Source organism: Thermobia domestica, chromosome 3 (genome assembly GCF_964235325.1).
Source record: "Thermobia domestica chromosome 3, izTheDome1.hap1.1, whole genome shotgun sequence".
NCBI lineage: Eukaryota > Metazoa > Arthropoda > Insecta > Zygentoma > Lepismatidae > Thermobia > Thermobia domestica.
In genome coordinates, this window is record NC_137456.1 from 215,152,370 (window position 1) to 215,296,548 (window position 144,179).

General features: G+C 35.9%; 1 protein-coding gene across 1 annotated transcript; it reads left to right on the forward strand.

Moving 5' to 3' along the window:
* Window positions 1–19,551: 19,551 nt before the first annotated feature.
* wol (Dolichyl-phosphate beta-glucosyltransferase wollknaeuel) lies at window positions 19,552–90,152 on the forward strand. Its single transcript, XM_081752172.1, has 8 exons — window positions 19,552–19,710; window positions 39,817–39,927; window positions 43,100–43,274; window positions 46,359–46,567; window positions 56,076–56,184; window positions 59,693–59,936; window positions 77,934–78,019; window positions 89,419–90,152. The coding sequence occupies exons 2-8, from the start codon at window positions 39,868–39,870 to the stop codon at window positions 89,529–89,531; spliced, it is 996 nt and encodes a 331-aa protein (XP_081608298.1). The 5' UTR covers window positions 19,552–19,710; window positions 39,817–39,867; the 3' UTR covers window positions 89,532–90,152.
* The last annotated feature ends 54,027 nt before the right edge of the window (window positions 90,153–144,179 follow it).

Sequence of the window (144,179 nt, forward strand, 5' to 3'; positions counted from 1 at the left end):
AATAGGACCTCATCCAAGGAGATAAATTAGGTTAAAAACCAAACACGTGGTTGTACTAAAATTTGGCAATTTTGTACCCCTAAAAGGGAACGAGGTGGACCACCCAAATTTATAGTGATCCATATTAGCGTCCTATACTATAATACCAAATGTTTAAATTGGGCAATTTCTAAAAATGAAGGGGTGGGCCAAGGTACCCCTCCCAAATTTTTAAAGGGGTGCATTAATATACCCATGTCTTATGAAAGGTAATGGACCCCTGTATACGCCCATATAACCATATAGGGTAATAACACCTCATCAAAAGGATAACTTAGGTCGAAACAAAACACGTGGTATAACGTATTGCTTACGTTTATATTTTGGCAATTTTGTACCCCTAAAAGGGAACGAGGTGGACCACCCAAATTTATAGTGATCCATATTAGCGTCCTATACTATAATACCAAATGTTTAAATTGGGCAATTTCTAAAAATGAAGGGGTGGGCCAAGGTACCCCTCCCAAATTTTTAAAGGGGTGCATTAATATTCCCATGTCTTATGAAAGGTAATGGACTCCTGTATACGCCCATATAACCATATAGGGTAATAACACCTCATCAAAGGGGATAAAATCGACCAAAAACCAAACACGTGGTACAACGTATTGCTTACGTTTATATTTTGGCAATTTTGTACCCCTAGAAGGAAACGAGGTGGACCACCCAAATTTATCATAATACATATTAGGGTCCGGTACTATAATACCCAATGTTTAAATTGGGCAATTTCCAAAATTTAAGGGGTGGGCCATGGTACCCCTCCCAAATTTTTCAAGGGGTGCATTAATATACCCATGTCTTATGAAAGGTAATGGACCCCTGTATACGCCCATATAACTATATAGGGTAATAACACCTCATCCAAGGGGATAAATTAGGTCAAAAACCCCCGAAAATTCAATTTTTGGCCATTTTTTACCCATAAAAGGGAACGACATAGACACCCAATACTGATAGAGGTACATACTATGGTCCTAGGCTACCATACCAAATTTTTAAATTTGGCAATTTCCAAAATTTAAGGGGGGTGGTCCTATGTACCCCTGCCAAAATTTAGGGGGTGGGCCAAGGTACCCCTGCCAAAATTTAGAGGGGGTGGTCCTAGGTACCCCTAGGTCATTGACCCCGTGCCAAGGTCTTTGACCTTTGAGCCATTAAGCCATAACGGGGGGACTACTACTCCTACACTCCGCCAGAATAGAATGTATTACGGATGTTCACATCAAGCAATGGCAAGAGTTGTTTTCAAAGACTCATTTAGTTCAAGACTGCCGTCATGAAATACCATGTGTTTCATTTTATCTACGTATTCTATTACCTCCGATACTTGAGCTGATTTTGCGTTTGTTGATGAATATTTCGTAAGTCATAGAAAATTACTCCATTATGTAAAGAAAACGAAAATTTCTGCCTTAATGGGGAACTCGAACGTCCGTCCGTGATATTACAAGCATTATGCCTTAAACCCCTCCTATATTCTGCTCGTATAAATCGTGAAGTATTAAACTGTTCTTTTGCCTTGTCGTGGAAAATAATTTGATAATAGGAATAATTTAATCCCGCGGTTATCAATAGTTCTGTTGAATGTGAAATGTTTTCATACACGATGAATAGTTTCCTAACTAGTAAGTAATGCATTCGTGTTTTAATTGGTGTCTTTGATATTATATGTATGTTTTCTGTATTTATTTTCTTTCTTTTTCCTAATATATTTATTTTTGGTTTTTGAATTTACCGTTGTGTATAAAGAATGTAAATCAGATGTGTATTTTGCGTTATCAGGAGTTCCACAAGACTCCAACATAGGCCCTTTATTATTTCTATTATTTATCAACGATCTTTCAGATCATATACACAACAGTGAAAAATTATTGTTCGCTGATGACCTCAAAATATATGCAAGATAAATCTGTTCATGATTGTCTTGATTTATAACACGACTTAGAGACTATTGCTAACTGTTGTTCAGTTAATAAGCTGGAGTAAATATACACAACTGTAACATATGACATCATTCAGCAGAAACAAAAGTACCCTACAATATGATCATAAGCTTAGTAATACTTCTATAAGTATATCTAATACAGTTAAAGACCTAGGTGTTACATTTGACCCTAAATTAACGTTCATTAAACACATCGAAAATATTACTCATGATGCATTTTAATTATTAAGATTCATAATAGAAGTGGTAAGGACTTCAGAAATATTGAAACATTCTTGAAAATGTATTATTCATATGTACGCAACAAGTTTGAATATGCTGTCGTGAACCCGTCAAAACAAAAATATCGCCAACAAATTGAAAGAGCTCAATCAAGATTTCTAAGGTATTTGATATACAAAATAACTGGCATTTACCCCATACTCGAAAGTCATAATAAACTGATAGACAATTTAAATATTTACTTGTTAGAACAAAGGCGTAATATTACCGATCTGGTATTCCTTCAAAAAAGTACAAAGTTGTATACAGTTCAAAATGAATTCGATTCAAACTTGATATCTTCAATATACTTCCATGTTCCTTCACTTACAACTAGAACCAAAAATACGTCTATTTATTGCAAAATGGCTAGAACCAACATAGTGCTGAACTCACCAATTTGGAGAACATGTTCTTCCAATAGCAAACTATGTCAAACATGATATGATGAAATTGATATATATATATATATATATATACAATGTCCTGTAAAGCACTGAAAAATTATTGTAAAATGACTAAATGTTTCAACACTCTAATTGGGCATATGCCTGTTGTGTTGATAAATAAGTATGACTTAAGAACATCGAATTTTCGAGGCGATACGTAACGTGAAAATTGATTATAAACTTCCCTACTTTACTGCTTTTAAGCATTGAATTGACTGAAAAGCATTCTTTATGCATAGAAGAGCATACAGAAAATAGTTACGAAACCTTTGCAAACAAAAATAAAGAACAGTACTACAGGTGAAGCATGGCATGTTTTTATCACTTTGGTATCGAGATGAGTTTTAAACATATGTAGTAATTTTATTTTTCTCATATACAAAAAGAGGAAAATATACAACTATGATAGAAAAAAGCATATGTGTACGAAACTCGAACCCCCTTCAACCACATTTACTGATTGATGTCACGTTTTCGAGCTAACCAACTACATTACTGATTTCTTACATGCTATATCTGTTCTACTATAAGATATGATTTTCATTTATGATCATTTTCCAATTCATCTTTTTTGATAGCTAATTTTCACTTTTTACTTTATTTATATGGAGTCTGCTGATATAAGAAATGTGGAAATATTGATTAAATGCTTTGTTTGTGAATATGAATCCACATTATTGTAATTTTACTGACGTGGAGGTCTCAGTACTACATTGAACTATAGAAAATACCCTTTCCAATAGCGTTGGTAATTTTCATAATTTCGGTCAAATTAAGGTTTTTATGTTTCTAATTTCTTTATTTTAAAATAATATCAAACACAAACGTTAAAAACGTGTTTGACATGCACCTTTCGTGCTGTAGAAACCTTCCATAATATTGACCATATAAAGAAAGCAGAGATACTTCCAAAAAAAACTTCCGATTAAAGAGACGCATCAATTATTTTGCTCGCAACTGTATATGTTGCAAATAAGTCATCGGTCTCTTGAGTTAACCCTGATTTATTTAAGTTTTTTCAATAGTTTGGTCCAATGGACACAATTGAAAGCCTTTTCCTAGTCGATGAAGCACAAACTCAACTCTTCCTTTACGTTAACAACCCATTCTGACATAAATCTCATCAACCAAATAGCATCTCTGGTATTTTTTTCCTTTCCGGAATCCAAATTTACCTTCCTCCAACATCTCTTCTAACTTACTTTCCAGCCGCCTATTCAGTATGCACGTAATAATCTTTTATGTGTGGGAAATAAGATTAATAGTTCTGTGACCAATGCTTTTCTTTGATAATGCAACGTTGTAACATCAATAACATATTTTGGACATTCACCACTTACGTAGATATCATAAAGTTGGTACTTTCATTGCATTGTATCCTAATTCTTTGAGCAAATCTACTGGTATATCGTTGTCTTCAATGCCTTCTTCTTTCACATGTTTTTGATGGCTTGTACTACTTTAATTCTCAATATAATGGGCTCTTTTTCTTCATCATCCACTTCTTCCTCTGTTTCGATCACAATATCTTTGGGGCTGTTCTTTTGGTCATACAAATCCTGTATGTATTTCTCCCAGATTCTAAGAATTCTTTCATAGTCAGTAACTACATGCTCTTATTGATCCTTGATTCCAAACGTGCGTATACTTTTGTTAGCTTTCCCTCTTAATTCTTGTGCTTTCTGCTACATCAGATCATATCTGTCTCGAAGTTGAAATCAAATTATTTCTTCACATATCTGTTGCTTGTACTGCTCTTTGGCTTTATCCGTCTCTCTTCTTATTTCAATACTCAGCCTTCTGTATCCTTTAATTCTGTGGTTTTTGCCCTTCTGAGTTCCTCCATCTTAAGAATTGCTTCAGTTCCCCATGGATTTTTAGGTTCTCTGTCCATCCTACTAATGTTGTTTTGGAGTGTGTCTAGTAGAATTTGTTTAACTTTTTCCCAATCATTTTCTACGCTGCCTACCATATCACCCATTCCACAAAATGTTTTTTTCAATCTCTTCTTTCTCATCATTGTCCATATTTTTCAGTCACTCGAAGTTTCATTTTCGACTTTCCCTCCAGTTTTCTTGCTTGACTTTAACCAGGATTGCACTTCCCCCGTTAGTAGACTATGATCCTAATCAATGTCCTCTCTTGGTAGCATCTTCCAGTTTCGTACACTATTTCTGAGACGTTACTTGAAAGAATGTAATCAATTTGGTCTTCTGGACTTTTCCATGTGTACAGTTTGTTTTTTTTTCTTTTCGTGAAAGACACATTCATCACCACCATATCATATTGCCTATAGAAGTCGATCAGCATCCGGCCTGTGTGTTTCTCTACCTAGTCCGAACGATCCTACCACCTTATTCGCAGCCTCTTCTCCTATTACGCTGATGTATATCACATTACTATGGCGTTGAACTTAAAACTTCTCCAATGATAGCAATGTGTCACTAATCTCGTCATATAACGTCTACTTCATTTTCATTATAGTAGGTTATTGGCATATATCAACGTCATGCTGTCACTGCAGCATTCCACTTTGTTACGTTTATAGCTATTTCGTTCCTCGTTGCTATCGGACACCTTTCTTGATCTTAACGCCACCCGAATAGAATATTGTGAAATTTCCCGATACTATCTCACATTTTTTAAGCATCGTTCATCATTCAAACCCACTATTTTCACTTTACATTTATCTATTTTCAGTTTTAAATTTTCAAGTTTACCCAAAACGGCGTAAATTTCGTACTTGGTAGGTTCCTATGCTGAAATGAAAGTTATTATTATTATTTTATCCTTTGATGAATCTTCACGGAGTGGTCCTCACCCGAAGATCCGAACGGGGGACTATTTTACCTCCGGAATGTTCTACTCAAGGTGAAAACCATTATTGTATTTATTCTTCGGATTCTCATTTCCTTTCACATTGACCACCTTTTAGGATAGTTTCCTCTCCCAAAGACAATAAGGGAACCTGGACTCTACCCGCTCATCCGCCCTTCGAGGGAGCAGTTGGCACCTGGGGAGCTTGATTCCTTATACCAGAACTCAGTCCAGCTCCACCAACTTTGGAAGCCTAAGGCCTATATTTAAAAACACTCCTTAAGGCTACCTTAACTCAAGGATGCCTTGAAAAGCCTCCCTTGACTGAAATCGGTATTTAAATCCTTCCTTGATGTCAAGGAACCCTTGAGTTCAAGGAAGCCTTAAGGAAAATCTCTCCTTGACTCAAGGTAGCTATCAACCAACCTTGAGACTTCTTTGAGTACTTTATAACATAAACAGAATACTCGTTCGTATTTCTAGTATGGAATTATACGATTTTGTTGATTTCGTAAGGTATGTGGAAGAAGTAAATTTTCGAGGACCAAGAAGATATATAAGGGACATGGAAAATCCACTGGAAGTGTATAACGATAATGAATTCTTCAAGAGGTACAAGTAAGTCAACTATGCATATTCATTTTAACTTTATGTTAAGAGTAACATAGTGATAAAGTAACAGAATATTCATTGCGTACACAAGGTACGAGAATTTTCAATTGATCCCAAAACTTTTCTGGGTTTTTAAAAGTTATTTTCCACATCGGTCATAGTATTTATTTTCTTTTTACTAATTTTCACATACTTTGAACCGGAACACATTAATGTATGCCTTTATTTTGTATTCAAAGATGACATGTTCCATACTATTTGTGTGATGATGTTTATGGACGATGTATTGATCTTTACGATAGGATAGTTTAACTTTAATTTGTAAATATTTACAAGAGATATGTGCAATCATTTTCCTAGCTTTATATGCTCAACTATATACCCTTATACTGTATTTAGAGAAACGTCAGTAACCTGAAACACTCGCATTTGCATTGCACAAGGATGAGATGAAAAATCGTGGAGCTCAGGAACTGAAGAAAAATGTTATTTATTCCGAAGTTGGCCGTCCACCTAATTTTCAACCAAAAGTGTAATAAAAGCTGTTAGTGCTACTAGTAGTAGTAATAGCGGCTTAAGTTATTTAGTAATAATAATAGTAGTATTAGCAGTATACAAGAAAGCTCAATACTTAATTCCCGGCGGGAGCTCTTGTGGTTCGGATTCCACGTTAATTAGTAGGTTCACGTCTCATATAGCCTCGCTGCTGATCGGGACATTAAACTCAAAATCAACTCAACTCAACTCAGAATTCTACACATGAGGTTTCTATCGCTTCAATTCTATACCCTCGGACACCTAAAAATAAGGGTAGTTTACTGAAGGATAGGAATTTAAAATACCTAGGTAATTAAATTTTCTCAAAAACAGCTATAACGATTTTGTTTATTTTTATAAATATATGTTTTGTTAACAACCCTCAACCGTAGTATGGATTATTGCTCTGAAAAAATACATAAGGTGTGATTTACTGTATGGGATGCGGTTTTTCGAACAATATTCTCAACCGCATTTCATAAATAACACTGTTCAACAAATTTTGATCGAAAGTATGTAAATTCTTTGAAATTGCGATTTTTACATTCATTTAAGCATAATATGAAAGGAAATGATAATAGAAGAATTTTCTTAGCTTAGGTTGTGGAAAAAACGCCCTTGTACGACAGTAGCTGTATATATACAAATGTATTAATATTTATAGAACATTTAAGCAAAATCCTTGTAAACACCTATTTCACTTTTTTATCTATTTCACTGTGATGTGATAAGCTGGGGAGTTAAGAAGTACCCTAACCTATAGCTTTCTATACCTTTGTACTTAATTTTTCAAAATTGCGCAAATACCAGTTTCACAGCGATACAGAAAATAAAGTAACCGTGGTCAAGTTAAACATTAACAATTCCGTAATAAAAATCAGTATTAACATCAAAACATGAAAAATATGTACAAATATCTTTTTGTGCAAGAACTACACTGCAATGTAGACAAAAGTTTCAAGTGATCCCTGGTACAGGATTATGTTTATTTTATTTTGAGCGTCTTCGCTTGGCTTGCCTTTTGTAGATTACATCTGGAGCATCCCTTGCAATAGTCCAACAGTAGTCGGTCAATATGTTAGAACTCTACTTTCCCTCATATCTCTTCTCCATGGCTGCAATATCTTGATGGAAACGCTCACCATGTTCATCACTTACTGCTCCACAATCTTCGGGAAAGAAGTCTAGATGTGAATGAAGAAAGTGGAGTTTCAGAGACATATTGCAACCAAGATTTTCGTAGCACAATAACAACTTTGCTACCAGTTGTTTGTAATTTGTTGCTCGGTGTCTTCCCAAGAACTGCGAACAAATACTTTTCAAGCTTTCCCACGCAGCTTTCTCCTCACCTTGGAGAATTTCGTCAAACTTGTGATCTTTGAATAGTTGCCTAATCTGTGGCCCTATGGAAACACCCTCTTTAACTTTGGCATCACTTAATCGAGGGAATTGTCCTCTTAGGTACTTATAGGCGTCATCCTCTTGGTTCATGCTCTTAACAAAACTTTTCATAAGACCTAATTTAATATGTAGAGGGGGAAGCAAAATTCGGTTACGATCTACCAGTGGTTCATGCTGCACATTTTTCACTCCCGGCTGAAGAGTTTCTCTGGTACTCAATCACTTTTGCGGTAATGAGATCCACGATCTCTACTGTCCCATTCACATATAAAGCAACAATACTTTGTATACCCTAACTGCATACCTAGCAACAGTGCTATTACTTTAAAGTCACCACAAATGAGCCACTGAAAATCGTAATATTTAATGGCTTGAAGTAAACGTTTCAAGTTTTCATAAGATTCCTTCATATGAACTGCGTAACCTACAGGAATTGAAGGAAGTTCATTTCCAATATGTAAAAGCACTGCCTTTAAACTCACCTTGGACGAATGTATAAAGAGCCTCCACTCCGTAGTTTCGTAATTAATTTTAAGTGCCCTCATGAGACCATTTACATCTCTACATGCCACAAGTGTGTCTTCCATAGTAAAAATGAAGTGAACATCTTCTCCCTATTCCGATACACTGAAATATTTACTTTTTCCTGCAATAAATTCCATTGCTTTAAGCGTGACGCTAAAATTTCGGCTTTGCTTTTCGAGAGGTCCAAGTCTCTGATAGATCACTTAGTTAATCTTCAGTAAGTCTATGTGGTTCACATGGAGGTTCTTCTGAAACAAACGTAGGGTCCTTCGAAGTACTTGATTCAGGAGCTTCAACTTCTTGATCATCATCAGAAAAAAGATCGTATTCTTTAGGTGGGTCAGGAACAAGTAGTCCTTCTTCATGTGGAACAGGGCGCATTGCAGAAGGAATGTTAGGATAGATCAAATCCCGCTTCTTCTTCGTGGAAATTCCCTTCTTGACGGAAGGAACCATACAAAAATAACAGTCTCTGATGTGGTCGCTTGGCTCCCTGGAAATCATGGGCACTGCAAAAGACATTGAGCGCCCCTTCCCATTAATCCAATTTCTTAGATTGCTGGCACAAGTGTTACACACAATGTGGGATGCCCAAGATTTATCTTGGTCTCCAATTTTACAACCAAAGTAATATTGATAGGCTTTTCTTATTAGTGGTGTTATAGTCTGCTTTTGTGAGGAAAATGTCACTTCCCCACACACGTAGCAGAAGCTATCCGCACTGTTTACACAATTTCACGGCATTTTTGTTTGTTGAAATCCTCAAAATGTCACTTGAAATAGTTCCGCACTACACAAACGTCACACCCAAAACGCTGATAACTGCACTAAACCTGTCTTTTCTAACAATAGCAGAACACTACTGAGATAGGGAACACAATGAAACCAAGCGTTCATATAGTTTCTCCAGTGTTGCCAGATCAGTGTAACATTTTACCCCAAATGAATGGAATATATTTATTTTAAAGCGTTATTATTAGACATGCCTGTAAAACGAAAAGTAAGGCTAATATTCGAAAATAACTTTCAAATTCGTGATCTGCACCACAAAATCAATAAGAAATAGCTGATTTTGTTCAATTTACATTTTCGTTGTTGAACAGTGTAAACGTATCATTAATAGCGTAACAATATGGCATAAATCGTTCGTCATTTAAACATTCGGAAGGGTTAGTTTACTATTAGAGTGAGCTTTTCCCCGACGATTTTCCCATTAACGCTTCAGGCAATTTTGTTCATATGTCGCAAAGAAATATCTCAGTAATAACCTAATACACTGCATAACTCATTTGTCCTGAAAACATCTAGAAAGATTGGTTTTCTCAAGGAGGGATTTGTATTTGACAATTTTCTTAATAATAACTAGATACGAAATGTTTAGGCATTAACTGGAAAATAAGCAGGCAAATAGGCACTTAAAATTTACAATATAGGCACTAAAATGTAACGAAGTAATGGAGATAAATTAAATACTGAATACAATTAAATAAATTAGTTATAGATAATGTTCCAAGAATATAGACACATACAAGGGCGCCCATCAGGTGGGGCAAGGAGGGGCGCTCGCCCCCCCTAAGAGGAAATTGTACTTGGGAATATCGAAAACCCAATAGAAGTTTTACGTTCGTTACAGCAAAATTTGAAATTATATTTGAAACGTCGCTTATAATTGCCTCCCTTGGAAACTACAACATGGGCGTCCTTGGACATATACCTGTTTGTTAATGTATTTTACTGTATATATAGAAACGACTTGACATCTATTCCATATGTATTTGGTAAATACATTTTATACAGCACTTTTTCACTACACATAACAGTCCAAAATCTTACAGCATCTTATTACTACAAACAAAACTTATATTTCTCGAAAGAGGCAGTATTCTTTCTTGAATTACTAAATTATATATTTTCCCAAAAGTTTTATTTTTAAGAAAGTGCATAAAACAGGCAATATTATGCACTAAAGCAATTATTTAGGCAGGAAGGAATAAAATACGCAAAATAAAATTAGTTTAAATTGAAACTATACCCCCTGATATGAACTTTAAAATGTTATTTTTGATCATATCTTTAAGATTAAAGAATAGTCATTTTCCTTAACATCCGGTCTCTAGTAATAACTGAGACGAATTTGTTCTAATTTCAGGAAGAAATATTTCAGTAATAACCTTACAATATGGTATAACTTGCTTGTCCCGAAAAGAAAATCCAAAAGAGGTTTACTTTGACAGTGAATTTTTTCCCAACGATTTGCTTAAAAAGACTCGAGCTACTTGGTACAGATTTCATAAATAATTTACAATATACTTGAATCGTTTATCCTCAAAATTACAGATAGAATAGTTTACCTTTGGGCGTGTTTTTCCCGATGACCTTCGCAAAAACAACTCAGGAGATGTTTGTTGTTCATATTTCATAAATAAATGTTACAAAAATAACCTAATGATATAATTCCATCATCCTGAAAATCTAGAAGTGGTATATCACTTTTGGGAATAAGTTTTACCCTGCGATTTTCTCAAGAACTACTCAGGCGAATTTGTTCATATTTCATAAATAAATGTTTCATGCAAACAGTAACAACATAGCACAACTCGTTTGTTCTGAAAAGATCCACCAGTGATAGTTTATTCTTGGGGTTGACTTTTTCGACGACTGTCCAAGAAATTATTCAACGCTTTCGCTCATAGTTCACATACAATTATTTCCTTAATAATTCTGATATATGGCATAAGTTATTTGTAAGGAAATGTGACTAATGGGTACTTTACTTTTGGGCTTAAAATTTATTCGAACACAATTTTCCAAAACCCATTAGTTTATTCGCATTTTCCAAATAAATGTTTCAGTAATAGTTGGAGACTAACAGTTTAAGAAATTCGAGCGAGAAAAGTCAATGCTTTTCATTCGTACCCTTTCTTAAATATATTTTTAAATGTTACACCTAATCACAATTTTCCTAACAAAATCGAAACTTCTTTTAAAATGGGCCTTGTTGTGCACAAATGGTTCAAGTGCATTGGTTCTGGATTTGATTCCCGGTGAGAGCTAGTGTATTTTCATCCAACGTTAAGATATAGATGACACGTCGTTGCAAAGAAACTGTTTTTAAGTAAGTCTAGCCAAGCTAATCAATAATACAAAGAAATAATACAATGTTACGAAATTATCGAAGGAACGTTGCTAATATTAGGTAGGTGCGACTGAAATGTCCAACTGATGATTGTCAGTTGCAAATGTAAAAAAGGGGAAAATACAATACCAGATTAATCACTGGTCTCTAGGTAAAGCTATCCTACTAAGAAGTGATTGATATACCAAAAAATGAAATCGCTGGGAGACATGTTAGGAAAATACAGTGGGTGAGAGAGAGGCTCCCTACTTTTCAATTTAGAAACACGGTTCGCGAGAATTTTATTTAGAAAATAATAATACTCCAAATCACGAATAGTCTGCACGTTCGTTTGAGGCCGAGAATTGAAGTTCGTATGTAGGGTTGCACTGAAATGAATATGAGAACACAATATCTGTTGAACATTGCTGAGGAATTGCGGACAGGTTTGCAGTGCAGTTCATGGGGTTCGATATTGTAAGGATCCTAGCGAACTGCTGAGTCTTCCCCACTGTCACACTATAAGTTAAATTCGTGCTTAATTAAAACTCTATTTGTTTATTTAAAATTGTCGGCCGTTATCACCTGTCCACCACCCAGTAATACGTTGTTTTCGCCTTTGTTTAAGCCCCATAAATGTCTTTGTTCAAAAATTTATTTGTTTGTTTTTTCATATACATGGCATGGACATCAAATTTTGACTTCTACGCCATACGTATCTAATTACATACACAACTATAGAATGAATACAACAAACTTGCAAGATATTGTTTGTGCATTGAAAATTAAACACGCAGCTCTGCGCGGAGAGCAATATATATGGAATTCCATACACATTGCAGTCAGCGTGTTAAAAATATATAATAAGAGTTACTACTACTACTACTACTACTACTACTAATAATAATAATAATAATAATAATAATATACAGAAAACGATCATTTACATAATTTATAAACATAAGTTAACATTTATTAACGCATTTAAGTGTAATGGACTTAAGTTATTTCTCTCTATCTCTGAACGCAACAGCTCTTATGGTGCCAAGATAACTTGTCACGACTTTGGGGTAGTGTGCGGCCAGCACGGTTGTAGGTATATGTTCAATACCAAACTGCACCTACATCTGAAGAAATCATACTTTGATCAAAATCTGGACATGGAGCTTTTTTGAAGGCTCAGCAACGGTATGCACGTCAATGTAACTCCTCAAAGGATTATATATACTATCTATGATGTGAAGTATAAAACCCTTCCCTACTTACAATATTATCCTAATCTCTATAATCGTTTACTGCCTTTTCTGGTATTTCAGTAACTTCTTGGCGGAGTAACTTTAGCCAGAGGCTGCTGACTGAACCTGGTATTGTAGTTTTCATTTTTTACCTTTGAAAGTGACTCATTTAAGATGGACATTTCAGTCTCTTCAACCTCTTTTAAATAATATATCCTTGATATCTTCCTAATATTGTATGCTTTGTTTTAGTGATTGATTTATTTGATTTGGTTTATTTAACACACCTTTTATGCGATTTGTTATCTATACTTTAACGTGGGAATCGGATTTCGGACTTAAGCTGCTTTGCTACACGACGCACATGGGAGTTTTTCTTTCGATTTGCTTAGGAATATTGCAAATGATATGACTTTTAAAACTTTTGGTGTTCTTTGATATCAATTTACTTCGAGTCAGTGTCCAAACTTTGGGCAATGTGTTGTTGTCTTGTTATAATTCTAAGAACATACAGTAATGCCATTGATTCCAGGTTGAATTAAAGAACACTTTTAAATATTATTAACATTTTGTTTTGTTTATAGCTTTAATGTATTAGAACGCTATACATTGCCTTCTTGCCATTTTTGTTATGTGATATACGTAGCAGACGGTTTTCCTTAGTTATAGTATGTCTCTCGGAAATATGTTTTGTTTGTGCTACAATGCAGTTTGTTCAAAGTAAACCGGTTTATAAATGAAAAGTATGAAAAGTTTAAGAGAAATGCAGAACTGTTGCATTATTATTATTATTATTATTATTATTATTATTATTATTATTATTATTATTATTATTATTAGTAGTAGTAGTAGTAGTAGTAGTAGTAGTATTGATAATTTTAAAACGTTAGAATTACGTTCTTACGGAGATTCGTATTGGGACCCCTTCGAAAAGAAAACCTGGATACGTGTCTACACTGAATGATAAACATAAAATGCATGGGGTAGGCGGGTGCGCTAAGCGATAGATTCCACATCATCAAAAATAGATTAAGACTATAACTTGCAGTTCTTCTTACCAATTGATGTTATCTTTTATCCGCAATGATATGTCAGATAATACGGTATGTGGAATAAACGAAGTTTGGATATGCGAGACTTTGGTGTATTGGTGTTTCTCTCACCTAAACCTGTAAAATATTTCTATAAAAATATCTTTCACTCCCTACCTAAATTGATGGGTATGGTCGCTCACCTTGCATTATAAAGTATAGTCTTATAAAGAAAATATATATTTAACTGAAAACTAAAGAGAAACCAACTTCAATAATTTTCTAGTTTCTTTTAATAGTGGAAACCTTACTATTATATCACGATAAATCACGTTTGATAGTAAGATGTCTATTTCTGTCTGCATATTTCCTTCACTTTGTTGGAGACAAAATTGTTCTTTTTCCAACAAAAGATGGTGAGAAAAGAAGCTATACAACAGCATAAACTGAAAACAATAGCTATCAACATTAGGATTCTAATCCTGGATAAATATGTCATTAAAGGAAAATATCAATATGTTATTTCGTTATTGTATTGCTTCGTTTCTTATTAACATGAAAAATATACACTTCCTATTATGTTTTGTAAAAAAATGGGATGGGATAGGATTCGATCTGGTGTCAAAATACTATAAGAACTACTAGTCCACCACGCTACCCACCTATCCTCGGGAACTGCTTTCTGCTTGTTCCCTTTTTCTTAAGAAATAAATGCTAATAGCCATGGTGCATGTCACTTCCAACTTCAAGACAAGATATTAAATGTTTGTTTCTATATTTCCGTATGATATCTTAATTACAGAAGCTAATTTATATTTGGCAGACAATCTAGACACTAAGTTTAAACCTATAAATGCAATATTTTACTCCACTTCCCAGTTCCTTCATTCAACTCCGCGACTGCCAAATGGAAATTCCCTGCGCAATTGTGTTGTGGTACTGCAAAAATCCCTCGAAAGCATGGTTACCACTATACGTAAAACCGAGTATAATTTTGTTTTCTGCTTATATTTTTATTATTTTATTATATTATTTGAGAATACCTCTTTAGAGATCCATTTGCTTTCTATTATCTCCACTTACAAATAACAGAATTTTATCCATAAATGTGGAAAATGGAATAAATGCAAAAATTCGTGAGTTACAGTATACACGGAACTTTTTTGATCATCGGGTACATTCGCCTAGAGTCCATACCATTCAAAGTATCGAGACCAAATTTTAAATTTAAGTTTTTATGTTATTCTGCAGGGGAAGCAGTCAAATTTTCCCCTACCTTAAAAATAAGAGCAGTTTATTAAAGGATGAAAATCAAAATTTGCTATTTTGTCAGAAGCAATTCTAATGATTTTGTATACATTTCATAAATACATTTTTCAATAACAACCCCATATTATAGTATAAATTGTTTTTCTGGGAAAAATTTATAAGTAGTATACTCTTTGGGATGAGTTCTTTTGGACGATTTTCTCAAAAAGGACTTAGGCGATTTTATTCATATCTCATACATAAATATGTCATTAGTATCCTGACAATATAGCATCAATTAATGAAATATGAACAACATCGCCTTACTTGTTTTTAAGAAAATCGTCAGGGAACAACTGACCACCAAGAACAACTTCACTTTGTGGATTTTTTCTGAGCCAAATTATTTATGTCATATTCTCAGGTTATTAATGAAATATTTATTTACGGAATATGAACAAAATCGCCTGTGTCCTTTTTGAGCCAATAGTTCGGAAAATTCACCCCCAAGAATAAACAACCGCTTTTGGACTTTTCACAGAAAAATGATTTATGCGACATTATAGAGTTATTAGTGGAATATCGGCAAATGGAAAGTGAACGAGAACATTGTTACCATTTTAAAGAAATAGCACATTTTAATTTTCATTCTTCTATAAGCTACCCTAATTTTTATGGGTAGGAAGCAAATTTAAAAAAAAACGCCATTAGGAAATCTTACGAAAGCTTTGTTTTAGATTTGGCCTAGATACGATGAATGGTATAGTCTGTAGTCGTGTGAATATCTTTATATCGGGACAAACGGACAGACATACAAAAATTCCTTTTTCTGCAAGTAGAGGCTGTGAAATGTATAAAGTCACTGAAATCTCGAATTCGAATTATTTTTTCGTGAACATACTTTCTTCTCTCTTAACGTCACTAGAATGTAGAAATGGAAAAATATAGAAAAATCGAATAGAGAAATAAGATCACTCTTAATGAGTTATACAAAAGTATATTAGGCTAATAAAATAGTAATTGGTGCATCCAGTTAGGTAGATAAGGGTATCAAAGTTGGTGATTAATCAGCATCAATGGCGCAGGCAGGATGCTGACTCGACTCAAGTCTTCCCCTCTTTAGTATAATGACACCGAAATGGATTTTGCTTTCATGTAGTATGTTCCATTTGTGACTTTTTATATAGACATCTTAAGAATCTTTTATATACGGTACTTAATTTGTAACGAAAAGCGAGCTTTAGACAGACATGTTTAAAGAAAAACTTATTTCGCATAAGCTCTGCTCTTAACCTCCCAAAAAATTTCAGTTGATTAGTTATGCGCTGCATTCTTAATCTTTCTCAAATCTTTTTCGTTGCCATTGGAATCAAAATTCATCATCTGCGAGTGCAAATAGAGACCATGAAAAATAAAGTGAATCTTTAAGTTTCATTACGTACTGTTATTATTTAACTGCGGTTTAGCTCCATTGTTAGCGAGAGCTGGGATCGAACCAGGGACCCCATGCACCAGAGGAGAACGCTGTACCTCTAAGCTACAGCTGTTCCACAAAAGAAATGAGTGCCTTGTCACTATCGATTGTTTTCCTCGCAGGTGGGCCTTCAGAAGTCGAAACAGGAAGAAATCCGAAGGAACCAGTCCGGATTATATGGAGACTGAGGGATGACTTCCCATTCCTTTTCATGATTTTGTGTTGTGTCATCATGGCTGTGTGAGGCTTGGCATTGTCATGATGGAGTTTGATTACCTTACCTTGCAGCTCCGATCTCTTGGTTTGAAGAACAGTCATACCTTATCCATAATAATGCTCCTTGTTAATTGTGGAGCCATGTTCCAAGAAGTCTATAAGGATGACGCCGCACTCATCGCAGAAAAAGGAGGCCATAATTTTCTGGCTTGATCTGGAAAATCTAGTTTGTTTTTTTTTAAACTTCTGCAATCAACATTAAATACTGGCGTGGTTCAATCTCTGATCATCATGAACCGAAAGCAACTTCCTATGAATTGATGTGACTCATTCATCACCGGTTTTGAACAGAAATTCCATTACCGATTGATGTCGGGTCATGAGACCTACTTCAATTTGATTGTGGTTTACCTGTGAACAATAAGAAACAATTCCACTTGCGTATTTTCTAATGCCCTTACTATTGTTTCCACTTCCTTTGTGTTTTGATGTGGTCAGTATAATTTTTCAGTTAAGTGGACTGAAACTCATGTTGTGGAATTTGCTCGGAAACGTTCTTCCTCCCCTATCCGCTTGGTTGTATATCGACTTCCATTTCTCAAAAAAAAACTAGATGTGTACTTTTGGACTCCACTTTGCGTTGGGATTCTCACTTTCGCTTTCTTCAAACAAAAACTGATCGCTATCTTCATCATTTCCGTACAATAAATAACACCCGTTGGAGTGGCGATATTTGCCATCTTACGTTGTTCAATTTCATCTCCCCATGCTTACTTATGGTCTTTTCCTCCTTCTCCTGAAGCTTGTAACACGTATTACTACACTTCAATATCTTCGCACACTGTCGTACATTCTTCTTTCTTTTCACCATTGCCACCACACTACTTTTTACGGAAGTGCGAATTTCTCCGCTTCTAATTTATGTTCAACTTGTCAGTGATAACGTTTGTCTTTCTTACTTATCTAATATTCCACTGTTTTCCTTTCCAAACTCCAATTACTGTCTTCCCTTCAAAATTTATCCCTTCATCGTCCTTATATCGCCTCCCTTCCCTTTCTCTATTATAGTTATATCACCCTCTCCCACTCCTTCCTCTTCTTTCTCGTGCCAGAACTTTCTTGCCATATATGCATGATTATTCTCTTTTGACCTTAGATCTCACTATAGAACTTCTCGTCTTCGATTGTTCTTCTCCACCCCACCACCTATGTTTTTCTTTTCCAATCTTAGCTTTCTCGTTTCCCCTCCAATACCCGCTACTTACATACCGATGGTTCTAAATCCCGTGACTGTGTTGGTTCTGGTTTCTGTGATCTCTTTCTCAATCAACATTTTAGTTTCAAATTGCCCTCTTCCTCTACTATCTTTCTTGTAGAAGCTTACTCAGTATTTGCTGCACTCTGTCACTCACTGCAACACTCTTATGTTACAGTTTATCTCGTTACAGATTTCAACTCCCTCCTAACTACCTTACTATCATATCCTTGGACTTCTAGCACAGATCGCTTTCTTTTTGGAGATTATCATCAGTAGCACAGCGTACTTCTCATGGCTTTTCTACTTTCTTTTTATTAGTGGAGTCACCTGGGTGTTAGTCGGCCGACTGAGTTGTACGTGTTAGTAGTTTGTTTGGTTATCCGGTTTCTCTCAAACTTTCTGCTTCTGCGTACCACTCCCGTTCCCTCTACCGCCACTTCTAGCGTTGGGAACATTAAAACTCTCAAACTTTTACCTCTACTTGGTACTGGCACTACCCTCTACCTCTTAGTTCTCCTCCTTGCTTTCACTCCACCTTTCTCTCTACATTCCAAACACGTTTATTACTACAACTTCGCATTCATGTTGCTATATATCTGTTTGTCTCTATCGTCTCCGCCAATGTCCATCTCCCCTGTGATTGTGGAGCTGACCTCAGTGTAGATAAACACATGGTCTTTGCATGTCCTCGAAAATGTCGATTTAAATAGGGGACTTGAAAAATATGACCAATGTTTCCATTCTTGGTAAGACTTTATATAATCTACTCACTGAAAAGTGCTATTACACAATTAAAGAATATTTAAATGACTCACTAACTGAAGAGTTGGAAACAGATACTTACCCGTGAGTACATGCCTGGTGTGGTACAAACAGTTACCTAATTAGAGGTAAATTCTCATGTTTTTATACTTAATATATCCTATTATGTGGTTTTGTATTTTTAGAAAGATTGCATGATGTATACTTCTGGTACTTGACAATATTCCACAGTAGTTCCACAGTATGGAACTTGACAGTAGTTTTTTTTTCTGTAATGCTTACATGAGAATTTCTCATGCTTTGTAAGCTAATGAAGCAGGCAAATAAATGAAATGAAATGTCAATGTTGACCCAGTTCTACTCGTCCTTGTATGCAACTTGCAGTCCTGGCCCTTTCAATTTGGAGTTCATTAGTTTTACTGCCTCGATTTCTTTACCCATTTTTTATTTTTCTGTTTATCGCATGTTCTTCTACAGTCCATAGTTTTTCCCCCATGTACGATGCTTCTTCTCTTAATTTTACCAGAGTTCTTCACCCCGATGCGATCTCTCTACAAATTATTCGAGACAGTGGTTTCTTTAATGGCGATTAGAAGAAGAAAAAGAAGAGAAGCAAGGTAAAAAGCTATTATACAGTGTTCACTGATCAGCTGTAAACAGTAAATTTTTCATTGCATGCGTGTCAAGAATGATGTAGTGAGGTTTGGAGTGACTGGTGCATATAAGCTGTTTCATTGAATGTTATTTTTTTTGTTAAAGTTGAATATATGATATAATTAGAGGTAAGATTGTGTCCAGATTTATTGAACGGATTCGTACAATTTATTGTGGTCTATGTTTAGCAGAAGGGGCCCAGGTCTTTTCTCTAAAAAATGTTACAATTTTGGTAATTTCTGTTCACATTCGGTTAGTTTAGGGTAGGGTTGGTTAGTTTAAGTTAGGTTAGGCTAGTTTAGGTTACGTTAGGTTAGTTTAGTTTATGTTATATTAGTGTAAGAGTCCCGCATAATTTTCTAAAAAATGATAGAATTTCGCTTATTTCCACTAATATTACGTTAGTTTAGGTTAGTTCAGGTTAGCTTACGTTAGTTTATGTTAGGTTAGATTTGGTTACGTTAAGTTACGTCTAAGTACTTGCATCACTCATTTCTCCTGTAAACTTTGTGTTTTTACGTGCTTCTGGACCCCTTGTACTAAACATACCCCTTTATTGTATATATATATATTTTTTTTCAGTAAATCGATTTTCTATATTATAAACATTTTTGGGGTGTAGACGTGCATTCCTCTGTTCAGATTCACTTTAGAAGAGCTTCATTGTACGTACACGCTAAAAACTAATGTAAAAGGACTCTAACCAATTTGTGCTAAGTGGCAACTAAAAAGCACGAATGCTGTCTAAACGAGTCAGGTTAAGAGCAGGGCCCGAGCGTTAGTGAGGGGGTGTGACCATAGGGACCAAGCACGTAAGAGACGGTATGTATACACATAATGAGGTTAGCGCAGATGGCCATTAATCACACAAACGATAGCCCGGTAGGTGCACTTTGTACAGAACATTCATAGGAACCGATTCCTCGGAACAGTTCAAAGATCAATTCCCAGAAACGATCCAACAATCGGAGCAATTAAAAAATAAATTCTAGACAAGTTTTGGAGACGACCAATGTAATCGTAATCCAAGTTCGCACCAGTAATGCATTCACACAGTGGCAGCGATTGGACGTTAAAAGTGGGGGGGCAAGATATGATCTGAATATGTGTATATCAATGTTACTGACCCTGGTTGTTTCTAACACTTTGACGAAAGGTTGTATAACTAATAGGATACCTTTTTTTCAGTTAAAACACCGTTTATCGTGTTTCATATTTAATTAGGTAAATTGACAAGAGCAACGCACATAGGTACTAACCCTTGATTCCTTGCTCATGAACATCTTAAAATTCTGTCAGAAAAAATGTGTGATCAAATTATTTAATAATATATTTGTAAAACGTAAATAGAAAGGATATTATTAATCACACTAATGAATAATGAGGCTTGTTCTGTAGAAGTTATAATGAAACTGGGAATTAATGAACAACTTAATTTTTAATTCCACACTTGTCATTAAAGGTATGTTATTACTCTTAGAAAATGAAAGACAGTAAATACTACAAGCATATGCTACGATGCAATTGTGATATTAATTCCTTTGAATTGCAATTAAAGCGCAATTCCTTAACTTAACTCCACGGGAAGACAAATAACCAATACACACTTACGTAACGACAAATATTATATGGTACCATCTTTTTTCTATGAACCAGTAATATATGCAAAAAATTTACATTTCCAAATGAAACTATATACATTAACCATTTTAAATTATTGCTTTTTAAAGGTAAATTATTGAATTTCAGTCAATCAGCTACAGCATCATCCCTTTTTATTCTAGGATCATGGTTAGTACCTCATTCTCTTCAGAATAGAACAACCTTTCAAACGGTTCCATTTACGTTTTCCTATCGTGTTCCTAACAATGGGAAATTTTGAGGGAAATCTGGATTTTTTCAAACTTTGATCCCCTCTGGACCCCCTTTGTTAATGCACAGATCTCAAAATCAACTGAAAAATACGAAGGGGTGTACTAAATGTGTATAAAAAAAATTCAAGCTTCTATCTTGAAAACTAAGTGCGGGAAAATGTTTACAAATGAGCTAAGAACATTCCCACAATGCCCCAGATGACCCGGATATAATATAGAATTTTTCTGAAACATCCCTATTTATCCTATGATCATTGTTCGTACATCATTCCCTTTAGAATAGAAAATACTTTCAAACGGTACCACTCACATGTCTCCATCATGTACCTGAGGTGGGAAAATCATGAAAAAATGGATTATTCGTTTAAAAAATATTCCTTCTTTGTACTTTTTTGACCCTCTGTACCCCCCTGTTTTAACGCAGAGATCTGAAAAAATACTAAGGGGTGTACTAAATGTGTGTGCAAAATTTCAAACTTCTAGGTGCAAAAGTAAGCCCGCCAAAAATAGTATCTCTACAATACTCCAGATTCCCGTATAAAAAGGATCTCATGTAACAATTCCCTGAGAAATCCCTATTTATACTAAAATCATGATTCGTACATCATTCTTTTTTTGGAACAGAACAGCCTTTCAAACGGCACCATTCACATGTCTCCATCATGTATCTGAGGAGGGAAAATCGCGAAAAAAGGGATCTTTGTTAAAAATATATCCTTTTTTTACCTTTTGTCTCCTCTGGACACCCCTGTTTTATCGCAGAATTCTGAAAAGAATCTGGAAAATATTAAGGGGTGCACTGAATGTGTGGGCAAAATTTCAATCTTCTAGGTACAAAAGTAAGCCCTGCAAAAAGTAATAAAAAAGTCATAAAAATATTTTTGTTATGACGTCATCACACTCTACGTCTCGACGCAGAAAGGCGTGAAACCATACGTAACGTGTTCTACAATGCCTCCAGACTTGAGAAAAAAAGAAGTAAAAAACTTTTTTGGTAACTTTTTTAAATCGAATAATGAAGATTCTAGCCTATCACCAAAAAATAGATGATATAATTTAAAAGAGTTAAGTGGTCACTTCAAAAAAGTGGGGGGGGGGGGGGGGGGGGGGCAACTGCCCCCTAATCGCCGCCCATGCATTCACATGATGTAAAATTAATACACTGAGGTACATCACAACTAGGCTATGATTGCTAACGAAATGATCTACCACACCCACCAAGAATTTACTCTTCAGTTGCTACGAATAATAGAAATACACTTGGGAACTGATACCTAACTATTCCGAGAAATCAATTCAGGTCAAACGGTGACAATCAATTTTGAGATTTAAATAGGGGACTGCCGCCTCCTGCAACCCCCCTGCTCAAGAACCACTAAAGAAAACACCCAAACCAACAATAAATAATAAAACGGCCATAACTGTAAATTAACGTAAGAAGGAAAAAAATAACTGCAAAAAATAAAGTAACACTCGCCACTAATTATAAATCAATGCAGCATGTCGAAGAAACATGAGATACATCTCACCAATACAAAAAGCAGCGATCATTCTCTTCCATATATAATAAGCGAAATGACTTCGGCGCATTCAACCAACATTGAATTTGCGTCTGCCGAACAAACTCGTCCGCTGATAAAGATAACTTCACATTATCAAAGAAGCTCTTTTTTCTCTCAAATCATACTTCTTAAAAGCCGAACACTTCGTATTATGACATAGTAAGAAAGAAATAACCGTACACTATTGACAAATTTCGTAAACACATTCAACACTCGACCACATTCAGTACTGTTCTCGATGTCAATTAATCCACAAAAAGGAATACATAATACTGAAAAATACTTTAGAGAGTTCCTAACTTCTTTTTATAACTTCTAACTTGCTAATATTGTATTAGCACAAGAATATCACAACCCTAACACACCACTTTAAAAACTGCTCAGTAACAATAAAGTTCTTTGTTATTTCTTTTCTATGGCATTTCTTACTTAATAGTTCTTGAAGAGTTTTTATTTTTATACACACGAAGACAGAAATTTTTTAAAAGTCTTGTGAATGTAAGTCACTCAGTTTCTTCCTCATTTCGTTTCTTACCAGGGTTGGACCCACCTGAAAAAAAAAAAAAAAAAAAAAAAAAAAAACTTAAAACCCACCCGGGTTTGTGAGCTTTTCGTTAGTATATTATTGGTGCAATTAAGGTGATCACATTGGAAGTGATTTTTATCAGATTTTGGACTTTCCTTGGGCGAATTAGGTGCTTTCACGTTAAGGTATACAACATTCAACGTAACACCTTTATAAAGTTCTGAATGCACTGAATGCATAAGAAAAAAAAAAAAGCCGTACCTTGGATTGAGATAATTATAGAACAAATTAATGTATGGATTGTGCTTATAGCCTATTTGAAGTAAAATATGCAATTTTATATTTAAGAAAATACTTTCCGTGAATAGTGTGCTCGCCCACTCGGCGACGTCGAAGGACATTATCCCTCATACATCTGATGGGTTTAGGGCCATATGTGCTGGTACTACTAGTAAATGTGCAGTGTATTAATAAAACTATTAGTATTATTTTTTTATTATCTTTGATGGTAACAGAAGTATTCTTCAGTAGAATTTGGTTTTCCAATAACAGTTTAGTTTAGTTATTTGTTGCTAGTTTTCAAATAAGCTTTCTGTACAATCAACAGCAGCAAGAGCGTAAAAATCCTTGTCAAATTTAAGAATCTTAATGCTCGGAGTTTCGAAGAGTACGTAACGCTTACTATTTCAAGTGCTGAATTCAAACTTCGTACTAGTGGAAGTTTCGATGTACAATCAAGAAAGCTTGCATTTTCGGAAAATAATAATAAACCTTCGTCACGAAAGAAGTGATCGGGAAATTCCCGCAATTAAACGCACAAAGCATCGGAAATGAATACTTCAACAATAAAACTATTTGAAAAAACTGAAATGAAATCTTTCAGTTTTACGTTCCACGGTTATGCCTGTTAGGCTAAAGGAGACGGTGATTATGAGAAATGAATGAAATGGTGGAATGAACAAAGTGAGAGGAAACGAAAGAACCCCGAGAAAACTCACGACTACGGTGTTTGTCCACCAAAAAGTCCACACGGCGTGAGATGGGATCAAACCAGGGACCCCAAGCACCGGAGGTACCGCGCCCGTAATAAAACTATATATTACGCTGTAAGATACTTATTTTCATTTAAGACTCATTGAAAGATTTACTTTATGAAATGTGAATTATACAGGGTGTTTCAAAACAACACCGACAACGTTTGGGAGATGATTCCTGACACCGAGATAAGACAAAAATTATAGACAGACCTGGGTGCACAAATGCTTCCTTTCGAAGTTATAGGCTGCCGAAAATATGAACTTTAAAGGTCTATAGCGCCAAAACTACGGGACCTACCGTAGACGGGTCGAGACTTCACTTAGGGACTAAGATGTGCACTATCAAAAAATACACGTTTCAGAATCCTGCGGTACTCACGCAACAATTTTTATAGAGGGAGTTTTGCTACGGGCATATAATTTGCAGTACTCACCAACTACCTTTATAAAAATTGTTGCGGAAGTACCGCAGGATTCAGAAACAAGTTTTTTTCGGATTGCACACATATTAGTTTCTAAGTGAAGTCTTGACCCGACTTTGGTCGATTCCATAATTTTGGAGCTGTGGACCTTTAAAGTTCATTTTTTCATGTTTTCGGCAGCTTATAACTCCGAAAGGAAGCATTTGTTCACCTAGGTTGATCTATACTTTTTGTCTTATCTTGGTGTCAGGAATCACCTCCCAAACGTTGTTGGTGTTGTTGTGAAACACCCTGCATATTTGTTAATTGTTTTAAATTAATTTTCTGGGAGAACGGTCTTGCAACAAGTGCTCGGGAAATTCCAGTAATTGAACGCACAAAATATCGGTAGTGAACTTCAACAATAAAACCATTTATATTACGCTAGAAAATATTTAATTTTATTTAAGACATTTTGAAACATTTATTTTATAAAACATGAGTTATTGATTGAGTTGTTCTAAATTAATGTATTTGTTTTAAATTAATATATTTGGTATTCATATTTGGCGAATGTCACTGAGGGTATTGGGATGATTCGATCTACATTTGTTCGTTCGTCTGCCTGTACCACACGTACAACAGGGTACCACTTTCCGTCTTTTAAGTTTAAATTTTCAGGGTACAAGCACGAGACACACTTAATTTCCTGTACAGATTTTGGCGGCATAGTAACATACAATTTGAAAATGGCTGACATTTTTTAAAAAATAGCGGGTATACACGCCGCAATTTTCGGATTTTTTAAGTTGAAATTTTCAGAGTAGAAGCACAAGACACTCTAAATTACCTGTATATATTTTGGCGGTGAGCAACGTAAAATTTCAAAATGACGGTCGTTTTTCAAAACAGCGGTGAATAGAAAATTTTTGCAAGTTGTGACAATGATAATCTTGAAATATAAATCACATTTTACCCCAAAGGCATTGAAATATTTCGAAAAAACCCAATTAAACCCGAAAATACCCGGAAAAACTCATATGGGCCCAGGTGGGTTGGGCTTTTTCAAAAAAGCCCGGGTTTTTTCAAACCCTGCTTCTTACACTGATGTTCTTTCTTTTTTTGTCTAGTATGTTTTGATGGCTCTTTGGGCATCCACCAGCTAATTCATTAAAAATCGAATACAGTAGTTTAGAATGTACCAGAAAAGTTGTTAAGTCTTTATAAAGCTATCACACATATTCATAAATATGGAAGCAGTCACACAGATGTTATCGTAACAGAAAATAGTACGTAATAAATTATGCACTGTACTGTTATAAATTCGAAATAGGTTTTATGTTTAATTGAGATAAAAGATTTCTTCTAACTTGTGTGAAGGGAAGGAGCTTAAGATACTATTCGCATTGCCTCTTAGTATAGCTAGCCTAATGCGTTGTACTAAAAATTGTTGGCTTCTGGCGTCGCCTGATTTAGTAATCAAATTGGAACCCAGTTCTTTCAAAAATTCGTGAGCTTCTTTGCTGAAAACCCCCATAGTTTCAGTTGCAAAAACAACGAAAAGATGCTCTTCTTTCAGTTTTCTCTTGCAGGCCCTTCAGCTGCACTACCTGCTTCGTTTTGTGTTGATGGCAAATAAAATGGTGCAAAGGTATCCACGCATGTGACATCCCATATCAACCGTTAACCCGTTTTCCATGGAGTTAGGGTAATTCCATCTTCTCGAAACATTCGTGGTGGTTCCAAAATGCTTGGAAAATCAATCTCGCTAGTGTTCGTTTTATTATGATGTTCCATTCACCATGGCGTACTAATCTTCCTCCACTTTTAGTACAACTTAGTGTGTGTGACCCTTTTTCATCCATTCTGCTTTGGCATGTACAAGTAAACGTATGGCAGATATTTACCCCCAGACGCAAAGCTACACATATTTGAAAAACTTTGTTACCTAAAAAGGTACCAATTGTTTTAGATCGAGTGGCTTGCAACCAAGCACCGGTCTCTTTTTTTCTGTAAAGCGTTCATACGCACAGTGTCAGTCATACTTTCAGGAATTACTTCATTATGTATTACTTCCTGTAATAATAATACATCCCAACTTTTTTGTAATTCTTTTGTCTCAGGAATTTTACTGCTGTAGATCCCCTTCCAAATTTCCAAAGCCTCATCCATGTGATGTATATCCAGGTTGTCAACTGAACTATTTAAAACATTGGAGACAAGTGGACGCACCCCATGGCAAGAGGAAAGGAAGGCTGGTAGGCTCAAGTCCAATGCTTTCCGTATGTTTAGACCTCCTAGGCGGACTGGAAGGCTTGCTTGTGTCCATTGGGTTTCGTTTAGGGAATAGTTCATTATTAGCTGTAATGCCTTTTTCAAGTAATTATCTATCTGTAAAACTTTAGATGGTCTTTTCCATGTTGGAACAGTTCTTAAAAAGTACGTTAGCTTTGGAATGCCGAAGCAATTTTTGAGAAGAAAATAAGCTATGTGATTTGGTAAACTTTTTAGTCTCTCAGTTATTACTTTGAAACTATTCATATGTTTCTTGAAATATCATATCGAAGATCATATCCTTCTTCGTGGAGCGGAGAACCTAATAACGATAATTCATCTGGTAGTAAAATACGTATGCCTGGCAACAGCTCTTTAAATTGGATTTCTACGTCTGTGTCTATTTTACCCGATGTGTAATAGAGTTCACATTTCGATGGATTCACCTCTAGCCCAATTTTCTTAGATTCTGTAATTAAATGCTTCATGTCCTCTATGACTATATTCGGCGATCCTCCTAGGGTTCCATCATCCAGATAAAAGGCGTTCAATTCAGAACAAAGCACTTGGACTATCGGATGAATAGCCAAACTAAACAACATTGGACCTGCAGGATTTCCCTGTTGGCATCCTACTTGCGATGAGATAGTTCTTCCTCCATAAAATAATATTGATGGATAAGCATAGCTTTGCACACACACACACACACACACACACACACACACACACACACAAAAAAAAAAAAAAAAGCATAAAAGATTTCACTTCTTTTAGCATTGAATCTCTTTCCACCGAATTAAAGACATTTTTGTAATCAATTTTTAAGGTTACTTTGTTTGCGTTTTCATTTCTCTTTATGTATGTCCGTGTGGCATGTATAATAGCTTCATTAGCTTTTTTAGTTGCAAACCCCAGTTCGTGTGGTTGTAAGTATTGAGAGCATTGGTTGTAAATGAGCGAAACAGCTATCTTGGATGCTAGTCGTCGAAAAACACATCCAACTGCTATAGGTCTGATTCCGCCATCCTTTTTTCGTAATTCACACAAATTGGCTCCAGAAAGGTATTTCCACACGTCTTGATTTACGTTTCCATTTAAAATTGTGTTAACCAATTTCGTGATTTCGCCTAGTAAAACAGACGCTGATGCTCCTGTAGATTTAGAAATTAAGTCTTTCAGGTGTTGAGGGGATAATCCATCGATTCCAGAAGCGGAGCCACTCTTAAAATTATGGATTGATCTTGATACCATGTCTTCATTTACAAGGAGAGAAGATGTCAGGCACTCTGGTTGCTCCAGCATTTCTAAAACTCTGGAAGGAGACGGATGTTTGTTGTAGACTAGCTAAAGTTTCCTCACTCGAAGGAGGCAGAGAATAGTCAGATATCAGTAATCTTAAGGCACCTCTTGTATCAAAATCAGCTATTTTGGCCGTAATCAGTTTAGATAAGTCGGGTTTGATCATCTTACTTGAAGTTGCAGGACATTCTACTGCGGAAGACTCTCTTAGATTTTGTTTAATTATGTTAGTGACTGAGGATGTTGTTCGGTTTCTGGGGATTCGTAGATTATAAAAAGCAAATCTGAACAGTTTCTTCCAAGAAGTTAAATCATTTTTGTTGGCGCAATCACTAATGATAGAAGAAAGTTTGTCTGCTACAGCACCTCGTATGCCTCTTGGAATTCTTTTTATTACCCATATATTTGATTTTAATTTAGCCAGCTCGTGCGTAAAGTCTTCCGTAGTTGAGTGTTGTTCCTGCGTAGCGTGTTTTCTAGTCTTGTGTATGTTATATCCTTTCTTTGTCGGGAATTTTTTATCGCGTTGAGAACAATAAATTTCATTTTCGAATAAGATGGATAAATCTTGTGAACTCTTTGCATTTATATATTTATTTTCCATTGTTTTCTCATTGTTTAGGATTTAAAAAAAAATGATATTTTTGATTGTTGAATTCCAATTTTAACGACTAATAACTGACAAAAATTTTCTGCTGAAATGTATATAATACGAAATGGATCAAAATTACACGTTGCTTCCTGGATCTCCTGCAAACAAAAATGTAGGACAAGGCACCACACGATGAAAGCAAAGCAACCCACCACAACGATTCTGAGTGATGAAAGGAAGACAACACCACACACACCCCTCAGCGCCTAAAGAGCACACCATGTTCCCCAACCTGTTCAGAACATGAAGGAAGCCAAGATCAGACACCTCTCTCACCAACAAATCACAATTAAACCTCAAAAATAATTAAATTTGCGGAGCTCCTCAAACACGCGACTACACCGTACAACAATCGTTTTCCTTTTTTTCCAATATCTATCCACAAAATATTGCGAAGCGGTAACAATTAATTTCACTATCACACACAATTGTTGAAAAAAAAAAAATATCTGTAGCACGAAAAATATCCGGTTTAATTCCTGGACACTATCACAAGAACCAAGCAACTCGAAACTAACCTTGACTTGACGCACTTTACCCATGTAACACGCATGTTCAACTTACAACATTCAAACATAGAGATCGTGATCAGTCAAGAATACACAACACCAAATCAGCGACATCAACACAACCTACCAACTACAGCACAGAACACAGTATCATTGCCACCAGCCGCTAAAACTCCAAAACAATATTATCAGCAGGAAGAGCAAAAACACCGATTCCGTACCTGTTACAAATAACGAATCTATTCCTCCAGTGCCACATCCAGTGACAAAATCACTTGTTCTGCACAAAGTACACTGTTACCGATAGCTCTAATAACAGTAAACAAGCGAAAATATCAGAAGTTAGTGTTCACAAGTATAGAATTGTCCGAGAATTAAGGGATCTACATACTTGTAACCTTTACGTTGGTAATGTGATACATTACTTTGAAACATAAATATGCAAGCAATAAAAAATATATTGGGATATTGCCTATAACATCTTGAGTAACTACAAATACATAATCCGATACGTAAGATAAGTGTTTTTATACAATAAAACAGTGTTTTGCGAAATCCTTGTTTACGAGTATTCGCTCCTGGTGTGATTCGGTTAGATAGCATTTGTACTTTTATTGGCCACCTACCACAAGTTAGCGTCTTTTGCACAGTGGTTCTTATCGTGTACATACACTGAAGAACTCGTAAAGTGAATAAGTACGAATAAATGTAAGTGGATACCCCAAAAATGTTTCTTTAATATAGAGAGACCCGATTTTATTGGCAAAGAAATGTATATACAATGAATTTATGTATTGACTCGTTTAATATTCCGTTTTAGTTATTTTGTAAAGCTTTAATAGAGTATTATATTTCAAATGCAAGTGAACTTTTGCCGTCGTGCATCAAGCAATATTAATAACGTGCACTGACACGTCATAGTCGTCGTACAAATTAAAAATATGCAATCACCGTATAATGGTCACCCATATCGTGCAGGTAAAATTTAGGTACATGACCCGAAATAAGTGTTGAAAAATTATAATTCTTTCACTGATTTCCTTCTTATTGCCTCCAAAAGGTTTGGGCTGAGCAACATGACAATAAACAATAGATGAAATTCTACGGGGCAGCCAGAAGTAATTGCTGAAAAATTATATTTTTTTCATGATTTATAGCGTCCAGACATGTGCAATAAAAACTACAGTACAAGAAACACAAACCAACTTGTGCTAGGTGGCCACTAAAAGACACCAACCGAAATTATTTCTGACTTAGAGCAGATCAAAGCTGGTGGGAGTGCCAGAAGGGAACTGGTGCGTCAGCGACTTTAAATATTACTGTAAACAAAGTTAGTGTGAACATGGGTTTGCGCAGTGAATCTATTGCACTTATAATAGTTTTATAGTGGTAACGCTATACTTGTGAACACAGAATACAGCATTTGTACACTGTACAGGAATAGGGTTATGTTTAGCAGAAGCGGTCCTGAAGACGTAAATAATAGTAATCGAAATAGAAATAGTAATCGAATAATAGTAAATAATCTTACCTACGCTAACCTGAACTAATCTAAACTAACCTAATATTAGCAGAAATAAGCGAAATTTTATCATGTTTTGGAAAATTATGCTGAGCCCTTACACTAACATAATGTGACATAAACTAACCTAACCTAAGCTAAACTAAATGTGAACAAAGATTACCGAAATTGTAACATTTTTTTGAAACAATTGCTGGACCCCTTCTGTTAAACATTATCGCAGAAATATTCCGCCGGTAAAAAATAGTATCTAATATAGTCACTGTTCGTATGCACTCATTCATTTTACCCGTCGCAAAGCACTTGTAATGACTTTATACCAGGGTTTGAAAATAACCCAACCCACCTGTCCCATATGGATTTTTTTCGGGTTTAATTTTTTTTTTTTTTTTAAATATATATCAATGTCTTTGGAGTCAAAGTGTTAAACTGTTATTTACATTTCAAGATTGTCATTGTCATTTTTCTATTCAATGCTGTTTTGAAAAGAATTGCAGCCATTTTGAAATTTTACATTGGATCGCTAAGAAAATCTGTACGGCAAATTTAGAATGTCACCTGCTTCTACCCTCAAAATTTCAACTTAAAAGTCCGAAAATTGCACCCTGTAGCGTGGATACCTGCTATTTTGAAAAATGGCCGCCATTTTGAAATTTTACGTTGTATCACATATATATATAAAATTTAGAGTGTGTCGTGCTTCTACTCCAAAAACTTCAACTTAAAAAACCGAAAATTGCGCTTTGTATCCTGGATACCCGCTATTTAAAGAAAAAGTGGCCGCTATTTTGATTTTACGTTGGTATGCCGCCAAAATCTATACAGGAAATTGGGTGTGTCTCGCGCTTGTACCCTGAAAATTTAAACTTAAAGGACCGAAAGTTGTACTCTGTAGTGTATGTGGTACAGGCAGACAAACGAACAAATGCAGATCGAGTAATCCCAGGAGCGTCATTGACGTCACCAAATATATTAAAGCAAGCATATTAATTTGAAATACAGGTATAATTCATGTTTTATAAAATAAATGCTTCAAAATGTCTTATATGAAATAAATATTTTCCAACGTAAAATAAATGGTTTTATTGTTGAAGTTCACTTCCGATACTTTGTGCGTTCAATTACGAGAATTTCTCGAGCATTTGTTTCAAGACCGTTCTTTCCCGAATATTAATTTAAACCAATTAACTAAGATATAAATCACAGGCTTTCCAATGCTCCTATATTTCCTGTATTTTAACGAAACCTCCTATATTTTTGTGGCGTTGCATCTTCCACTTGTGAAAATAAGGATTTTCAGCTTCATAAAACTAAGTTGTAATACTCAATATCGCATGAACTTGCCCCCTATTTACATGAGAAATTGTTGTACGATGTTAAAACTTCTGGTAACTTCTTCAGATTTGCTGTAGATGAAACAACAAATGCAGCAACTGATAAAAAGTTTGATGTTCACATTCGATATTTTTCTTCTTCAACCAATTGCGTTATTACTCGTGACCTAGACAATGCATTTTTGAGGCACGCTACATCTTCAGATCTTTTTCAAGCTATTGCGAAAACTATGAACACACCTAAACTGCCTATGACAAGTTGCTCATGCTGGAAAATAATAGACCTAATGCGAACATGTCTCTTCGGCGAATGTTAAATGATTGGTGCCAAGATCAAGGATTACCAAAGCTTCTGGGTATTCGTTCTTGTACTTTGGGCACACTTTCTGAACCACTGAATACATCCACACAAAAATCTTCCATATCCCACGACAATGATTTTACTCCATCACCTGTTTGTCTGCGGCTCGACGAGAGAACTCTGCTCTTACCCAGTCAGCATTGGATTTAGAAATCCATTTCTGTGTCATGTTCCAAGCCGATGGTTAACTTTGTCTCCTGTGTGCAAACGCATCGCGGAACAACTTCCATTGCTACGTAAGTACTTTTTAGAGAATATGCCAGCACAAGATAAAGTCTGCCATGAAAATAATCGTTACAGAAGGATTAACAAATTCTGAGAGATGCATACTTCTTACAAACACTGATTTTCTGATGCATATCCTTTTTACACTTTCTTTATGGTGAGCTACGTACGAAAGACGTAGACGTACCTGAAAGATTAAATATAGTCCCCATTAACATCGACGGCCTTTTGTCAACGTTCTGGAAAGGCCATGAATTCCATTGCGGTAGAACTTGGTGGGCTGTGAAACGAAGAAGGTATCGAGTGCAGTTTGCACCTCTACTAGAGATTTGAACTGACGTCCTTTAACATGGCTGTTCATGGAATGAAACAGGTGATATTCGGACGGTGCTATGTCTGGTTAATACGGCGGATGCAATAGTGTTTCCCCATCCAAGGCGTAGAATGGTGTCCCGGGTAGCCACGTGGGGCTTAACGTTATCCTGTAACAGGAAGACCCACTTGCGATTCAGAGTGCTAGCTCCAGAGTTTTGAGTTCTTCTTGAACACGGTTCAACTACTCACAGTAAATAGTTGCATTGATGCTCCGACCAGCGGGTAGCAGTTTCTGATGCGCGATGCCGAGAACAGTCCACGAAACACAACAGGAAAATTTTCTTCTGGTGCAGTGCTGGTTTCTGCTGTTTTCATGGGATGCTAACCAATGATGACGGCACCGTGGAGCTTCGTACAGGACATATTTCTCATCACATGTCAACAACCTGTCCAGAAATGGCTTCTTCCTCTGACGAGACAGGAAAGAAACACAGGTGTCTGCTTGCGTTGCCTTCCGGCCGGGAGTCAAATCATGTGGGACATATCGACCCAGCTTGTAATGTTTCCCAAGTTGTTGGAGATAGTGCCGAATGGTTTCTCCACTCACACTGAATTGTAGTCCCAGTTCCTCACATGCCTGGCCACTGTTCGCCCCAATTTCTGCCTGAGGATATTCATTTTGTACATGTGTTGGTCTTCCGCCAAGTAGTGCATCTTCGAGTGTTTCGTCACCGTCTTTAAACTTGTTAAACCACCACTGCACTGTCTGCGTAGTCACGATACCCTCACCAAAGGCCTGGCATATCTTCCGCCCCACTGCAGCGGTGTTTGATCCCAGTTTGAACTCGTACAGCATACATGCCCTTATGGCGCTTTGTGGAGATTCCATGTTCATTCTATCCTTACGCAAATTCATGGTGTAGCTGAACTGCCACAACAACATAGTATGTTGGATATACACACACCAACGGTTGACCTTCGCCTTATCTCCATTCGCATTCAACTCACGGTGTGAGGGCCAATTGAACACAGGCTTCCACGCAAAACGATAGAACTTTCCTGGTTACCTTTATATCTCGATAAAGGTAAAGAAATTTGTGATGTCTTTAATGCGTTATTCAGTCTTCTTCATCACATCACTCTGTTCATTAACTGATATTGAATTTTTATACTTGCTCGGACAACTACACGTTGGAGTGCACAAAAAAAAAAAAAAAAAAAAAAAAACGCGATTCTTACGATTTTTACATTTGCACTTCAAACTTACACACTCAAGTTTTGACAGCTACACATGGTAATCTCTAATCAAGCCTTGGGAATATCTTCGAGTGTTTCCAAAACTGGCTTCAGAATTTGGTCCTCCAAGTCAGTGGCGTAACTAAACGCTTGGGGGCCCTCCCGCAGGCAGCGTGGAATGGGTTCCTTTCTCAACGTCCCACTTCACGATTTGGAGGCCCTCTGATGGTTTGCCCCCCCACAATGCGGGGTCTGCGGGGCCCTTATTTACTCCCCTGCTCCAAGTACCATCCGGGATCTTCTGGCCTTGGTAAATCAATCTCACACTTATAAGCATTTCCCAACTTGTTGTTTGGTACTGGGATCTCTTTATATGTTGCTTCAGAGCATCACTAGTTGAAGATAATTTCTCGAGGCCGTATTTTCCTAAAAGTAGGAGCCTAGCTTCATCACAGATCTACACATTAACCTTGAGGAGCTTTGTGAAAAACAGTTTTCTGCAGATTCAATAGTGCTTGCTGATAAAGGAATCTGTCCTAAGGAAAATAAAAGGCCACATTTTTCTGACATAAGTAAGTAGGCAGTTCTAGATCTTTGATGTTCCAACTGAATATGATGTTATATCGCTCCCAAGTGGAGCCTGATAAGCCATTACCTCTCTTCTCATTCTCAGATAACGGGTGGCGAAGGTGATGAACTAGAATAAACCTTTGAAATCCCGCCATCATGTACAATTCTTTACAAGAAATTCTGTCATAATGGTGTACCAACAGCAGGAATACATCGGTGTGTCTACTCATCACAACAATTCTATCTGAATTGTGATTCACAGCATGAAGTATCATTCTAGAATCTGATTCCTCATGCCTCCCTTCAAGATTTTGAACATCGATCTCTAAGTTTGACTTAACAGTCTTCTGATCTTTAAAACTACTGGAAACAACAACAGAGCTGTGAAGATGATAATTCCAGCAATACATTATCTACTTATGGTCTACTTACTCAGAGAACCTTTTATTTTCCCTAGAACAAATTCCTTCACCAGCAAATGCTATTAAATATGGAGAAATGTTTTTCACAAAGCTCCTCAAGGTTGATGTTGATGGAAGTAGGCTCCTACTTTTAGAAGAATGAAGCCTGGAGAGATTACCTCCAACTAGTGATGCTCTGAAACAAATATAAAGAGACGCCTGTACCAAACAGCAATTTGGGAAACGCGGATAAGTGTAAGATCTATCTACCAAGGCCAGAAGACTGCGGATGGTACTTGGAGGACCAAATTCTGAGTCCATTTTTGAAAACACTCGAAGATATTCCCAAGGCTTGTTTAGAGATTACCATATGTAGCTGTCAGAAGCTTGAGTGTCTAAATTTGAAATGCAAATGTAAGAATCGCGGTTTCTTGTGCACTCCAATGTGTAGTTGTCCGAGCGAGTATAAAAATTCAATATCAGTTAAAGAACAAAGTGATGAAGACTGAATGATGCATTAAAGACATCACAAATTTCTTTATCTTTTTAGGATATAAGTGGCATAACATTATTGAGAACTAATTCCAGAAATAAAATAATTTGTTGTTTTGTGTAGAAATTTTTTAAGCATATGGTTTCCTTCCATTACGTTTCTTATAGATTTACTGTACTATAGCAACTGTACACAATCTTAATAATAGGCAAGTGCCTCTGTAAATAAAATTTAACAGTTTAAAAACTGACCATTTATAAAATGTACTAAGCACATCTTACTTTTTGCTTTCTTACCGTACAGTAAGTATTAAGAGGGAAAGGCATCAGAGACACGTATAAACAAACATATTTGCAGAGTTTCTTATACTCAGTACTAGAGAAAGCTCTTTTCATTTTGTGTTTTGACAAGGGCCATTTTCCGAATAGGCCCTCAGTTGATACTGAAAATGGATATTTTTAAATTTATTGAAGACAGGCTTAATCATTAGGATTATATGCCTGCAGGCAGTCAGGATTACATATATATTAATCATCATCAGCTGCTAATATCTATCGTTTGTGGAAAGGTAACTCTTGGGCCGCGCCGTGATAAGTTTCGCACACGACAGAATAAAGTAGCTTATAACTCAGGCACTATTAGTCCTACACTAATATAAGTATACATTTTTTTGAAAGAGCATAAAATGACGAAAAACTTTTAGAGGAAACATTTTTCCGAAATCGATCTTGTAAAGAATCTGTGGCTAAAAATCTGACGTCACGCGCAACCACTGGCGTCTCTGGCATGTATTTTTTTTTGGGGGGGGGGTACATCAAAGAAAGTTATTTAAATGGTAGTACCTAGCCCAACCTATTTATTATCTTCGATTCCATTTGTTACCTTTCTGCTTGCCTTCATGGACCCCTTGAGACATACTACTAACTCTGTTATACACAGCCTGAATATTATATTCCAAATAAATATAATTATTATTATTTATATGCCATTCTGTCGTTAGTAAATAAAATTAATTAGAATAGAATATTGAATATTTTGTACTTCAAAATATTGGGGGGACCCGTCCCCCTCGTCCCCCCTCCCCCGCCAGAGACACCTCTGTGCGCAACCAATATTAAATAAAAATGAAAATAACAAGAAAACCATTATATTTAGCTCAAAAATGAACTAAAGTTAAATTATAGAAGACAATTAGGCAAACAAAATGGAAAAAGTTTGGATGCTCTAGCTGTAATGGTTACGGAGATATAGTGAATAATAGAAACGGCTAAAATTTCGGCTTTCTCCCCCTCCCCTCCCCTGCCGTGTGGTATTTTTTCTGGCATCCGGCATTTTTGTAATCAGTGATGGGTATATATTCAAAAAATATCGGATGCCAAATTGTTACATGATTTGTCCTTAAACTCGAAAAGGAAAGCGCTTTTGGCAAGTTGATGCCTAGACTATAAATAATTTCCTTGCACAGAACTATTTTCGTAGATTACACATAAATTTTTAAAAAATGATCTCTATTTTTCATGCATACTTAGCGTAGATCGATAGAATAAATCAATTATAGTTTACAATAATTCTAATTTCATTATACAATATTTCTAATTTCATTCTTGGGAAAACAGAAAAACATTGCATGTATCTCTTAAACTGTTATGGTTATACCTGAAAGCGAAACAAACCATTTTGTAAGTAAAGGAGTAAGGCAAGGATGTGGACTTTCACCTCTCCTGTTCAACGTCTATATAGAAGAGGCTATGAAAGAATTCTTTGATAAAAACAAGAAAGGCGTAAAAGTAAATGGCCAGGTTTTCAGCACAATAAGGTTTGCTGATGACATAGCATTGATAGCGGAGAACGAAAATGATTGGCAGGAAGCACTTTCAAACTTGAATGAACAACTGGAAAAAACATGCAAAATGAAGATAAATAAGAAGAAAACCAAAGTGATAAAGTGCACAAGAGCAGGACAGGAAAAGGCAAACCTATGGCTAGATGGAGAGAAAATCGAAGACGTTAAGACATTCCCCTATTTAGGAAGTCAAATATCCTCGGACGGAAGAAGTGAAAAAGACGTAAGTTCCAGAATAGCGCAGGCTAAGAAAGCATTCAATAGGAAAAGAGGACTACTAACATCAAGAAATGCATCGTTAGAAGTTCGTAAACGATTTATTAAGACCCTGGTATGGAGCGTGGCGCTTTATGGATCAGAGACGTGGACATAGAGAAAAGCTGAAATATCCAAGCTGGAAACATTTGAAATGTGGTGTTGGCGCAGAATGTTGCGCTTATCATGGACCGAAAAGAAAGGGAATGAAGTACTAGGGGAAGCTAATGAAGGAAGACAGATCATGAAGATAATTGGAAAAAGAAGAAACAGCATGCTTGGCCTTCTTATTCGGCACTCCGATTGGATCACCGTGCTGATAGAAGGAAAGGCAGAAGGAAAACCAGGAAGAGGAAGACCAAGGATAGAATATCTAGACGCAGTTACGAAGAAGAAAACAGCTCTCCCAAACGAGAGAAAAGTTTTAAAATTTCCATGTTACCCACCAACCTATGGTTGAGATGAACAAGAAGTATATCTTGTTGATGTACTAACATTTTAAGAGTCAAAAATACCATATTTTGGAGAATGTTTATAACGGCCTAGTACGTTCTTCTGTTCTCAGCTGTCACAGTGTAAGCGTATCTGGATGCTTGTCGTTTCTGTTCTAATGAGCGAAAATTGGGCATACGAAACCATCATAAACACGTTTCAAAGTATGGTAGTTTTGGCATTTAAAACAAAACATATCAACAAGTTATAAAGAATAATTATAAAACTTGTCGAATTTCTTTCGAATATATTTCGATTATATTTCTTTCGAATTTCTGTCATTGCATTCTCTATATCTTCCAAATAAAACTAGTATGTTATCTCACTTTCTACACTTCTAAACTATGCAATATCTATTATAAATTGTCTTTTTGTATGTCCATTTGAAGACATATAATTAGATACACATAATTTGCACTATTTCTCAGATCCCGATCCAGTTGTCGCCAAAAGCTTTAGACAAAAATAACTTTGACATACGGTGACAAAGTTCCCGTGCCAAAATAATAGGTTCACAATAGATATTCACTATTTATTAATTATCCTCAACGTTATATCTGGATTCTTATTTATTTCACTTACTCGTGAAATGAGGAGAATAATAACTGGCCTGCGTATGAGAAGTTTCGGATTTTTGATCTCCCAATTATGAGGTGATCACAATGAGATATTTCAAACCATCGCTTCGTAGTTGGTATCACAATTTTCAGACATTCATTACTTTTTGATTCAGATCAAATTCAAAGAGTTTAATGTTCCCTTTCTTGGGAAAATGACATGTTCGTGATCCCGACTTTTGATCGTCGATGGAAACAAAGAGTCAAATGTGTTTTTTTTTTTTCAGTCTTGGTATGTTACTTTCAAGTAACAGAGTATATTAAAACTAGGGGTTCATTTTAAAGGGTGTGTTGAGTAGGTAGGATATAATTCACAGGCAAATATACAATACATAAGTGAACTCTGATCATATTCTGTCGTATTAATTCGTTCATTTTGGGTGCGAAATACCATTGGTCCGTCCATATAATCAGTATTTTTTATCTTTCTTTTCAGAGTACATTCCTTATATCGAAAATGAGATAGCGCTTATTATTATCCACGACAATGGATTTGCTTTCAGTATTACTAAGTGCTGTAGCTGTTCTGGTGATACTATTTATTGTGGTAAGTAAATCCAAGTGAATGAACACTTCAAAAAGTAAGATGTGAGAATGTTTTCCTGTACAAGTGTTTCTTTTCACGACTATATTGATTATTAGTACGTACCAGCACTTTTTGCTTTGTACATACCAAACTGCTAAAGAAATTTAAATTTGCAAACCAAATTAGAAGTTTTGTATACAGTTTTCAGCAGCGAAGTCCAGTGAAGTTCACTAATTCATTAGTAGTAGTATTTTGAGGTAATATGAAATACTAACATTCTTGATATCATAATAACTACTGTATGATGATAAAAAGTGAAGTAGAATAAATAACATAAGAGTTATATTAAGAAAAAAAGTACTAACCTTGTCATTCAACACATCATTTAAAAACTTATGGCTGATCTTGAATTTGTTTGTTTGGAGCTTAATTTTAAGTATTGTATTCGTTGCTTGGATGGATGGATTAGAATTTAGCCTTTCGTTCATCACCAAGGCTATATGAGACGTGGACATAAAGCTTAAGGTGGAATCCAAACCACATGAACTCCCGCCGGAAATCAGATCTGGGTCTCCCGCGCTGAAGGCGCATACGCGAACAATATAACCACGAGGAAGCTCATGAAGTTGAATTGGTGAAGAATTGCCGAATTGCCGTGAAGAAACAAGGGATTGAAATTAGTAGTCCATGAAAATCTTAATTTTTATAGCAAAAATCACAAAAACTTCATTGTACAGTATACATATATATATATATATATACAGAATTAGACCCAACTGTATGTGTGTGTGTGTGTGTGTGTGTGTTAATAAACTATACGGACAAACTGAAGGAGATGATTCCTCACAGCAAAATTAAAAAGGAAGTCATGTGAACATGTTGAGAAAAAGAAAATTGCATAATTTCTTAACTGGAGCAGTCCAAAAGCGTGAAAAGAAACATTACAGCATGCGTTATTCTGAACATGAGAAACAGTGAAGCTAATTTCTGACTTCCCACCACCGCATTCCGTGTTAATGGTTTATTATTACTAATTTGAACCAACTTTAAGTCCGAGAATATCTGGGGAATTCTGTCGGGAGCATGCCTTGAATTTATGCCCTATGGAGAAGATCGTGTCCACATATTGCACATTGATGAAATATGGATGATGAAGTGTGACTTCCTTTACGCCGATATGGACTGCAATTCCATGGTTGCCCGTGTTCGATATAACGGGTGTTACAATTCACGCTTTTGGATTGCCCTAGCTCTGAAACTAATCGCTTTCTTCATAGGTCCATATGATGATGATTTTTTTTTTTTTTTTTTTTTTTCGATGTGATTAATTACCTCCTACAGTTTGTCGATATTCCTCTGTAACTCACATTATAGCTAAGTGCCACTCGGGTTCAATTCGTTTTTCCATTATTTACAGCACTTTTCAGATGAGAAGTTAGATAAACAGTAGTCAGTCATACGCGATATTTAATGCGGTGTAATCAAATTGCGAGTTTTCCTTTCTCTTCTTTGTCTCTCTTCATCTAGTATTAAGACAGGTTAATTGGACAGTATTAATCATTTTATAAAATATATAATCTTCACTGTTCATGCTAGTAGTAAGTAAATTGATTATCTATTAATTTATCCCAATGGTAGCTGCTAAAAGCTACTCGTCTGTTTCACCATCGCTATCAGTATCGTCTATGCCAGTCAATATTTCGTCAATGTCTGAGTGAGTCTTGTAAATTTATTATTATTGGTTCTAAAATTTTGTCACGTCTTATTTCTTTCATGAGTCTTGTAATCTGACTTACGTTGTATATAAGCCAGGGTAGCTACAAACCTGAAAAGCTGGTAAAAGTTAGGGAATTTGAGAAGACTGGGAATAGTCAGGGAATTTCGATTTGTTAACAGTGAGATTTTAAAAATATTTGAAATGAAAATTTTAAGACTATTTTAGATATGGTTGAGTTTATTATTATTATTATTATTATTATTATTATTATTATTATTATTATTATTATTATTATTATTATTTATTAGTAACTTAAAAACTTATCTGTTTTCCGCTAACAATATGTAACAAACTTATGTTCTGTAGTTGTGCGCATTATCTTTGGCTTTTGCAGTCGAATATAGTTTCATAATAAAATTCATTGTATTTATTTTTATATTATTTATTTTTCTAGTTGATTTGGGGAAAATATATTACATATGTATCGTCGTTGTTATGTTCTCTTTGTTTTGTTTTTCTACCAATGTGGCAAGGTCTGTATGGCTAATTATATATCAGGAAAAAAATTCAAAAAGTGTTCTGATAAACTGGAAGAAGTTAGGGAATTCTTTTTCATAGTGTTGGTCATCATTTTGCAAGTTTTCCAGTCTCTTTGTGTTTCGTGATTATTTTTTTCTTCAGTCAGTTTTTCTGCGTCTGTCAGCGTGAATTTATTACTTTGCCTTTCATTTCTCGATCCCCGCAAATTCAAAGTGCTGAAAATCCGTATCGACAGTGGAACATGGTTTGACATACTCTTCAATACCACCAGATTAACAGTAACAGTAACCACCGATAACCAAGTGAGATTTTTTCTGGGTTTCACACTAGGTAAATGCCGAGATTATATCTAACATAAAGGTTCCAGGTCGCTTACTTGCTTCTTCATTCCTTTCTTACTTCCTCACTTCTTCGGGTGGTGTGATCACCGAGGAACGTCATCCCTCGTACGTGACAGGCAAAGATGCTGAAAGCCCAGAAATGTAATTCCTAATTCCCTAATAGTTTGTCTTATACATCCTTTGTCAGTCGCTTATCAGCAGCGAAGGTACATAAGACAATATCTATAAATTTAAAGCGGGACCTTAACTACTGTAGTGCAAGCTGTTAATTATCAAGTTCTATGCTTTTCATTTTTATGTCGACTCTTGCTCTCCTACTATAGTCGAACCAGGGATCTCGTGCAAGAAAGGCACATATGTCAGCCACTTGACCATTGAGGAGAGCTTGGAAAGAGCAATTTAAAATAATTTAAAGTGATACACTTCCAAGAGACAAAGGAAAAACATCATGTAGTCATCTTGGAGATTTTAAATTAGAATTTCAGAGTTTTGAATTATTATGTACGTGATGGGTGTTAGTACTTTATATATTATGATAGATCCTTTCAGTATACATCATATGTGTTGTTGAGTGATTTTCATTTTTGATCAACAGTTCTGTGTGTTGCTGATTGTGGCTTCATCTCCATTTCCTGTAATTCATCGCTTTGAAGAGGAAAAATATTTCAAAGAAGCAAAGACCGGTAACAAGCAAAAATTTCCTTCACTTGATGATCTATGGAGCGTGCATTTAACTGTAGTTGTGCCAGCGTTTGATGAGGAAGTTAGATGTAAGTATGATCATTTTATTTCTAAATGTAAAGTTGTGACAGATTTTTAGTGGAAGTATCAGTAGTGAAATATCTTTTTTTACGTCATGAATATACGATCAGAATAAATAATTTTTTTCTTAAACGTTAACGTATTTAGTTTCGTGTACGTACTTGTATATGAATGGATAGTAATAAGCAAAATAAAACGTTTATGTCAGTAATAAGCAAAATAAAACGTTTATGTCAGTACGTCTTCTTTTATTTTATAACTCAAATTTTCGGTAACTCTTGGCTGTTATCTTTTTCTGAGACGAAAATTCTACGAAAAACAAATACAACCTACTTGCATTCCTCATTTTACCCTGATATTATATCTCCAAAAATTCCTATCTCATTATCGTGTTGTTGGTATTTTCCTTTTTGGTTCACCACCAACTTATTTTCAATTATTGTTTCCTGTAATAGTTAATGAAAACAAGCTGAAATTACGATGATCTTCAGGACAAAACTCGCATGAGACCACATTATTCAATATAAACAACAGAATCAGTAGTGCCAGGAATACTAATAATAAAAAAAAAGTTATGCATTAACATATTCAAGGATGTCTTCAACCCATGAGTAGGAAATAGTTGGACTCGAGACTTTGCAACACTGCAACAAATGGAGGCGAAAATACAGTGAAAGTTTTGTGCTCAAGATCATAATTTCTTCATGTTTTCATTATTTGCATTAAATATTACAGGAAACAACAGTTGAAGAGAACTTCGTAGTGAACCAAAAGGAAAAATTCCAACAACGTGATAATTAAATAGAAATTTTAGGAAATACAACATCAAAGTAAAAATGAATTAACTAATTCAATTTTGGAATTTCGTTTTTCGTTTAATTTTAGTTCCTAGAGAAAGGTAACAGCCAAGAATTACCAAAAATTTGGGTTATGAGAGAAGACATGCTCAGGTAAACATTTTATTTTATTTATTATTACGTAAGTTTTTCCAATACTTAATGAAATACAGGGTGTGCATTAATAATAATCAAAGTCTAACACTGACCTTTTTATTATTTTACAAGTAGTACACAGTTACAAATTCGCTTTTCGGTCATACGAGGTATGCATTGACTTTTGTATGTTTGTGTATAAAAGAATAATCAGTCGACTTGGAAAAAGAAAAAAGAAAGAAAGAAAAAGTTTCAGTATTTTTCAACCTGGGGAAATTATGAGTTGCTCTATACAGCTGATATGCTGAATTAGTCTTTCTTAGCAACCATCAGCTATAAGTTTTCACTTGCTACTATTTTACGAGCGGTGGTAACAGTTCATATATTCTGTTCAGGACTAAAGTAGCGTGGAATAATTTAGTGATTTTAGTGCACAGATGAATAATCTGTGGACATTTATTTGCTTCAACTCTAGATACTGATAACGAAAAGCCACCTCTTGTTATAGAAACTAAGAACGTCTAAAATATATATATATATATATTTACTCACTTAACATTATTTTTACTATGAAGATTTTTGCAAACTGTGGTTCTTCAAGCAGCGTAGACTTTTATAAGGAAAAGCCGCACTGACAATGGTTAGAATTTATCGTTGAAATTGTTTATGATTAGTTTGTACTCGGATGCTTTAGGTGTATGTTAGATTTTTATTTTTTAGTTCCTCCATTGTTGTAAAATTTCATGTGTAATTCGATTTTTGGTAATTGCCGAAGTGTAAGAAGCTTTCCAAAACAAAACACATGGATATATGTTGAGCGATAAATCTGTGACTATTCGTGCTCAGGAATTCTAACCGTTATATACAGATAGTGTCAGTAATAATTATTCTAAAACTAGACGGATAGGAAAGTTTTCTAAGAATTTTTATTAATGCATGACAGACAAAGTTCAACATTGATTCATGTAATTTATTATAAAGTAAGGGGGCGCGGTGGCTTAGTGGTAGAGCGTTCGTTTCTGGTGTGTGAGATCCCTGGTTCGATCCCAGCTCGCACCAAGTGGGCTTTGTGGTGGACAAACACGTGTTCGTTGATTTTCTCGGAGTTCTTCCGTTTCCTCCCACTTGATTCATTCTACCATTGCATTCATTTCTCATCATCACCGTCTCTTTTAGCCAAGTCGGCACAATCGTGGGACGTAAAACTGAAATACTTCATTTTAATATAAAGTAGTATCCATTGGTTGACCAATTTGTTCACTTCTCATTCAAGTCTCAGCATGACAAAATTGCGAAATGGAGATTCTAGTTGATTTTCTTGTGGAGAGGTTAAATACTATCATTGACGTTAATCATACACATCATGTCATTGAAGGTACTGTAAAAAGCTGCCGTAGACTTGTTTTTTTTTTTTTCCCTTCAGAATATATATATATATATATATATATCGGAATGTATGTACTTTTTAGTATGATTTTACCTTTGTCTTTTTGCCCTAGGGATGGGTATAAATCTGTTTGTTGAAGTGCGTCGATATATTTCCTGTTTTATCTATGAAAGTTGGCAAACCAAGACTTCTACTCATAGCTATACCTCCCGGAATTACACTTATTTCAGTGTTACTGGGAAATATAATTTCTCCGATCTTTTATCCGATCCCTCGGATTTTGTCAAGTTGAATAAATTAATAATTCGACATAGAGATAAGAAAATATAAAGGTTTTAACACATCTGACAGGAAGATTTAATAGTTCTTGTTTTGGAATCATAAATACAAGATAAGATGACGCGGTATGTTACGTGCAAAGCTATTGTAAGGTGTTCGGTGACCTTTATTTAGAGTTCCTTATTGTTTCTAAATTTTATGTATCTATATAATTATTTATTTTACTGAGGCATCGTACTGGACAAGTTCAACTTCTCTCTATTATTAATAAGAACAATAATAATAATATTTTTAATTATTGTATTTATTGATCTTTGTTATTTACCGTGACAGAATTGGATGAAAGCTAGGAATACATATTTTTGTAGTAAAAATGTTCTTTCTAAGTTATTGTTCATGAATTTATTCAGTTATTCAGTTGTACTGAATACATATATTTAATAATAAAAAAAATAATATAATTTCAATAATCTGTTTTCTGTTATCCTTTATAGTACCTCCGATGCTGGATGAGTGCATTGCATTTTTGCAAGAAAGAAAAAGTGAAAGAGAAGACTTTAAATATGAAGTTATTGTAGTTAGTGATGGAAGTAGAGATAGAACGCCTGAAGTTGCACAACAATATGTGGAAAAATTTGGGTCCGAAACAATACGGGTCTTGAAACTGTGTAAGAATCGTGGAAAGGGAGGTGCCGTGAGATTGGTAGGTGAAATCAGTTTCTTATAATGAACGAAAAGTTCTAATAACTTACTTATTTTCAAGAGCTGTAATTGTGTATTGTCGGAGAAATTACCAAGATATTTATTTGATCTGTTGATTGTTGAACTTTGTGGGAATACTGTATAAACACTTAATATTATGTTTTTAAAAAACAACATACTAGAAGAAAATAAACTGTTACACGAACACAATGATAATAATAAATATAAAAAAGCTAGGAGTATACTTTCCTTAAACCCTTCATCGGATGGGGAAGAAAGGAAATAGAAAGAAAAGTATTACATAGGAGAATAGTAACTGCGAAGCATATGGAACTATGTCCTCATGGTTCTGGAGTAATGATAATGGTACCGGATTGAAAGTGGAGTGATTAATGGAGAAAGATAACATTTACAGGATGGGTTGGTCGATAAAAGTAAGGGAAGGAAATGGAATAATCAGTAGAAAAAGGAAATAAATATAAAAAACTATACAATTGTTTATAGCTTCTTTCAGCCTAGCAGGAGTTCTTTTTCGCTTTCTCTTCTGCTCCAAGTACGCCTAAATCCACCCACAACTAATTTTCACAAACTGAAATTACACCGCCTGATTAAGAAATAGCATGGATATTCCAATGAATGAAGACCATATATAATATTTTAATATCATTATTGTTCAAACCATAGAAACCTTGAGAATAATCCAAACCTACTGCTGTATTCTATAGTAAATTAACAAGTTTCAAAGTATTCCTGATAATGAAACCATAGTTAGCAAGAAAATTGTTACATGCTGTCAGGATATCGTGTTTTTCCTACTAAATCGAGAAACCATTATTAGTGTACCAAGGTTTTAACTTCAGTGTGGAAAAATATCATGTTTTCTTCCTAAAACCCAATATTTTATATGTATAAAAAGTACATCGAATGAAACACATAGGCCTATCATGCTTTTTTTGTTATTACAAAGGGCGTTCAAAAGGTTTCACACAGTGGATCATAACTTATTTAATAATTGGACTAGGACCATGAAATTTTATTTGCGCATACTTACGTTCTTTATGCTGAAAGTGTAGTAAATTTTCTTTCACAGTAGAGAAGGAAGTAGACAGTCGCACCCACCATTGAATTCCTGTACACGACTGGCACTTACTCAAGCCACATTCATTTGATACAGATGGCTTCGTGTATATGGGGACGAGACATTGGACCACAGCAATATCCAGTAGTGTGTACAGAGATTTCACAGTGATGATTTCAGTCTGCTAGACCAACACGGTACGGCAGACTATCAACTGCAGTGAACAATGTTAACGAAGACCACATTGACAAATGTGTAACCACACGAAAGCTTGTTAAAGTGACTGGGTTATCTGTGGGCAGTATTCTAACATTAATATAATTTTTAGGTTGCAGAAAACTTTGTACCCGTTGTGTGCCACACCTTCTCACAAGCGAACAGACACAAATCCACTGTGTCAATCACACACAGCAGAAAATCAGAAGTATGGGATTGGAAGTGATTCCCCAACCCCTTTATAGTCCGGACCTGGCTCCGTCCGATTTCATTCTGTTTGGCCGTTTGAAGGCCCACCTTCAGGCAGTTTGCCAGTGACCAAGAACTCATTGTGTGTGAAACAGTGGTGTAGTAGTCTGCGTCCGGAACTTTACCAAAGTGCATTTACGGCATCGAAAGAACAATGGGCTAAATATGTTACAGCGGATGTTGAATACATTGAGTAACATGCATATGTACACTCATGTCCAAAATTATTGTCGCATATCTATTTCAAGAAATTTAATAAACTGTCGTAATGAAGTTAAGTTTCGACGTTGAAGCTGTTATTATTTGATGGATAGATTTATGAAGTAGTGTAAAAGTATCTATACTTATCTCTGACATGTACTGGATGGTTGAAATATATGTATGTATTAGAGTCGGCGTGTGGTGCTAAAACTGGATTCCACGTATTTATATAATATTTCAAGTTCGAGCCGTTGTATGCCGAACTGAATAATGATTGGTGTTGAATCCAATGTAGTAGATGAGTAACCCCGTTGACCTTAGTTTATGATCGCCCCTGTACACAGTCATTCTGTTATGTAGCTACACACTTCTGATCAAGTCGATTTTATGAAAATGCTTACGTCGACTAAACCTGCCCTTTTTGAAACGCCTTGTAATATTGAATACCGTAGCTCACCGTAAATACAGTCAGGGATTCCAGTCTGAAGCGAATCTGGAGAAGCGATGTCCTGAACCCTTTATTTGATGTAACAATTCTCTATGTTGTCGAATGAGAAGAGAATAATGTTATAAAATGGCGACCCAGCCAGGATATCCGCTAGATGGCGCTGCAGTTCTTTAGATGGAAAGTAACCGCTGTGTTTGGTGATATGATAGATGAGATGTTTTATTAACTCGTACGCAATGGTGAGAGGAAAGTTGAGGAACCCGTGCAATGAAGAAAAGATGACTCGGTCAAAAGCTAAAAGGACAATGTCACAAAATAGTGATGTGAACTTTGGTTGTGTTTGTGACCCACGGAAATCGGTGGAAGATCTCACCGTAAAATGTAATAAATGTGGAAAAGTTTATCATCTAGATTGCCTAGATACGGAACCAGTAGAATATGAACGATTATCTAAGTATGAATGCCCTTGGGTATGTGAAAATTGTCACCTGGAAGTAGTACAGTCTGATGAATCAGTGTTGCCAGTACAGGTCAGTGATGGTGAAGGTTCTCGAACTGAAACAGCATTAGCTGGAAGTCCGCAAGTGACGGGTGAATTGCGAGTGCTAATGAAATGGCTGGATGAGAAATTTTCCGAATTCGCTGGCATGAAGACCTTAATGGAGAAGATTAAGAGGAACCAGGAAGAAAGTCGGAGAGAAATCAAGGAATGGAAGGAAGCTGAGGAGAAAGAGCTTACTGAATTTAAAGAAGGAATGAAGTTGTTGAATTCTAGAAAGAACCAGGAAAGCTGTTCGGAAGACGCTAAAGAGACTAAGGGACAGCGTAATATCCAGAGAAAATCGCGGATGCAGAAGAAGAAAGATAAGAAGCGTTCCTGTAAGAAAACCTCTGAAGGAAGAAACATGAAGATGCTCGTCCGGAAGAAAATGAGAGTCAGGAAGAGAAGAGACAAAATCTGGAAGAAATGTCTCATCGTCCGGAGAGAGAAAACACGTCACTGGAAATATCCAGAAAGAAGCATGATTGAGATGAATCGAAAGAAGTCGAGATGGAAAAGTGAATTCATACATAATGATGAATTCCAGGGTAGTTGGAAAAGGAAGAAAATGAAATTGAAACGGAAGTGGATATTTGTCCAGAAAGAAAGGAGAAAAGTCCGGAAGGAATATCATGAAGTCTGGAAACAGAAAGGACAACATTGGAAGGCAAAACCAATGAAAAGAAGAGGAAAGAAATCTGCAAGATCTAAATATAAATATGAGTGGGGAAAACCAAATGTTATGATATGCCATTGGTTGGGTAACAGGACGGACATTGAAAAGCTGATTGCTATTCGATCCAGAACTGCGAAAGTGTTGAGAAGAATAGCTCAGAACTGTGAACCGAAGAGGAAGAGAAAGAAGAAGAAAGGAAATATGCCGAGGTATAGAATTGTAAATAGTGTTAATATATTGTTTTATAGTGTAAATATCTCGTCTATTCGTTACATAATGATGTAAATAACTAGAGACTTTGCAGAAATCTAAGTGAATTTAAATAATGTAGTTAAGTAGGATAAGATGGCAAAGTGGCCACTTCTGTAAGTTTGATGATCTTATATGCTGTCATTGCTTAGTGTAGATTTGATGATCTTATATGCTGTCATTGCTTAGTATACGTTTGATGATTTCCTATGTTGTTTAAATTGAGCTACAATGATCAAATTTAACTTAGATTATTCGCTGTAATGTGATATCTCTGTTTACATTACTTATTGCTGATTAAAAGGAAGCTTGATCATTCAAGGTATTGATCGTTCAACCTTAGGTTAACCCTATAATGCCCACTGATAATATGAGTCAAAGTTATTGTCTTATTATTTTTAATAATTTCGATATATTAACCCTTTAAAGCCAAAGGTAATTTATAATCTATAAAATTTTGAAAAAAAAATTATAAAACCTTATTTTATAATTTTTTTTTATGATGGGCCGGCAAATCTGTAACGGACCAAAATTTCCGTTACAGAAGTTTTGACATTCTAATAATTAATCTTTGTTATCTCTTAAAAATTGCCAATTCTGTGAAGAGAAAAAAAGAATTTAAATATTATTTGTTTAGTTCCAAAGATGATTTATATCCAGAAAAGCTATAAATCTATACTATTTTAGGGGAGATTTTGATTATTTTAACATTTGAAAATTATATATACTATTGAATCTTTTCCTTAAAATTATTACTATCTATATATAGTTGATTATCGTAACATTGTACAATATAATTATGTTCCTGACTATTGTAAACATATGTATGATGTTATGCTTAGGCAGTAACTTGTCAGAAGAAAAGAAAGAGAGATATAGATACTGTTGTTGATTAGAAGAAGTAAAAATATATTGATCTAGTTTAACGACAACAAAATTGTAATTTGTTGAACGGGGATGCTGTTCATTTCTGTTAATAACTAGTGTTATCAAGTGTTGCAATTATATTGTGAAATGAATAGTTTTACCTATATGTTTGAGTAAATCAGCTTCGGGTCCTCTCAACTTATTCTTCTCCACTTCACCTTATAATACAATCATCTCTATCTTTCTGGTATGGTCATGTACAGGCGTTTAACCTTTCAAGAAATTTAATAAACTGTCGTAATGAAGTTAAGTTTCGACGTTGAAGCTGTTATTATTTGATGGATAGATTTATGAAGTAGTGTAAAAGTATCTATACTTATCTCTGACATGTACTGGATGGTTGAAATATATGTATGTATTAGAGTCGGCGTGTGGTGCTAAAACTGGATTCCACGTATTTATATAATATTTCAAGTTCGAGCCGTTGTATGCCGAACTGAATAATGATTGGTGTTGAATCCAATGTAGTAGATGAGTAACCCCGTTGACCTTAGTTTATGATCGCCCCTGTACACAGTCATTCTGTTATGTAGCTACACACTTCTGATCAAGTCGATTTTATGAAAATGCTTACGTCGACTAAACCTGCCCTTTTTGAAACGCCTTGTAATATTGAATACCGTAGCTCACCGTAAATACAGTCAGGGATTCCAGTCTGAAGCGAATCTGGAGAAGCGATGTCCTGAACCTATTGATTGATGTAACAATTCTCTATGTTGTCGAATGAGAAGAGAATAATGTTATAAAATGGCGACCCAGCCAGGATATCCGCTAGATGGCGCAGCAGTTCTCTGGATGGAAATCAACCGATGTGGATTTGGTGGTAATTTATGATAGATGAGATTATTGGAATAAGCATAATGGGGAGAAAAAAGTTGTTGGGGAACCCGCTAGTTAATGTCAGAATGACAGAATCTAAAGATAAAAAGACTGTTTCTGGGAATATTGAAACCCAGGTCAAATACAGATGTAATTGTGATCCTCGGAGGTCTACAAACGCAGCATTATTTGGAAGTATACAAGTGTCACCTGAATTTAGATTGCTGGCAGAATGGTTTGATGAAAAATTTTCGGAATTCGCCGGTATGAGAAATATTATGGAAGAGATAAAAAGGGACCAGGATGAAACCAGGAGAGAGATCAAGGAATGGAAGGAAGCGGAGAAGAAGGATACTATCAAATTCAAGGAAAGGATTATGTTAAACTCCGGCTTCAATAAGAAAACTTGTTCAGAGGTCTCGAAAGAGGTTAAGGGACAGTGTGAAACTAGAAACCCATGGATGATGAAGAAGAAAGATAAGAAGAATTTATGTGAGAGAGCCTGTGAAACACAAAGAACAAAATTGCTAACTTCAGTGAGACTGAAACTCCGAAAGAGAACAAGAAAAAGATGGTATGACATTGTTAAGAGACATCGAAGGAGGAAGAGAAGCGGAATCCGAGAAAATCCGTGGAAGGAATTGAACCGTAGTCGAAAAAGGCAGAAAATAAAATCTAAAAGGACATGTATGTTTTCGAAGGAAGAAGGGAGAGAAGTCGGGAAAAAACAGCACGGTGTCTGGAAGAAGAAAGGACGACACTGGAAAGGAAAACCAATGAAGAAACGAAATAGGAAGAAGTCTGCTCTATCTAAATATGAACATAAATGGAGAAAACAGAAAGCTAGGGGATGCAGTTGCTTGAGAAATAAGACGGACATTGAAAAGTTAATAGCAGCTGTGAACATTTTGAGAAGACTGGTTTGGTACTGTGTACAGAAGAGGAAAAGAAAGAAAAAAGTACATATGGCGAGATGTAAAACTTTGTAAATAGTGTTAATATAGTATGTAGATAACTCGTCTATTCAAGATGTAATTATGTAAATAATGGTAGGAACTTCGTAGATGAAGCTAATTTAAATTCTATTATATCTAGTCAAGGATAATATGACATCAATGTGGTCTAACACATGAGGAGAGATTGACGTAGAATTTGTCAAGTCAATTAGTGAAAAAGACGTAGTAGATGGTAGGATACTTGATTACGTGTTATTTAAGGTAAACCGCAATGATGAAATCTTTACTTACTTGTATTGTATGTAACTTACGTAGGTTAGGGATTGTAATGTAGGTTAGGGATTAGGAATTACGGCTTAAATTAATTATTGTTGTTTTCTTAATCAAATGATAATTCGAGATATTGCCAGTTTCTCTTAACCTAGGTTAACCCTTTAATGCCCAATGTAATTCAGAAAGAATGAAACTTTGAAAAAAAATTATAAAACATTATTTTATAATTTTTTTATGATGGGCCGGCAAATCTGTAACGGACCAAATTTTGGCCTCGCTCCGTTACAGACATTTTAGCGCTTCACTAAATTGTGTCATTTCATCTCCCGTAATAGTTATTTACATAAGAAGAAAAATTTAACTTGGAGAATTATTGTTTATTTCCAAAGATGTTTTATGTTCAGAAAGGCCATAAATCTATATCATTCTAGAAGAGATTTCGTTTATTTTAACATTTAAAATTAGACTTATTATTTAATCTATTTCCTTAAAATTATGAATATCTATATAAATCTGATTATTGTAATATTCTACAATATAATTATGTCCGTTTTCGACTGTTGTAAATATATTTATGATGTTAGGTTTATAATCCAACATATTAGAAGAGAAGAAAAGAATATATATACTGTTGTTGATTGAAAATTGTAAGATAAGAAAAAAAAGATCTAATTATGTAACGACGAACTGAACATAGTGAAAAACGTTAAATTTGTGTAGTTCACTGATTGATAAATCTTGAGAAAGTTTGTATATTCCTGTTAATGATTATTATTGATCAGTGTCCTGTGTATTTCTTGTGATATGAATAAGATGGAAGCTATGTCTGAATAAATAAGTTTCGGGTCACCTCAACTACTTCATCTCACCTTACGATGTGCTAAGTGATCATCTAATACGTACTTATATGTGCATGCGTTCGTCTGTAAATTAAACAAATGCAATTAAGTTAATAAAATGCATACAATATGATCTATTTGTGATGACGTCGAAACTGTATTTTGTTTTGTTAGTTGAGGCTTGAAGTAGTGTACCGTAAATTTGTATATTGTCTGATATGTATGAGATGGCTAATATGAATATAGAGTCGACGAGTGGTTGTATATATGGATTCCACCTATAAAGAATATTTTGAGTTCGAGCCAAATGTATGCCGAACTGAATCAAGTGGAAGTTGGTGTTAGAATCCCGAATAATAGTAATCACAATGTTGACCTAATCTTAAGGATCGCCACTACATATATATATACAGATAGCTTTTAAAGATGAATGTACTCGTCTTTGCAAGTCTACTCCTATATAGTTTACGTCATTGACAATCTATTCCTTTAAAAAAAACGCTGTATATGTTAAACCGCCATAATTGCCTTCAGGGGTTCCAATCCAGAGCGAACCAGGAAACGCGATATCCGAAAGCAACTACTATATTTTTTGAATAGTTATAGAATATAATTTAATAATGATTTTGCAGGGTACTTTTAATATTGATACTGTGTGTATAATCGGGAAATTTATATTTGTGGTAAATTTCATAGGAAAAGAATTATAAATACGAAAATTATAATGAGTAAAACAAAATGTTGCTAAATGGACAAGAAAGTTTTATTTTCGTTTTATTGTTCTTATTTACTGCTCTTTTGACATGAAATTTGCCACATACATGTCTTTGCCGATTATACACATCCTAACATAAGAAATACCGGGCGAATTCGTTATCAAATTATATTCCTAGAACAACATATTTATAGACACGCGACAATAATTTTGGACATGAGTGTACATAAAGGACATAAGTACGCACCATAAAATTTCATGATCCTAGTGCAACTATTGAAAAACCTATGGCCCGTTGTTCAAAACTTTTTGAACTCCCTTTGTACTTCTTTATAGAGTGATACACATCCATAGAAGGGAAACGGATTTCTCCCCATAATTTTAATAACCGAATAACTATTTTAATAGCAGATCTACGACTGCTATTTTCAGGAGCGGATAGACAAGGAAATTTAGTTTATAAAAGATGACACAGCTTCCAGTTTTCTTATGTGCGGTGTCTGTTTAAACTACATCGAATTGTTGGTAGTTATAGTAAGTTTGTCGCTTTCCTCAAGCTGCTCACACTATTGACAACTGCTGTTGCAGTTCTGAGCACTTCTAATATTATGTAGAGAAATTCGTCTGTTATTGCGGAGTTATATCACTTTAAAAAAAAAGTTTAAATTTGATCTTTGTAATTTTTGTACAAGTAATATGTACACACTCCCTTTCTTACGTGATCATCGATTTTTTGTAAACTTTTGACACTTGACTGTTTTTACTAATAACATAATGTGAGGAAACAGGTGGTATTTGTACGTATTGTTCGGGATACGTACTTGATGCCTCTCATACATCTAAATATTGTGATGCAATTTACAATAATTGGTGTAAGTATCTGTTTTGCTTAACATTCCGTGCTGCTTGTTTCCTTTTTTCCTTCGGTATATCAAATGACGTCCTGAATTTAACTTCAGGCTCTTACGCTAAATTCTTTCGTAGCCACCGAATACTGTCGATTCCTACCATCAAAGCCTTTCAACCGTAAAAATAACAAAGATGTAATCGTCTCAATATAGGGAAGGCGATGGGAGATTCAGTTTTACACAGTGGCAGCTTTGGAGAAACATGATAAGCAGTGATGGTTTAGTTAAAAATTATCTAAAAAAATTTGATCAGATTGACCCATCTTTTCATTTTAGTTTCTAAATCGTACTTTTTAAAGTAATATGTAACTTCTGTATATCTACTATTTAATCAGAAGGAAGAGTCTAACCTAAGTTGTCTTTAAATTTTAATTAAAGTGTTCGCAGTCTCATAAGTGCGGCATTAATTTTCAGGGTATTCAGAATGCACGCGGGGCTGTAATTCTTTTCGCTGATGCAGATGGTGCCACCAAATTTGCAGATTTATGCAAATTAGAGGCAAGCTTGAAAGATTTACTAGGAAGTAAGTAGCATTCTTTGAGCATTATTTAATATATTAATATATTTTCAGACATACTGTATTAAATTTTGGTAAGTTGAGGTTGTAGTCGTGTTAATTATGTTATTTAAATGCCAGAATTTTCTTTAATGTAACATCTTGCAGAGCGTGGAAGGGTTTGGGTATATTTCTATTCTCAATCACTGTAAATTAATATATTTCTGAGTAATCAAGGTTATTATTTGATAGGAAAAAGTGTTTCATCATCATATCAGAAAGGGATAGGAAAGAAATCCAGACTTGAAGAAAGATAAATAACTTTCGTACTAAAAAAAAAAAAAAAAAGCCTTCTCAAAGGAAAATAGCAAAACATTCGAGGTATTTTGATTCTGTCCCAAGTATTTCGCTAAATGTCTTTCAAAAAGTAATTTAGAATCGAGTCTTATCTTGTAGGCTATGTCTTTGTTTTAAATCTAAATTTCCAGCCGGTCATGTAGAATCACTTTTAAATGGGTCATGTATCGTCACTGGATCGGAATCAGTGATTTAACAGTCATTTTTTTGACGAGACCAGACTTGCGATATACATGTTGGCTGTGTCTCATATATATAAAGAGGAACTGTTAATATACGTACTTCAAGATAATTAGTTAATAATTTGCGTTCAAGAAAATGAAAAGTTTACGTGTTCGTATCAACTGCAAATTAATCAAGATTATTTTCTTTAGTTAGTATCTTAGTATTCTTTGCACGCGCTATTTCGTTTTCTTTCTTTCCTTCCACTCTCTTGTCGATGAAGGCAACAGTAACAAAGCTTTCGGAAAATACATTGAACTCCACAAAAATTATGTATTTAAATATAAACGATAAAATTGGTTCTTAATAAAATTATTTCCTAGAGCTGAATTCAATATATGATTGTAACGGACCACAATTGCTCCGTTTACAGTTTCTTTACTTCAATTGTATTTATTGCATTTCGTGTTATATTTCCATTTGTTTTCCTATATATGTGCATTGTTTTGTATTGTGTTCGAAGACACTGATCAGTACTTACCTTTATGTCATCCTTTATGTTTATCCAGAAGTCATTCTTTGTTTATATGATTCCTATCGCTGAAATGTGTCCTTTAATTATTTTTTCATTTTGTCCTGTCTGTCGCTGTACAATATTATTGTTCAGTTTTATGTATTATTTTGTTCTCAATTCTGTATGCTAATGACTTCTTTTGTATCTAGAGTGCAATAACCCTTCGACACAAGACAAGAATTTGCCATTTCTTCTTTATAATGTATGTAAATAGTATTTTCCTTCTTCGATACTCGAAAATTTATGAAGTTATTTAGTTCAATTTTTGAAATACTGTATTTTATAAATTAGTGATTTTAAGAGTTATAATCTTGAAATTTTAATAATTTTATTGAAAATTATTACAAAGATAAGACAAGTCTTTCAATATTTCCATAACAGCGTGCACTTGTGTATGTCCTGATCAACTAGGTCAAACTGGCTGAAGAAGTAATGTGACAAGCACACTATTTAACACGGAGGCCCGCACTCCGTCAGTATCTTAGTCAACTGTTAGTGGCAGTAATGATGAGTGTTCAACAACGTCTGCTACGTGAACTGTTACTGTTTGAATTCAAACTTGGACATAACGGTGCAACAGCAACCCAAGACATGATGAAAGGGGTAAGTGCTGAGACACACAGTACAGCAGCTCATTGGTTCCAGAAATTTCGTGCAAATTATAAGAATGTGGAAGATCAGCTAAAGTCCGGCCGTCCCAGAGTAACAGATTCTGAGGCCATACGACACGCCATTAAGGAAAATCCATTCTTCTGCATAAGACAATTGTGAAACCAACTCGACATGTTCCAGTACACTGTAGTGCGTCACCTTCACGAACTCGAGAAAATCATCAGGAAGTGGCGCATTGTGCCACGTGAGTTGACTTCACCTCTGATCCAGAGGAGAATGAATGTGTGCCGACAACTGCTGCGATATCCGTGTGGTGTGCCTTTCCTGAAACGGATTGTCACATGCGACCAAAAATAGATGTTTTTCGAAATTCGAATATGCAAAAACAGTGGTTAAACAAGAGCTAACTTCCAGAACTGGTCGTTAAACAAGGCCGTTTCAAGCATGAAATCATACATGTCGTGGAACTATGAAGAGATAATTTACTTAGAGTTGGTTCGAACGGTCGTACAGTCACGAAAGAAAGTATTCTTCAGTTAACAAAATTTCTTTTCCTGATAACTCAACAATAAATTAACCTATTAGAATATCGACTTTGGCAAGTTGTCAAGTTATAACTATTCTAAGGATAACGATAAAAAAGATCCAAATTAATTCATTTGTTCCAGAGTTATTGGCAAAAGAAAATTTGTCAACAGTCAAATAGTTTCTTTTCCGTGTGTACCATCAATGCCAATATTTATTCCGATGAGTTAGACCGGATGTATGCTGCACTATGCCAAAAATATTTTGCGTTGTTGAACCGAAAACGCACTCGACTCCAACAGGAAAACACAGAATCACACACTGCTCGAAAAGTGCAACATGCAATCCAGAAACTTGGTGGCATCAACCTGATGCCACACTCAGCACATAGTTCTGACCTTCCTCGTCTGCATTACTACCTGTTTCCATCCATGGCACACTTCCTAAAATCACGATATTTCACCAATCAGCAGAAGGTGGAAACACCAGTGACTGACTTCTTTGTCTCAATGAACAAGACGTGATATTTATGTGGAATGAAGGAACTGACAGGAAGGTGGCTGTAGATAGTCCAGCACGAGGAGTTATACTTTAAATGTTAACTTGCTTCCATAGTGCTATAATAAATATAGGTAGATTGTGTGACATTACAAGACTTATCCTTGCAATACATAGATTTCTTGTTGAAATTAAAACTGCAATGGGTAACATATGACATTAAATTAATAAGATACAAAATCGTTGAATCGATGTAGCTGCTTCATTCGCCTAAATTCGTGTATGAATCATTTTCATGTTATGTACTTGGTTATTCGCGACATAAAATTTTGGAGATAAATTGTGGAAATAACGATTAATTCAAATAATGCAAACAGGTGTAATGTATTTGATAGCTTAATTGTACTCGAAGAAGAACATGCAATCTTATCTATAGAAGGCATGCTTTGCCTACAAATGGTTACTAAGCGTTTTGCGCAGTTATGTCTCTAGGAGTTGAAAAGGAATATACATATATAAACGTTACTATGAAGGAATTGAATAAGTAAATAATTATGATAATAAATAAAGAATTATATAGTATCAACAGCAAAGTAAAAGAAGTTTAAATATTATAATAATATTGTGACTCAATATTAACGAGAGTAGTATTCGTTTGTAGATTTGCGAAGCTTATAACTGCGTGTCTTAACTGATTCTTCTATGTAAGAAATTTTGTTTAGTTTCTGTACGAATGTAGATTGAGTGTGAATGGTAAATTGTTAAATTTTATTGAAATAATTTAATTGTAGATATGTATTTTTTCAGGTAATTATTTGACAGAACCAGATGTTGTATCTCAAAAGCCAGGAATTGTATGTGGTTCGAGAGCTCATCTAGAGGCTGAAGCCATAGCTACACGTTCCTTCTTTCGCACAGTGCTTATGTTGGGATTCCATTTTCTTGTGTGGTTATTTGCAGTAAAAGATGTTAGGGACACACAGTGTGGTTTCAAACTGTTAACACGCGAAGCAGCAAGGACTTGTTTCAGTAGTCTTCACGTTGAAAGATGGTGAGATTTTTTTTGTAATTTACATGTTGGTTTCATTTACTTTTTGAAAGTTGAAGTATAAGAAATATTGTTGCTCTCCGTATGTGTTCAATATGCAGAGTTATATACATTTTCTCAGTTACGTCGAGAGTAACGCCATTAAAATCCCATCACCAGTCCTGTTGGGTTTTACGGCTTTGAACATGTACTTACCGTCCTATACTTCGGTTTGAGTTTTTACTGCTGTCATTAAAAAATACAAATAAAAATAATATTAATAATTATAATTAGGGGCATGAGATTTTCGCACTAAGAACTTGAAAATTTCGCGTGTCGTTTTTCAGATTTCGCGTTTTGTCGCATTTTGCAAATAAAGTTTCGCATTCTGTAGTTCTTGTGGAAAAGATATTCCCTGACATTTTTACATTTGCTCATTTTATTCATAGATCACTATAGAAATAAACCATTAATAACCTAAAAACAAAATACACTGAATATTTCACTTGACATTGTAAATGTCACTTATATATATATAAATCAAACTGAAGGAAAATTATTAACTAACGCGCAACATGTTCTCTATAACTATGCCTGAATCACCCAAAATGCACCGTTCTACCGTTCCGTCAGCGGAAAGCTGAGGTTTTCAAATTAATGAAAATTTACTTTTAAAATTTCTTGTTATTTCGCGCATTGTTAGAAATTTCGCGCCGAACTGCCAATTTCGCGTTTTATCGCGTAACGGAAACCAATGAAAATACACACAAAACATAATGAAACGTCAAAAATCTAAAAATTACTAAATTCTGACGCATTTTGTTTTATTGCACATTGCGAAAAACTCGTGTCCCTAATTATAGTAGAAGCAAATCATGAGAAAATGGGGAAACTAAGGATCGCAGTAATTAAAATGACAGAAATTATAAAAGAAATACGAAGATTAAAAGGAAAAGAATAATAAGATCTGATGGTATTCCGTATTATGGGATAAAAAAATATAAAGCAAAATGTTTTGTTTCCAGCATATTGTAGTAAATGGAAAATAAAAAAAATAAAAAAATTGTCCAATACCGTTCAACTCTAGGCCCTGGTTGCTGTCTTTGATTTTCCTTTGGCGTATTCCAGCACAAGGTTAAATAATAATGGCGAGAACGCATCTCCTTGTTTCAGGCCATTTTCGACGTGAAAGCTCGTGGACAAAAATTTTCCTATCCGGACTTTACTTTGGGATTCATTTAAACATACCTTAATTAATCTAATTAGCTTTCTCGGTATTCCAAGTTCTGTAAGAACGTTGTATAATGTTTCTCTCCTAACCGGGCCGTACGCCTTTCTAAAATCAATAAATAATTGATGTACCGGGGTATTGTATTCCGACTTTTTTTCGAGTATTTGGCAAATGATAAATATTTGGTCGATAGTTGATCGATTTCGTCTAAATCCGCACTGATAATCTCCAATAAGTTTGTCTGCGTATGCGGTCAATCTTGCTAATAGAATATTTGAAAGGATTTTATAGGATGTTGACAGAAGAGAAATGCCTGGATAATTATTACAGTCAGTTTTGTCGCTTTCTTGTGAATTGGAACAGTGATTGATTCTTTCCACTCTTGTGGCAATTCTTCCTTGTTCCATATAAGGAGAATGAGTTTGTGTATCTTGTTCCACAATTTTTCGCCTCCAGCTAAAATTAACTCAGCCGGAATTTCATCTGCACCCGAAGATTTGTATTTCTTTAATTTCTTTATAGCGGTTTCTACTTCTATTCGGTTGGGTTCTGGAATATACGGTTGTGCGGTGTGTATCTCCTTTCCTCCACGCACATTAGTTTTTGGTCGCGTGTTCAGCAAATCATCAAAGAAATCTTTCCATCTAAGATGCTATCCGTATCAGTGAGAACTGTTCCGTCAGCTTTCTTTAATATATACAGAAGAGGTTGATAGCCTTTCTTAAATTCGCTGATCCCCTTATACATTTCCCGAATATTTTTATTTTTACTATTATCTTCGAGTTCCTTAATTTTAGCTTTCAAAAAATCGCGTTTCTTTGTTCTAAAATTTTTGGAAGTTTTCCGGCTGATATCTGCAAAATTTCGTGTAGTTATTTCATTCGGATTTTGTAGCCAGCCTAATTTTGCCCTGTTTTCTCTTCTCTGCTAGTTTAATGCATTCCTGGTCGAACCATGGTTTATTTCTACGTATTTCCGCGTGTCCCAATTTTTCTATTGCTGAACTTTTAATGCTGTCTTTAATTTCAAAAATGAAATGAAATGAAATTTTTGAGTTTTACGTCTCACGGTTATGCCGGCTAGGCTAAAGGAGACGGTGAAGATGAGAAATGAATGAAATGGTGGAATGAAGAAAGTGGGAGGAAACGGGAAACCCCGAGAAAACCCACGCACATGGTTCTAATTTCAATCCAAGTATCCTCAACACTAGTGCACTCCGAGTCTTCTAAAACCGAGAATCTATTCGAAACTTCAATCTGGTATTCCTCTTCATCAGTGGATATGAAGTCAGGTATAGTCTGCTCTGCCCACTCCTAGGTCGATTTGGGCTTACCGAAAAGGGCAAAATCTTGCTGGAAAGTCCACTGGGCCATTCGAACATCGTGGTGGTCAAGTAATTTACTATAGGCTCCAGTACAGTGCTTTGATACACCCAAGCACTAGTTTTCATTTTTTTTTTTTTTCATAAAAATAAAGACGTGTACTGCCAGCATACTATGATTGAGGCTTGATGATAGTCTCTATACGTCTTCCGAACCATTTCCTTGGTTTCTCGAGATGATGAAGCAAGCATCTTATCATTTTGGTGATTGAAACTCTCTTCAGCGGTAAACAGTTTCTCATCGGAGGAAAGAATCTGTATATACTCATTGTTCGTGTACCACTGAAGCAGGTATTCACATTTACGCTTCATTTGCGCCTGAGAGGCGATGTCAGAAACATGCCGTTAATAGTCGAAAGTTCGGGGACCAAGATCGTCCCTGATTAGACTGGACATTGTTCGCTTTAAAATAAATATATCACGGGTGCACTTTTGGGGCTTCTTTCTCTCGGACGTTCCTAAATGGATCCAGCATCAAGAACTTCTGGATTGTGTGGTACATAAACATGCGACTGATTTTCAGTGGTTCCTAGTTTTCGTAAACATTCCATTCTATTCTGCGCGTACAGATTACGTGTCTCCTTATCTACAGCTGCACTCGGAATGAGTCCTCGCATACTCCATCATCAGGTTCTTCATTCTCTTCACAACGGACAGTGTTGCAGCTTTAGGAACTTTGTAACAGTATTGAAAAATTTATGCTATAGACATATTGTCATTTATTCCCGGCGGGAGCTCATGTGGTTCGGATTCCACGTTAATCAGTAGGTCCACGTCTCATATAGCCTCGCTGCTGAACGGGACGTTAAACTCAAAATCAACTCAACTCAACATATTGTCATTTACTTTTTGATATAAAGCTGTTCTTCTGAGTCACTGCATCATATATACACAAAGTCTGCTCCGAAAGCAATTCGCTCTATTTTATTCCAGACAAACCATAGCAGAAACAAAAAGCAATTTTACCATTTGTGTAACCATATTCTCAGTTTTTCTATGTAATTCAGAGCATTTTCTATGTGATCATCAACCTTCTTTATGCATTTTTCGCCAGTGATGAACAAGAGCCTCTATGTCACACTCGTAAAAATTACTACTAGTTGAGCTGGCTCACTCTTTTACAGCTATGATAATAGCATCTTCTCAATCCATTTTGAACTAACCCGAACAGATGGAAATTGACAAAGCCAAACCTTAACTGTATGATGAATGTGGAAGCATTCAACCAATGTCGACAGTATGTTCCACTGACTTCAAACTTGTATGTGGCTTGGCGTTGAAATCTTACAGGGGAAAGGTTGCTCTATTTTCTAGTCTGATTCTGGAAATTATAGCTTTTTTCAGCGTAGCGTTGAATATAGCACCCAGTGTTGATGATAGTCGAGCTTCAAGAAATCCACAGGGATTGCTCCTTTCATACATCAGAATAAGTGCACATTATTTTACCCGATGAGAGCTGATCTTAAAGTTCTTTGATGTAGAATTTACATTTCGACCCTCCACTGAAAGTGACACAATAATTCATCACTTGAACTGTTTCTTCATTCTCGTATTAGTTTACAGCTATAGATTAGAAATTGTAGGGATTAGGGATTTATGCTATAGATTAGGAATTGTATTTCTGGGCATTACTGGCATCTATGGTCTTTGAGCCCGTCACGATAAAAGGGATGACGTCCCTTGGCGATTAGTCTACCTACGGAATGGGAGAAAGTAGAATGCGGCCTGGGACCATCCCGGAATTTTCATGCTGTGAATGAGGAAACCCTCACTCAAGATGGCTGGTGTGAAGAAACTTTTATTTGTTTCGATTTCGGGCAAGCCTGACCTTCACGATCTCCTGATCTAACCCCACTTGATTTTTTCCTCTGGGGTTATGTTAAAGATCGTGTAATGTCCAACGTACCGACAACTACTAATGATATGAAGGCGCGTATTCAACGTGTGTGTGCATCCATCACTTCAGAGATGCTACGTGCCGTACGAACATCCCTATCCCGGCTTACGAAGGTGTGTGGAGCAGGATGGAAGGCATATCGAGCATCATTTGTGACACGGTAAGTGTTGAAATTATTTACTTTACAATGATTGAAATTACAATTTTTAACATCGCACACACTCCGTAGAATTGCTCAACGTTATTCTATTACTTCACAGGATATTAGCTTATGGTAATGCTGTCGAGACAGGCTTGCCGAAATCAAAACAAATTTTATACTAAGCTGTTTGATATTTCACGATCTATCAACGAAAGTATCTCTCGCCCTATGTTGCCATTTGGAAATTCCACGTACATCCTTCCCTCCAAAATGAGGGGCGGGGAAACTTCGAGTTTCACCCATATTTTAGGCCGTCTGTATTGTACATTGACTCTTTAACACTTTTCCTATTTGATGCATAGTTCGCGGGATATTGGCTTGTAACACTCAATTTGAACACTGCTTTTTGTATCTGAACGTGGAACCATTTTCGGCGGCCATTTTGAAAAAGGCTTGCCCGAATTTTGTACTAATATGTATAGGGTGTCCCAGGAGGAAGGAGCAGTATTTTGGGAAATGGTAGTATGGGTGATTCTAAGTAGAAAGATTCATATGAACATTGGTCCTGATCTCAACGGTTTGAGAGCTACAGGTTGTGAACCATTTTCTACTTTTTTGCTTATTGCTCACCCTATATTTTTCTACAAAGGTATGACATAGCGGATTTAAAAGATGATGGAATGACCTTTCCAACGCTATGTAATATGTGGCGGTGTTGTCTTTGGAAGAGAAGTTATTGAGGGATATTTGAGAATCAGTGTTGCTATCCAATTTCTTTAAATAACCTTAACTTTCCTAAATTTCTCTCAATAACTTCCCTTCCAAAGAAACCACTGTCACATGCCTACCGTTGGAAAGGCAATTCCATCACATTTCAAATCCACTATCTCACACCTCTGTTGAATAAACACAGAATGAGTAATAGGCAACATGAAATCAAAAATGGTTCACAACCTGAGACTCTCAAACCGTTGAGATTAAGACCCATATTCATAATAACTTTTTTTCTTAGAATCACCCATACTACCATTTGGGACACATGAGGCAGATTCCGTTTCGTTTTCAAAAGACAAGGTGTCCAGGTGTGAAATAAATTAACGGCCCACAATAGAAAACAACGGTTCATAGATCACAATTCTTGCATAACAATGTTATTGTGTCGTTACAACTGAATGCACTACCCATGTTTAGGAACGTTTTGTTGTCTGCACTCATATCCTAACGTGTGGACGTTTAGTGCTATTTGAAACTATAACACTTTGTACCAGGTTGGCAACACTGACAACCCAATAACCTCAAATGTTGATCAGTTTCATTCTCTATGTTAGTGTAAATAATTCCACTTGGTTGTATTATTCCTGTAATATTGAACATTTCCATTCACTTCCCATAGTGAGCTGTTGGAGAGACTCGACATTTGAATACCTGTATCTCGGAAAGGAAGCAGCATTGGACCCATGTTTATAGGAACATTTTTACTTATTTGGATGTCTGCAATCACCTCGTCTCTTTTGGCCATCATTCATGTTACACCTTTATTTATTTTTCGCACGTGGGACGGTGTCCCAGCAGTAGTGGGATATGTTGACATTTGTTTATTAGCTACACGTCGATATCAACACACACATTGGCCACATTTCAATATCGATCATGCGATCCCACTAGTTACATTTATTTAGTTTATCCAGTTTCTTTGTGAGTCTTCTTGCACAATTTCACCTTGGCCTCAGTTGTTGCATCCTTATTGATATGCAACCTTGCACATCATATTGCATCGGTGTGAGGGAATATTATTGGTGAATTGGCAATGGCCTTCATGTTCTTGACGCTAATCCTTACATATCCGACGCTTTGAACTCACGTTTACTGACTATGCATAATCGCCAGGTATGGATGCTGGCTAACAGTGACGTTCTGAGTATTAAGTATAGCGAATTTGTACTCAAATGCTCTAGAAAGACATCTGGAGTGTCGGTAGAAAATAGCAGATGAAGCAGGTTGATTCACATATGTGGAAACACTTAACGAAAAATGCCCAGAAATGCACCCATACTCAGTAAACGTGATTTCAAAGCGTCGGAAATGTAAGGAATAGCATCAAAAACATAAAAGCCATTGTCAATTCATTAATAATATTCCATCAATCCGATGCAATATGATCTGCACGGTTGCATACCAATAAGGATGCAACAACTGAGGTCAAGTTGAAATTGTGCAAGGGGACTCACTAAGAAACTGGGTAAACTAAATGAATGTCAATAGTGGGATCGCATGATGGATATTGAAATGTGGCCAATGTGTGTGTTGATATCAACATGTAGCTAATGGATATGTGTCAACATGTCCCACTACTGCTGGGACACCGTTTCACGTGCGAAAACCTGAGAAAATAACGTTGTACATTCTGCCATTACATCTGGTGCACTTTTTGGTAGAACGAAACTAGAACACTATTGTATCAATGTCCTTCTTTTTTTGGGACATTCTCTCACATTCAACACGTATAAAAAGAAATTTCTTAATCCATGGTTCAATTTCTGATAGAGCGTGAAAATAACAAACTTGTATCATGTCCTACATCTTCTGGTACATATGACTCACTCGAAATATAGGAAAATACGTCCAGAAATCCGTATCTTACACACAGCGCAATGCCAAGACAAAGACGAAAATAAACCAATTTGGTACATGTGACACTACTGCTGGAACACTATACATATGTAAAATAAAACGACATGAGAAATAGGAAGAAACGTCTTAAAGCTCTGATTGTTTAAACTGTGCAGTAGGAGTAACAAAATGAAACATAAGCATATCGGGAGGCTGTACAAGAGCGCTTGCCAAACAAAGTGGGTACTCCTCAAAGAAATGAATACAGAGAAAGTGAGGCTACTTCGAACCCTCAGGGCTAGAGCGATCACTTTCGCTCACATGGTCGCAGTTTCGAATCCTACTGGGAGCCCACGGCCTCAGATTCAAGACCCGAGCAGTTATTTTCCTATTTTTCATATCTGGGACGGTGTCTCAGCGGTAGTGGGACATGTTGACATTTATCCATTAGCTACATGTCGATATCAACACACACATTGGCCACATTTCAATATCGATCATGCGATCCCACTAGTTACATTCATTTAGTCACTCAGTTTCTTAGTGAGTCCCCTTGCATAATTTCAACTTGGCCTCAGTTGTTGCATCCTTATTGATATGCAACTGTGCAAATCATATTGCATCGATTTGAGGGAATATTATTGGTGAATTGACAATGTCTTTCATGTTCTTGACGCTATTCCTTACTTTTCCGACGTCTTGAACTTCCATTTACTGAGTATGGGTGCATTTCTGGGCATTTTTCGTTAAGTTTTTCCACATATGTGAATCACCCTGTTTCATCTGTTGTGCTCTACCGAAACTCCAGATGTTTTTGTAGAGCATTTGAGTACAAATTCGCAGCACTTAATACTCAGAACGTCATTGTTGGCCAGCACCCATACCTGGCGATTATGCAACCACACACAACGGGCATGAAGGTGTCCGCCATTTTGTATTTGTTCCAGATATCGATTTAATACAAACGAATTATTGTTACCTGGTAGAAACCCTATCAATTTATATCCATTTAGACTAATTTTCATTTGGCAGATTATCCGGGATTCCCTACGTTCCTTTGGAGAATCCCTTGCGCTTGCATGGTAGGATTATGAAACATGTAAAATTCAATACAGCAGGTATGACTTCTTCAGTGATTTTTTTTACCCGCCCTCTTTACGTTGGATAGTTTCTGAACTATTGACGTCCGAAAGTCATTTTCCCACGCTTTCAGCACCTTGTAGATCCGAAACTATGTCCGATAGCCGAAAGTTCAAGAGAACTTATTTTCTTGTCTCAGTAACAGGAGTTACCTCCCAAGAGTTGTAACACTTATTTTGCAACACCCGATATATATCAGGTGTTCTAAAAATGGCGCCCACGAACCACAGAGCACTATTCTATAAGTCAAAATAAAGCAAAAAATATATATATTTGTATACTTTTCGGGTCCTCGTCTGGAGACACGAATTGCACAATGTAGCAACGTCGCAAATAAAGAACCAATCTATCAAATAGTCACATCAGTTCTTTGCAGATGGCAGCTAAAATCGATATTGATAAATACTAGCAGTAATTATTAGTGTAACAATCGATTTAACTACATGATGTACTCAAAGAGTAATGCTAACGGTTATAAGTTAATCTATGACGTTGCCACAGACGTTGTGAAATTTTGATTCACTGTAGCAGCTGAAGGAGGCCCCGGAGAGTATAACACCATAGAAAATTTTCGCTTTATTTTGGCTTGTAGAATAGTGCCCTGTAGTCCGTGGGTGCCATTTTTAGAACACCCGATATATATATATATATATATATATATATATATATATATATATATATATATATATATATATATATATATATATATATATATATACAGGGTAAGTCAAAATAATTGTTACAAGCCAATATCTCGCAAACTATACATTAAATAAGAAAAATGTTAAGAGTCAATGTACAATACAGAGGGGGCTAAAAGTGATTCAAACACGAGGTTTTCCCCATTTTGGGGGGTGCGGTGTGTACGTGAAATTTTTAAATGGGAACATAGGTCGAGTGATACCTCATTCGAAAGAGCTTGGAAAATTAAACAATTTTTGTAGGAAACAATTTTTGATATGGGGCACCGTTTTCAAGATGGCCACCAAAAATGGTCCCATATCAGATAAAATTTCTAGTATTTATAAATCAGAAACGGCTGAGTAAAAGACGATGAAACAAAAAATGAAAATGAAAAAGCCATATAACTGGATAGCCCCTCTTCCATTTTATCATGCTCTATATTCCCAAAATTCTCATCTCGTATGGAATGAGGCTCAAGTTGCAACGCAACTGCAAAGTGTACCTTAGTGAAATGGAATCTAGTATTATAACCCCCACTCCCCTTTCTTCAATTTGAAGTCGCGTGTGAAGTGTGTTCAGTGGAAAGTGCAAAGAATATAAATTAATAAAATAGGTGTTTGAATCAGTTATCGTTAGTGAAAATAAGTGCTAGCATATAAAAAAAGGACTAATATTATAATTATCATTCCAGTGATAATTACCTGAAAATGGACTAATACGCAAGTCAACAAATATATATATATATATATATATATATATAATAAAAGGTTTCTTTTACGCAAAATTGGTGTCAGTAGTGAAAGTTTTCATATATTACGTGCTTACTATATAATTGATATTACATATTCCTTACACGGATAAATAAAAGTAAGTATCCATGCTGTGAATCTGTATATTTCAAAATACATACCTTTCAATAATTAAAAGTTTGATTTCGTTATTTTTTGAAATATGGTGTTCTAATATGAATTTTGATTTCACAATGTATATATGAAGTAGGGTTTCGTCATATTAATGTGTTTGTCAGAATAAAGTGTAATTTGAAATTCTTTATACTGACATACGCATGCTTGTAACATATAATCGCGTCATCGGAATGATTGTCATCAAAGTTTTAAATCACAGTAATATTTCACTGTCGCTACGAATATGTTCGGAAGTACAGGAGAAGGAAAGTCTATTGTAAATGTGTACCTTGTTGTTGATTCAACCTCATGTACCAATTGATATGAGTATGAGACTTCCTTTTCTTGGTTGACGTTTCATGGTAGCCACGGCTAAATTGTGAATTAGCGCCCGAATGACTGAACCTAACCATTAATCACTTTACATAAATAGCATACCGAACAAGGAACTGAACCCAGTACCGTTAAAGCCATAGGCAACGTGGAATGGTGTTGGTACGGTGTTCCCAGGGCCCCATCATAAGGCCTCGGGACCAACTTGAAAATTTCAAATGGGAATATAGGTTAAGTGATACCTTGTTTGATACATCGTGGAAAGCTAAACAGCTTAGTACAAATTTGTTTCGATTTCGGGCAAGCCTATTTCAAAATGGCCGCCGAAAATGGTTCCCTATTCAGATACAAAGCTCAGTGTTCAAATTGAGTGTTACGCGCCAATATCCCGCGAACTATGCATCAAACAAGAAATATGTTAAGAGTCAATATACAATATAGACGACCTAAAATATATGTTAAACACGAGGTTCTCCCGCCCCCCATTTTGGAGGGAGGGGTGTACGTGGAATTTTCAAATGGCAACCAAATCGCAACATAGGGCGAGTGATACCTTCTTTGATAGATCGTGAAATACCAAACAGCTTAATACAAAATTAGGACCTCGTGTTTGACCCATCTTTTAGGTCTGTCTGTATTGTACGTACATTGACTCGAAACATACTTATTATTTGATGCATAGTTCGCTGGATATTAGCTTGGAACACTCAGTTTGAACACTGCGCTTTGTATCTGAATGGGGAACCATTTTCAGCGACCATTTTGAAACAGGCTTGCCCGACATAAAAACAATTATTGTACTAAGCTGTTTGGTTTTGCACGATCTGTCAAACAACGTATCCCTCGACCTATATTCCCATTTGAAATTTTCAAGTTGGTCCCGGAGCCCGATTATGGGGGCCCTGGGAACACCGTGCCAACACCATTCCACGTTGCCTATGCCTTTTTCCTTTTTTATTTTATGTTTTATCCTTTTTTTCTCAGCCGTTTCTGATTTATAAGTACTAGAAATTTTATCTACAGGACCACTCATTTTATCATGTTTAACATACTCTTCAATACCATCAGCTTAACAGTGCTGATAACTTAACATAAAGTTGTATTTTTTCAAATGGCATTAAGTCAAGTTATTACATCTTAAATGTATATTCATGTCCAAGATTGTCACATGTGTATAAATATGTTCTTGTAGGAATATAATTTGATAACGAATTCGCCCGGTATTTCTTATAATGTTAGTGTGTGTGTAATCGGCAAAGACATGTATGTGACAAATGTCATGTCAAAAGAGCAGTAAATAAGAACAATAAAACGAAAATAAAACTTTCTTGTCCATTTAGTAACATTTTGTTTTACGCATCTAATTTATGTATTTATAATTCTTTTGCTATGAAATTTATCACAAATATACATTTCCCGGTTATACACATAGTATCAGTATTAAAAGTACTCTGCAAAATCATTATCAAATTATATTCTTACAAGAAGGCAGTTATAGATATACGACAATCATTTTGGACATGAGTGTATATGTAAAACGAAAATGAAAACTTAGAATTCCGTACTTTTTGTGAAGTATTGCAAACTATGACACTACAATGTCACAAACATCGAAAAATAATCTTTTTTGATAAAGTGCTTACATGACATGGACGGGGTAAGTACATTCAAAGTACATTAAGATGAAATCATATGACGTATTTCAAACAATTAGAAACAAAATTATAAAGAATTGACTTTTTTCAAAGACTTTATTTCGAGAAAATGTTTATGTAAGTATCACATCGAACTACGTACATAGTTTTCAATAGACATAAAGATCATAATGCCTTTTACAGCAATTTAATATCTCAAACCAGGCGGGAGATATGTAAAATATGGTAAAATTGTTATATTGCTTAAAATGGCGTATTTGTGGGAACTTTCTAAAAAAAAAAAAAAAAAAAAAAAAAAAGTGATTTACTTTGCTTCTATAGCATTACAACAGTTCTTTTTGGTAGGTGTAATTACAGTAAGCTCTCAGAATTACGCAATTTTGAGTAGTGTTACAAACTTTAACAGTTTTTACCATATCTCCAGAACGGTTTGAGATACCAAATTGCCAAAATGGCATTGTAATCTTCATATCTATTGAAAATTATCTATGTAATTGGACGAGATACTTATCTAAGCATTTTTCTTTTTCGAAATAAATGCTTTTGAAAAACGTCAAATTTTCAATCTCTTGTAATTTTGTTCATATTCATTCTACATCCGTCATATCATGATCATAGTATTAGATACTAAAGTACTTCGGATATACTTTGCCTCGCGTGTCTCATTCGCATTATTACTGCAGTAGAGGCAACCAAATTTTGAATGTTTGTGATAGTGTAGGGTCAACAATTTGCAATACTGCATGACAAATCTGGTATTGAAAGTTTTCCTTAACACGTAAATTTGAAATCTATAATAACCTGACGTAATGCCATTTGAAAAAATACTATTTTATATTGGCAACACTGTTAACCTTGTGGTATCGTATAATGTGCCAAATAATGTTCCCCCTGCCGATATTTGTATGGTACAAAATTTCAGCATTTTTTCTCTGTTTAAAAGTTACAAGGGCGTATCAAAATAAATGGTCCACCCTGTACAGCGAACTTGTAAAGTAGTCCGTTAAAAGAATAACGATCAAATTAATCAGTTTAAAATGTTATGAATTTTAAATTTAATCAAATAAATTCTTCAGGAATTAATTTTTAATTTATAATAGCTAAAAAATGCATAACAATATAAAAATTAATCCTTTACCATGTGAAATTAATAATTCTAATTTTTATGGTACTTTAATTTTACTGTTGATTAATTTCAGTTTTGTTTGAAAACAGTAACTTTTCATAATATTAAACTAATGTATTCATGCAATTAACTGTATCCATTAAATTTAACACTAATGTTCTTAACTTCAGACAATTCTTATTTCATAGTAGTGGAATTTGTCATTTTTAATTTTAATTTTAATAAATGAACTTTGAAGTTCCTTTTAATTTTAACTTTTACTTGTTTCTTACATTAATTTTAGATTTATCAGTTTTATTTTCAGAGGCTTAATTTTTAATTTTAATCCGTTGATATTCTTATTCATGTTTCCAACCATGTATATAATTAATTTACGCAGAAAATGCACTTCAAATAGGTATAGCATATTCTCTTGAATCCAATCTCTTGCTTCAACATTGGGAGGCGGGCAGATTTGAGGCTTATTCTGGGGGGACAACAATTTCATCTCACTTTCCTTTGTGGCAATCGGACATAAATCATGACATTTCTCTCCGAAAACACATTTCAAATCGGGAGCTCCCTCGTGGCTAAGCGGTTAGCGTACGCGCCTTTGGCGTGGGAGACCCGGGTTCGATTCCCGGCGGGAGCTCATGTGGTTCGGATTCCACGTTAATCAGTAGGTCCACGTCTCATATAGCCTCGCTGCTGAACGGGACGCTAAACTAAAATCAACTCAACTCAACATTTCAAATCGGATTACTGGAATAGGGGGCAGACTCCCCAGTGCCAAGATTGGGGGCATATGTACCCCTCACCCCCCGGGATTTGTGTCAGTGGCAATCAGTAAAATAATACTGCATTTATACAGACTCTTGTATTATCTAATGTAATGTTCAAGTACGTTTCTTCAAGGTGTACAGATGAAGATAGACAAGCTCAAGAAGCCCAGAAATTAAATAAAGATAAATAATGATTGGTTCACAATCTCGACAGTTTAATTACGTCTGTTCTCTGCCTTTAAAGTCTCCATATTCTTCAGTTATGTCGGTCACTTCATCAGAGGTATACTAAATAGATATAACACTATTCAGAAATTGACCATTATCATCAATGCGACATAGAACTCCAGTGGCTAAGTCAATCCGTTTGAGTTTATCATTTGTCGGAATCTCCTATAATACCTGGATATTGTAGGCTTTAAGTCGCGATCTTTTGTGTACAATGTCATGTACAGTAGAAGGTGGAATACGCAATTCTGCACTGGCTCTTCGAATAGATTACTGTAGGCTACATTCCCATCCTTCACGAACCACTTAAATTTTATTTTCAGTCACTGCTTCTTGCCGTTTCACTTCTTCGTCTACAGTGAAGCAGTTTCCAACATTGTTGATGCCATTTTAATATTATATGGTGCTCAGAAGAGCTCTGTCCTTATTCTTACTGAATCTTTTTTGCACAATGACGAGAGACTTAAATTCTATGTAAAACAACATGCACTTTCCGATGTACTGTGAATACTTTCATTTTAACCATATAGCAAGAGGCGGTTTGGTGGTACTAAATGAGAGACACCTGGGATTTTCAGAGAGGGCAAGTTGTGAGTGCACTGTTGATTGGATCAAGTGTATCCAAGACTGTCAGTAGGGGTAGCAGAATAACTTTTCCTGACCTATGTGTGTGTTGAAGTCATGGATCTGGCAGATCTTTAGTTGTTTCTTCCGGCTGTTCAAGCACGTCAGTGACTTCAAACAAAGAAGACACATTTCCGTTCATGTTTCCAGGCTATTGCAGACAATATTCTACAGATGTACAATCTCAGACCTACCAACTTCAATTAAGGCAGCAGTTAAATAGGCGCCATTCCTTGATGCCTGATGCGTACGTATAGTTTGAGTATTTTGAGACCAAATAGAACAAAGAAACACAAAACTTGACAGTCATGTGGGCAGTCTCGCCAAAATGGGCAGTGGATTTCATTTTTTGTTGTCAATAAAACAATAATGCTCCTTTCTTTACTGATTGGAGCTAGGAGTTCAGTGTTACTCTTCTTCTTTGGTCATCGCCATCTTAGAAAAACAAACAACTTCGAATATCCATGATCATTTTGTCTGGTTGTAATGTCACCACAGCTTTAGTTTATGTAATACAGTTATGGAAACAATTATACCAGCACAGACACGACTGGTTTGGGCAACTTGTATACTTTTATTTGCTCTGCAAGATAGTATCTGTCTTCTTTCTTTCCCTTCTCCCACTTATATGGGATCGACGTTTCTGATAAGTCCTTTCCAGAAACTCCTGTCCCTGAATTCTTCCCGTCCCTGTCCCTTTCTCCCTGAAGTCATTCCTAACCATGTTCATCCATTTCCTTCATGGTCTCCTTCTACTTCATTAGATGGCCATGTGCAGTCTTCTCTCTTGGATCGTCTTAAATATCTCTGCAACCTTGGTTTTCTCCTTACTCTCTCATTTCTCACTCTCTTGTCATTCCATACATCCAGCGCATAGCATTATCATTACAGTAACATTCATCTTTTTTCCATGTGCTTTCCTTATTGGCCATGTTCCTGCGCCATAAATCATTGCTGGCCTAACCATTTTTCTGTAAATCTTCCCCCTTATTCTTTACCGTGATTCGGCTGTCACACAGTGTAACGTTAATTCTGTCGTCAGCTACATTACATATTCCCTGATTCTAAATGTTTGTGCAATACGCAAGATTATCTAGAATAACTCAACACAGTTATGCACTTCAAATATATATTATTATCCTTCAATTTATATCACGTTCACCACATTAAAATATTATACATTCAGAGTACACAAGATGGTTTTTCGTTACATCTATATTCCTATAGCAATGACATTAAACAGGTAAACAAATCGTCATAGGAACGACAACAAGAAAAATCTCAATATAATACAAAATATTTAAATTATTTTTTTGTGTATTATCTTCTTCTTCTTCTTGATAGCTTGTGCCTTTTAAATAGCTCATTTTTCCCTAAATAAAAATGATACTTAAAAGTACATAAGAAATATATATTATCGTTGTAACAGAACGGTACATACTTGGCTCCAATTTCGCTATTTCTCTTGCATTCTGTTTGTTATTTCCATGTGTAAATCACCATTCTTGGCAACAAATGCGCGTAGATATTTAGAATTCCTCACCTCGTTCACCCTTTCTTCTTGTAGCCTTACTCCCTCATTTCCTTCTCCCTTACACTCGAGGTATTTAGTTTTCTTTCTATTAGTTTTAGGCCTCTATCTTCCAAAGACTAAGCCCAACTCTCTACATTCCTTTCAACCCTCTTCCCTGTTTGTATTGCATAGTTCAATACCATCGGCAAACATAAGCCAGGGATAATCACTCATATCTTGATTTGTAACATGCATGACAGTGTTAACTCAACACAGTTATGCACTTCAAATATATATTATTATCCTTCAATTTATATCACGTTCACCACATTAAAATATTATACATTCAGAGTACACAAGATGGTTTTTCGTTACATCTATATTCCTATAGCAACGACATTAAACAGGTAAACAAATCATCATAGCAACAACAACAAGAAAAATCTCAATATAATACAAAATATTTAAATTATTAAAGAGGTACAAGACTTAAGGCTGAGCGCAGGTCGAATACAACAGGGATTTGACATGTTAATCCTATACTACTTCTTACTTGGGTCGTAACTCCTGTATGTATATCATGGATTATCCTTACATATTTCTCTGGCATTCTTTTCTTCCTCAAACATCTCCATATTTCCTAACGTGGTACTCTGTCTTCCAAATCAATAAAGACTATATGCAAACCTTTTTGTTTTGTCCTGATCCTTTTCTATAATTTGCTTTAATATAAAAATTGCGTCTGTTCTCTTTCCTGGTATAAATCCAAATTGTTCTTTTCCTATTAATGTTTCCTCCCGTAATCGCCCACCCACAGTTTTCTTTCAAATCATCTTCGTATGTTACATTATTTTGATTCCTCTGTAGTTTCTATACTCCTGTACATCTCCTTTTTCCTTAAAAACGGATACAACAACAATATTCCTCCATTGACTTGGCATTTGTTTCCTGTTCATAAATTTTCTGCATCAAATTCCATATGAAATGCACACCTGATCCCAAACCCTTCCATACTTCTACTGGTAAGCCATCTAGGCCTATCGCTTTTTCCGCCTTCATTTTCTTTAATACTTTCTCTATATCTTCCGGGCTTATTTTTCATGTTGCTTGAAGATTTAAAGTTCCATCGCTGAAAACTCTCCTGGGATTTTCTTTATTTAAATGCTTTGGAAATAAGTGTCTTTGATGCTGTCTTCATCGGCAAACACCAATTCTTGGTCATCTTTCATTTGCCTAATATGCATAATATCCTTTGTTGCGTTGTCTCGAAGTTTTTGCTAATCCGTATAGTTTCTCCGCTCTGCCTGGTATTTCAAGTTCATCGTATATTTCACCTCAGGCTTGTGCTTGTGCTCCACTGCCCTCTTTGCTACCGTGACGCCTTAAAGCTACATTTATCCTCTTCTGTCCCAGAAGCATCCCATATTTGCTTTGCTTCTTTCTTCACGTTAATAGCTTCTTGCACTTCCTTGTTCCACCACCACGTCTCTTTTTCTGCAGAGGAACTCTTTCCTGAAGTTCGGTGTAATCCTACTGTACGCTTCACCACCTCTGTACATCCTTTTCTTTTGCAAGATAGTATCTATAAATAGTCTTAAGTGTGCTACTAAAGAAGTCTAGTAAGTGTAAGGGAATATCCTGAGAAATCAATGTTTTTTTTTTTTTTTTTTTTTTAAATAATAAGTGTTTTGTTTTTAGTTTTCGTTTTAAGAAATAAGTAGAATGCATCGTTATTAATTTTAGCTTTTTTTCTATTAGAGACTAATGATTTTTTTTTTCTTTTATGTGTAGGGCATTTGATGTAGAGTTACTGTACATTGCAGAACAATGTAGGATTCCTATTGATGAAGTAGCAGTCAACTGGACTGAAATTGAAGGTTAGTTTCATGTGTAAAACATTGTTCAATGGGATATGTATGTATAACAAAATTTGTTTAGGTCGTGTAAACATTCCCTGCCTGTTTAGAAGTATGTAAAGACTGTAAAGAAATTAATTCGATAATCGTACATTTGAGTAGACATGAGAAACTGGCGTGTTGTAACTTTTGCGAAATCTGGACAGAACCATTAATAAAATCAAAGTCTGTCACTCATTATAGTTATGTAGTTGTTGAGTAGCTCCAAGTGAACAATGACTTGTAAATTATGATTGATTAGCATTTTTTTTTAATTTTTTGTTTGTTGTTGTTGCCCTATAAGGAAACTTGATTTTTTAAATAACAGTTTCTAAAATTCCCTAATTGTGTTATTCCAATGATATCTCATTGGAAAGTTTATACACCATAGAGTCAGGGTATGTTTGTTTTAAGGCTTTCACAATCCCCTGCCGGTGCCAATTCTTTATTTTCTCTCTTTTACTTTTATTTCAGTTTATATCTCTCTTCTGTTCAGCTTTTATTCCTCAGTAGGTTAAGGTGAAGCACATTTTTGTAGCATGGTATCTAATACTTTAAACCATACCTTTTAATTCATTCTTTATTTATTTTATTATATTTTAATTATTATTATTATTATTTACAAAAATAGATAACTGTAAAAAAATAATACAATTAATACTTAAGATAAAATTTCTCTTTGCCATTTGCCATTCATTAAAATTTTTATCAGTTGCACTATTTTGGGCTGCTTCCTCTACCGTCACCTGAAAGTAAACTAAAAAGAATATACATTAATAATAAGATAGTGACAAAATATTGTAATGCTAAATAAATATTGTACACGTTTCTTCTGAGTGTTTTTTTTTTTTTTTTTTTGTCCTGTCTTATTATTTTTTATATTGTTATTATTTGTTTACTTCTTAAAGTCGCACGAAACATTCACATTTAAGACACACAATTAACATTGTGACACTAGCACTGACACTAAACACCAAACAAAAAGTAGCGTCGTTTTATTCTGGTTTTCGTTCGAGGATTTTTTTATTATTTGTGTACAGAATTCTGTATGTTAATTTTTTTAAATCTAATTTGTTTTCTCCTTCTCTTTTCAATTCTTCTATTGCACATGTTTTCCACTATATGCGTTGTCAATTCTTGGAACTTTTGTAACTTTATTTCATCCTGTTTGATGTTTTCCCATGTATCATTTTTGAATTCGTCTCTGATATTTATTATATCTTCCCAAGTTATGAAGTGCATACAGGACCACGTTACATGTTCGGATGTCTGGCTATTCCGCAGATACATGTCTGAACTACTTCTATTGTGATCCTATATAAATGTAACTTGAAAGAACCATGGCCAGAAAGTGTCTCCATGGTCTCCTTATTTACGCGTGGCATATCTTTCCTTATTTGTATCGTCGGTATTTATTATTTTAGTTTCTCTCATTTACTCGAGCTTTCCCATTCCTGTTGCTATTTCCTTTCAATAAATTTATCTAACTCTGTTTTGTTATTTGGAATTCGTCATAGTATTTCTAAAATTGTTATCATTTCATTGTTTTTCGTCCTCATTTTATAAATCTGTTGTAGTACCTGGAAATGTATTGGTTCTTCCTGAGTCAATACCTGTAGAGCCTCTGTTGACATGGTTTCTATTACATCCAGGGTTCTTATAAGTACCCCACTTTGTGCTCAATTTATTGTTTGTCTTAGTTTTATGTTCATAAAAAGTCTGTGGCACCAGACACTGGCACAATAGCTAAACACTGGCATGATCACTGTTTTGTTGTAAGTTTGCATTTCTCTTAGGGATTTGGTAGTCCCTGCGTGCTATTAGTAATCTGTGTGCTACTTTTTTGCTTTTATTCGTGGTCTCTTCTATGTTTTCCGTAGTTTAATTTTTCATCTATCCATACTCCCAGGTACTTAAACTCTTTAATTCTATCTATCTTTTTGTTTGATATCTTTTAAAAAGGACCTCTTTGAATTTTCTGTCCGAAAATTATATACTTCGTTTTTGCTCCATAAAGAGTTAAATTATTTGTTGAACGCCATTTTTGTAGCTTTTCTAATATTATCTTTCCCTTTCTTTCTACTTCGTGTTTTGAAGATGTCAACAAGACTATCGCTATGTCATCAGCATATCCAACAACTCCTTCTGTCAATTGAGACATTTCAGACGTGGATCCCACAATGTAGGGCCAGATGTGGATCCTCGTGAGCATTCTTTCGTACTATATGTAGTTATATTTTTATTTGGTGCTATATATGTTGTGTTCCTGGCGGTACAGTAGTCCATCATTAATTCATACAGGAACTTTGGTATCCCCGTTTCTTTAAATTGCTTGAATAGTGATAGCTACCATAGGTTATCGAAGGCCCCACTTACGTCTACGTATATTACTACCTGATTTTCTCCCTTCAGTTAGTTCCAATAGTCTCCTTATTGCAGTCTCAGTACTTCTTCTTTTCTGAAAACCATGTTGTAGTCAATCATTTTCTGTTTTTCTGTATTTGTTTAATCTTTGTACGATTACTCTCTCGAAGAGTTTGCCAATTGTATTTGGGAGACAAATTGGTGTGTACGCTTTTGGATCGTCATTCTTTTTGATTATGACTAAATTGGCTTCCTTTCAGTTTTTAGGTACCCTCAGGATATGTGTATGGCTATTTCTTAGATGTTATATGTTTTTTTTTCTTTTTTTCTTTTTTAAATACACAAACTTCTAAATATAACCTTCTGGGAAGATTTTCGTTAATTCCCTAATTATTGTATAGACACGGGTCTTACGACGTGTGAAAGATAACTAAATACAGCTTCATAAATGGACACACCGTATTTATCATCGTCATGTAGATCAAATAATATAGTAAAATAGTGCTTTGCTCTATTTCTTTCCTTCCGCCACGACATTAAAAGGATGTGAGTTCTTAGTTCTACTCTATGTGTTAAAGGTATCGAGAAGTTAATACTGTAATGCTGTGACTCCATAATTGTTTGATTCAAAATTTTACTTCCTCGTCAACGGAATTTATTTACTTGTAGCATCAGTAGTAACATTCACAACAGTATTCTGAACTTAATGGATTTTGTTGAATTTTGTGCTAACACACTTTGTAGCATATGAAAACTTATATTGATTAATGGGTGTTTAATTAGGACGTCAGCAGTAAAGGTATTTGTCCCTGTCATGATAAAGCCAATCGCCGACTCTGTACATTAAAAATAAAAACTAAAAAAACTCATAAAAAAGTGAAGTTCAAGTATATATTCGTCGAACTAAGATGTTAATACAAAGCAAAACAAATGAATCTAAAATTCAAATAGGAAACTGAAAGGGTGAAAAGAATAAATAACAAAATATAAAATAAATAACTACAAAAAGTCAAAATAACAATAATAGTAACACAAGAGAAAAAAGGTTAAAAATAAACCTCATAGCACATTAACTATTACAGTCTTATAAATAAATGTGAGAATACAGCTACTAGAAATAACATTACCCCCTAATACCTGATTAAGATTTTTAAGTAGTCTTAAACTTCCTCTGAGGTCTGAGTATTCTGGATGTTCTACAAGAATGTGCCGAATACTCAGTGAAGAGATACAGCTCAAACAGTTAGCGCCACGGAGGTATGCTAAGAGAGGAAATGTCTATTTAGTATCCCATACGCATTGTCAGGAATATTTCAGCACAGAGGCTATTATGCAACAACGTCTGTCAGTTACTCAAGGAGAAAACAGGTACCAAGATCAGAACACTGGAGAGAGTGCACCAGCACCATTGCAGCACATGCCAATACGGTGTTCTTGGCTATTATGTCGGCACGCTCATTTCCCCGAATGCCGACATGTCTCGGCATCCAGCAGACAACAACAACACAGTTCTTTCTGTTGCTGTAGCTGATGGCAACTCTCAAGAATGTTTTAGAGTAGTAGGTGTTTAATAAAGACATTCTGCTGGCTTATGATAATGGTCCGTGAGTCAGTGAAGATAATCACATGATGCTGCGAAAGCTGAATTGCGTGATCGATAGCAAGCTTAACTGTCGTAATTCAGGAACAGAATTTTCACTTTCCTAACTGTTCAAATAAAACACATTGAAATTGGGGTATTGTTCCAACCACACTCCAACTCTTGCCGGAGTTCCTGTTGTGTGTGTGACAACCCTGGTAGAGTCAACGGCCGTGGTCGGAGGGCACAAACATGTAACCTACAGAGATAGGCGTACAAATTCGTCTTCGATGAGACATACCTTGGGCGTGTAGCTCGCAGATGTACCGCTCGTAAATATGGACATCACGAAACTGAAAGCTGCAGGAGTGGTCACAAACGCAACACACATGGCCTGTATAATTTCTGAGAAGTTTTTCACGATTATAAGCTAACAGTTCTGCATAAAGAGTAACAGCAAGACTAATACAGAAAGCGCCAGAAGCTAGCTGAACGCTCAGATGATGAATAGTGTTTCACGGCTAAGTTCCCTCGTACTCGCACCTGGCTAATTGTTCACAGCTTCTAACACATTCGTCCATACGCGACGATGTCGACGAGCATCAACATGGGCAGATAGTACAGTCCCTGTTTCACACTCGCGCAGATAAATTGTTGCAAACATTCTGTTTGATTGTGTAGCGTCTATTAGGAAAACGCAGTGCCACCTCTACACTTTCTAGACTCCCATATCTAAGCTGATTTTCGATATCTACCTCTTCGAACGTACTGTTTCCACAATTTCTGGCCGTCACTAACTCTGCCAATATGCCCGATATCCATGAACGTATAGTGTTTATGGAACATTATTGCTTATTTCGGTGTACGTTTGGTACATTAATTAAGTTAAACCCTATGTATGTAAATTAGTGTGTATGCGCGCAGATAAATTGTTGCAAGTTTGAGTACATAAAACTATATATCCGTCGTTCTGAAAGAAAATTATTTGAACAATTGAAATAGAACTCAGAAAAACGACATAATAATGACATGCATAAAATGAAACTTTCCAGTAATAACTATTAAGAGTCTTCATCCCGGCGAAATTAAAATACCGCTAATTTTACAGAAATTATGTGATATCTTCAAATAGATAAAAGATAATCGAAATGTGGAAACAAGAGCGCCCTAGACAATATTATTTTACATGAGAAACCGTTATAACGACTCACTTATCTGCTTTCGATTTCGAGCCATTTTGAAAATCGGCATTTATTTTCGCGTTTCTAAACAGCTGAAAACGGAAAGCCACTAGGTGACTTGTGATAACGGTACCTCACGCAAAATAATATTGTCTAGGGCGCTCTTGTTCCATATTTCGATTATCTTTTATGTATTTGAAGATATCACATTATTACTGTAAAATTAGCGGTATTTTAATTTCGCCGGGATGAAGACTTAATAATGTAGAACCAGGGCAAAGTTAAATTGCCAATCTTTTATTACAAAAGGAAATTTCCGAGCAGCTCAGGTGATGCATTTCTTCAAATACGTATATATTCAGCTGATTTCCACATTTAAGTTCTTTGGACAGTCAATGCTGACTCCATATTACGCTCTACTAGAGCTTATATGTGAATTTTACAAGGAGCATCCCGAAAGTTTTTAGATACTAAAATTCAAATAGTGTTGCCGTACTGAAATGTATCACTTTAAAAGCATGTGCTTTCTAGTGGTGAAAGGTATAACTGAAAGGCTATAGCTTTGTTTGAAAATTAGAGGGCTGGAAGTGTAGGTTAGTTTGAACCCATTAGTCGGTAACAATAGAGCTCAAATGCTATGATTTGCATGCATTAAACTTTTAACTACGGTTTAACGCAAGAGTAGTGCCATGATTGATTAGAAAAGTGTTTCGGGACCTCTCAAATGCAGACGCAAATTTTAAAAATTGATTTGCGGAATTTAAATGCGGCCGACAAAGCCTGACAAATGAGTATAGCTCTGTGTGCTTTACCACCGCAGTTACGGATAAAAATGTCAGAGCAGTAAGAAATCTTGTAAAAGAGGATCGCTATATCACAGATAAGAAAAATCAATCAACCGTGAAGATTAGATCAACTGCAACCCAGTCCATAATAAAAGATTTTCTCGGTTGCTAATAAAACTGTAACTGATCAAAGCAGTATCTATATTTTAAGATTATATATTTGTGTTACAGTTTCGGCTATGTAACATAGCCTTCCTCAGGCACATTATGAGAGCAATATCCAGTTTTGACAGTTTATATACAATTTGAATGCAAGACACGCCCATTTTCTCTTTACAAAACGTAAACTTTTAATTGGCTCTAAAAAGTAAATTTTTAATTAGTGTAGTCACTTTCTCTTTTTAGGCACCTGCTATGAAACTCTTAATTAGGTGTTTATCACTTACACTTTCTATTCGCTATTGCCCATCTGTTGTTCTCCATAGTACACCTGCTCCCACAGCTCGTGTTGATCCTTTTAATTCTTTCTTTCTATTTTGTCTACCATCTCTTCCCATAATTCATGTATTACAAGTCCATTGGACCAATTCATCAACTTCTCCTTCCCATATTTCTTAATCCACTGGGCTTCTTTCCACTTTCTTATCACACTCCTTTTCTACTTTCTAATCCTTTTAGTCCTTCCCAATCTATCTCATGTCCCGTTTCTTTAATGTGTTTATATATTGTGTTGTTCTCTCTTTTTAGTCTAGCATCATCCTTATGTTGTTTTATCCTTTGTTCTAATCTCTTTCCTGTTTCCCCTACGTACTTCATATCGCACTCTTTACAATTAACCTGGTACACTACTCCTTCCTCTTCTGATCTTATTTCCTTTTCTTTCTTCTTTCTTTTCTCTCTCACTAAGTCTGTTATCCTCTTTCCTCCTTTCCTGTAGATTTTAATCGCTTCCTTCCTCAACAGGTTATTCAGGATCTCCGTTTTCTCGCCTAAACTTTCAATACCAAACCATCCTTTTCCTTCTCTGTCTGCTTTTTCCTCTCTTTCTTCTAAATCTCTTTTAGAAGAGAAGATTTAGAAGAAAGAAAAAGAGACCACCACAATTTGGATACTGTACCGTCCTTAACGAGTTTGATATTGTAAATATTCTTTTAATATGTAGGTTTGAAATACGTAATAAACTGACAAAGTGCTATTTGCAAAAATAAAAATTTGTGTTGGGTTCGCAATGCTGTTAATCTGGTGGTATTGCAAAGTATGTTAAACAATGTTTCTTTGCCGATATTTGCGAGGTACAAAATTTCAGTGTTTTTTCTCTAGTAGTTTAACAATTACATGAGCATATCAAGATAAATGGTCCACTCTGTACATAGATATTTAGATGCAGCACATAATAGCTTCTATGTGATTTCTTGACATGGTTGCGATATATCCCATATTTTTCAAGCTAGAGAATTTTAAAACTCTGAAAAGAGGCATTTTTGGACCCATATTTGTTAGAACTTTTTTTTTTTTTTCATTTGAGATAAGAAGTGACCTCCCAGATTTTGGCGGCGGTATTTTTCCGTGTAACAATAATAATAATAATAATAATAATAATAATAATAATAATAATAATAATAATAATAATAATAATAATAATAATAATAATAATAAACACTAACGGGCCAAAAGTCATGGGATAACGATAGGGAATTTGTTGACAGCGTAGAAACATAGCGGAAAACTGGTCAGTACTGTTATTGGGACTTTTGTGAGTGCAATGCAAGGTCTTGTATTGTAGCGATGGTAGTACCCCGACGGAAATTATCAGAGTTCGTGCTAGATGAATGGAGTATATGATTTGGGAAGTCGTCTCGACATTGAAAATTTCTCGTTAGAAATCGCGACCCAGTGTAAAAGATAAACACCTCCAATGTAAGTAAAGCATTGGAGGTATTTATCAACATATCAGGAAGAACACAGTGGCCACCCACATGTTCTGAATTACCGCAACCAGTGACGTCTGGGCAAACTTATCCGGGGAAACAAGCAAACAACAGTGGGTAGAAATGAGAGTATGAATCAGTTCATGTCTCAGCAACGTGTCTCAGTGGGTCAGTGCAGCACAATTTGATATCCATGGGATATCACAGCTGCAGACCAACACGAGTTCTGCTACTAACGCTGACCATCGGCAGTTGCGACTCAGTGAGTTCGGGAACATGTGGATTCTGCTTTCGATTACTGGCAACGTGTAGGCGGTTAGATGAGCCACGTTTCTAGCTGATACACACTAATAGTAGGGTCTGGGTATTACGCAGACCTCATGAAGCCATGGACCGAAGTTGTCAGCAAGGCACTCACTAAGCTGCTGGTATTTACATGGCATGGCGTGTCCTCTGATCCATTTAAACCAGCCGTTCACCGGTCATCGCGATATTCAGCTGCTTGGTGGCCCATTAGTAACTTCTTAAACTTCTCCAGTTGTGGAACTTTCCAGAATGACAACGCGAAATGTCACCGGACCGCAATCGTGTCCGACTGGTTTGAGGAACATTCTGGCTACTCTTAACACATGCATGAACCTTATCGAATACATACGGGATATCCTCGAATGGGTCATTCGTGTCAGGATCCTCCACCTGTGATAATATGCACGGCAATCGAGGCAGCGATGTGTCGCATCCCCACCAATTCAAGTTGGTGCATTTTCCATGCTCGAGGAGTTCCTGTACATAATTATGTAGGTATCCTATGACTTTTGGCATTTGGGTGTATATAAAATATTGATTGAAGAAGTCATCGTCATAAGTATTCTGCCATTATTGACAGGTCACTTGCCGCAGCTGAGAAGCTTCAATGCTCCACGTCCTGCGCTTACCTCTTCGTCTTCATACATGACTTTTCTTCTTTTATATCGTTCGTTAATGTAGCCTCCTTCTCACCCTCCCTTTCTTTCCACCATATCCTCTAGCACTTTCCTCATGATGCAATTTCTTCTTAAGCAATGTCTAACCAGTTTCTCTTCCTCTTCTCAATAATATCTAAAAGTGTTCTTTTCTCCCCCGTCATTTCTAACCCCTCTCATTCGTTTTCCGTTTGACCCAAATGATTTTTTCCGTTTGACCCAAATGATTTTTTCCGTTTGACCCAAATGATTTTTTCCGTTTGACCCAAATGATTTTTTCCGTTGTTCTCCATCCTCACATTTCGAAAAAATCCAGTCTTTTTTTTTATCTCCTTTGCATAATGTTCATGTTCCCGCCCCATGCAGTACAACACTCCGCATGAAACATTTTATGAGTCTTTTACTCAGCTCTTTATTGAAGGTCGCACAGTACAGACTTTTCTCTTCCTAAAGGCTTCTTTCACCATTCCTATCCTTAATTTTATGTCACGTTCGCACTTCATGTCATTACTAAGAATACTACCCAGGTGTCGAAACCTATTCACTTGTTCTATTTTCTCCCCTCCCACTTTTATATTTGACACAGATCTCTTCGTTCCAGTCATCAGGGCTTTTGTCTTTTTAATATTTATTTTCATCCCATATTCTTCAGAGCTCTTCCTAAGTTTTCTAAAATCCTATTTATTTTCTTTTCAGATTCTGCAACAAGCGCCATATCATCTGCAAATCGTATATATATCTAATTATTCTATTACCTACCGAAATGCTGTCTTCATCATGTAGGCTCTTTTTCACTCTCTCCTCTAGATAAATAATATTGGCAAGAGACAGCATCCTTGTCGAACTCCCCTTCCAATTGTACTCTCCTCTGTCGGTTCCTCTCCTATCCTAACACTTATTTATTAATTCGTATATAAGTTTCGTGTGAGTCTTCGATCTTTCCATTCCAACCCAATTTTCTTTTGAGCACCCAACATCAATTCCCAATTCACGCGGTCAAAAGCCTTTTCTAGATCAATAAATACAACACACACCGCTTTTCCTTTTTCTATAAAGCTTTCACCGATCGCCCGTAATAATTCAGTTGCACCTCTTGTGCCCTTACCTCTCCTGAACCCGAACTGTTTGTCCTCAGCCTTTTCATTTGTTCTTCCATAAGACCTTCTGTTCAAAATTGGAAGCAAGATTTTAGCTGCGTGAAATATGAGAGTAATAATTCTATAAACCTCACATCTCTTTGGGTTCGATTTCGTAGCCATCGGTATTATGATCGTCTTCAGGAAGTCTTTAGGCCACTCTTCTGTTTCATATATTTAATTGCAAAGTCGGAACTTTTCTACCATATTTTTGATGAATTTGATTGGTACATTATCCATCCCGGATGCCTTTCCGTTCCTAATCCCGGATATAGCCTTTTCAAACTTATACATAAGAATACACTTTATCGTCTTCGCCTACTTCATTTTCTACTTCAACATTTAGGTCACACGGTCTATCCCTTCTCTCATTTAAGTTTTCAACGTATTCTTTCCACCTTCCTATGACTTAACTTCTCTCGCTAACTACCTTCCCATTCTTATTTCCTACTGCCTTGTTTTCTCCTTGTTTCCTCCGAAATTACATATTTCACTTCCTTGTACATTTCCTCATATTTCCCAACTCTTGATTGAAGAAGTAGACATTATCCTTTTGCTCTTTCCTATCAAAGATTAACGTATTTTAAAACTTTCTTTTTTGAAAACGTGAATGCATTAAATTGTTTTAAACATGGACTAGAGTAAGCAACTTTGTGTCTAATTAAGCCGTTATTACATGACACTATATGCCATAAGTTTTCTTTACATTTGTAAGCTATTTTCTAGCTATATTGAAATATATGTTAAAAAAAAAAAAATCACATGTAGAATATATGTGGTCTCATTTTAGATTTAGATTTAGATTTTGATGATTCTTGGAATTTCTGCATTTAGAAGCTTTCTGTTTTTCTCTAGAACCTTGTTCACAAAGGATAAAGTAGGAGTGAAAGAAATAAAAACATCAAGGAATCCGATTTCAGGTCCTTCGAGGAATTAAATATATGTATTAACTGAAGAAGTTTATTTGGAACTAAAAGTGAAACTAAAAGACTGATCTTTAAAAATTTATCTTAAAACAGCCAAAATTTAACACAGAAAAGTGATGATAAAATTGCAGGTGGAAGACAATGATTAGAAATGCATCGAGCATTGGCACATAGAAATATGAACATGAGTTGTCAACTTTCACTTGCTGTCAAAAATAGAACACACAGTTTGAGCTAGCGATTCCACAGCTAACGACACCATCATTTGACTAGTGGATTGCAACAATACACAGAATGGCTCTTCCCCGGTGCGTGCAGTTCTTTTTATTTCTTTCGCTCAAGTTTTTACTCTTTATGAACAAGGTTCTAGAAGAGTGTCAAAAGTCTGAAAGTGCAAGGATTATTCAGGAATCAGAAGTTGAAGTAGAGGGAAATTATTGGTAATATTCCTAAGCATGTTTGTAGACTGTCTGACGGCTACACAAGCTTTAACTTTACAATGCTGATTTTATTTTTCCAGGTTCTAAAATAGTACCTGTTTGGAGTTGGCTGCAAATGGGGAAAGATCTATTTCTTATTTGGTTACGGTATTCAATTGGCGCTTGGAAACTGACTAAAAAACACTCAAAGTAAAATATAAAATTCGTATCAATCCATTCTAAACTTAAAAAAGATTTTTAAAAAAGGATATTGTAAAATGTGATGTTCTGACAGCGGACCAACGTGCAAAGTTAGTTCTTAATATGACAGTGCTTTCTTCGTTCAGGACAGATAAAATATATGTTGTTTTGTATTTTGAAGCTCCTTTTCGTATACTATATATATGTGTATTGCATTTTTCTTTCATTTCTTTTGTTACAATGTGGTATACAAGCGAGAGTAAATAATAATACAAGTATTTTTATAAAATCATCTCATTGAGTAACTAAAAGTATTAAATAGAAGAATTATATTTGAAAGGCAGATAATGTTGCTGTTAATTTTAATCGTTTACTTCAGACAGAAGACAGGAGACTACATGTGCGATTGAGTTTATAGTTCATACATTTATTTATTTGCTATATTTGTTTCTTTCATATAGATAGTTATGTATTTCCTAATTTCAGTTATTAAGAATTTAAAGAGATCAATCTGTTAACATATATTGCAAAGTATATATTTTCGAAAATTTGGTCGTGTTATTGAATTATGAAACTTATGCAACAGTTGAAGGTAATTCGAGAGGTGAACTTTTGACTGAAATGACTTCACGAATATATATATATATATATATATATATATATATATATATATATATATATATAATATAAAATTATGCACGAAGAAAGTACGAAAACTTCCTGATGGTTATTGATAACCACGCACCTTTGGCACGGGAGATCCGGGTTCGACTCTCAGTAAGAGCACATATGGTTCGGGTCTCAGGTTAAGCCGAGTCAAGTCTCATATCTCATATAACCTCGATGCTAAACGGAACTGTAAACTCCAAATCAACCGACCAACCAACAAATAAAGTACTTGAGTTTGGTTTTATTTTTTAATCAACAGTATAACCATCTAGTAGTCATGTCGTTAATATTGAGAAATTAGAGTATATTAAATATTTGTATTTATATGCAATATGATTCTTTTTCGTACAAAAGGGACTTAAACTATTGTAAGAAAAGTTTACAATTCGAAATAGGATGTTGCATTATAATTTCTTAGTGTACACTGTCAAATTTTGTCTTTTTTCATATAAACGTCAGTTTCATCTCTTGCCATTCTGTTACCTTTCAAAATGTTACGTAGTGTATATTTTTTAATGCTAGTAATGATTTTACATATGGTTTGTATTACATGTGATGGAAAAGAGTTAACATATAGTAGAACATAGCTGAATTTAGGATGGCACGACCGGTCTTGCACATGAAGCAAAACTACCTAAGTTTACTTTCCTTATTTATAATAACTTTCTGTTCAAATGTAATTTTATGTTTGAAAACGGTGCAAATTGTCGGAATGAATGGCGGAAAGAACAGTTGTATAGAAGAAGGGGGTTGATTTGTTGTCTTAGCTATAAACTCGTTCTGTTCATTTTTCGAATAAGTCCAAGAATGTATAATTGAGAGGGAAACAGAAGGAGAGTGCGCTTTCTTGTCTCTATATGTGAGATTTTAATTACAAAATTGTAATTACCTCATTAATTACAAAAAAAAAACTATTTTGAGCAACTAATAAGAAACGAATCTTCTCTTAGGTTTTGTGATAATGAGTAAGAGTAAAAGGATTTGTGTGAAATGGAATGGGAACGCCGAAATTTGATTAAGCTCGAGGCGCTATTGTTCCTAATTCGGCCCTGACTGCAGACATTTTTGATAGTGTAAATATTTCTGACCTGGGTGTTCAGAAGCAGTTTGATGAAGTGTGTTGATTTTCCAGCAATATTGAACAATATACTAGAAATTCAGTACAGACTAGAAATAGTTGAAATTAAGTCTAATAAAATTCTTAACCTGCAGTCCATAACAGAATTAATCCAGTGAATGTGTAATTGCATTTAACGTGCATTAGGGCGTATTGAAAAGACGCAAGAACAAAGGTGAACTTGTGTGGGAAAGTACAGATATATATTTAAGTAAGCATATCATGTTAATACACGTTAATACAAAATATATCGTGTAACAAATTGGCACCAATATCTTACGTTGACTGTAGTACTGTGTTACTGAATCGAATGGTTAGTCTACATATTTTGAAAAACCTAATAATCATTGTTTAAAAAGAAATGTACTGTATTTTTTAGAATTTTTAAAGTATTTATTTAATGTGTTTATAACGTGCGGAAGCACTATTTCGTATTTACTTTCAAAATCAGAGGATATTTTTTCCTTTCTTTCTTCATAAAACTCTTTGAGATGACATCTTCTTGTACGGTTATTGGGAGTTTGTAATGCATTTTTGTTAGTTTAAGTGTCAGTTTCAATTGAACTGAAGTAGAGCTAGTCCAGCAATAATTGTTTTGTACTGCTATGATTAGTGTGATCAAAATATTTTAATTGCAAATAATAAAATGATAAAACTTACAATGTGTTGATGTTTTTATTTTCTGAAGAAAGCATCCATTTAGAAAAGGGTATAGAACTAACTGGATCATATTATGTACTATTTAAAATAAAGCAAATAATACACACACCCTTATGCAATTATTTTTGGGTACTGTATTCGAACATCAAGACTGGTAATTTTTTTCTCTTTTCAGGTAAAGAGAAAATTAACAGTTATCAATTTCTTTCTTTTCGATAAAATAAGCATCTTTAATATCTGCTTTAATGGAATTTACGTCGTTGGGAGTTCGTTTTCTACGAACTAATAACAAAGAATTGCCATATTGCAATGTATAATTATGTTAACACAGAAAGAAAATGAAATACCCAGCTTACTTTTGAAAGTTCGCTACTTAACCTGTAGACAGCATAGTGTGAAAAGAAATTTTAAGGAAAGTTTTAATGGAGCTAACAATATTTACTTTTTCATATTTCGAATTTTATCCTATATTAAGGTGGGCCGAATTTCAACTTTTTTCGAAAATCGGTTCGGCGAAGCGGTTAAAGGGTGTCTTTTAGTGGGCAAAGTATGACAGATTTTTTTTCAGAATTTTTAGTCAACGCCTTTATGTGCCGCATGGAAATGGTATGCAACCCGCAGTACACGGTTCAATATTTCACTTTTTTGGCTGTGTAAAACGCATATATTCTAGCTTTTTTTTCGTTTTTTTTTTTTTTTTTTTTTTAAAGTTTCAGCCTTAGGGGCAGCTTGAACTATACCTAATTCACCTTCCCAAAGCTCACTTAGTTTTTCGCAGTGCAATTCTTCGCTTAATTGGCCAAATTTCAACGCTTAAGGCAAGAAGATTGCGTTTTTTTTATTTGTATGTACAAAAAATTGATTTATTTTTGTTTAGGCTAAGAGTAGAGTTTATTTACTTATTTATTTATGTATTTATTTATCTTTTCCTCTAATGCAGTTCGTTATCAACATTCAAGATCATTTATTCTTTGTCCAAAATAACCCAGAACTCACCACGAGGAGGTGACTGTACTTCGAGCTCCACCCACTTTTATTTCCGCCCTCCCGCCTTGTCTAATTTTCTGCCATGTCCTTACTTGTCTGCGTCCTCACTTACTTGCTTTACTTTTCTAGATGGCATAGTCTTTTTCTTGGTCCGAGTGTTGGCATTTCCTTGCTAGAAATCAAGGCATAGCGTATGAATCCGTTGCGACTTGCCGGCCCACACACAGATTGAGAAGCTTGCGTCACCAAACGTACCATTCGCTCTACTGCTTGGGTATGGCATGGAAACGCAGTTATTTCTTCTCCGGGCAATTTTACTAATCGCTAGTGCAGCAATTCAAGTTGCAGGAGACACTTAAATGGAGCGCACAAACCTTGTTATTGATAAAAATAAGATTAGGAGGGAAAAGAGTAAATTCAGCGCAGCTGTTCAAGAAAGTAACGACATAGCTGGAAAATCTGTTAGAAGACTCTTCTTCGGTGGAAGAAAAGACCAGACCCTAACGCAAGCGAATAAAGGAAAACATTGGTATTGACGGCAGATCGAAGAAGAACACTTAACAATAATGGAAGAACCAGGTTCAATATATTTGGGCAACGTCATGCCGAAGTCTGGAAGCGGAGAGGACATCGCCGCGTCTGTGTACCAATTTCTGGATGAAAACGGAACTGACGTGTCAACGGTGGTAGCAGCTGGCTATGTGACGGTACACCAATCAACACGGGAAGACTTAAAGAGGTTCTACATTGGAAAAAAAAAAAAAACTAAATCGAGAACTTAAATTTACCGTTTGCCTTCTTCACGGAAATGAACTACCGCTTCGTTACTTAATAAGATATCTCGACGGGGGAGCATCGGGTCCAAAAACACTTTCGGGATCCATCCAAAGAAAGGTCGACAAGTGCGAGGAGCTTTGGAAAGGTGAATTAGGTATAGTTCAAGCTGCCCCTAAGGCTGAATCTTTAAAAAAAACGGGAAAAAAAGCTGGAATATATGCGTTTTACACAGCCAAAAAAGTGAAATATTGAACCTGTACTGCGGGTTGCATACCATTTCCATGAAACCTCGATGCGGCACATGAAGGCGTTGACTAAAAATTCTGAAAAAAAAAAAAAAAATCTGTCATACTTTGCCCACTAAAAGACACCCTTTAACCGTTTCGCCGAACCGATTTTCGAAAAAAGTTGAAATTCGGCCCACTGTAAGATATATATATTAACATTAACCAAGTTGTACAATATGGTTTCGTCATAAATGTGGCATAAGTCTGATGTCGTCATGAATTGTTGTAATTATGCTAAAACAAGTTCTATCTTCTTTGATATGCATGATGTATACTGAAAAATAAGTTTTAGTAGAATCATGTTTGGCAACGTTGAAACATTTTTTTTCTAAATTTTCTTCAATAAATGGAAAGGTATTTTGTAGTACATATACATTTTCGAACAGGAAAACTAAGCAGAAATTACCACAAAATTTTTTTCAACTAAAAAAATTTGAGACGTCAAATATTTTTATGGAAACAAAAAATCCAGAAATGAAAAATTTAGGAGCTAAAATTTGAAAAAAAAAATTAAATGCCAAATTATAATTTTAGCTAGCAAGTAAAAAGTTTAATAAGAAACATGTTAACAACTTTTTTTTTTTTTTTTTTTTTTTTTTTTTTTTTTTTTTTTTGTAGTGAAGAAACGTTCTAACAATCTTGATTTTTGCAACTGCTTTTCTTAACAGAGAACCCATTTCCAACAATTGTTAATACCATAAATAATGGGATGACGGCCTTATAGATGTCCATATTACTTTTTGAAAATTTTCTCCACTGTTCAATTTAGTAAACCCAAAACATCATTCAGCTTTCTGACCCACATTAAGCAACGCCATCTTGATCACATATAAACAAACCTGAGACCAATTCGCTAGTAACATTGACTCTCACATGTTGGTGACAAAATTTGATGAGCTTCACTTTCTGTGGAACGATATTGGACGATCATATCAGGGTTGGTCACAGAGATATTTCAATTTCTTAGTAGCTGAAAATTTTACAGCGCATCACTGTAATATGAACATTAATCTCCTTCCCACTTTCTCACTGTACAGTATATATCGCTTTACAGACACAAGGGAAGGACGGAAGGACTCAATAGAACTGAATTGCTATAGACAAACATATAAACGTAGCATTTTTATTATATAGATGTTGGAGTGAGTTTGTGGCAAACTAGAAATGATGTCAAATGAAAATAATTATTTCTTATAAATACATATCCGAGTACACCTCATACCTGTTCTACAGCCGTAAGTTCCCAAAATGCATAGGTTCTGGCATTCAGATTGAAACAAAGCGCCTGCAATGTCCATCAACCCGCTATACAAAGCTCTTCGACTGGTTGCCTAACATATGTAAAGATATCAACCTTAGCAACGCCCTAGCAACAATGTTAATCTTATGAGCTCAAAACTATCCCTGAAACGTTAAATAAAAAATGGCGGTTTCTTTTTAATTATTTCATTTAGAACTGATAAATCTACAGTATACACAACTTGGAATCGACCAGCTAAAACGTCTACTTTTTAAATAATTAACTAAAGCAACGGACCACAAATATATAAACATAGCATTTTAAATATAGATTTGTAGATATTTAACCAGATACCCTGGATATACGTAATAGGATATTAATACTATTATAATAAACTTAATTGAATTTAGCGTCACTTTCAGCAGCTAGGTTATATGAGACGTTGACTTACAGGTTAACGTGGAATTTGAACCACATGAGAATCAAACCAGGGTCTCCCACGCCACAGGCGATAATTATCTTAATACTACAATAATAATATTTAAATCAGCATATTAATATAAGAAAATTATCTTGGTTTACTCTAGGTCACCTAGTGGCCAAATGACCAACCTGCATATTTCTTGTGAATGTGGTCCCAGGTTTGAACTCTGTGGTATAGTTGCCTCGGATACAAACCCGGATGTTGGTTCGGATTCCACTCTAAGTAGTAGGTTTAACCTCATATAACGTTGGAGATGGAAAGGAATGTCGGGACCAACGACGTGGTCTTGTAATCCAGTTCAATTAAGACGAAATAATGTGAAAAGGAACGGCTTATACGGTGAGGGTTAGGGTTATCTTCCATTATGGTCTGGACACTGGTAGTTTGGAGCCCACGTTAATAGGAGGTGCTGTCGTTCGTAACTTCGGTCTTGCATAAAGACATGAAACATAAAAACTCATTTATTTTTAATCAACCAATCATTTTTCTTTACTCTGAAATCTCAGATATACGAGTATTTTTATGATGCATTTCAATGCTTCAAATCTTCATGTGATGCACTTGAATTTGTATGAATATATTTCTTTCAATCTAACAGCAGAAAATTCAGAGTGGTAAAAAGAAATTCAACGAAAACTATTAATGAAAGCTGAGAAAGTATTTATTCTAGGTCAGGCTTTCTGAACCTGTTGTATATCATAATTCCTTTTTACCACACCCACTTGCTAGCGCTCTCCAAGTAATTCCTGATTTGTAAAATGAAATGAAGTCGTTCAGTTTAACGTTGCATAATTATGCCCTTTATGCTAAGGAGATAAATGATGATGGAAGAATTGGTAGAATGGGAATGTGGGAGGAAACGGGAGTACCCAGAGAAAATCCACGGACACAGTGTTGTTCACCACTAGCCATTGATCTCTGCGTCACAGGTAATTGCTCTGCCACCATGCTCCCAATTTCTAATATCATTTCTGATTATTGTTGCTTATCACTTGTGAAACTTGGTGAAATCACTTCAGGCTCAGATTTCACACTAGCCTTTACTTTGAATTATATTTCAATCATAGGCATAGACCAACTAGAGGAGTCCGGAACCCTCTAGAATACCATTGAACCTTAGGCTAAAACAGTGATAGTACCAAAAATAAAAGACCATGCCTCCTGAAGTAAAATATTCTATACACGCCATTGATTTCAATATGCAGTTTTTTTTTTGTATTTGTTTTTTTTTTTTTTATCAATACACAGTTTCACCAGATTTATTCATTTATTTATCCCAATTCCTTTTTAAACGTTTCTTATTTGTTTAATATTCTTAGCTGTATTTCACAATTAGCATGGAAATAGAAGCAAACTAACTAACTCTATGACGTATGGAACCCGGAGGTTCAACGCAGCGTTCACAAAAGCTCTCCACTGATTTCTATCCTTAGCTAACTGCATCCAGTTTCTACTTTGTATTCCTATCTCTGCGACATATATTGTCTTCCCATCTGCGCCTAGGTCTTCCTAATGGTCGTTTTCCAATGGGTCTTCCAGTCAAGACTTTGAAAGCGTTTCTACTTTCTTCCATTCTAGCTACATGACCTGCCCACCTAAGCCTCCTAGACTTGACGACCCTAACAATGTTGGGTAAACCGTATAAATTATGTAGTTCCTCGTTTTGAAGTTTCCGCCATTCCCCATTCCCGTTCCTCTTGGGTCCGAATATTCGTCTCAGGATTTTGTTCTCAAATACTTTCAGCCTATGTTCTTCCCTCAGTGTAAGAGACCATGTTTCGCATCAAATATAGAACAACAGGCATGATTATCGATTTATATATTTTAAGCTTCAAATTCCTCGATAGAATTCGCGATAACAAGAGATTTTGAACCGAATAGTAACACGAATTCCCTGCTTTTAGTCGACATTTAATTTCTTCGTGGATATGATTTTCCTCTGTTAATATTGATCCTAGATATTTGAAACTATCCACTTTATCAAAAGTATTATTTAATATTTTAACGCCTCCACAATTTGCCGTATTACGGTCCCGAAGCACTTCCATGTATTTAGTTTTATCTGCATTTACTTCTAAACCCATGTCCTTGCAAGCTTTTAATAAGATCTCTGCATTTCTTTTTATTGTTCTCCTATTATCCCCTATTAAATTTACATAATCAGCATATGCCATAACCTGGTGAATACCGTTCATCTCTAGGCCCTGGTTGCTACCTTTGATTTTCCTTATAGCGTATTCCAGCACAAAGTTAAATAATAATGGCGACAACGCATCTCCTTGTTTCAGGCCATTTTCGACGTGAAAGCTCGTGGACAAACATTTTTCTACCCGGACTTTACTTTGGGATTCATTTAAACATATCTTAATTAATCTAATTAGCTTTCTCGGTATTCCAAGTTCTGTAAGAACGTTGTATAACGTTTCTCCCCTAACCGAGTCGTACGTCTTTCTAAAATCAATAAATAGTTGATGTACCGGGCTACTGTATTCCCACTTTTTTTCGAGTATTTGGCGAGTGGTAAATATTTGGTCGGTAGTTGATCGATTTCGTCTAAATCCGCACTGATAATCTCCAATAATTTCTTCTGTGTATGGGGTCAATCTTGCTAATAGAATATTTGAAAGGATTTTATAGGATGTTGACAAAAGAGAAATGCCTCGATAATTATTACAGTCAGTTTTGTCGCCTTTCTTTTGAATTGGAACAATGATTGATTCTTTCCACTCTTGTGGCAATTCTTCCTTGTTCCAGATAAGGAGAATGAGTTTGTGTATCTTGTTCCACAATTTTTCGCCTCCAGCTAAAATTAACTCCGCCGGAATTTCATCTACACCCGAAGATTTGTGTTTCTTTAATTTCTTTATAGCGGTTTCTACTTCTATTCGGTTGGGTTCTGGAATATACGGTTCTGTGGTGTGTATCTTCTTTTCTCCACGCATACTAGTTTTTGGTTGCTTGTTAAACAAATCGTCAAAGAAATCTTTCCATCTATTTAAGATGCTATCCGTATCAGTGAGAACTGTACCGTCAGATGTCCATCGAAAAAAGACATTTAAAATATTTTTAAAAAAATGTTTTTCCGCTGCTTGATACTAACTACGTTTCTCTTTTTACTCCTCATTCGTGACCCTCATGCATGGGCGGCGATTAGGGTGGGCAAAGAGGTGCCGTTTCCTCCCCACTTTTTTGAAGTAACCCGTTAATGTATATAGTTTCATTTGGAAATGTGAACTTTTTCTATGTATTACTGTTTCATAGAAAAAAAATGTACCTAATATTTGCCGTTGCGTGAGTACATATTGGTTGTCTTCCCGTGGAGTTAACAAAGCTACACGAATTGCGTTTTAATTGCGGCGGAAAATAACCTATTGAAGGACAATAATTCCAGCATCTTTCACTTCTTACAGGGGGCAAGTCAGCCGCTTTGAAACTAATTGAGAGAACATTTCGAAAAAAAAAAAGTATTTCACAAGTTATTCTTTAACTGCACAAAAATTGACAGTTCCTAAAATATGTAAGTCAGCCGCTTTGAAACTAATTGAGAGAACATTTCGAAAAAAAAAAAAAAGTATTTCACAAGTTATTCTTTAATTGCACAAAAATTAACAGTTCCTAAAATATGTTTTCTTCTATCTAGTAATAAAGAATATTGATTAAAAAGAGAGTAATAAGAAACAACTTCTACCTTTTTCATTGTTTTGCAGTGTAATATACGTTGAAGTGATGTGTTTAGGGGCGTGTGAGTGTATATACAATTAAATTTAGTGAACTCAACATAACTCTAGATTTTGGGATTATTTTGTGTAACTGGAGTGTGGAGTGATTCTAATAGGGATGTGCATGAGACAAGATTTTTGGTTGTCTCGTCTCGAAAATGTGCTGTAAAAGTGATGTCTCGACTCGAAAAATGTATATTTCTCTATTGGAAGAGCCGTGTCTCGACTCGAATTTTCTCAGGAAAATCCTGTCTCGACTCGTTTCGTGCGCATCCCTAGATTCTAAGTATTGTTGCTGAATCGTGTTTTGATGTGTTCCAAAAAAGTGAAAACTGCACCTAATGGGAACGAACATGTTTCGGGAAGCTGCAAAAGCAAATATTGCTTTAAAGTCGTAGCATCTGCTTGTAGTATTTATTGTTTTTTTTTTTCCTTCATTTTCTAAGAGTAATAACATACATTTAATAGCATGTATGGAATTAAAAATATGAGTTGTTCATTAATCCCCAGTCTCAATATAACTTTTGCAAAACAAGCCTTATTATTAATTACTGATTAATATTATCCTTTGTATTTTTATTTGTTTTGCAAATTTGTTATTAAATAATCTAATCACACAATTTTCCAGACAGTATTTTAAGGTGTTCACGAGCAAGGAATCAAATCTTTCTTACATTTTCGTTATTTAAGAGTACAAAGGGCTAGTACCAAGTTACGTTGCTCTTGTCAATTTACTTGATAGAATATGAAATATGATATACGCTATTTTAACCGAAAAAGATACTATCCTATTGGTTATACAACCTTTCGTCAAACAACGTCTTAGAAACTACCAGAGAAACTAAGATTGAAATACAAATATTCAGATTATGTCTTGCCCCCCACTTTTAACGTCCAATTGCATCCACTGCCCTCATGTATTCCTCTCGCGACTCCCAGGGTGCCCTGACCCCTAGGTTGAGAAACTGCGTTCTTGATCATCTTCAGCTTTCATTGTACTATTCTTATTCAGTGATGATTTTACAAATTTTCCCAAGGAAGAACTTCCAATAAATAGATTAAAATTAGTATTGTAAAAGATCCTGATAACCACTTTGAACACGATCGGAGATTCCATCCGAGCCTTCCCTGAAATCACTTCTAGGATTTACAGTTTTTGATAAAAAGTATGTGCAATATACATTTACATATAATGACCCTATTGAACTCACTGGCTGGTCACGTCATTTTTTAATTGCGTGTTCGTAAAATAAAAATATTCAAGAAAACCACATAATATATATAAAAATAGTTCCCTTTAACAAAAGACATGTCAGAACACATGTTAGATATATTTTCTTGAAACGTTTTATAGATTTGAATGCTTCATGCAAAGAATATTAAGTGAAACGAAGAGAAATAACTCTCGAGTATTTTTTTTTTTTTTTAAATATATGTAAAGTACTATCTCTGAAACTTGTCTCTTTAAAAATAGAAAATAACTTAGGAATTCAGCAATTAGACTATGGCATTATTTTGATCAATATTTACACAAGCATAACAACGAACTACACTTAATGTAAATAGAAAAATACTATTTATTATATTAATGACTACTGTTTTCATGTGGTATGAGAGAGAAATCAGATTCATGTGACTCTTGAACCTGTTTTTAAATCGTTATCTTGAAGATCCCTACTGATAATGTGTGACATTTGTAGCTTCTTGGCTTGACGCTTTATAGGAATAACTACAGCGAAAGGGTCAAGGAACAGGTTACACCAGAAGGCAGTTACAGAGACGGGAACTCGAAGAATTTAAATGATTTTTCCATACAATTTATGTTTGTTTTGTTTCCAGTGGTATTCAACAAACAGTAGTAATTGTGTTTTACTTGAGCATTTTGTCTGTTTTTTTATTATTATTAGGCAACTCTACCATGTTTATTTCTTTACTAGCTGCGGCCTGTCGTTACGCATCCCGACGCAGATGTGTAATCCGAATTGCATTGGACTGACTGCGCTGTATCGCCTCTTCGGTGACCCGCGTACTATAGTAATCGCAAGGAGTAGTGAAGCTTGACGTAGATCTACCAATTTCAGCACCCTATTTAGCAGGACGCGAGGGTGTGTCCCAGTCGTCAATTTTTTTTTAGGCGGTAAAGGAGAACATCTGACGGTGCAGTGTTATTGGATTGCCGCTAAGTTTCGTTTTTTGTTATTGTTGTTTTTAATTTTTGCTATTATTATTACAGTTTAATTGAATAATTGTTAGTTTTCGTGCTATAGTTCTTTAAATGCTGTTTTCATGTTGCCCGTTTGGCAACATTGTTGGTGCAGTTCTGTTGTTTCAAGTTTTCTTAAGTCTGCATTCGGAAGGCAGCTCCACGAATCGTGTCGAATTCTGCGGATGCATCACACGTAGATTAAAGTCCATGTTTCACGAGTTCTAGTATTCAATTTATAATTTTGTAAATCAATAGTTCTCAAACTCTACCTGGCGCCCTGTTCATGATCCCAACATCTTGCACTCCCCTCTCCACCTTGGCGCTCGTTAGTCTGAACCCTCTTGCGATTTCAGAATGCAGCATTGAATTCTCAATTTTTTAAATAATAATAATAATAATAATAATAATAATAATAATAATAATAATAATAATAATAATAATAATAATAATAATCTCTCCAAATTTTATAGGTATATCATTGTAATGCACCCAATGCAGTATACTTAATTATATTATTTGTAATGTAGTATATATCAGTGTTGGAAAAAATACAGTTTTTTTAAAAAAAAGAACATAACATGTGTTTAAAACATGAGAAAGATGTTTAAAATGTTTTAAACATGTTTTAAAACGCGAACGAAAAAAAAATGTTTTAAACTTTTTGAACAGTTTAAAACATATTTCAAAATCGTGTAATAACTTATTTGTTAAGACTTTTTACTCCTTACTTGCAACCAGTATTACAGATTCATCCTGTATATACTGATTAGTGCAACATTGATAACAGAAATAAAATCGTTTGACTAAAACTGGCTTTTACATAGTTTTTTAAATGAATTTTTATTGGCCACTTGTTGTTCAAGATGATTTTCGAAAAAAAGATTAAATATTTTCGTAGTACACTGGTGATAATGCACCTTAGTATATATCAAATTTCGTTTTTGTAGCATCAGCGGTTTTGGAAATGACTTTTTAGTGTCCGTATCGGATTCAAAATGCTGACTTTGTATTTCCGTAAGCTGTCACTGATAACGCACCTTTTTCTTTTTCTTTCTTCCTTTTTTTCTTTTTTACCTAATTTAATTTGTGTAACACCAGTGGTTTGCAAAGTGACTTTCGAATGACCATTGGATTTAATATGACAATTTTTACAGTATTTGGCTCTAATTATTGTATTATTATTGGAATTTTGCACACATGTACATAATTTTTACTCAATTGATCACCTGGAGCTGGATGAAATTCTAGTTGCAAACATTTTATTGCTATTTCGGAATACTGATGCTAATAAAATTATTTAAAATAATACATTTTCGAAAAGTGATGTTTCAAGCACACTTCATGTTGTGCTAACTTTAGAATATTTTCTGCAAGCCTGTGTATTTAAATCAATAATTGTATTGAAGAGAAAAAATATTTGGGACATTCAGAGCACAATGGATCCAAGTCTATTTTCAATAATGTTCAGTTTTGCTCAGCAAATGAACGCTAATTCAAAACGTAATATCTTAGCAGTCAAGAGTACGAAATAAATGAAACTAAAACCACGTGAAAGGGCGTGTACTGGTTTCATATGACAGGGGCGTCAGTGGAGGTAGGAGGGCAGCCGCGCCCACCCCCACTCTGAATTTCACAGTTTGGGGGCAGTAAGGCGGACTTAGAAACTTTTTGTAAGCAAAGTCCAACAAAACAAGTTTGAAGTCCTTACACCGAATAAATATGGAAGAAATATAGATGATCAAAACTGGAAAGTTGCTTAGGCACAATTTCCAGAATTTTAAGCAGGCCCGAAACTCGAAAGTAGAGCCACCTTTGGAATCCTTGGGTCAAAAAGAAAAAAAAAATACAAAATAGCAATATAAGTCTATACCTCCTTGCAAGGGCGCCGATCCTGGGGGACCAGGGGGCCCGTGCCCCCCAAAGCTCATGTGCCCCCCTCCGTTTTATATTTATGAATATACAATATTTGGCATAATTTGAATGCAATTTGTCTTAAAATCCTCATTTATGCCTTCTGCATTTGAATGGGCCCCACCAAATTTACAGAGAAATCGGCGCCCTTGCCTCCGTGCGATCAATGGAAATGGATTTTAACTAATCAAACTCCGTATTTATTCGGCGTAAGGACTTCAATTTTGTTCTGTTGGACTTTGCTGAGCAAAAGGTTTCTAAATCGGCATTACTGTTCCAAAATTTGAAATTTGGTAGGAGGACGGATGACCTCTAAACGGACGCCCCTCTCTAGCGGTAATCATATTTAAGCTCTAGATTACACTTTGCCATGTAGTTTTCTTTCTTTCTTTTCGGATTCGTGGTTGCGAATATATGACGTTTTCCGTCGGTGTATTCTTTTTGACACACCCTGCATTTATTTAATGTAATTATGCATCATTGACTATGACATTTGGAACTTGACTTATTAATCTTTCTCACGCTGCAGCGTACACAATATCTTAAATTTATGGGCAGGGAGGGGGAAATTAGCCCTCCTGTTCTTCCGTTTTAGAAACGCCCTTATTTAGCGGTTGTCCTATGAAACTCTAGCCCACACTACAGCTTTTCTCGTGGTTTTGGTTCATTTATTTCGGACCTTTCCGCTACGAAGATTGTTTGCTGAGCAAAAATGAACCTTTTTGAAAATGGACTTGGATTCTTGTGCTCTGAACGACCCATATCTATTTTTTAAAAGCCCTAAGTTAGAGCCAAATTTATCCTGCAACCCAAGTTTGTTCCAAATGTATAAAATTAGTTTCTTCGGGTTACTCGAAGTAATGTCCTTTTTTCTTCCCGTAAAACCCAAGTTGTACGAAGACTGAGAACCAACATGTACGGTATGTATTAACGAATGCCTGTGATACTTTAATTTCAGAACCGCAATTTAGTAAAGAGCCCTTTGTTTTCTGAATAAAACACAAAAACTTGTTTCAATGATAATTCTTTTATTTATTGTTTAATATCATTTCTACAAGTAGTCCAATCTTCGACTACAACACTTTCTCGTGAGTTAACTGATAAGCACTTAAACAATGCAATAGACGATAAAAATACAAAAGAAAAAAGAGACGAAATAAATTGTGAATCATCACATCGATCTGCTGTAGCCACGAGAAATCAAAACATTCACAAGGGAACAGTGTTGCCACAGTCCTAGGTCTGGAATGGGCTGAAAAATAGTACCAAATTAAATCAAAAGGGGCTGAATTCATTATTTTACCACAGTGTAATAATTACATGGCTCTATAACACAAAACTAAAAGAAGTAAAGTTCTAGAACACTCGCCCCCTTTCTCCAAGAGTCCAAATCAAAAAATTCCTCTTTTTAAAAATTACTTTTTAAAAAACATCCAAATAGGAAGACCCCGGATAATTGTGGAAGTAGATGAAACTTTTCTCGCACGCAGGAAGTATAATACAGGCCCCAAATTAAAAGGGAAAACAGTTATCTTCGGTACGTATTGTAAGGAAATCAAACGCTCCTCTATTTCAAAGTGACCAATAGACCAAAACGGTATTATGGCCATGTATGAGAAAAATATATAAAACGAGTAAAAAATCAATCAATCATGAGCTGTAGGAAAAGTCTTACTGCCACTTTTGAAAATGTGACAAGCATCTGTTACATGGTGCTGAATTGGATAGAATTGTACCAACATTTTTCACAAAAGAGGCTGAAAATGCCAGGGTGGTACCAACGGGTCGATGAATGACAAAAAGGGCTGAATTTGGTAATTGTACCAAGTGTGGCAACACTGTACGGGAAGAAAATAGCCTTCTGAACACGACCCGCTTGGGAGAGTAATGCTCCCGCAAGTACGTTTTTTCGCGCTACTCTAGCCAGATGTTTTACGCGCTATCCTAGCCAGTTGTTTTAAGTTGGTCACAAAATTTATATCATAGAGTACAAGGGGGACAAAACGAGCCCTATATCATGGAGTACAAGGGGAACAAAACGAGCCCTGCGGGGCTTCTAACCCGTTCCTACGACTACTACCACTTATCTGCACAAAAGTAAGTAAATCACTTTTTGAAGTATTATTTTCATATTATTGTAATTTAAAAAGTGTTATAAAAATGTAAAAAAAATGTATAAAAAACTTTCCACGGGGCCGGGTTTGAACTCACGCCAAAGAGATTTTTGCTACTAGCATATAGCGTTAGCCCATTCGGCCACGAGGACTGACAACAACAATCGCAACGTGGCAAGAAATGGCTAACGCCAACCAATCAGAACTGTTTTTTTCGTTCCTACTTCCGGGAGCATTACTCTCCTGAGCTAGTCCTTTCTGAACGGGATCACTTTTTTGTAACTTTCTTTCTCTGGCAGATTTTTTTTACAAAAATTAAATAAAACAAAAATAAACATGTTTAAAACAAGACCTAAAATGCACGTGTTTAAAACAAAATGTTTAAAACGTATATACAATTTGTTTTAAACAAAACAACCCTGATATATGTATACAGGGTGTTCGGTGAGGAAAGTCAAAGATTTTAGGAGGTGATAGGGGGGTCATTTTAAACAAAAATGCTTATGGGAACATAGGGTCTATTCCCCCTCGTTCCGGATATAGGATGGGGGTAATCTTTTTGCTTCTTGCACTTGCTAATTTTCGTTTCAAACATTCTAGCACACCCTGTAGTTGAGGTTATGTTACACATTATACCTCGTTTTGAAATCTAATGAAACAGGCGTGCAGATAGCATACAGGTTGTCCCAATACTGCATACAAGAGAGAAGAACGGAGGGATTTTTTTCGAATTTCCCTATAAAATTCCCTTTTTAAGTTTTTTTACACTGTTCTTGAGTGGAAACACTGTCGCTAGAGGAACAATATCTAATCAGGTGAAAATGATACTGTACACCAAAATCCAGGTGAGGCGTCAAGTTTTTGCCTTCATTAGTAGCCGTAAGAAAATCATTCTTCCTAAAACACCTTATTCTAATAACAATGTTCCAACTTTCCATAGATGACAGTGGTTACGAATATTAATAAACGAATGTTTTTTATGCAAAATTGGAGATACAATAGTATTCCCTAACGTACGAGAACTCTACATTTTTAATCAACTTGCACTTCTGCGTACGTATGTATATAATATGCTGCGAGGAGATGTTTTTTTTTTTTTTTTTTATCTGTAATCAGATCATTGGTCCCCTTTTTCTGACTGGTGAATGTTATTTGCATTTTCTGCGCCATGAATTACCAGTACTACTGGAAGATGTAACTCTTCAAACTCGGGCGTCCATGTAGTTCCAGCACAACGGGACTCCTTCTCATGCAACACAAGCTGTATGTCAATATCTTGACTCCAAGTTTCCTCATCGGTAGATGGGTCGCGAAGGACGGAGGTCGATTATTCATTGGCTGCCCCCTTCCGCATCTTACACCTTTGAATTTTTGCTTTTGGAGGTGGTTGAAGGACGTTGTATACAGACGAAAGACCAACTAACAACATGAATTAATTCAGATCATTCTAGAGGCATTCAATACCGTCAAAGAGCGCCGAGAAGACATCCATCGATCAACACTGAAGGCAGGGACATCATTTAAGGGAGGAAGGAGGGGTAATTGCCCCCCAAGAGTTTGATGGATATACCTTAATGGATTGTCTACTAAGATACTAGTACAAAATGTGAAAGTCTTATATCTGTGATGCTTTTGCCTCCTCAAGCAAAGTCTGAAATGACGCCCCTAACTAAAGGTACAGATGCGTACTGTAAAGTGCATTGATGAGAATGGTCATATTTTTGGACATTTGCTGCACGCGCAAAATAATTACGTTGAAGGTTGACGCTCGTAGGGTTACGTCTTTATCCGTATGCATTAGAAGTAATTATTGGTTATGTATTAGAAGTAATTATTTATGATTTCGACAACCCTATTTCAATGGAGATTCTGTTGTACAAAAACTTTAATGCAAATAGTTTTTGTTTCACTGCCATTTGTTGTTTAGAATTGTAATTAGTGTTCTGCATACAAATGTAAAGTTCTCGTGTATTGTATTTCCAATTTTGCATAAAAGCATTCGTTTATTAATATTCGTAACCATTGTCATCTATGGAAAGTTGGAACATTGTTATATTATTAGAGTAAGGAGTTTTAGGAACAATGTTTTTTTCACGGATTCTAATAAAGTTAAAAACTTGACGCCTCACCTGGATCTTTGGTATACATTATCATTTTCACCTAATCAGATACTGTTCCTCTACCGGCAGTGTTTCCACTCAAGAACAGTGTAAAAAATTAAAAAGGGAATTTTATAGGGAAATTCGAAAAAAAATCCCTCCGTTACTTCCCTCTTGTATGCAGTACTACGACGATTTGTATACCATCTACAAGCCTGTTTCATTAGCTTTCAAACGAGGTATAATATGTAACATAACAGGGTGCTACAGGGTGTGCTACAGGGTGTGCTAGTATGTTTCAAACGAAAATCGGCAAGTGCAAGAGGCAAAAAAGTTCACTCCACCCCTATTTCCGGAACGAGGGGGAATAGACCCTATGTTCACATAAGCATTTTTGCTTAGAATTACCTCCTCTATTACGTCCCAAAATCTTTGACTTTCCTCACCGGACACCCTGTATATATATATACAGGGTGTTAATGAACTGTACCGACAAACTGTAAGAGATGATTTCTCACATCAAAATAAGAGAAAATGTTCATATGGACCTCTAGCGAAAAGTGCATAGTTTCATAGCTAAGGCTGTCCAAAATCGCTAAAAAGCCAAATTTCAACAGGCCCTATCTCGAATTCCAGAAACTGTGGATGGTGGTCCTTATCAGCGTAAAGGAAGCCACGCATACACAATTCAGAAGTGCATATTTCGTCAATTTTCAATAGGTATACAGGGTATTCCCTACAGGGTGTAATTCTCAGATATGTTATCAATAGAATTTTCAGATATACCCTAATTTCAAGGAAGGTCCAAAGTAGGCAGAAGGTAAGCCTTGACAACAATGGACATGCAATGCTTCGGAGGGAATTCGGAAGTGTTACGAGCCGACAGCTTCATTTTTTTTTTTTTTTTTTTTTGGTGTGTGTGTGTGTGTGTTCAGAATAATGTGTGATGCGATGTTTTTCGTCACGGTATATTTCACGTTTTCTTTACTTATAGGCCTAAGCATGAAAGAAAATATTGCAGTATGCGTTTACTGAGTACGAGAAACCGTGCTGCTGACGATCCTTAACACTTCCGACATCGTGCCAAAGGATTCTGTCTTCATTGACATCAAGGCATATCGTTTGCCTACTTTGGACCAATCATAAAGTCAGAGCATATCTCAAAATTCGGTTGATGGCATGTCTGGGAATTTCACTCTGCAGGGAATACTCTATACACCCACTGAAAATTGATAAAATATATATTTTTGGATTGCGTATGCATGGCTTCCTTTGTACTGATAAGGATCACCATCCACAGTTTCTGTAATTCGAAATAGGATCTGTTTAAATTTGGCTTTTTCGCGATTTTGGACAGCCCTAGCTCTGAAACTACGCACTTTTCCTCAGAGGTCCATCTGAACTTTTTCTCTTATAAGGAATCACCTCTTACAGTTTGTTGGTATAGTTCATTAACACACACACACACACACACACACATATATATATATATATATATATATATATATATATATATATATATATATATATATATATATATATATATATATATATATATATATATATATATATATATATACTGTATGTACCAGCTTTGTTCTTATTGGAACCATATTTCTTATTCAATAGTTATTTTGAGTTTCTACGATATTTAATTTGTCGCTTGTTTGTTACAACATTCATAATATTCGTTATTACCATGTTGTTTATTTTTGTCAGTAATTTGTAGCCCCAGGTTGGAAACACTGCTGTAAATAATCCAATGTTTAATAAGTATAAAAATCCCGCAGTTCAAATATACATTCAACTCTAACTTAATTGTAATAGGAAACTAATGAAGCATATGTAAAACTTACATAACGTTAATCATTTTCTTTGAATATTAAAGCTTATCGATAGTAACACCTTGCGATTTTCTCAATGTCCTTGTTACTGTTTCGCAAGTAAATATATGCGAGAGAGCATCAAAAAGCTTCGCAAGGAACACGCCAACAAATAGCGGCATAACGCTGTAGGCACAGCCACAGGAGGCACCAACTTTCATAAGTCAGTGTGCAAAGGGACATCGTACTGTGTGGAGAGTAGCTATGCTGCTCATGCTATTGTGACCCGTGCGATACCACTTTGCAATTACAACATGAACTGAAAGCTTGAACAAAGAGGTAACGTGACGTTTTGTGTGAAATTTGGTAGATCTGTCACATAGGTGTTGTACATGATGGAGCAAGCTTACGGTGATGCTGTCATGAGTCGTGCAAAGTGTTTTGAGTGGCACGCAGGCTTCAAGAGCGGAATAAATTCATCGGAAGACGAAGAGAAATCAGGAAGACCTTCCATGGACTCAATATCGGAAAATTTCGAAACCATCCGCTTACTTGTGCATGAGAATCGTCAAAGAACAATCTATACTGCCCCAAATCGCATCCTATTTTTTCGCTTGCTTTTTCATTTTTGTTTGCAATTGAATAGAGTTTAGAATATTATTCTTACTGAATAATATTTATTTTCAAGTTCTCCTGCTGTGTACATCAAAACTTGGGATAAACGTAAGCGCTCGTTTAATCTTGAACTCTTGCACGTTGACTTTTCTTGAACTCTACTATAGATATACCACATTGACTTCATCCCTAGTCTTCCCTTGCAAGCGCTGCTATCGGCTGAAGGAATTCCACTCGCTTTCTCTAGCTTGGCAACAACTGAACCCTTATTGGCTCACGCGTGGGTGTGGGCTTTAGTTCGCATTTTTGCCACGGCTCAAGACATTTTGGCAGCACAATAGTAATTTATATGTACACTCCTTCCTTCGTCTTCCCTTAATTAACCACAATATTAAGAAGATCCATTAGCCTGTCTAAAAAAAACTTTTGGTAGCGGAGATATTAGATTTCCTTAAAAGAGTGTTGGTTTTATCTCAAGTCTTGGGTTTGGTGTCTGCTCTTCAAACGAAATTATTTTTGTGTGGTCGACCTTTGTCTTTTGTATTGAGCGCACACCAATTCCATTCACTCCAGAGAAAGTCATACCTTTTTCGTTGTGCTCGAAGGACCTACCACGCATGCCCGACCTTTGAACATTTGTGTCGTAATGCAGCTTTCCATTCGTTTAAAATTTGCTCTCAGACTGTCGTCCTACCCTTTTGCACTCGGCACATGGGTCTTTAAAAATCGGTTCTGTACTAACTCATCAGGTTTTGCGTCCAGGAGTTAAGTCCAGGATTGGACGCTGTGCACTTCTAGGAGTACGAATCGCAGCTTGTCCCGCAAGTGTCTCTCTCAATAGGATCATACTCAAAATCGTGCACTGCTAGGAATCCACAATTGGCACTGCCACAATCCTAAAGAATCAGTTCCTAAATTTTCCTTATCCTATTCCTTTGGCTGCACTCCTATGGAAAGATGCCCTGGTATACAACGAACAGAGACCACTGAAAGCACTACCGCTTGAACGAATAGATTGGTTGGTGCATTCTAGCAAATAAACGCCAGCTATAATCAGAGCCAACTGGTTATCATTTGAGTCACTTTGAACTTAATCTATCAGAATCTTGGTTAGACTTCGGTCTTGTAAATAGGGTCAAATAAATACACTCTTTCGTCATAGCCAGGTATTAAAGTTTTTTAGTCTTAGAGCCAAGTATCCTAAGTTTTTTAGTCTTAGAGCCAGGTATCAAGATAATACCCTTTCTTTAGGTTTAGGCGAAGTATCAAGTAACACCATATCCTTTAGGCCTCACAATCAGGTATTAAGATAAAACCCTAGTCTGTTTTGGTTTACAGTCTAATATCAAGGTAACACCCGTTTTCTTTGAGTTGCAGATTATCCCAATCGTCTTGAACGAGATCTAGGTTGAACTAAGTTCCTGTGGAGAGTCAAAAACTACGAAACAATTTGATTAAAGTTTGAAATCTGATATAAGTAATAACCTGTCATGACCCTTAGTCTGTGACCAGGTGAAATCTCAAAAGTACTTGGTAACTCAGGTGACCAGGTGAAATCTCAAAAGTACGCACTTCGTAACAATGACACCAGTTACATCCTACCGGGGCCGATGCAAACAGTATGATGTCTCTTGGCACATTGTTTATGAAGGTCTGTGCTCGCTGTAACTGTGCGTGTGGTATTGTGGTGTTATCTGTCTGCATGTTATAGAACTATTCTCGAAATTTTTCTATACGCCTTGTAACCCTGTGGTGAAGTCTAAGGAATTTTGGAGGAAACAAGGGGATACTACGATTGCAGTAGACAATAAGAATGGAAAGGTAGTCAGCGAGAGAAGTGGTCTTAGGAAGATGGAAAGAATGTGTTAAGGACTTATATGAGAATGGGGATAGACTATGTGGCCTAAATGTTGAAGTAGAAAATAAAGTGCGCGAGGTTAATAAAAACATTTCACTTCATTACAATCGAGATTAGGAATTGAAAGACAACCGAGATTAGGAATGGAAAGACAACCGGAATAAATAATATACCAATCGAATTCATTAAGAATATGGGAAACAAGGACAAGAAAGAATTGTTCTGACTCTGCAGTGAAATGTATGAAACAGGAGAGTGACCATAATACCTCCTGAAGATGATCATGATAACTAGAGTCCGGATTTTTATGTAATATCAACCCCCTAAATATGTACATAAATATGTAACAAAAATCGCTTAAAATGTAAGAAATGTGTAATATTATATAAGAATATGTAATGTTACATATGTTACATATTTATGAAAACGTAATATTAACACGCATTTATGCAATATTTAAAAGAATTATGAAAATAAAAAGGAAAATCTACTACACTTTATCTTGTTTAATGCAAGTCCTCCAATGAAGTGAAATGTTTGAACAGCTGAGACAGCCATACGTCACTGACGTGACTGTTTGCAGAATAATAAAAATCAGACGCGAATGAAGGAAGATGTGAATCGGCTAGAGAGAAACAGGAAAGCCCAGAGAAAAGCAATGCATATGGCACTTGTGCGTCACAAATCTCATGTGGTGTGGTGTGATCCCGTTTCAAATCTAGAACCTTTTACACTAAATCGCATCCATCACCACGGCCCAATCTTGAAATAAATTATACGCAATATACAAATTTAAATACTAAAAGCAAATTAGGACGAAATGTATTGTTTTATATATATTTATTTCATGCAGGGAAAAGCAGTCCTATATCTTTTAAACAATACCAGCTGAACTAAGATTGAAGAATATTTCCACTAATGGACATTTTTAATTTGAAATAAAGTACTTACAAAAGATGTGACTGCACTTCAACTGTGTGTTGTTGAACAATTGGTTACAAGGTACATTTCCAAATGATCAGAAGTAAAATTTTGTCGGCGATCGGATAAAATATTCTTGTATGCAGAGAATGATCTCTCCACATCACATGAGGTAACAGGAGCGTATTTCCACAGGGGGATGTAGTTGGGGGAAATATCTTCAGGGGGGTTCTTGTTTCACCACTGAGAATCTCACACACTGCCAATCAGTGGCGAAGGGTGGTAAGTAGCCCTGAGGCCCGGCCTACCCATTTACTTTCAAAAATTATAATTTATAATTAATTCATTTTCCTTGCACAGAATCTATATTTTCTAAGTTGAAAAAATTGTTCGATAAAGAAATCATGGTTTGCACTACTGTTGGAAGGCTCACCGAGCAGTGTCTCAGGCAGCAGTAGAACTACCGCCAAGGTACTCAGAAAATCCCGTAAGAGAACGTGTTGGTAATAAGCTGCGAAAGAGACCGGCCTCAGCGCTTATCGACTTTCGTTTCTACATAAAATGTTTCTTTCGAGAACTTCGATTTCGATTCGCAAACAAATAAAGAGCAATCGAACGTGGACCCCATTCCGTACTAACTTTGCTTAATTTTGCGGAGTCTAACGAACGCAAAACTGGAACAAGCAATTCTAAATAGGGATGGTATCGAGACGAGACGAGACGAGACTTTGTACAGTCTCGGTCTCGTCTCGGTTGAAAAATAGCTGTCTCGGTCTCGATCTCGTCTCGAGTCAAAAATCGCCGTCTCGGTATCGGTCTCGTCTCTGTCAACAAACGCTTGTCTCGATCTCGGTCTCGTCTCGAAAGTCTCGTAATAAATAGGTGAAGTTAAAATTGTAAAAGTATTATTATCGTACAGTCTGTCGTTTCCGCTTCTTATTTTTGGCCTTCATTCTTGACTTAGAATTATAGTATGGTGTACTTCTTCAGAGCTAATTTTCTAGCGTTAATGCTTTCCATGCGTGTGTTCCAGGTTCAATCATCAGTGAGTATATCATGCCTGGGATAAAACCCTAATAGTAACCCATATTTCACTTTCAGCAAAAGACTTTCTCATATATGGCCTCAGTACTGCCCATACAATTAAACTCTATTAAATTAACTTCAGTACTATATAGTAGTTTATTTCCTTCCTTTGAATCAGAATTGTTCAATACCTCCTAACGGATAACGTAACACATAGCAGCACGAATGTATTTAATCTTAATACATTCTGCTTTGACTGTCATTTTAAAAACAGAATATAACGTTAATTATCTTAACAAACAGGGTAAATTATTACTGCAGTATATTTTGTTTAAAATTGATCAAATGCTTTATTATCGTTTCACATCTACGTGTTTAATTGCCACCTTATAACTCGAACTTCCTGAACTTTGTGGTGGGAGCTACGGCACTCATCTTTGTTATGTGTGCTCTCGGATTGGATCACGAAAGAAATTAGATTCAAAGTCAGATGTTTGGCATAGTTTGCGTCTAAATTTAAGTACATTCTGTTTTTTATACAAGTTCCTAAAGTTGTAATGCATTACATAAGCATATATCCACTGCCATAACATAGATTAAGCTTATTCCTGAGCACTTAGCGGTGCATGTGATCTATACTCAAGAAAACCAATCGTGCGTTCATTACGTTGAAATTTTATATTGATTGAAAATTACTTGCGAAATATTACATATTATATAAGTATATATGTAATTCGAGCTATCTATATCTATTTTCTCTCTCCCGCCAAAACAAGTGATTCTTAACTTTCTAGTTTTTCTTTGTATTAATTTTCGTAGTTTTGCAGCAACATGAAGTATTAACTAGTCAAAAATATATTTTTTTCGCTGAACGACTTTCGTTAAATTTTGGATCCAATTTTACACTACCTTACCTAGTAAATTTATACAGTATTTCATTTATATATATATATATATATATATATATATATATATATATATATATATATATATATATATATATATATATATATATATATATATATATATATGAACATTAGTGGTAGATTATGCTAAGTCACTTTTTGGTCAAATTAAGTTAGAATACTTTTTTAATAGACTATGTTCTTTGTAGTGGTGTAATGATGTAAGTCTAAAAGCATCCTACTACTTTGTAATTACTTAGTATAGTTTGAGAAACAGTACTATAGATCTTAGTTAAGGAACCGGTTTTTCGCTTCTCCTGTAATCAGGGCCGGCGAGAGCGGTCGCGGGCCCCGGGGCTGAGCAATCCCGGGCCCCTTACATGTTTCCTTATGACTTTTTACGTACTTACCACTTTGGACGGAAATAAACTAAAATGAACATTAAGACTTATTTTGAACTCTTTATTAGACCATTAACGCGTTTAATTTACATGTTAAACAGTATTGCTATATCTCCAAATAAGTGAATAATAAGAACTCTGAACCTAACCTATGTTCACTGTTCGCTGAAAAAAAAAAAAACTTCATTAATTCACTATTTATGATTTTGTTTAGACGCTATACTTGTTGGTTCTAAGATTTTTGAAGGCTTCAAAACTAAAATGAATAAAAAAAATTATATATTTAAATACAATGGTACCAAAATATAGAAAAAAAAGTAACTTATCTATTTGTAATAGCAAAAGTTTTCCCTTAATGCTCAATCAAATGCTCAAAACAAACTAATTTGTGAAGGAAATACAAAAACAAAGTATTAAATAGTTAATAAAAGTTGAGAAAGTAAATGTTCTCAACCATCCAACCTACCCTGTACTATGTATATCTTTGCACAAATTGTTGCTATATATAGAAGTGAGCTATGCAGTTAGTCTTCCTTAACTAGAGACATGAGGCATTAGGCCTAATTTAGTTACTTCAATGAAATATTGCTCAAATTAACTATAGTGTGATTAATAATGTGATATTAATAGTAATTGTCTGTAGGAGAAATTTATTATATGTATTACTACTAGACAACTGTTACAGTTACAATGTATCCTTTTCTACGTATAGTTACAACAAAATTCCCTTTCTGGCTTTTTTCAGGGCGAATTCATCAATGATAGCATCCAGTTTGGTACAGTTGATAAGTTCTGTCTCCACTGCCAACACGTCTAAGCTTGATAATCTGTCTTGACACATTGTAGAGAGTAAAACATTTTTTACTCTATTTAACAGAGAGAAAGAGCGCTCTGCACTAGCAACGGTAGCAGGGATTGTGGCGAATATACGAAGGGCCACTGTTAGATTTGGAAATAAATAAAGTTTCTAGATTCAAAGTTTTGATGTTATTTAGATCCCATGGTGAATGCGTTTTCTCACCAAAATTGGACGAATATATCAATTTCAGGTTATGCAGTTCATCAGAAAGAGCATCTCCTAAATCTTTTGGGTATCGCTGGACTAGTGCATCTGCTTGTTCTTGGATCTGGTCACCTGTCATTTCTTTGCAAGACCACAGTAGACAAAAATTGTTACACAAGGAGCGCACTGATTGGAAGCGAACTGAGTAAAAATATACAACATTTAGTAATTCTTTACCCTCGGCCGTCGGGCCCCCTTTGGGGCCCTGGGCCCCAGGGCTCTGGCCCCTCCTGCCCTCCCCTCTCGCCGACCCTGCCTGTAATATTACAAAATTATGACTTGGTTTAGTTTAACTCTGAGGTTTCGATATAAAATCATCACCATCATCATAATCAACCATTATTAATCCACTGCTGGATGAAGTCTTCCCAAGTTTTCTCTACAACTATCTATCTTGGGTAAATATTTTCCAGATTACTTCCTAGTGGTTCCTGATTTTGTCAGTATTTCTTGTATGTAGACATTTCCTAGGCTGTTTTTGTCACGTGGGATCCAATATAAAACTGTTTTCGTCCATCGATCATACGTCCATCGATAAAAACAATTTCCTTTTACATGTATTGTTGGAACGGAAACTTTGATATTAATATTATAAGTAGCCCAGAGACTATGAAAAACATCGTGTTCTTGCAATATGCCCAGCACATTTTCTAGCCCATGTTAAAATGATTTCATTAGTACCAGTCATTAGTTGCCAAATAATTCATTTCTACATATTTGGGCTACAAATAGTTCATACCCTCTACTTTTGGAGCACAGACACGCTACTTTTTGATCTTCGGATCTGGCAACACTGGCTCAATTATTTAAATCAACACAATGTAAGAACCCGCATTTGCTCTAGTGGCTAGCACGCTTGATTTTGCTTCGCATGGTCCCGAGTTTGATTCCCGGTGGCGGTAAAGTTCAACGACCGAAGTTTTTCGGATTCCACTATAATAAGTAACTCCACGTCTACTTTAGCCACCCTAGCATAACCATGAGACGTTAAACTAAAACAAAACAAATCAAAACTCAACACAATGTATATTACTAACTGTAAATCATTGAATAATTGCATATAGCTGTATGGCTATATGGGATGGATCGAGTTTGAGGTGGTCAAACTATAACAAATGAAATGCAGTTAGGGTGTAATTAAAATTTTAATAAAGTACTGTTTTAATCTGAAAAAAAAAATACCCCAGCCTAAGGCTTAGAGAGAACAACTAGTGTTACTGAAAAGTTATCAGTTATATTTAATTTTAGTTACAATTTGCTTTTACATGTATTGCTGGAATGGAAACTTTGACATTAATATTATAAGTAGCCCAGAGACTATGAAAAACATCGTGTTTTGAAAACATTCTTGCATCATAAAACAAATTACGAGTAATTTTAATATATTTTGCAGTTTAGCTACGTTATTTGCACTATATTTATAATAATATTTAGCAATTTATTTAAGTTCGCAACACTGCTTAAAATAATCTAACTGCGACTTGTAATTAAAACAACCGAATACTAATGTTATAATGTTCCTGCATTTGAGTTATTAGAGATCTCCAAAATGTTGATGTTAGTGATATGTATTGTCCTTTGTTACACTGAATATATGTGTTTTGTGGTTATATTTGATATCTAAATTAGAAATATGTAGAGCTCCTTCGTGGCTAAGCGGTTAGCCTTTGGCGTGAGACACCCAAATTCGATTCCCGGCGGGAGATCATGTAGTTTGGATTCCACTTTAATCAGTAGGTTCAGTCTCATATAGCCTCGCTGCTGAAAGGGACCTCAATTAACTGAACAGAAATATGTAATACCATACGTAGTGCAATTTGAGAAATTACAACTTTATGTTGCGTTGGCAACACTGCTTGTTTATCTAGTGGTATTGCAGAGTATCTAGAAGAATTTCCTCTTTCATTTTTCACACAGCATGTTAAAAAAATTCATCATTTTTCGCATGGGACCAGTATTTGGAAGTCAAAGCCTGTGGGAGTATCACTATCTCAGCAACCGCGAAAACTATGTATTTGACAATAATATCGGTCATTTTGTATTATTTTTACATGTCTCGGTACCCCCTCTCCATCAGGTGAACCCCAGTCCGCATGCACTGGTAGCTGAATTTGAAAGTCATCGCTAATGGAAGTGACACCATTGATCTCAGCGACCGCAAAAACTATACATTTGACACTAATATCGGTCATTTTGGATTACTTTTACATGTCTCGGTATCACTCCTGTGAACTCCGGCCCGCAACCGGATGCGGTGAATTTGGAGGTTAATGCGATCGAAGTTTCACCATTGATCTCAGCGAACGCGAAGACTATGTATTTGACACTAATATCGGTCATTTTATATTATTTTTACATGTCTTGGTAAACACTCCCCCTGAGACCCCATGGTTCAAATTTTAAAAAAAAATGCTTCTTCTTGGTCTGAGGCCTGGGCCATGATACCCGTCACCCAAATTTGGTAACTCTTGGACTCTCGTCTGGTCCCCAGGCCGCACACAGGCAGTCAGACAGACAAGCACACAGACAAACAAACTCTTCCTTTTACTTATATTAGATAAGATATATATACAGGCGAGTATCCAAGGGGAGTGTTAAAGGGGTTATACCTCCCCTTGACGCTCAGCTATACACTGTATAAAATGGGCTTCAATCCTACTTCTTTACACTGGATAAAATGTCAAACTATGCTTTAGCCCCTCCCTCGATCATATTCTGGATCCGCTGGTGTATATATATATATATATATATATATATATATATATATATATATATATATATATATATATATATATATATATATATATATATATATATATATATATAGTAACGGATACAAGGGGGCCTATAAGGGCTATAGCCCCCACTTGACGCTCAGGTTTACACTGGATAAAATGGGCTTCAATCCTGCTTCACACTGGATAAAACGTCAAACTATAGTTTAGACTCTCCCTTGATCATATCCTGATTCCGCCACTGTATATATCTATATCTATATCTATCTATCTATATCTATGTATATATACATCTATATCTATATCTATATATATCTATATATCTATATCTATCTATCTATCTATCTATCTATCTATCTATATCTATATCTATCTATCTATCTATATATATATATATATATATATATTGAGAGAGTGAGAGAGAGAAACAGAGAAGGTTATATACATCAGCAGTGGATTTTGTTTCGGAGAAGCTTGAGAACGAGTAAAAAACATTTGTGTGGTACGTGCAATGCGAAAAATTGATCACAAATTTATTTCTTGAGGAGCTTGAGTCCGATAGCCACCCCCTAAATACGCCACTGAACATTAGTCAACCGTTCCCGTAGTATCTAACACAGCAACGAAACAAATTTTGAGTAAAGGGCAATCTTAGTAGCTATCTATATCAATATTCGAGACGAGACCGAGACTTTCGAGACTGACCTAAGTCTCGTCTCGGTCTCGTCTCGATTTATAGAGCTACGTCTCGGTCTCGGTCTCGTCTCGGTATATAAAAGGCCGTCTCGGTCTCGGTCTCGTCTCGATAATTCTCGGTCTCGGTACCATCCCTAATTCTAAAGGTGCTACTCCTATTACTGCAATCTAATTCCCCTTTATTCCGTTACGTTGACGCAAACCCGTACAAAATCAGACTCGTTATGTTCATTTGAATTGAGTAGAGTGTGTGTGTTTTTGAGATATTGAGAGTGACATTTTTTTCCTACATTTGCAAACGTGAATGAGAGATAATGCCAGTAAGTAGAGAATATGAACATAATATAATTCCTATTAAAGAATTCTCTATGTCAGTGGTCTTTTGGAAATTAGTGTGTCATTAAGGAACGAAGACAAACGCCTGTGTTGAAAATAGAACAAACAGAGGGCAAGAGAGTTCTACAAGCATTGGTACAAAAAATTATTTGGAGTTGTTGACATATAAAGAGCAGCGAATGAAAAAATATTTAAGTCTGATTTTGTTTTTAAAGGGGAATCAAGTGACATACAAAATGACTTGATTAAATTATTGTCATGTGTTTTGAACAATATAATTAAAGACGAAATTTTACAATCAGAGTTTGTTTCAGTACAAGTAGGCGAAACAACTTATGTTTCTTGTGAAGTGCTGATAATGTGATAGTCCATCTTTCCCACCCGATCACGCCAAATTGAAACAATTAAATTGCTTTATGGCGAATTAAGATCACCTATGAGTCACATTTCATTATGAAGATTGAGATCCGGATCGAATAAGTGCTGTCGATGATCTACAATTACGTTAAATTTAGGGATAAAAGTAAGGAGGAACGCAGGGGATGACGTCCCCTCACCTCCAAAAATATGTACGGCCTTCCCTAGTTCCTAAAAGATTACAACGGACAAAGATAGGCAGGGGGACTGCATGTTGTTATGCCGCGACCTACGTCCCCCTACCGTTTCAGATCCACTTTTACCCCTGGTTAAATGCATGTGAATTTGTTTCCTTGTGTTTCTATATTAAATATTTATGTCTATTGGTAATCTGTTTCATATTTTGCAAAAGAACATATACTTCCGATATGTCACGCTTAGCTACAAAGGAATCGTGGAAATATTGACTGCGTTCAGAAGAAACTGTGCATGATTTGTTAAAATATTAGTTCGTTGTAGTTCGGTGATAAATAAAATCAAATCTTAAAAGTCACTCTCCTACTAATTTTTAGGTACACCTTGTCTCAAAAAGGTTGAGCGCATTCTTTATTGGTGTTTTGAGGCAAAAATTTTCAAAGTCCAACTTCGGGTATCTTCGGGAAATAGTTAACCAGGTTCGAACCTCCAAGCCAGCCTTTGTAATCGGGAAAAAGTTTGCAGATGTGTTTTTCTTCTTTTAAATATAATAAGACTTGTTATCAAGTGTTGAAAAAAAGCAACATTGATTGAAATACTTAATGATACAATATTTCGAAACTTTGTATTAATGTCACCACATGCTTGTTTGTCATTTAGCTCTCCATACGTAATGGAACATTTAGATATGTAAACGAATCTTTCCATATGTAAAAGAATGCTCAAAGTTAAGACATAGAACATAATTATCGCCTAAGTACTAAAATAATAGTCAAAGTAGAACAAAAACAGCGTTTCTAGTGGGTATGAATGTCATAATTTTCTTGAGAACCGTTATACATCACTAAAATTACCTTAGCAGGAGTCCTTGTGTTAGCTCACTGGTAAGCTGTTGGATTTCAAATCATAAGGTTGTGAGTTCGAATCCCTTCTGGGTCAATGCTCTTTTAAAATTATATTTTCCGCAATGCATGAAAAATTACATAAAATAATGACATTAAATACATCAGTTGTATATATATAACATAATCATTGCAGAATGTAGTAATTATTATGTTTAAAATATAACATCTGAAATAGGTAGGTGTCCACAGTAGGTCTGTATTATATATATGAGAATGTTAAATACAAGTTAAGAAACTCGTTCACTAGCAATAAATAAATCATGTAGTGTATTTATTTGCAGCTATTTGTCATATAGAGGGTAATTCTCAACATTCATAATACAGCATGTCATTTATGTTCTTGAAAACTTATTCGATGCATAAACCGAAGGTTTAAACAGAGAATCCAAAGTCGCAACGCTCGCAAGAAATTCATGAACCCCAAAGGTCACGTGAGCAGACTGGAATTGTCCTTATGAAGCACGCCACAGCAGAAAGTCTTTACATAGATTTTCAATTCAATTCCTGATATATGCTTTTGCAATGTGGAAGTGGTGATGCCTTTAGTCGCTCTCTCTCGCTCGCTCGCTCACTCTCTATTTCTACAGAATAAAAAAGTGGATGTATGTGTGTGTTTCAACATAATTCTGATATATCTAGCGCAATTATAACTATATTTCTTACAGTCTGGAAAAGAGTACTGTCGGGATACATATCAAAAATGCTAGAAACTGGTCGATATTAGTATCGAATCCATAGCTTCGTGGTCGCTTAGGTGAATAGTTCTACTTTCAATTCAAGTCCAATTAAGTTCCCATTAGCATCCAGGGTGGTTACGTAGCGACATAAAAATATCGAAATCAACCGATATTAGAATCGAATCGTAAATTTTCAGCGCCACTAACAGTGCCGCATTTCCCATTAGTCCACATTAGTCCACATTTCCCATTAGTCCCATTGCCTAGAGGGCAATATATTTGCAGAGTGCAAAGTTTAAAACTTGAATAATATTTTAATTTTTTCCGTATGAAAAAGTTAAAAATCAAGAGCAAATATACTATTTCATGAACAATCCTCTTTTACTGTTCTAATATGTATAATAATAGCGTAAGAAATCTAAAAATAATTCAGAACACGTTTCACATTTGTTATTTTTTGTTACGTAGTTCTAGCTGTAGCATGTAGTGAGTGGTATTTAAATGTAATAAATTCACTAATTAAGCATGTTCGAATTAAGTTTTATTTTTAAGTTAGGGATGAAGGGGCGGAGAAATATGTAGTTATTGGGGCGCCGAGAGCAAAAGTGCGTAGAGGCGCCGAGCTTTTAAATGCAACACTGGTCGCTAAATTAATTGGTAGAAATTTTAATGTCATTTAAGACCAGTATCCGTTTGCTCTCCTAGGAGAAATGAAAGGGGCTGACATCAAAATTATATATATATATATATATAAAGACCGACATTAGTGTCGAATCCATAATTTTCGAGGTGGATTAGATAAAGAGTGGCACTCCAGGTGCTTAATGATATAGAAAATTAGTTTTTCTATCTTTTTTTACGTTGGTCTACTTTTCCTTGATTTGAGACTTTCAAATTTCATCCTATTTTCTACTGAAATGTGTCTGTAAGGCAACAAAGAAATAATTATATATGATAAATATAAATTCATTTTAATTCGGAAGTTGAGGAACACTTTGCCATTATATATCGTAAAGGTCAGATCCACCAGCATAGTAACAGAGAGGTGCTTGAGCCATTGACGGTAGTAATTCAAACTCCGGTAAGTGATAATTTCACAGTCTTGTTTTATTACAAGTGTAGCCTCTTTAGTCAACGGAGAAGAGGACGTGGATCATGGGTCAGAGTTGATGTCGATGGGTCGAAGTTGGTCGCAATGGTTCAGAGTGGTTCATAGTTGGTGGTGGGTCAGAGTAGATCACGATGGATGATGGGTCAGAGTGGGCCAATGGGTCATTTGGGTGGTGGGTGATACTGGATCATGGTGGGTCGTGAATCAAATTTTCATTGACCCACACCATCTCTGGTTAAAATTGTACTAAAGATAAGAGGCACCGAAGATGCATGTCGGCTATTATGCTCAAATTTTGCACATAGATAGTACCCCACCAGAAAGCAATAAATCTGAAACGGTTCACGGTATCACCTCCTAGAACTCGAGATGTAGGGGTTTGTCTGATTGGCTAAATTAAGACGTCAATGATTTATCCATCAACAAGCAAGCTTTTTATGATCGTTTCCGTAGGGAAATCAGAAGAACACGTGCCTAGTAATCGTAATATTGATAGTTCGCGTCCACCCCGGGGTATTTGTTTTGTGTTTTTTTGATTCACCTAAATATAAACAAATCACACATATAGGCATTTTAACATATTTTGGGAGAGTAATTTTGTGGTTCGTTGTCGTTTCATCGCGTCTCTGCCGCTGGTAGTAAAGTTTTCAAAATGGAACTGGGGCCACCGCGGATTGTCGCTGCGGGACCACCAATTTTTGGCGAGAGGTCAATAGTTGACCATCTGTAGTCCACCGACGCTTACAGCTTAGGGTAATGAACGATGTCTTTGCCTTGTAGACGTCATGACTACCGACGTCGGCAGTCAACTAGCTTTTAGTATTCCTTTACTAACCATCTATCGTTCATGTTTATACACGGTGTTGTAATAATAATAATAATAATAATAATTATTATTATTATTATTATTAATAATAATAATATTATTATTATTAGTAGTAGTAGTAATAGTAGTATAATTGATAATAGAATAATTATATTGTCTATGTATTGTCTAGGTAGGACTACACACAGGATTTGGCTCGTTTTAGTTTGACTCGACTCTAATCCGAGTCGAGTTGGAGGATATTTTTCGCGCCGAGTCCTAGAGTAGACCTCAAAGATGTCTGTTTCGAGTCGAGTCGAGTTTCAAAGAAAAGTCGCTCGTGCCCATCCCTACTAATGAGAGCTTAATCGGAGTTAAGCGAAATCGAAAGTCACACTATTTATCTAAGCGACCCCGAAAACTATGAATTCGACACTAATACCGATCATTTTCTAGCAATCTTTTATATGTATCCCCTCCCATTCACCATAGGTAACCCGACAGCACTCTTTTTCAGACTATAAGAAATTTGGTTAAAATTACTCTAGGCCAGTGGTTCTCAATCTAATTCCTATCACGATCCCCTTTTATCACATCCTCTTGTCAGCGACCCTTTTATAATTTGTGTTTTATAATATGCTTGTGTGGGATTTTTAACATACCTATTTCTATAATAGTAGAATCCATTTCTTGTTTATAGTGAACAGTGCCGTGGCATGGAAAATCAGCGCTCGGGGCGAGAGTATACGACAATGTCTCCGTACATATGAGTGAGGTCGACAGACTAGCTGCGAAGCGCCACCATGGTTGGCACGAAGCTCAATAAAATTTTCAAAAGTAAACTCTGCCTTTTCTTGATTTTGAGCACATTTTATTACGTTTTTCCTTCTATTTTATACATGTGCACATGCACTTTCCTATAGGGATGCACGCGAGACGCGAGAAGTCTCGTCTCGTCTCGCATTTGCGATACGAGACACGAGACGAGAGTGAAAATTTTATGCGAGACGCGAGACGAGACTAAACCATGCGAGACGAGACGCTAGACGAGACTCGGTTAAGTCTCGCACAAGAAGTCTCGCAACATTTATGAATTACATTTAATTGTATATTTAGTAATTTTACATTTATTGAGTTTTCTAAGTTGAGCGTTAATGTCTCCAGGAACAAAAAAGTGATTGGGGCAATAGACATTTTATGAGTTTTATTATTAATCAAGGTTAATTTTCAGAATTAAAGCCTTCTTTAGTTTCTAAAAAAGAAAAGCTTTGTAAATTGGAAATTTATTACAGCATCGATTTAGGACTTTATTTTGCGATACAAACATATACACGCGGGCGCGCACGAATACATGAACTTCTATTTTTGGTCTGAAAAGCGAATAAGACTCCCTATTGCTGCGAAATATGATATTTCTGTTGTTTCTGTCTTTTTCACATTACTACTAGCGATTAATGTTGGGGGATGGCGGGGAAATTCCCTCTCGTCAAAGTTTATCCCCGGCCCGGCTCGCAGAAATAACATGATATTTTTACATGGAATAAGTATTTTCTTTCTATATATTTATCAAAAGATCCCCCTCTAGTTCGGAAGTTTAATTCAAATACTGGTTTGGCAGGATGTCCCTATAGGTTTCGTGGGAGATGGTAGGAATGGCCCTATATCTGTCAGTAATTTTATTTTCTAGATCTGGCAGTATAAGTTGAAAGCGAAAGTTGATAAAATGCGATAATCCAACATTGCTACAAGCCCAAACGAACCAAAAGAAGTGGGTCGTATTGTGTTGTGAGGAGTTCTTTTGTTGTGTACAAGCGCTTTTGGTGGTATAAAAACATCTTTATACTGGAAAATCACCCTTCAAGGAAACGACCAAAACGTGTAAATGTTGATAGTGGCGACGATATTTTAGAAGATGCAATAATTGCTGGAGACCTCTAAGCTGGAAAACAATGTTGGATCCAGCAACAATTTATGCTGGTTTTGCTGTAAATAATGCTATTAATTTGACGAAAATTAATGGTCCAGCGATCAAATTCCAGCACAACTTTTCTTTTAATTCGGAGCGGAGGGGACACAAGTTCGGATACCATATTGAACTCTAGGTTCCGTCTCCTTAGGATGTTATGAACATTCATCCCATGGAAAGCAATGGCAAACCACCATTCACCTTGCCAAGGGACTTTTAGGTCAAATACCTGCCTTCGGACAGAATATCACATCATCATTCATTAACAGCCATAGAATAACACATTGCAAAATTTTGACCTAGAATATATGCGAGACCATGCAAGAAAGTCTCGCGCGAGACGCGAGATGAGACTCAAAATTTTATGCGAGACGCGAGACGAGACTTCACATTTGCGAGACGAGACCTTACGCGAGACGAGACCAACGCTTGAGGTTGCGAGACGAGACTTTTCCATTTCTCGTCTCGTCTTGTCTCGCGTGCATCCCTACTTTCCTAACATGAATAACACACTTTCTACGAAATTTGTGCCCCCTTTTTTTCGGCGCCCGGCATTGACAGTGGATACAGTAACTGTACTATCTATATTCCCAACGACGAAGGTGCTGGTTCAAGATGGATGTTAAACTCCTTCTTTGAAGAGGCCATTAACGTATCTGATCTAAGCCCACAACTTCTTAACCAAATAATAGAATGATCATGCTACAAGTTTTTGCAACTGGTTTTCTGTAACAAAGACTTGGACAAGTTCTGCCTGATGAGGAGAGAAGAATATCCTGGTCTGGTATCTGCTACTTTAAAAGTAATAATTCCATTTGCTACATCGTACTTGTGCGAAAGTTTTTTTTTTTTCATGGTAAACATTAAAACAAAGACAAGAAATCGCTTATCAGTTGAAAATGGCTTCATAATGTTCGTCACGAAGATTGAACCGGGCATTGCTGCACTAGTGAAATTACACCATGCTTAGGTATCTCATTAGGTTTCAATTTTAATTGTATTTCAATGTGCAGGTTTTGTTCCATGTGTATTTTTTCTAGTATTTCTATATACAGTTCTCATTAGTATCATATCATACGTCTTTCATTTAAATTCATTTTTAAACAACTCTGCACCCTTTGACAATGTTCAGTAGACTTATTTTTTATTGTTCTGTACAGTATGTATAAAAATAAAAGTATGCCTATCAGAACAAAATTCAAAATAATTTCCGGTATTAGATTCTAACTATATTTATCTCTTCCACTTATCTTCGCGACCTCCTAGAGGCCACGACTCCCAGGTTGAGAAACCCTGCTCTAGGCATACATGAGTTATGTTGGAACATACATACATACACTTTTATATGTATAAATGCAGATAAGAGAGAGTTGAGAGAAAGCGATTAAGGTATTACCGCTCTCAATCTCTTCACTTTACTTTTGCGATTCGTGAATTTCTTACGTGACAGTTTGGGGCTAGCTAGTTTTTGTCTTGAACCACGATCCGATTTTCAATATGCTCTACCTAAATGCTGTAATGCGAATATTGAGAAGTTACCTGCGTATGAAAATAGCTGGAAATAAATACATTACATAACTTATTTATTGCTATTACACGATTTTCTTAATTTGTATTTAATATTCACATATAACATACCGACGTTCTGTCAATATCTCAAATGTTATATTTTAAAGATAAGAATTGCTTATGTCGTGAAATGATATGGATATATATATTCAACTGATATATACAACTGATGAATTGTAATGTAACTATTTTACATAAATTTCATGCATTGAGGAAAGTAGAATATCATAAAAGAATCTCACCTGAACGGGTATCGAACTCACGATTTAAACGCTCGGGGGTGTACCACTGAGCTAACATGACCGCTTTTCGGAAGCTGCTTCTGAAATATAACTGAGCTCATACGTAAATTATTTTTTTCGTATGGAAATCACAATGACGAAACGAGAGTGTGAATATATAGTTTCGAAATATTGTATCATTAACTATTTCAATCAACTTTACTTTTTTTCTACACTTAATACCATTTCAACATGTATTATTATATTCAACAGAAGGAAAAACATATCTGTACATTTTATCCCGATTGCTAAGGTTGGCTTGGAGGTTCGAACCAGCAGCTTTAGTTTACTGTTTTCAGAAGATACCCGAAGTTGGACTTCGAAAGTGTTCGTCTCAATACAGCTATCATCATATCGCTCAATCTGTTTGGTATATGGTATATGTTTTTATACGTGTAAAGTCAGTATAACAATTCATTCTTTAAACAGCTTTTCGTATGTATTAATACTCCTTTATAAAAACTGTTTTTAATATTATTATTACGGCGCACCATTTTCAGATTTCTTTCGCGAGTCGTTGACCAAGTCGTTCCCCACAATAGGCGTGTCGTGCAATTAACCAACCACACGTCAGGTATTAGCTTTTACCTATTGCTTCCTGCTCACAGCTCAGAACATTGGTAACTATGGATAGACGTACAGCAGTAATTACTTTATGGGAGTTGGAAGGCTATTCTGCAACTGCAGCTAGCAGGCGAGTAGGTGTCCCGGCCTCTACAGGAAAGCGATGGATTCGAAAATATGGTCCTATACGTCAAACTGGTAATTTACGATCTTCTGGTTGTCCGCATGTGTCAACCGAAGCCGAAGATGCGAGATTAGTAAACGAAGCCCGGCTACACCCACTAAGGACGTCTAGACAGCTAAGGGAAGCTTCTCTTTTTCCTGGTAGTAAGCATACAGCTCTGCGAAGGATTCGTTATGCCGGGTTACGTGGCTGTGTTGCTGCCGTGAAGGAAAAACTCTCAGACGACCACAAAATTTACCGTCTCGCGTTTGCACAGGCGAATGTGGGTCGCAATTGGGAAAACGTAGTTTTCTCAGATGAATCCATATTCACAACATCAAATGAGGGACGCCGTTTTGTGTATCGCCCGAGAGGCACCCGATATGACCCTGGATGTGTTGCTGCTTGAAATCGCAGTGGCCATGTATCTATTTCATGTTGGGGTTGGATTTTCAGGCGCGGAGCAGAACAGCTTCACAGAATTGAAGGACACCTGGACAGTGCTCAGTACTTAGATATTATGAGTAATATCATGGTGCCATCTGTACGAGTATTTCAGCCTGATGGTGTAATTCAGTTCCAGCAAGACCAGTCGCCAATACATACTTCCCGTGTGGTTCAGGAATGGTTCGCAGGGCAGCCTGAGATTGATTTAATTGACTGGCCGCCTCGTGGAGCAGACCTCAATCTCATGGAAAATATGTGGGCAGAAGTGAAGAGTACTCTAAGGGATAGTTGGCCTGAGGCAGATCCATCAGAACCCAAGATGACCTGTGGCATCTTGTTTCCGAAGCATAGCTGGAGGTAGGGGAAGGAGATAAATTTGTCACCCATTTAATAGATTCCATGCCCAGAAGAATAGGGCGTGTAATAAATTCAGAAGGGTGATTTTTTTAATTCTAGTGTTTGTTTTAAATTGATAACATAGATGTAATATTTTATGTAAGACTCCTGTAATTGGGATTCTCCTGTTGGAGTCAGCGCATTTAAATAAATAAAATAAGTATTGGACACAATATTAATGTTCCCGCCTTAACTCCCGAAAACAGTCCTTTTCAGGGCTACCTAAACGCTTCTGAAAATATTTCTAGAAGTAAACCACTCCTTGAATCCGATTTCTGTGCAATTCTACTAACAAACAAACAAACAAAAAAAAAAAAAAAAAAAAAAAAAAAAAAAAAAAAAAGATAATTCTCTGCAGGCTTTGAACTCAACACGACCTCATTAACAAGCCCGTACTCTACCAGTGAGCTAACATGAACACGCAAATCCAACCTGAAGAAACACGACTTTCAATTTCCGGTATTCCATTACACTGATGGTCATATACTTTGCAAATGTTGTATTCAACTTGGGATATTCCGCAACACATAAACAAAGCGAAAGAAAGAAAGGGAGAGAGAGAGAGAGAGAGAGAGAGAGAGAGAGAGAGAGAGAGAGAGAAATGAATATACAAAAGCATATTCAACGTATTCGAATGAGACTCTAAGTAACGATATTCCGTTCTAAAGAGAATTTGTGTTTCTTCCCGTGACGTTAAGGGGATCGGGAAAAGTTATGTGTTTTGAAGCAGGATCCGACTTTGGACACTCTGTCTACACACTTTCTATATTCGTAGGAATATACTGTATTTCACGAATGTAAATGACATGCTGTATTGAGAATATTGAGAAGTTACATCTGTATGACAAATAGCTGCAAATAAATACACTACATAATTTATTTATTGCTATTAAACGATTTTCCTAACTTGCATTTAACATTCTCATATATAATACCGACCTACTGTGAAAATTATCTCAGATTTTATATTTTAAACATAATAATTACTACATTCTGCAATGATTATGTTATATATATATATAACTGATGTATTTAATGTCATTATTTTATATAATTTTTCATGCATTGCGGAAAACATAATTTTAAAATAGCATTGCCCCAGAAGGGATTCGAACTCACAACCTTATGATTTGAAATCCAACAGCTTACCAGTGAGCTAACACAAGGACTTCTGCTAAGGTACTTTTAGTGATGTATAACGGGTCTCAAGAAAATTATGACATTCATACCCACTAGAAACGCTGTTTTGTTCTACTTTGACTATTATTTTAGTACTTAGGCGATAATTATGTTCTATGTTTTAACTTTGAGCATTCTTTTACATATGGAAAGATTCGTTTACGTATCTAAATGTTCCATCACGTATGGAGAGCTAAATGACAAACAAACATTTGCTGACATTAATACTAAGTTTCGAAATATTGTATCATTAAATATTTCAATAAATGTTGCTTTTTTTCTACACTTGGTAACAAGTCTTATTATATTTAAAAGAAGAAAAACACATCTGCAAACTTTTTCTCGATTACAAAGGCTGGTTTGGAGGTTCGAACCTGGTTTACTATTTCCCGAAGATACCCGAAGTTGGACTTTGAAAATTTTTGCCTCAAAACACCAATAAAGAATGCGCTCAACCTTTTTGAGACAAGGTGTACATTTGATGTTCAGATGGAAACGAGTTTTCGTGATTTATTCTCTTTGGAACCTGTAGAACTACTTGACTGTGAACTGTTTCAGAATTACAACAGTGATTTTCTTAGGAAGAAACTAGAGAATCTTCTTAAACTGTATTCCACTTTCGATGGTAATCAGCTGCGGAATGAACTGAAAGTCATCTATTACGACGAAAATCAGTATCTTAGACCTATTAATTTACTTCAATACAGCTCAGGGGTAAAAGTGCGGGGGAACGTCGTCCCCCTACCTCCAAAAAATATGTACGGAGTCACCTCAGTTCCTAAAAAAAAAAAAGATACAATGGGCAAAGATAGGCAGGGGGATGGCGGGACGTCATGCCGCTACTTACCGTACTCCTACTTTTTCAGATCCACTTTTACCTCTGATACAGCTCATCAAACGGTCTGCAAGAAGTGTACGTAGAATGTCTTCACTTGTTACATGTGTACTTAAGTATTCCAGTTACTACAACACCATGTGAGACAAGCGAATGGGAGCCCTGAAGAAAATTAAAACATTCCGGAGGAATATAATGAATAACGACAGACTTAGTGCGTTAGCTTCAATCACTACAGAAATGAACTCTGAAGGATATTAGCCAAGGATGCAGTTTTCAAGAAGAAAGTAAGATATTTGCAGACATATTTGATGAGAAGAAAAACTCTTATTTGCAATTAATTTACAAGATAATTAATGCAGGTATTATTATTATTATTATTATTATTATTATTATTATTATTATTATTATTATTATTATTATTATTATTATTATAACATTGGGCCTACCCTCTTGAAACTATCACCCTTCGCCACTGCTGCCAATCGGCTGTCGTAACCCGGGTTTCTTTCCAGCACTGCATTTAGTTTCTTTCGAACTTTTTCTCCTGCATCTCCACACACACCTTGCAGCAGTCTCTTTGCATCCTCTATGCTTTCCTCTATGATTTCCATGGATTCCGGAAGAGTTGAGAAAAAGACCCATAAAATGCTTCGTGTGGAATATTGTACTGTATGGATCAGAAACATGGACATTACACAAAAATGATGAGGAACGATTGGAAGCTTTCGAAATGTGAGTGTGGAGAAGAATGGGGCGAATTAGCTGGGTCGAGAGGAAAACGAATGAGAGGATGTTAGAAATGGTAGAGGAGAAAAGAACGATTTTTGATACTATTATTAAGAAGAGGAAGACAAACTGGTTCGGACATTTAATAAGAAGGAACTGCATCATGAGGGACGTGTTAGAGGGTATGGTGGCAGGAAAGAGGGAGGGGGAGAAGGAGACTACAATTAATGGATGATATCAAAACAGAAAAATCGTACATGAAGGCGGAGAAGTTAGCGCAGGGATACAACAAAATTTTACTATCCCAAGAAAAAATGCTACTAGCCGACATCCCAGTGTAGAAATCATTTACTTATCCGATGAATCACTCGCCACGGGCGAATAGGCGAGTGGTTATTTGCATCCCTGGGTTAGCGGGAGACAGTGGAGCATGGAAGCTTCCCAGTTACGGCAAATGACCTGCTAATATTAGCAAATACCTATGATGATGATAATGATAATGTTTAAAAATTGTAGTCCAAGCTGGAATCCCTAAATAAGATTATCTACGATTATCTTTGTTTTGATTATGACAACGCAATTACAGGACACATCTAAAATTACACTAGAGAAACAATGTCCTTTAGCCTGACAAGGGCGTATAATGTTTCAAACTTGGGAGAAAAGAGAACACCCAATAAATTTTATGCACGGACTCTACGCACAGAAGTGCGTCTGTTGTCACAAATTCTGCGTAGGGATCGCAGCTCCCACCAAGTGAGTTTTCTGGTGGAAAAACACCGTGTGCGTGGGTTTTCTCTGATCTTTCCCATTTCCTCCCACCATTATTACCCATGTCATCATACCGTTTCCTTTAGTCTCGGTTCATAATCGTGAAACGTTATACTGAAACAAATCTGACGTTCATATTTTTTGTCCAATACAAAGTTCATATGCAACCAATATGAATAATGTCTTCGAGAATGACAAGGAGGGCTTGCAAAAGAGTCGGCATCTTTTTCCTATTATGTAACTGACTAGGCCTAGCGACTCCCTTACTTTAAAAAATACAGTAAATTTCTCATTTTTACTTTCGAGCAATGGTAGGAGAGAAAGATGGTGATCGTGAAAAAAAAAAACTAATTTAAGATTTAAATGAGTCGAAAAATTGATTTTCGGATGCCTGTCCGTCTGTTCATCCCGATATATGTACAGTACAAGCCTAGAGGGTATACCGGCCAACATATCCACTTTCTTCCTAAAGGTCCCAACTTTCTTCTCTCCATAGCCTCGCCTCGAAAGTACTTTAGCCAAGAAAATGTTTCATGTAAAATTCTCGCCAATTCAACGTAAGTCAAATCATTATTGCCGATTTACTTGCGACTGCTTAGTATGTATCTGTAGCCCAGCAATTGGATTTGTTCTTTGCGTTATCTCCCAACATGCATAACACCTGGGTCAACCAAGCTTTCTTCTGCTGTCGGTAACTCAGTTTACATCAACAACAAAGTAGAATGGGAAAGACTTTCTCCTCATCAACATCTTTTGCTGAAGTATTCTAAAGTATATGCATACTCCAAAATTTTCCCAGTTTTGGTAGATTATTGAAGATCAAGATAATAATATAAAAATGCGGCGTGTATTTATAAATTTTACTAATTGCTGGCTCCGAGTCTGCTATCAGCGATTTTATCCTCGTTCCCGGCTTTTCTTATCCCTTAGGATTAGGGATTAGGAATTAGATTTCTGGACTTTCAGCAACTACGGTCATGATAGCTCGACACATATAAGGGATAACATCCCTCAGCGATCACACTGTTTGGGGAATTGGAGAGGAAGGAAGGAATGGAAAAGAAAGGAAGCAGCCTGGTACCGTACTTCTATCCCGGCATTTGGCTGGTGTGAGTGAGGAAAACCCCGGAACAACTTCACTCAGGATGGCTGGACTGAAAAAGCTGTTACACATTTCGACCGCTTTCCTATCCCTGCTCTTCAAAAGTAGTGGTGCCCATGTTACTGGATATGAGTGTCTCGTCTCAAAAAAGGTATTGGAAGAGCTCTGTCTCGTCTCGTGAGCAACACTATTAAAAAGACAGAAAGATTAGAATGATAGCAAGTTTTTGTTTGAAGTCGCACGTGTCTTGGAAAAGATGCAATGGATTTTCGACGAGCAGCTGGAGGAAAGAAGAATTGTTTTAAACAACATTGCAAGTGCGCAAACCTTTCGTGTAGGCTGATGAATGCAGCCCATTGTATACGAGACGATGGATGCTCTGTGCAAGTACAGTGTGTTGCCGTGTATATTCTGTGACCATCACAGGAGCTGTCAAATATTTACACAGCTATTGTACTACACGAGAGGAACCATGACCGTTTGATGTTTGTCCAGATACTTCCCGTCGTGCCTCGCGGCACGTACAGTTTTAAAGCACGTAAACCAAATGGGAAGATATACAATGTAAAGATGAAACTGATAAGGCTACACGCCTTATTCACTTTGTAATCTCATTGAGAAAGAAAGAAAACTGTAGAGAAGGAGGGAAGAAATAAAAGCATAGAATTTATGAAAGAAGCAGATATTATGACGTCAGCGATAAAGTATCGCAAAGATCCCTCCTTCCACTACGTATACATTGAAAATCACCTTTGAGAATGATTATACGCGTATGAAAACCAATACTACGAAGAGTTTCATATAATGAATATAATATTGTCTGAAATTTTGCAATTCTCACACATAAATGCATTTTACGATAAATAATTCTACGATACCGCTACGGTATCAGTAGAAGAGACCTGCAAAATCTGCAACTTCTCGGGGCGTAGGTGTCTAAGTGGGCGAAGTGGACACTTTTGTTTGTTTGTTGAAATTTAGCTTCCCTTTTCAGAACCGAGACTATATGAATCGTGAACCTATAAGGTGGAATCCGAACCACTGTAACGCATAAATTTCAATGCTCTTCCATAGGGAATCGAATACAGGACGACGAGCACCAAAGGCGCGCGCTAGCCACTAAACTAGCGACGAGAGCTAGAAAGTGCAAAGCAAATAAGGCAGAGGACATAATGGGATTGTCAAGATTAAATCAACATCGAAATCTTGGTATGTGTTGCAGACAGCAAGAACACCCATTCCATCCCATTCTAATTTGTTCTTGAAAGTGTTCGGGAAATATCAGTGTAATCAGATTTGGGAAATGCGCTGGTCACTGACTTTAGGAACGTGTATGCTGAAAGTATCCAGGTAGGGGTATGCTGTACTTCGAGAACTAAAAAGATACAATTCTTATCTCGTTTATCAAACTTGGATCGACATAGTACTGATCCTTCCGGAAATAATGAATAAGTTGTAAAAAAAACGTTTTACATATTAATTATTTGGAATTTATTTATTTATTTTTGTCACTGAGTCTATATATGACGGGAGGTACTGTGGAAGTGAGATCTGAATCTGTATTCGAGTTTCTATTCGAGACCAGTACATTCCACTGGACGACCCTTGGGACCACGTACACAAAAACCACTTGACCACGAATGAGGGCATTTCAGATTTATAATATTTACTATTTATTTTTATTTAAAAAGGAGAAGCCCTCAGAAAAAGTGAAGAGAGGTAGATCAACGACACATAATACATTTTTGGTGATGAATAGTGGCGTGACTAAAGGCTTGGAGGCCTCCCCACTGACAGCGTCTTCCCCACTGACAGCGTCTTCTTTATGTCCCATTTCACGATTTAGGAAGCACTTGATGGCTTGGGTTCCCGCAATGCGGGGTCTGCGGGGCCCTTATTTACACCCCTGGTTGAATATCTGTGAGACACATCAACCTGGAGGAAGCAAAAGCACATGAAAAATGGGAAAGCCAATAGAAAATAAAGTGGATCTATGCACTAAAACAATAAAAGGTAAATGCAATAGGTGGCAGCACGTGTCCCCAATTGTTACAATGTATTTTGTAGGGAGTGACAATATTCAGTATGATTTTATCAATCAAGAGATGAGTATTCAAACTTTATCTAAAGAAAGTTCAATGAATAATCAGAGAATAACCCATGCGGTTTCTTGATATTTTATTTCTGTCATTGTTGGAAAAGTTTCATTGTTAAGAGATGTTTCTGCAGAGTAAAATTAAGCCCGTTCAACAATGAAATAGATAGAGTATCAAAAAGAAAAAAAGGAAGAAAAACTGCAGGAACTACTCTTTGATTATATTATTTGGACGAAGTTTCAATATGCGCATCTTGAATTTGATTCAATTATTTCGAATATAGTCGTTTTCTTAAAAATATATTGGAAAGATACGGGGTATGTGCTACCATTCATTGATTATGAGGGAGGAAACAAAAGTTACAAGGCCGATATTTCTGAAGTTCCGTCTGTTACAGAAAAAATGAGGAGTGTGTAGTAATTTTAATACATAAAGTTGGCAACTGTGCAGAGTTTCAACCACCTGCGGCGCTAGTTGTAGGTAACACAAATGGGACTCATTTGGAAAACTAGCCTCAAATACGCTCAGCTATTCGATTTCTGTAGGCGAAACATATAACCGTGGCTGAAATTCACCGGCAGCTAGTTGAGGTTTACGACTGTGATTTCTCGTCGCATGTCGCATAATGGTGTTGAAAGTTTGCGGCTGGTAGAGAAAGCGTCATCGACGAGAAGCGTAGTTTCTCTGGGACATAATCGACCACCCTCCGTACAGTCTGGACCTCGCTTCAAGCGACTTTCACCTGTTCTTGAGCTCCTTCTTGGCTAAGCGGTTAGTGCACGTGCCTTTGTCGTGGGAGACCCGGGTTTCATTCCCGGTGGGAGCTCATGTGGTTCGGATTCCACGTTAATCAGTTGGTCCACGTCTCATATAACCTCGCTGCTGAAAGGGATCTCAAGGCTGTTAAACTCAAAATCAACTCAATTTCACCTGTTCTCGACTTCTTGAAGGATCACCTAGGAGGCGGGCGCTTCACTTCAGACAAGAAGGTGAAACACTTCATCACAACGTAGCTGAACACGGAAGGACAGGGTTTTTACCAGGAGGGAATCTTCAAACTCATCCCACGATACAAGTGCCCCAACCGATACGGAGATTATGTCTAAAAATAACCTAATGTAAATATAATCTGTTGGCTGTATAGGTTGTATGAAATACTATGTACGCGCTTCACTAAAGGCTTTGTAACCTTACTTTCTGATTACTCCTCTTATTAACTCCCCTTTAAAGTCAACTTAGTTACTTCTTTACGCTGTGAAGAACGTATTAATCAGCAGTTATATTTATATCGAGTTTTCACAATTACAAATACATACATTTGTTTGTATTTCTATCAAAATAAACAATTTTGAGTCAATTGAAGTTTTAACGAAAGGCAAACTTACGAAATAATAATAATAATAATAATAATAATAATAATAATAATAATAATAATAATAATAATAATAATAATAATAATAATAATAATAACTACTGATGAACAATTACTTTTGTTAAAGACCATCCAAGGATTTACATGGGGATAGCTATTATAAGCCTCTTATGAGCCTTATGAGAGTGTTGCCACATTTCTCTATATGAGAGTGACTATGGATAGGATAGCAGGAAATCTGTAATATTGACTTTGTCAAATCCTGCAGAGTTTCTTCATTATTCCCAACAGATAAAATTGATTTTAAAAGATGAGACGAATTGGATGGATAAGTTCTTTGGTTTCCAGAAATTAACGCAAAAGCTGTAATAAATTCGGAAACAAAATGTTGGAAATTTGATCAAGATTGGTTGTTCTGTTCAAGAGTTATTAAGTTTTATTTATTTTTTTATAATTCCCCCTCCTCCCCTCTCCTAAGGTCTACCGTTAAAGTGAATAGCGAAAAACACTCCCAGGCCAGAACCGTATCTACGTCAAAAATTTGATTAAGATCGGTCGGGTGGTTCAAGAGATTAAGAGTCACAAACATATATCACTTTCAATTTTATAATATAGATTATATAAAGCTCCCCTTCCCCCTCCTTCGTGCTGCGGCATACGGCATCAGACTTGTCACTGTTAATCTCAGCTATGAATTCGACACTAATATTACTCATTTTCGATCATTTTTAAATATGTATCCTCCTTCCCTACGTTGTATCCTCCCCCTCCCCAACTATCAGACCTGAACTTGGATTGAAACAGCATCAGAAGTGTCACTGTTTCTCTCATCGACTCCAAAAACTATGGATTCAACATTAATATCGGTCATTTTTGATCATTTTTAAATTTCTCTCCCCCTTCCCTACGTTGCATCGTCAAAGTGAATAGCGTAAAGTAATCCCTGCTCCTAAACTCATGTATGTTGAAAATTTGATTGAGATCGGTCGGGTGGTTCAAGAGTGATGAAGTCACAAAGGCAGTCATTTTTATTTTATTTATTTTTTTACATATATCTCCCCCTCCCCCTCCCCTAGGTTGACTTATCAAAGTGAAACGATAAAAAACACCCAAGGCCCGACTCTCATATATGTTGGAAATTTGATCGAGATTGGTTGGATGGTTCAGAAGTTATTAGGTCTTATTAGTTTTTATTTATACATCTCCCTCCCCTAGCATCTACCGTTAAATTACAAAAGTATTTCCAGATCCGAACCTCATGTATCTTGAAAATTTGATTGAGATCGGTCGAATAGTTCAAGAGTTATTGGGCCTCATGCAGAGTCGTTCTGACACGTGATTAGCGCCATTCTGAAGAGTTCGACTAACATATGTTTCCTGCCGTAGACAGGCCTTTAGTATGAGTCTAATCATACCTCTAAACGATTCTACATAACACCTATTAAGTTACAAAATAGTCACTTTCAGTCTTATATAAATTATATATATATATATATATATATATATATATATATATATATATACACAGTATATATCCCCCTTCTTCTCCTCACCTACATCGCTCCGTCAAATTTAAATCATAAAAACGATCCCAGGCCTGAACGTCGTCTATGTTGGAAATTCGATCAAATTGGTCGAGTGGTTCAGGAGCTATTAAGTTTTATTTATTTTTTATATCCCCTACCTCTCCCCTCAGTTCTACCATCAAAGTTAATAGCCTAAAGCCAGCCCAGCCTCGAACCACATCCACGTTACAAATTTGATCGAGGTCGGGTGGACGGTTCAGGAGATTTAGAGTCACAAACATAGTGATTTTCAATTTTATTTATATAGATTGGTAACAGAAAATATACCAAAAGAATGAAGAAGCAGCTACGTTGTTCCGATTTTTAAAAAAACTAAGATACGCAAGAATGTGTCATCTACGGGGGAATAAAACTTACGAGCCAAGCAATGAAGCACTGAGAAAGAGTGACGGAAGCAAGATTTTGGGATGATATCGAAGTAACAGACAACTAATTTGTTTTTATGGCAGGATTATCGACAACGGATGTAATGTTTGCCCTTAGGATGCTAATAGGAAAGTTACAGGGAGTACAGGAGGACCTCCATATGGTTTTCATTGACCTAGAGATATGATAAAGTGCCACAGGATCTTATTTGGTGGGCACTGAAGAAGTATGTTCCGGACATATAAAATTGGTATAATTCAAGATATGTATGATAGGTGTAGGCAAGTGAAAAGAAGCGTTCACAGTGAAAATTGGACTTCGTCAGAGATCTGGTCTTAGCCCATACTTCTATATGTCTAACGGACGAGGTTATAAAGGATATCCAAGAGTTAGCACCTTGGAATATGCTATTTACGGACAACAGAGTGCTGGTGAATGAGACCAAGACAACACTAAAAACAAAATTAGATACATGGAGAGAAGCATTGGTGAGCAAAGGGCTTAGAGGTAAAACTAAGACATAATGTATACGTTGCACATATAGGGTGTATCAAAAGTTCCTTACCATTCTTTTTAAAATCCACATGCATATAATTACATTGAATGTGAAATAGGCATACACACTAGGCCCAGCGGGACACTCTTGGGAGTATGTTACTTTGGCAGCCACCATCTTGTTTCTTTCATCTTGGAATCAAAATTTTATATTGAACGATAGATGGGTAATGGCCATGTGTTAGAATTTTCTCAAGATGTCTAATATACAATCAGATTTCATGTAAGTTAAATCGGTGAGCTGTTATTGGCAACTGAGTCATGCTTACCTTTATTTGCAGGTGTGAAACCATGCCGTTAACACTTGAGGAACGCATCCAGATAATCAAACTGTGGGGCGGAAGGAGTGCCCGTGCAGTGACTACCGATTTCATCCAGTGTTATCCACATCATATGTTGCAGCATCACAGTTGTTAATCAAATTTGAGGAGACGGGCACAGTTATGGACAAACCTTGTAAGGAAGACCACGGACGAAGCAACAGTAACGGTAGTCTGGCTTTCTTCTCGATGTCATCCTAAAGGAGCACACGTCGTTTATCAATACAATGTGGGTTGAGTCATAGTTCAGTGCGTACAAATGTAGCAATATCTTTCCGAGTACGATTCTGGTCGTCGAGTGCAGTTTTGTGAGTAGGCTATCGAGCGATTACGGCTAAACCCTAACTTTACTATGTAGATACTCCATTCGGATGAAGTTCACTTCTACGTAAATTTGGAAGGTAATAGGCAATACACGAGCTATTGGTCACCTGACAACACCACGTAGACAGATCCCTCCAAAATGGAGGATACAGAAAAGAATATGGTGTGCACAGGCATATGGGGAACGAATAATCAGTCTCTTTTCCAGTACAGAAACTTCCAAGAACTTCAACTGCAGGACGAAACCTCGCGCTGTTACAGGAACAGATACTGTCAGCTGCGACGTCCGAAGATGATACATTCCCCCGGTTTTTCAACATGATGGTGCTCCTCCCCCATATGGCGTTGTGATGCGTCACTGTTTGTATGAATAATTCCCTGCAACATGGATTAGTCGACATGGGCCAGTTGAATAGCCTGCCCGATCATCAGATTTAACGACACTTGATTTCTATCTTTGGGGACATATTAAGGCTATGGTTTATGTTGCAAAAATTCGTAATCTTGGTCATTTGAAACAACTTATCGCTGCTGCTTGTACATAGATTTCACCCGATATCCTGCTTCGTGTCACAGCAATTGGAAGAACGTTTGCAAACGTGCATTGCTGAGCACGGACAATATGTGAAACACATTCTGTAATAGGTAATAAATTTCAGTAGCAAATAACTTTTCACCAACTTAACTTAAATGAAATCTGATTGTATATTTAGCATCCTGAGAAAATTCTAGCCCACGGTAATTTCGTGTCCACCAAACGTTCATAATATAAATTTCGATTCCAAGATGATGGAAACAACATAGCGACTGTCTGCGTGACACATTCTCAAGAATGTCCCCTTAGCCTAACGTGTATCGCCTGTCTTGCAGTCCATGAAACTACATTTGCGTGCATTTTAAAAAGAATAATAAGGGACTTTTGGTACAACCTATATACAGTGTGTTTGAAAAAGAACTCCCTAGTTTTAATGTGTCCTAAAATCTGTACAAAGGGACATACACTATTCTAGTTTGTGGTGTTTGATTCATCAACTCTCCAAGTTTGGCTCCGCTGCAGTTGGCAGGTCTGCTTGACCTTGAGACGGCACCAGTGCTGTTTTTTTCTACTGTTTCCTCAGTTCAGTCCAGGCAGGCGTGCAGTGCAGAGCAACTCAGTAACAATGTGTACTCCGCAACAGAAAGCGCAGTGTGTTATTTGGCTTGTGAAAACTGAGTCAATTATAACAGTGCAACGTAATTTTAGACGTCAGTATGGTGGTGAATCACCTACAGCAAAAACTATCCGTCATTGGCTAAAGTTACATCTGAAATGTTGGTGAATACGTGACGAGAAGTGAAATATCGTCTCGATGTGTGCAGTCCCACAAATGGATCCCACGTTGAAGTCTACCAACATTAAACAAAACTTGAAGGAATTCTCTTTCATGATATGTAGTAATTGATGTAAGTTTTCATTCATTTCCCAATAAAATTTATACTTAAAACTAGGGAGTTATTTTTCAAACACCCTGTATATTTGTGTGTGTGTGTTTACAAGCAACACATTCGGCGTTGCTTTGTAAATTTCCAATTAGGCTGGCATACCTGATGTTGCTTAAATGTCATCGGGGTAGTCACTTAGCAGCTTAGTGACTCCGAAAACTGTGGATTCGACATTAATCTGGGTCATTTCAGACATTTAATTTTTCACTCCTTCTCAATTCCTTTGCTGAGAAGCCTGAACTTGAACTTTAACGCTATCGGGGGTGTGATTATTCTTCTCAACGAAACTAAAAACTAGAATTAGGCACTAGTTACGGTCGTGTTCGATTATTTTTACATGGCATCCCACTTTCACCCCTAGGGGTGTTAATGAGGCTAAACATAGACTTAAACGACATTGAGAGTGTTACTGTTCGTTTTAGAGACCTCATGGCTGACATGGTGCCGCATTTCGTTTTCTTTCTCAAAACTGAGTACACTAGAGATACCTCGCTATGTCGACTTGAGTAAAAATACATATTGAGATACAGCAAAAGCTCTTAAAGTGCTAGAAATCTGTTAACGTTGAATTTTGAGATATTGGATTTTGTGAGGTGTTAAATATTATTTTAGACAACCTTAAAAAGCTAATTACTCAATTTCAAAAGGAAAGGAAAAAATAGATACGTCACTATGTTGACCAGCCGACGAGCACTCTTTTTATTTAAAATAAATAAATAAATAAAACTGAAAATAAATGTACCAGATACGAACTTAAACTGTGTGAATGTCCTATCAAACAAAAATTGACACCAGTTGCCTGTGGCCATACCATATTTCAACATACATGGTTTATTCATTGGTACTCAACTTTATATAACATATTCCTAGTTTTTCCTATAGAGACTGTATACTGAGAAACGTGCCTTTATTATAGTTATGTTATAATTGTGTTGATGGGAACTCTCCTCTTCCATGGAAACTTGTTTGCAAACTATGGAAGATGTGTGCTGGCGTTATGAATAGACAGTATTGTTCATTTCCCAGTACCCTTGATGTAACTGCGATAAAAAATTTTGCTGCCATAGCAATTGAAGCTAGTTATTCTTCCCTTTCAATCGAAAGTATACAATGAATGAAGCAGCTTGAAACCAGCCCACAGTAAATATAAAGAGAAAGACCACTTCCCAGAATAATTGACCCTCTCCACACATGAGCTACCCACCAGCAATTCCTTCACATATACAGCGGAATCTCTTAATATCTTGAACGAACTCTTCTTTTTCTTTCTTTCTTTCTTTCATTCTTTCTTTCTCTCTCTCTTTCTCTCTGTCTCTTTGAATGTCATATTAACTGAAATGATACGCATGTTTCATTTCATTTTCACTGTTTTTATTCCTTGCTTTTTTCTCTCCTTCGGGAGTATCTGCGTCAAAGCATCCTTGGGGTGACTTGTGATTACTCTGGGCTAAGGGACCTTCTCCAATTACCATGCATACCACGTACACGAACATTAGCATAAGAAGAGGAAAAGCTGAATCCTCCTTTGGACTCGCTTCATTCTTAACAACGCCGCTGCAAAGCGCGCGACCTTCCATATATCACGTGATTTTCCTGTGAATTTCCCTATACAATCTTTCATTTTGGTTGGACGAATTCGAAGAATCAGAAAAATCAATATTTATCAATATTTCCAAAGAAACTTAAACAGAATATTATTTCAATAACAGGATACGGTATTGAAAGATGGTTTTCTTAAGAATACGGTTCAAATTGATAGTGAAGAACGAAATAATCTGGAGAAGTATTTTGTTATCACCAGTAGCGTATTCAGAAGTTCGTTAAGGAGGAGTTCAGCCTCCCAAGTTCATATATTTCCA

Excerpts from the sequence above, each read along its gene's own strand:
- wol (XM_081752172.1), top strand. The coding sequence starts at position 39,868 with ATGGATTTGCTTTCAGTATTACTAAGTGCTGTAGCTGTTCTGGTGATA. Across the intron at positions 46,568-56,075 it reads AGGGAGGTGCCGTGAGATTG|GGTATTCAGAATGCACGCGG; the intron begins GTAGGTGAAATC and ends ATTAATTTTCAG. Across the intron at positions 78,020-89,418 it reads CAACTGGACTGAAATTGAAG|GTTCTAAAATAGTACCTGTT; the intron begins GTTAGTTTCATG and ends TTATTTTTCCAG.